This window comes from Cavia porcellus, unplaced genomic scaffold (assembly GCF_034190915.1).
Source record: "Cavia porcellus strain 051 isolate PalLab524CR breed Dunkin Hartley unplaced genomic scaffold, mCavPor4.1 scaffold_12, whole genome shotgun sequence".
NCBI classification, from domain to species: Eukaryota; Metazoa; Chordata; class Mammalia; order Rodentia; family Caviidae; genus Cavia; species Cavia porcellus.
The window spans coordinates 39,141,590-39,285,768 of NW_026947495.1; the positions used below are offsets into that span (position 1 = coordinate 39,141,590).

At 38.8% G+C, this 144,179-nt stretch overlaps 1 protein-coding gene across 2 annotated transcripts; it reads left to right on the plus strand.

Moving 5' to 3' along the window:
• Positions 1–2,044: 2,044 nt before the first annotated feature.
• Positions 2,045–120,149, plus strand: Lypd6 (LY6/PLAUR domain containing 6). Of its 2 annotated transcripts, XM_063259050.1 has the most exons (6): positions 2,045–2,253; positions 92,641–92,829; positions 101,506–101,583; positions 102,774–102,872; positions 115,151–115,281; positions 117,302–120,149. In XM_063259050.1, the coding sequence occupies exons 2-6, from the start codon at positions 92,712–92,714 to the stop codon at positions 117,467–117,469; spliced, it is 594 nt and encodes a 197-aa protein (XP_063115120.1). In that variant the 5' UTR covers positions 2,045–2,253; positions 92,641–92,711; the 3' UTR covers positions 117,470–120,149. The 2 variants fall into 2 exon arrangements, with proteins under 2 accessions (XP_063115120.1, XP_063115121.1); XM_063259051.1 differs by lacking the exon at positions 101,506–101,583 and having other exon boundaries at positions 2,058–2,253.
• Positions 120,150–144,179: the final 24,030 nt, after the last annotated feature.

The window sequence follows — 144,179 nt, forward strand, 5'->3', positions numbered from 1 at the left end:
TCCCCCAGAATGTTGCTAAAGCTGTAATCACACATGATGAGGGTCTGCTACTGGCAATAGACGTGTCTAGGAGGGACATGACTTGACGACTATTCCTGAAGACAGAATTATGGTGATGGATAAGGTATAAGAATAAAGTAGAAAGAGGACTTCACATTTTAGCTTTGTTGGCCTGGGGAGTATTGTTGGTAGGTAACAACTTTTAAAGCATTTTTCTGATATTATATGTGACTTATAAAATTCAGTGAATTATAAAGAAGAAAACAAAAAGCATCCATTACCCCAATATATAAAAAATAAGCATAGCTGACATTTCACTTGCATATCTATCTATCCTTTAAAATACATGTTTGAAAAGAGTCTAAGGATTCTATTTCTATTGGGAACTGTGGTCTCATAAGTTGCTTTAATGTACTCAACTTCATTTTGAATTCAACTATCGCTTTAGCTAAACAAACAAAAATGAGCTTGGTGTGATGTCACATGGTTGCATTCCTTAGGAGGCTGAGGCAGGAGGATCAAAAGTTTGAAGCCTACCTGGACAATTTAGCCACGCAGGGAGACTCTGTGAAAAAAAAAAAAAGAAAAGAAAAGGAAGAGATTGAACATGTAGCTCAGTAGAAAGCCCTGGGTTCAATTCCCAGTAGGCCAACAAATAACAAGCAAACAAATAAATAAGTAAGTTAGGCTCATAGCTGAAACTGTCAAAGGCAGAATTTTTTTCCCTGGGAAGAAAACTAAACAACTGGCAGGATGACACTGGTGACATGGCCTCATTAGTAGCAGCTTCTAAGCTGCAGAGGTAACTCAAGGCCAGACACTAAGGGACACAGTCAGGTGCTGTCTGATTAATTCATATTCAATTCATTCAAAGAGTTGGGCCCTGTAGGAAGACAAAGGCAGCGGCTATTTCCTCCTTGTTTCTCAGAAAATCCTAAAGGAACGCTAATTATTTTTGTCCGCTTGAACCTTGAGCTTGTGTAAACTTGGGCACATATATAAACTTGAGAAAAAATTTCTGAAGTCCAGGAGTAGTTGATCAAAACCACTTTATCCTTGGCCCTTCCAAATGAAGGGACTGGTTTTAAAAATGGAAAGGTTAAGGGTGCTTTTATTTGGAGATGAAATTATGGGGATTGGTAGAGGCAGGGAGAATCAGACAGGCCTGAAAAAAAAGCTCCAGGAATAAAGTTCAAGGACGAGGCAGCAGGGTGTCAAAGATGACCCTCGTGGTTCCTGGGGCAGCCCTCCCTGCAGGCTGGGCACGCGCGGGAGTGGGGTGCACTGCACATAGACCGGATGCGCAGGCCCCACTCCCCTGGCGACCCTGGAGTCCTTCTTGTGGAGACTCTCTGACCGCCCCAGCGCCTGGCACTGGTCAGACCTGCAGGGATAGGGATGGTTTCCCGGTCCTTTTCCAGGGTTCCAATTGCAAAGTCCAGGAGCGTGAAACACGATTTACAAAATTAAAAACCAGTCCCTTGACAGCGCCCGCACCTGGTGGCGCAGGAGTTAGGGACATGATTACTGGGGGTGTAGAACTGTGCTCTGGACCAGTCTAACTCAAATCCAGAAGCAAATTCCCATTTCCAAAGGAAGATCTGCTTCCTTATCTCTCTGTCTTCCACCCTGCACACTTTAAGTGGTTTCCGCTTGAGCCGGGTTTGGAGCTCAAGCTGCTCTGCAGCTCCGGTCCCGGAGTGAGCTTTGGCCTGGACCGAACGCTGCTGCGGGGCAGAGTCGCGCACAGGAAGGGACCAGAAAGCAGAGCAAATACTGCTTGCTCGGGACGTTCTCTAGGAACAGGCTGCCCAGGCAGGTCCCAAATCCCCTTTTCCGCTCTTCTGGAGCGCTGTGCCGGGCGCCCCACTACCTCAGGGTGGAGAGCTCCTGCCAGCTGGAGTTTGCAGACTAGAAGAGTTGCGGGGTGCGCCCGGGGCCAATGAGCGCCCCCGCGGAGGGCTCGGCTCCTCCTGTGCGCTCTGATTGGACCCGAGCCCCTCGAGGCCGGGCCAGCCCGCCACCCCTGTGGGCACAGGCGCTAGCTAGCGGGGCGCGAGTGGGCGTGGCGCGCGCGCCCCCCGCCGGCCCGCTCGCTCCCTCCCGCCCCGCCTCCCTCTGGCTCTCTTCCTGCGCTCCCGGCTCCGGCCGCGCGCTGGCGGGGCTCCGCATTGCACACTCTGGGGGCGCCGCAGTGTTCGTGGGATGGGGCAGCGGGCTGCCGCTGGTGGCCGGAATCCGCGCGCAGCCGAGGTGAGTAGAGGCGGGCTTCCCGGGAGACACAAAAGGGAACGCGGTGGAGGCCAGCGGCCCGGACTGATGCGGGGCCTGGGTCGGGCCAGGGAATGGGCCGGCGGGTACCAGGACAGCCCCTTAGGGGACCGCGCAGCAGGGGTCGCACCCCACTTGTGGGTTTTGCTCGGGACTGGACAGAGAGCGCTGCAGGCAGTCTGGGCGGGTCTAAGGGCAGGGTGTGTGCGCGTCTTCTGCTGGCGCGCGGCGGGGTGGGACAGAGACGTCAGGAGCTGCCAAGTTCAAGGCTGCGGGAAGCTTCTCTGGGCGAATTCAGCACGTTCTTGGAGCCAGGCGTGCGTCCGCAGGAACTCCAGCCGGAGAGTTCCCGGCCGCAGAGTGGCTGCGCCCCACATGTTGCTGCGGGGGGGGGGGCGGCGGCGCTGGCCCGGCTTCTGCCACCGCAGCTGCTGCAGGAGGAGGTGAGCTGGGCTCCTCCCAGCCGCGGTGAGGTCACGCTAGGCCCTGCGACCCCCCAGTCCCTACCCGGACCCGGGCGGGCACTGTCCACCTAAAGGATGGTGACTTCGCCTGGGCTTGACCTGGCGACCGTTTTTCTCTCTGGTAACAGCACTTCGGTTGGTTCCTATTTGACGAAGCAATCAATTTCAACTAAAGCTATCAGTGGGTCGATCTTACAGTAACCCCAGAACGCTCACCACTTCTGCCAACACCCCCTTCTCCATTAGTCGCCGGTCTCTCTCCCCATTATAGAACCCTCTCTTTCTTCTCTATGAGGTTTGAAACTTGATGTTTGGACATGAGTATATCTGGAGTGGTCCTAGGTAATCGTTAGTGCCACAACCGCTTGCCATCCTAAGGGACTCCAAATACTTGTTTTAATTCGGGGGTGTTGGGGGAAGGTGGTAACAGGTCTTCCATAGCAATGTGTTGTTAAAACAGCATTGACCTCCCAGGGCACATGACAAAAAGAATGTTAAGCTTTTCCCTCTGGTAACCTACCCAAGGTGTGACCTCCAAAATTCAATTTTCTTTGTGGGAGGCAAGGGAGTTTAGATTCTCCAGAGGGAAGCTTATTTCTTGTTAAATTGACTTGCGGTGACATACACTCTGTTCTGCTCGGCTCTGGCCAGCCATTGCGGATGCCTTGATATTATTAGAGCAATTCCCTTAAAGCCATTACATTTTCTTTCCAGTGAAAGGAACTCAAAGTAGCTGTTTAAAATTTCAGGTCTGCACCTTATTTCTCTGGGAGACTTGAATGGTTACTGTATATGTGCTCACGTGTACCAAGTTTGCAGAAGATATTTGGGCAGTCGTCCATGAAATGGCTTAATGCACATTTATGTTAAACCCATTTAAATGTAAAGCATCTATCTGTTTTCAATTTTAGTTTTCACCTCAACCAAAGGCACTACAGTGAAACTGGACTGAAAGAGGTTTCCTTGTTTAAACAGAGGTTTACAACGCTGAAGTCCTGAAAGCCTGGAGTAAACTCTGAGCTTGCAGGAATAGAAAGCCTGTTTAAAAAAAAGAATTAGTTCCTTGGCTTAAAAATATCAGAAATGCTTCCAAACCAAAAAGACAGACACAGCTCGTAGAGCCACATTTTGAAGCTGTGATAGACTTTTGTCAGAGGAACGTGTATAGTGCAGAAAGCATAAAGCATAAATGGAGCAAATTCTAAGAAAGGAAAATCAAATAAAAAGCATACCATGTGCTGTACATTTTACATGGCACATTGAAATTTACTATTAAAGTAATGTTTTTAATCTCCCTTTGGTAGAGATGGAACACCTGAGGCTCTCAGATTGATTTTTCCAGGGTAAATAACAGAGTTCAAATTCACATGGTTTCCGGATTCTTTTCTCTCTCCCTCCTTTATCTCCCGCCCTCCATTTCTGAATTTCTTCATTCTGAGTTACAACTTTAGTGTTTGCCTATTTCTATTTTCTGCACTTTTTTTTTTTTTCTTTTCTGTTCATCTCATACTGCTGGGGACCATTGTGTACTACTCCCAAAACATTTTTGGTCTCTGCTAAATTTCACTACAAAGATGCAGACTAATAAAGATAAGGAGAAAGATAATAGTGATTTTAAGGTATCACCTTTTTCATCATATTATTTTTGCTAGTGAGTTGTTAAAGATACAAGTACTGAAAACCCCAAAGAGTGATATTCCCAAAGAACGATAGTGTTTCAGTAAAATCATGTGATGTAGTGCCATGGATATTTGAGAAATAAGTAAGTTTCCGCTTTATAACCAGAAACTTATCATTTGGTTTCTAAACAAGAAAGTCTTAAATGAATAGCTAGGGTTATTCTTATTTGAAAAAGTAGTGTTTATTCTTATTATTCTTGTGAAGAACTGGTGAAACAGGTGACTTAAATAAACCAAATACTATTGTAGGAAAAGAAGCATCCATTTTTGAAAAGTCCAAGAATCCTCATTAACTAGTGAAAAAATGTAGTAAATATAGTGATTGAAAAATCATATTATTACTTGCATATCTAGCAATAAGAAACTTAATTATTGGCCTGTTGGTTATTTGTTATAGACCTATCATTTGTATATCCTTTCCTGGGAAGTTATTGCTCACAGTATTTATTTGTGGCATTGATTAATATTTATTAAGATAAGTAGTACTAACTTGTTTGCATTAATGTGAGTAGGTGTTGAATTTATTAAGTCATGGTTAGAGTGTGGGCTTTGGAGTATATCTTGGCTTCACATATAATGTGGAACTGCAGAAAATGGTGAACCTTTTTGTTTCAGTTTTCTTCTGTGTAACATGTGAATTGTGTACCTACCTCATTCAATTTTTTAGTTTTTGCATGCAGCAAATGTCTGGTGATTTCTCAGTGTGTAGCAGCTTTGCTTTAAATGCTACAGGTTTATGAGCAATTTCTTTGCCTATGAAGTTTGCAAGGTGGCACCTGAGATCTAGTGATGTAATGCATTTAAAGTGCTTAGCATGTAACATGACACCTAGCATGAGACACATGATTGTTAGCTGTTGATATGGTACATTCAATTCAGGAAATGTTCACTGAGTGCCTACCAGATACAATATAGATTGGAGCATATAATGAGACTAATACAGATTTCAATTCAATTCATTTCAATTCAGTGTCCTAATGGAGAGGGGACATCAAAGAAAAATGTCAAATACAAAAATCTTTCTCTAAAAAAGGAATGTGATGTTGACATATTAGGGAAAAAATACTTGAGAAAAGTCCAATTTCTCAAAAGAAAATGGGGAATACAAATGTGATTTTAAAAAAAGAGGAAATGTTTTGTGTTTATGCTCTTTAAAATACTGAATTCATAGGGAAGAATAAAAGAACGAACAAAATCTTAGGTATATGTAATAGAAAAATAATATTTGAAGGGTTATGTTATTAAATTGAACCTTAAAAGGGTTACATACACTGTGCACATTAGACATGAGGTAGCCAAAACTTAACTGAAGGGAAAAAATCCTTGCAATTGATTTCTTAATAATGAAAGACAAATACTGTGAAATAAGGATTGTCGTCCACTTGGCTTTCATCATATAGAACGTATGCTCAGAAAGAAAGAGATAAAACAGTGTAAACGAATCCTTTGCTTCTACTTTTGCTGAGTAATATTCTCGCATTCAGCCTCTCCAGCAGTACACACATTGGGGAGGTAATAGATCAAGAAGTGGCAGGTATTCGGGATCCTCCCAACCCAATCAACAGAGAAGATACAGATAAATCACCAGCACCAGGAGGCTTTCACCCAGGTGCACTGAGGAAATGTCCTGTGTCAGTGACAGCAATCTGGGCCTTTGATAGAACATTGGTAAGTGTCCTAAGAGCTTCTACCAGAGGAGGGGTTTCAGGAAGGACACTGGGCTGGTCAAATGTGACCCACATCCATGTGGATGACGGGGAGGTCAATATTCAAAGCAAACAGATTGTAGTAATTAATGACTTGTTTTGGAGAGAAGGGGATAAGGTATTTGAGTTAAAGGAGAAAAATGTATCCACTGTTAATATGTTACAGAAAATGTAATTTTAAAATGTTTCAAAAGCCTAATCAAGTCCCAGCTCCTTCTCTGTTCACAATCCTTTGTTATGAACGGGAGGTTGGCCAAGAAACAAGAAACAAAAGTGGAGATCAATAGGTACTTCTGAGTAGACAAATACGTTCTTCCAGGAAGTAGTTTGGAGATGGAGATGGTCTTATTTAACACATCTTCAATAATAGACAGCTCTTATGGTAAGTAAAAACCAAGCTACGGAAGTTGAATTATGAGAATGTCTTACAGGGCAACCTAAATGGGAAGAATAATGGAAGATTAAAGTCAAAATGGAAAATTGAAGATAAGTACACTCGGAAAAAGTAATCCCAAGCACACTTACAGGAGATGATTTTAAATTCTATTTCTATCAACAGACAACGTAACTGGCTAATATTTCTCAGCTCACCGAATTAAAGTCAATGTTAAGAAAAGAGTAAAGTATAAAACTGTATTGGTGTCATGCTATTTTTAAAAAATATATAGTTGAATATGTTTATGTAAATTTTCTATATCTGTTTTATCAACCTATATTGAGGAAAATATGTTTCAAAACATTAACAGTGCCTATCTCTGGGTGTTTCAGATTGGAGGTGATTTTTATTATAGTTTTTTGTGGCACCGAGGACCGAACTCACAACCTCGCACTTGCCAGGCAGGCGCTTACGCTGCTGAGCTAAGTCCCCGGCCCTTTATTATCTTTTTTTTACTTCAGTATTATTCCAAACTTCTTCAGTGTTGATATATTGTTTTAGAAAAAATGTTATGAAGAAAAGTTTATTATTGTGACTGAGGATTTCATGTAATCTTAGCTATGTCTTTCCGACTTCCACATTTGAAAATTTTATTGTCTTCTACCCTCACCCCCATTGTTTTCTCTGAAGGAAAGCATGCTGAAATGACAATTTTTTTTTTTTTTTTTTTTGCATGTGTGGTATTAGGGGAAAGAACGGTAGGAAATGAACACCAAATGCTTTCATATATTATGTGAGCCGGGAGCCCTGACAGGACCATTTTTGCCATCACTATTAGGATATGAAGAATCAGGTTCCTGAAGCATTGCTGATTCATTGATAGACTGTAAGCCATGTGACGACAGGGACCAAGCCTGTTTGTTTCCTTGCTAACAACATAACACTTGCCTTGGTACCTGGTACAGTGGATTCTACCAGTCAGTCATGTTGAATATCCTGAAAGTAATGAAGGGACCCAAAGTTCTCATAGAATCACAGAAATCTGAAGTGAGGCACGTGCCATTTTATCCTGAGGACTTGTGATTCAGTCCTCTTAATTTAACTTTGTGTCTAAGTCACCCTGATGTCCCCTGTATTGTAGGGCTCCTGGTGTGTGTTGGTCCTCTTGGATTCTCTAGCTTATTCGTGACTTGCTCTGGTTTCTGTCACTTACATGTATCTGTTATTTCACTTTGTTTCTGTGATGGGGACTGGTGGGGTTTTTTCTTCTCTTTGGCTCTAATTGTACCCCTTTCCCTGGCCATGGCTTGGGCTCATGACCTTTTTTCCTTACATGAGCCCCAGTGTATATGAACCCAGTTAGCTCTGGCTCTGTTTGGGAAAACTGGAATTTTTGCATTTTATGTCTTTTAAATATTTCTGTGATCTGAATATTGGTGTCCCCTGGTCTCAAAATTCATATTAGAACCAACAACCTGAAGTGCTAGCATTAAGAGGTGAGGCCGTTTGAGCCCGGTCCTGGTGAATTAATCAGCCTCTTCAGAAGGAGCTTCTTGCCCCTCTGTTCAGATGAGGATGAAGCAGCAGAGTGCCACATACAAGGCAGAGACTGAGCCCTCGCCAGGTGCCAAGTCTGCTACCTCCTTTGGCTGAACTTTCCAACCTCTAGAACTATAAACAATAAATGTCTCTTTTTGGGTAAAGTATGTAGTCTAAGGTAGTTTGTTATAGCAGCCTTAACTGCTAAAACAAATGTTAACACTTGATCCCCAGGAGGGGTCTAGGAGTCCTTGTGTATCATTCTCTGACATCAGCTTGATAAGGTGATGTGATCAAAATATTCAATATAAACCTGGTATTGTCAGAAAGCATCTTAGCAGAAAAATGTATCTTATTCTTATCTGAAATCTGCTGTGTGTATTAGAGCATGCAACTCTTGTCCTTTCAAGAACACAGATATTAGGGAATCAGCTAGAGTACTCAAGTGAGTTTGCAGAATTGTGACCAAAGACCTGGGGCAAGTAGCTGTTATCTGATGATGAGCTACAGAAAGAAACTGTGGCTCAAGGGACAGGGTGCAGTTACCTACAAGAGTATTCCTGTTTTCAGAAATCAGACTGCAGCACTTCTGTGGGCCAACCCAGAGGGTACTTAACTTGGGAGGCTGTAGGTCAGATGTTTCTCTTGAGAGCCCGGGTAATGGCCCACAGGCCCACATAGCACAAGATTTAGGTGTGGAGAGGATATCTGTACTTGACAGGTGTGGGGTCCTACAGCTGAGAAGGTCCAGGAGCAAAGGTGTAATTCCCATCTCCTGTGCTGCATTCCCATTGCTCATCCTTACTGTCTGTTGCCATGAGGATACAAAGTAAAATTTAAAATAGGTTTAAAAATATTTGGGTGTATGAATGAATAATTAGCATGCAAAATCAATTTTGGGTATAAAATCTTTGATAGTCTTTTGAAAGTCCGAGATATAAGAATTCTTAAATCCAGGGTGGTTGACTATTTAAATCATGATTGCTACTTATCTAAACAAATATCTTTAAGTACTTCAAATGATTAAATCAGAATGAGGTTAATGTACTTGAGTACTAGGGTTTTGGGTGAGCATTTTCAAAAGTATAATCCTTATATTTTTGTACGCTAAAAACAACAAAAATAAATATTGCATTAGTCTCATTTTTTTTCCTTTTCAGTACCAACTAGTAGGAATTAGCAAATTTACACATTATTTAAATTTTCATTCAAGACACCTGAAAATACTTGTTATTCTGTACCATAAAAGCAGTTTACATAATGTATAAATTTATTTCCACCTATTAAACGGCATTTATTACCTGCCATATTTTGTTTGCATGGCTTTTATCTATAGCTTTCTACCTGCTTGTGAGACACTGCATTCATTTTTCCACGGGACATTGTTGGTGTAGAGATTTGGGGTCTTGGCTCTCCTGTGTTGTAATTCCAGCTCTACCCATTGCTAGCTGAGTGACCTGGGGCAAGTTATTTAGTCTTCTCTAGCTTAACTGACTGACTGACCTTATCCAGTTGGTCACCCATAATCTTGATATCATTTGTCTCAACTATAAAATCAAGGAACTGCACAAATTAAACTTTAAATACCCCGGCGAGTAAGAACTAACATGTTTTTTGATGTTTAAAACTAATCACTAGTGTTGATCTGATAAAATGGTTTTGATTAACAAGAAGCATGCATAATTTAGATATACAGACCAAACTAAGTTAAACATACAGGATCCTGATCTTGGCTTCTAGGAGCAGAATAATTTTAAAATTGAATAATTTTAAAATGTTTAGCACATCTCAAAGTTTGTTCTTTTCTCATAACACTATATGGATTTTTACTGTTCTTTGACTTGATTATTCATGCGGAATACATTTAATTTCTTAGAGTTTTTCTATGTTGAAGAAGAAAAAATCTACTTTCAAGTACTCTAAAAATATTGCCACTTGAAAATACTGACTTTAATAGAAGTAATATTCTGCATTTATGTAGCAGTTTTCCAGAGAAGATCAAAGGCATAGTATTAGAAGTACATGGTTTTTCTTTTATGTGTAACTTCAGAGAACACTTTTCTTTTATCAAATTCTTTTAATTTAGATTCCCAGTCACTCAACTGAGTGAATTCACAGGAACTTTGACAGGGTTCTGACTCATCCTCAGTCAGATATATCAGGTCAGGAATGTTCTTCTAGCCTTTATTTCTCCATTGACAAGCCTTTATGTCTTTCAAGGCCTACCCCAATAGAGCCTCCCCAGACAAATCTCTTCTCCCAGTTCCTCCATCAGTCTAAAATTTACTTACACCTGTATTTTGTCCTGATATGCTGTTTTTTACATTCTTGCTTTTTGTTTATTTAATGACTTACTTCTCTTGGTTGCTAGGCTGAGCACACTCTCGCACAGTGAGCTCTCAAATATGTAACTAGAAGGAAGTCCTTAATAGAAAAAAGCTCAAAGATCCTAAGGAATCACAAAGCATTGGTTTAGGTGTCATGTGATATCTGCTAGCTAGTTTAGGTTTCTGCATGTCCAGGAAGAACAAAAGAATACCACAGTCTATGAAGGTCTGTCTTAGAATCTTCCTGCCTTGGTATCCTAGAACACTTTCTAGATGTGGAATTTGTCTTAAAGCTGACTTTAACTCTTGAGTCATTGATGACCTAGGCTTTGGAATGTTAAATATGACAGTTTCATAAGTGGAAGTAAAAACCTGTCAGCATCACACTTTTACTCAAGCGGTACTGTGCTTCTCAAAGAGTGTTGAGGCAAATGCTATTTCAGGGAAGAAAATAAGCATTCCCTTTCCCATTATCCTCATGTAATTATTCATGTGTAATTTCTTTGCTATCTCCTTTTTCTCTAGGTCACATGGTGGCTATTGAGTTATGCAAATAGACTATATTGAATGTCTTGATCTTTGTCTTAATAGAGGGTGATACAGGAAACTTTTTGCTATCCTACTGAAAAACCCCTTCATCAACCATTTCCCATAAAGCCCTTGTTTGTAGAAGGGAATGATGCATGTAGGGCTGGTGCTTTTTATACAGGGAATTAGACAAGGCGTGTTCTGTTTAATCTCTGTTAGCTAGGGTTTGTCATGTTTAATAACAGCCAGGTAACTCAAAATGTTTTAAGGAACACCAGGTGAGATATGACTGGGTCGGCATCAACTCCACCTAGTTCTAAAAAACAACTCAAAGTTTGACTTGTCCTGTTGCCCAGTGGTTTCCTTTCTTTTTGGGGGATAAGGGTTTGGGCAAGATAGGCAAGTGAAATCCAACAGGGTGCAAAGATGATATTGCCCCATTAATCTTATTCAGATGCTTAACTTTCTAAATGAAGGGCAGTACATGCCATAGACTAGAATAGCATTTTAAAGAAATGTACTGCCTGTAATGGTGCTTTCTTCTTAGGTTAGGAACTATGCAAAAGAGACCTTTGCTAGAAGGGCAATTTTTAGTTAGGCCATTAACATTCAAGAAGTGTAGAGTGCTATAGCCTCTATAAGACATTGCTGGAAAGCAGCAGCCTCATTTTGTATAGCTCCTGGGCAGTTCTGACATTGCATGTGGATTTCAGATCCCTCCTAGAGAAGCAGTGTACTGAATAAGACTGAACATGGAAAATAGAAAGGGAAAGAAGGCACTGCAGGACTTAGAATAGGGAGAGTGTCACGTACTTCATACTTGATTTAAGAAAATTTTCTGATCTTGTCTGGTTCTAGTCCTGTCAAGAGAATCTCTAAAAGTAAAAAGAAATACATTTAAGGAGAACCACAAAATTCCATTTGCTTTAAATTATCTCGAATTGCTATCATTCCTACCTTTATAGCCGCTGCCTTGCAGGTCACTGTCTGACTCTGGAGTCTAGAAAATTTGTGTTACAGGCTTCCCTGAGGGAAGGGCATGCACAGTAATGTAGCAAGTGAAGCTACATGCACTACAATTCTGGCAGGTGGTAAAAGTTGAAGGAAGATGAAGCCAAGCAAAAGGACTGAGACCTGGACACAGAAGAGATTACTTCTCCTTGATAAGATGTGGGTGGAAAAGAAAGGAAAATTGAGCACTTTCCCACTTTTATCTAAACTCTCATCAGGCTGTTTACTGTCACCACCAATTAGCTGGAGGACTTTGGCTAAGCCAGTTCACACTTTTGAACTTTAGTTTCCTCCTTTGTAAAATGTTAAACATCAGCACTTCCTGAGCAGGATTGAAAGGAGAGACATTGTTCTGTGGGACGTTGCAGGGATGAAAGAATGTGTGATGGCCAAAGATGAGTGTGCTTGGGAAGCCGAGGACCAAATAGTGCTTTCATTTTTTAAACTGCAGGAGTTTTCAGAACTTGTAATAACCGAATGTCCCCTCAGCATATCAGAAAGGAAACATACTGTTCAGTGAACCTGAAACTTACTTGCTGATGGTACCCATCGTGACGACTTCTTGCGGATCAGTGCTTTATACATCACAAAATGTAGATTAAGCCATATTTTGATGTTTGGGATCCTTCTGGATTTTAAATTTTGTGAATCTCTGTCTAGTTTGTCTCTTTTCCTGTTTTTTTTTTTTTTTTAGCTAACCCATTTGTATTTTACTTGCAAAAGTTTGTGTTCCATGCAAATCTTTTGTCAAAAATGTGCTGTTAGAAAGTCTCTGCTTCTGCTTTAAGAGAAATACATAGTGAGCATGCATATTTAACAAGTATGAATTTCTCCTTTATTTTTTTAGTATATGTGCTGCCAAAGCAAGCATTCCTCTTTATTTTTATATTTTAGACTACATCAAATCACAGGCAGTTAAAATACAAAAAATAAGTTTCCCAGATGCATGCACATGCATAGAGATACCCTAACAAAAATATTGAAACATGTATATTAATACAGTGGATAATATTTCAGAAAAACCTAACAGTTTGTAAAAGACCAAGATTTTATTCTGGCAGAAACTTTTCTAAGCAAGGTGACGTGATTAATTATAGAGCTGTGATGAAAAGATGATTGCTGAAGATACACAAAATGTATGCCCTTCATGTCTGGTCCTCGGGGCTGTAGGTGTTTATCATTCCTATCACACTAAGATTAATTTTGTGCCTTTTATTTGGCCTGTGCCAGATCTACCTTTGGCTTGATGAAGAGCAAGCAGAAGCTGTTGAGTTTTGCAGGTGTAAGTGAGGGAGTAGAGGCAGGTGGGATGTCCAGGGCAAGTCATGGTGATGTCTAGATGGTACCTCCACTTACTGAAAAAACCTCTTCTGCCAGAGGATATTGGGAGTGGCTGAAGATTGGGTGGTCATCTGTAATTCCTTGGCCATAAAGAGAGTAAGCATTTACACTTTCCCCCATATTCTTCAACTGCACTTTTTGAGTTCTCTGGAACTAGAGTACTCTGAATTTCTATAAATGATTTGCAGTCAGCATGTGATACTAGACTATGAGTTTGGCTTTCTTCATATGTTTTTGAACAAATAATTTTTCAAGTAATGTTAGAATGCAAAAGCTAAAACCTGCTAATTTCCTTTTACTAGTCATTTAAAATATATATTTCAAATATATGGTTTTCTGCCCTCTTAAAGTTAAAAAAAAAAAAAAACTTTGTTGAGCAGATATGGTGACTCCCATGTACAGTCCTAGCACTCAGGACTGTTGCGAGTTCAAGGCCAGCTTCTGCTACATAGTGACATATAGTCTCAAACAAACAAGAATTCTTATTGAATATTGTCTTATTTGGATTCAAGCTTACTTCTGATGAAACATCAATATTCCTATTTGGTTTTTCTCTAAATGTTTAAAAAACTAAAAATAGATAATAAGATCCTGCTCTGCCTTTACATCCCAAAGAAATGAAGTCAGCAGGTTAAAGAGATTTCATGGCTGTGTTTATTGAGGCACTGTTCAGTTAGCTAAAAAATAGAATTAGCTTATGTGCATATCAGCAAATGAATGAACAAAGAAAATGTGAAAGAAATATATATTTATTTTAACCATACAATAAGTCAAATGCTGTTTTTTGCAGCAAAATGGATGGAACTGGAAGATAAATTAGGAGAAATGAAATTAGCGAGACACAGAAAGCCACATATTCTTCCTCATAAGTACAAGCTTTAAAAAGTTGACATAAAGGTAGAACAGGGATTTTCTAGAAATTGGAAAGAGTATGCTTGAGCATGTATGTATGTGTGTGGGGTAGGTGGAAAAGGGTGGTCAGGTTTGATCAGTGCATATATGCATGTATGGAAATGTCACACTAAACACCATTAAACACGAACAATTAATACTTTTTAACAGAATTCAAGGCAGCATAAAATTCTGTGACACAAAACTGAAATATAAGCAGTCCCCAAATTGGAATTAGTTGTGTTAATTATCTATAGAGCACCAAATTGAATTTTGAAAACTTATGAATAATTGATAAGTATGTTTTGTCCAAGTGATAAAAGATGTTATAAGATATTGGCTTGCTTCTGAGGTCTCATGGTTCCTTGGCTTCACTGAATTATCTTGGGGACAATTGCATACTTTACTGCACCAGCTTTTGAATTCAGCTCTATCATTTTTAGAAGCCACCTTTTTTATTCTCTTTAACATATAAATGATGCCTCAGTTCACTGACTGCAAGCTCTGGCACAGAGTAGATGCTTGATAGATATTTGAGGAGTAGATTTTTCCTATTCAATCAGTATTTGCTAAGTAAATGAACAGATGAGCTAATGAGCAGTGCTTGTTATGATTGTCTCTATTCTCATGCCAGTAATGTAGGCATTACCTGGTATTGCATACCAATTTACTTAACAATTAAAACTAAATTTTTTTGTAACTCATAAGCTCTGATGTTAATTAGTCCTTGATGTTAACTTTCCAGTTTTTAAAGGTACACACATAAAATTAAAAGAGTTCTGCATGGGAGCTTTCGTATAGATTTCACAAAGCTGAATGGACGTGTCCATGTGATTGATTCTGTGATCAATGTGATTGATTCTGAAATGGAGCAACTCCATGAAACTTGAAAGAAACCTGAATCCTCTTGAATAGGACCGAGATACTCTATGAGACTGACCATAAATTCTGTAAAAACACTTGGAAGTGCTTTGTTTTGGTGTGTTACAGCATTTGTCCTCTGAAATGCTTAATTATTTTATGGATGAAGAATTTCTATGGAACTATATAACATTTAAGTCATCTTATATATAAAAAGGAGCTAGTTTGCATCTGGTCTATACATAATTGTTGATATTTTATAGGTAACACTCTTGATGTGTAGAAGGGTTGAAATTTCCAAGCCATTTGTTAAGCTTACTGACTAGTAAGTCTTTTGGGAAAGACTAGTTTGGGAAATGTCAGAGTGTCTTAGTTTGGCCTACTGTTACAAATTACCATGGACAGAAGTTCGTCAAATAGCAAGCAAACATTTATTGCTCACAGTTTTGAAAGCTAAGGAGTCTGAGATCAAGGTTTTGGCAGATCTAGTTCTTGGGTTGTCGATGGCCCTCTTCTCATCATATTCTCATATGGCAGATACAGAGAGAAAGAGAGAAGAAGCAACTTCTTTTATGTCTCTTCTTATAATGTCATTAATCCCAGTCATACAGGCCTCACTGTCATGACCTGATCACTTACCTAGGCCTCAGCTCTAAAAACCATCATATTCAGCATACAAATATGGGGGGAGATGCAAAAAATTCCGTCTATAGCACAGATACACATTATTTTCTTCTAGGATAGGGAGAGGAAAGTCTCCTGTGTCTTTGTTGCATTCCCCCAATTTTATCACTTCTCTGACAATTTAACTAAGTCATCACCAACATCTTTGCTTGATAAGGTGGAATTGATTTGTAAAAGCACCTGTCCATTTTAGTAAGCAATTTAATGGCAAAAGAATTGAAAGTACTTTAGGGATTTCACATTGGAATTTATTTTATTTGTTGTAATTTACACCCAAAATGATAGTACTGAGGTTTCCTTTCTCATCATTTTGAGCAGGTATTTGTGCCATTTTTTTTTTTGACAGTGCATAAGAATCTGGCTTTTACTGGTGATTTTGAGAATTGTTCACACTTGAACAGAGATTATAAGCTTAAGTTTAAATAACTTTGTAATCTTAAAAAGTCACTTCTTTTAATATTGTTTTGACACTGTCTACTTTTTAACATGTCCAACAGTTTGAATAATCTAACATTTCATGTCAATAGAAACACCAACATGTACTTTTATATGAGTCTTATTCAGGAATATAAAAAGAATATATAGGACATAGCATCCATTCTCATGGAACTTAGAATTTGCTTAGCTTTGCACTTCCCTTCCTCTCCTCTCTCCCCTCCCTTCTCTTTTTCTTTCTCCCCTCTCTTCTCTCTTCTCCTTTCCTCTTCTTCTTCCTCTGTCTCTTCCTCTTCCTCCTTTATCTCTGTCTCTGTCTCTCCTAAGTTGAGAGCTATTGGAAAATATGATACTAAGGAATGACCTGATTAATTAAATGATTTAAAGTATCTCTGACTACTGTGAGAATAAATAATAGGGTCAAGTTGGAAGTAGAGAGATTACTATTACAATAATTCAGAGGATGTGGGATTAATCTGTGTGGCTGCAGTGGAGATAGAAAGGGCATTCTTTGGAAACAATGCAGGAAATAAGATTAATTGAAAGGTACATTGTGGGGAAAGAATGAGAAAGCAATGTCAAAGATGATACCAATTTTGGGACCTTATCACCCGAAGGATGAGGTTGTCATTCACACAGATGCAAAAACTGAAGAGGAGCAGATTTAGAAGGGGATTAGATAACCTTTGAGTACCTCAAATTTGACCTATCTAGTAGTTTTTCAAATGGAGATACAAAGTAGGCAGTTGGAGATTTGAATATGTGCTCAGGGGTGGTATCTGGGCTGAAGGTACAATTTGGGGAGCCTCACAGTCTCTGTAAAGGCCATGAAATGGGGACAGATTCCACAAGAGTGAGGTGATCAGATCTTTATATCACCAACAGACTGAAAATAATTAAGTTGAAGTTGTGTGATCCTTTCTTGGGTGCAGAGAAAAACCTGAATTTAGAGACTGGAAGAGATGTAGGCTTTCATGGTATAGGAATTGAACTGGTCCTTGAAGATGGTTAGGGTATGAAGGAGTAGATAAATGAGGGGAGGGCATTTTGGTAGAAACACTAGAATGAAACACTGCAGTCCCTTAATAGAAACATAAAAAGAGAAAACAGACCAAGGTGATGGTAGAATTTTATCATATGTGGAAGGACTATAGGGTGGCGTCTCTGCATGGTGCATTTCCTAGGATCATGATATGCAAATGATAAAGAAGACTTGACTCCTATTGAAATCTTTAGTGTTTCCCAGCACTTCACTAACAGCTTTTCCTTTTTATCCTGCAGCTGGTACTGCCTCATATTTTGCAGTAACTTGAAACTGACATGTGGGGAATTTTAAGTACATATGTTATCAAAACAGATGTTTCACAGACTTCATAGACTATGAGGAGGTCATCTCAGCTTTCCAAAAGCAGACTGGAATTTGAATTTAGTTCTTCTTGTAATTTGATGTTCCCCAAATAACTATGTGGAAAATTTAAAATTTATTAGCAGATTTTTCTTGCTCTTAGATTTGAGAGAAATAGGCAGCTTTAATAACCTAAAAAATTATATACTGTGTTACCTAGAGGCAGATTATTGAATAACTTTATAGTTGCTTGGTGATAAATCTAAGGTACATATATATTTTAACCCTCTCTGGAACTTCGGAGTCATATTTAAAATGGAAAAAAAAATTCTGCATACTTTTTGGATACAAAGTGATAATTAAATGCAAGATTACCTCATAAAAAATACAAAGCATGCCGATCTCAGAACAATGTTTAGAGAAATTTTGTTCCTTGTTCCCTCTCCCTCCACCTTTTACTGAAATCTATATGCAAACCCAGTCGTGTTTTATTCTCTGCAACAGTTTCTTAGGAGTGACAAAAGTGAAGACTTTGGGAAGGCTTTTTGAGGCGATAAAAACAAATGAGATGTTTCTTCGGGTATTTTCCTTAAAGAATGCTAAAAACTTTGTGACAGTCATTGTCTGGAGTGACCAAGTGTGACAGTCCCTTTGGCCTCCAGAAGGTACAGATGTAACTCCTGACCGATTGCAACCTGACAGTTTGCCTGTATCCTTTGAGTCCTGTGAGTGCTGGTTGAATCAGAGCTACAGAAAGACCAAGTAGATCCTCTAGTGCTGTCCAGTAGAGCTCTCTCTATTCTACACATGTACTGGCCAGAAGATAGGCACTAGCCATGTATGGCTAGTATAGTTAAGAATGTGCCTCATGCAGTGGGGAACCTGCATTTGAAATTTGTTTCCTTTCAGTTATTTCAATGTAAGCAGGCAGATGAGGCAGTGTGCAGTGATGGCACAGCCCAAACTGACAGCTCTTAGGTGGTGCATGGGTAGATGGATAGATGCCCATGCTGTCCACATTGGTACCTCTCTACCACCCTGCTGAGTGTTCACAAGCAGACATTCATGTAGGGCAGGCACCCTTGATTACTTTTAGTAACTGACCCTCGCCTGGGACTTTGTGAAATCCCTCCCTCCTGTCTCCTCTGTACCTCGTGAATCGGCTTCTGTGGGTGTTGGTTAGAATGTAGCTGGCAGTGAGCAGCTGGGGACTGGGGGTGGGGAGAGAGGGTGTACAAGATAGAATAATAATGTTCAGTGAGATGAGGCCATTGTTACGATCTTAAAGGCCATTTTTCTCACAGAGATAGAGTAGCCTATTTAAGTATTTTTTCACTGCTTGAGAAAGAGAATAATCCTGTGGAATAGATTATGGAGGGTTGACTGTGTGATCTGCTCACAGAGTAGACCCAGCCTGGGAATTCTCTTATGGAGTATTGGTATTTCAGGACCATTAAAGTCATGCTTCTGGAATACAGTGGTGGCAGGAGATAGAGAAAAGAGGTCTTCGGCCTCTGAACCAGTTCTATATCTGAATGGACCATCTGACTGCTGCTTGTCAGCTAGCTATCCTCTTCCTGGATCAGAAGCTCCACCAATAGGACTTGCTGAGGAAGGTACTGAAAAGATTTGTTGATTGATACTTGTGTGGTCATTCTGCCACTCTCACTCATAAAACTAAATGGAGCTTATGTGTCAGGGGCTATGCTTCAGTTGCCATCTAAATGAGGAGGGAAAAAAATGTGTACACGGAAGAAGAAAACTAACACTAAAACACTCCATGAGATAGATCCCGAGTGAGCGGTGCAGGCAGTAAATACCATAGCCCATGTTTGTGCTCAGATGCATAAAGGATGTCAGGTGAAGAGGTATGAGACTTACTCTCTGGGGCTCCAGAAGGCAAAACTGATGGCATTTTTCTTGAAGAAGTGGTTTTTGAAGACCTATGGATGCAGAGTACTCTGGGGAAAGAGAATGATTTAAGAAGAGCCAGAAAATTGTAGAGTATGAAGATGTGACAGTGGCTACAAAATACTGGGAGATTCATTTCAGTTAGCAGAAGGAAAAGTTTTGGAAAACAGGCAAATATGAGGAGACTGCCCCAGTGTTCACAAAGGCACCCTCTATGGTGAGTGGGACAGAGGGGGCATATGCTGGCAGAGCCAGGGTCTGCCTGATCCACTGGCTCCTTCCTTTTATGAATAAAGTTTTATAGGAACACAGTCACACCCATTTGTTTAACTTTGGTTATGACTGCTTTGACCCTACAGTGGTAGAACTAAGTATTGCATAGCCCACAAAGCTTAAAGTGTTTATCATTTGGCTTTTACATTTATCATTTGGCTGGGCCCTAAAGAGAACTGCATCCAGTGATATGTAAAATCCTTTCTAAGGGATTCTGAAATAAGACTAGAGACTTGGAGAAGGCTTCTTGCAGGGGGTAGACTGTCAGTTGGACCTTGAAGGAGACATGGGCTGGTGCTTGGAGAAGCCTTTCTACAGACCACTGGGCAATCCAAATCCTCAGAACAGTTAGGTCACCATTCCACACTCATTCGTTCCTTTATGGAATCTCCAATTGATGTAGATGATAATCTGAAATATTCTTTGCCTACTTTTGGTAACATAAGCACCGACTCTGGTATTTTGATAACTTGCTAGTACAGAAATGCTCATTAAGTTGAATGTTTATAATTGAGCTTTATGGAGTTATTTTATTTTAATTATAATCATTTCACCTAGACACAACTTGGAATTTATTCACGTGTTCAGCTTAATTGTAGGATGTAGGAAATGATTGTTCCAAAATGGAAACATCACTGTATGTGCAGGAAGTGTCACTGGCGGAGTTAAGGGTAGGATGCGTATTACTATTCATGCCTTTTTAATTGATTAGCCTTTAAGGCTTCTGAAAATCTTTAAAAGTTGTTTTGTCAACATTAGACCAGCTGCTGTGTAATTATGATAGCTCTTCTTGCAGTTAAATTCTTTTAATAACGTGTTCAATCTGCCGATGCCAAAGTGCTTTGAACCTGTGATATATACTATAGAGAGCTTTTGTTTTTACTTACAGATGGTTGGTGCTGTTTTCTGGGCAACTCTGTAGAATTTTCACAGATATTTTAAAGATGAATTACTTCAAAATGAGAGGCAAATGGATATGAACATCAGGTTACTCCTTCTCCTCAAAAAATTGTTCATATGTGAGTTGAATTTTGAACTCGACTCATTACAACCTAAATATGTTCATTAAAAATTCTCCGCCTTGGAACTTCTGTTAGACTCTTTTCTTTCTTCAGCTTGTAAATGAAAACTTTGTGGTGCTCAGTAGATGATGGTAGAGATGATAGGGCTTGTGATGAGCATTTCTGCTTTAATGAAGAGCTCCAAAGAGCAGCCTTCTGTGCTGCAGGCTAAAGGTTCCCTTAGAAAACTAAATTTGAATTCAGTGGTGTATTCTGATGTTTTTTATTTTAATGCAGTACTATCCTGAAGTCTGGTGTAAAAAGATGTAAGTAAAAAAAAAAAAATGGAACTAAGGAAAAAAGGACTGCATAAACAGAAAGTTGTGTGTGTCTTACATCCCTGATACAAACCTTGCCCACATCTTCTGCTGCGTGGACAGATTGCTCAGATGGAGAAGGCTGATGCAAAGTGGGGCTGGAGTGTTGGTGGCTGCAGAGGTTGTTTCTGATAACTCAGATCACTTTGATAGCTTCTTCCCTTTAGCATTGTGTGAGGAAAAGACAAAGCCATTTAAGAAAGAAGCAAAGAAAAAATAAAGAAGCAAAGGGCTTGCTCTCTTGTTCAAACACCTGGTAGAACAGGGCCGCAGTGGTTTTGTGTGGTCCTTTCATCCCAATTGTATTAAGGAATGTGCCTATGTTGTTGGGGAAGCCCAAGGTGAGTCACGCAACCCTTGTGTTCCTCTTTTCTCTCTGCCCTGTGGTGAAAAAGGAGCTGGGAGTGCAATTGACCTTTTGCTGTTTGAAAATGTCAGTCTGCTTCAAGCTTGAATAGAAGCTCAAGAATATTAATGACCTTGAAAATCTGGAGAGATTGGCTTAGCGGTATTGGTTTATCTAATGTCTGAGCTAGCCAAGAATTGGGTCTCCTAACCCCACTCACAATGTGCAGATGTGTGTGCCTTGGCAGCTCTTGAGCCCTGTAAACTGGGGGCATTTGGGGGATTTGAAGGGCTGTGGATTTGTAAGTCTAAAGTACTTGGTGTGCTATAAAGTAGCACTGAGACACTATTATCAAGAGAACTAGAATTTATTTAATTAAAACTTACCTAATTCATTAAATTTCTTCCTGTATTTCTTCCTAGTAAATGGATTAATCTTTTGAGACCTATATTGAGTGCTAATTCAGAATATTTCTAATATTGTAGGACAGTAGAATAATCTACCAAGAAAAGTACCCTCAGTGTCAGCATTCTGTCTCTAAAAATTGAAGCTTAATGTCATTGCTTTTGGTGAAATCATTTTTTGTGAAGGTATGTACTATAATTATGGTGGTATGATAGGGATTAAATCTGTCTTCAAGTGTCAATTCTGATTGCTTATATGAGACTTGGTCTTTGAATTATTCTCATTATAAAAAATACTTCCTGTGCTTTATTAAAGTCATGGTATAGTGTTAGCAAACTTTAAGCTTTCAAACTTAATCTCACATTATTTTGAGATTGCACTGAATTTGAGAGAGGTGATGTTGATTTTCCCTCTGGTGCTAAGACAAGACCTAAGAGTCGCAAGCCCACATACGTATAAACATATGTATCCATACACGTGTAGTCGGTTCCCAGAGAACCCCGTTATTGAGCTCAGGTGGCTAAATGTCATAGAGGTCTTTGCTTTTCAAAATAGTCATCCTATAAGTCTGTGCTTCTCAAACTAATCATCCCTGTAAATGTCCAGGTACATTTGAAAGTACATTTGAAGGTATAAACTATTTGTTATCAAGTACTTAAATTCTTTTTTATGAACAGCAAACACTCAAGTCAAATGAACCTAGGGAAATTTATTTAAAATGATTCTCTTATACATGAGGCAGAATGTGTTCTGTTTGTTGTGGTTTGTTTGCCTTCATCTTGCTTTCTGTGAACTCTGAGGGTTGGTCTTTGCACTAGGGGTCTATGTGATAAGCTAAGAGAAAATTTCATGGTGATGGACTATGTAATCCTTCTTATATGTTATTAACTGTACAACAATTGCAAAAAGATACAAATAGTGTAATATAACTGCTGGAAAAACAGGACTCTAGTTGGTCCTTATGAGCAGAACTAGCATCTGATGCCTATCTTTTTTTGTCTTTCAGCTGTGCAGTTTTCATTCTTTCTTAACACAGTCCAGATGCAAACAGGGGCTGGTGAGCTCAAACACTTCTGAAATGTGTATGTGTCACAGATCATGGCACGATGTAGCAATGACTCATGCTCTCTCCAGTTCCAGATTCAGCAGTCCTAGGAAAAAGAGCTCATTGGCCCAGGTGGGGACAAATTTCACCATGGACCAATCAGCTATGGCTGGCAGTAAGACCATAGTGTATGAACTTGCTGTAGGTAGCCCCTTTCCTCTGTGTAATAGAAGAATCTCTGTGGGCTGGAGAAACTTGGTATGTACACATGAGATGTTTTCTTTCCTCATACACAGAGACATCACCCCTCTCCTCCCCACCAGGACTATCTAGCCCCTTCCAGATTATCTTTTTTTTTTTTTTTTTTTTTGGTCTACTCTTACTATCCTGCATGCAATTTTTATTTTAAAGGTTTGGTAAAGAACTTGAGGCTAAACATAATGTAGACAGGAGGAGAATTCCTGTGTTGATGAGTTAGAGCAGACCAGATCTCCTCTGCTCTTTTCCTTTGATCTCCAGTCATCCTTGTCTTCCCTTTTGTAATGTAGGGGGAAGTGGTAGTTCAGGAAAAGACAGATGAAAAGGTCAAATGATGATGCTCGCCATATACTTTTGGCCCAGGAGATGATGCCCTTTTCTAAAGGCTAAATGTTTTCTCAAGATTGATGGATCAGTCATGAGTCCAAAATTTCATGACTATCCCAGGAGATATTTATTCTTTTATGTTTGTATAACATATGTATGACGGTTGGGGAAAAGGTAGCTTTGATTTTTATTTGTTTCCTAATTTATTTTTATTATTCAGATTTATTTGCTTGCACTTTTATGGTGAGAAAGTTTTCCAATCTCATTTAACGTGCAACTCCTAAAAATAGTGGTATTTTCTGTGAGTGTTCACTTAAATAGGAGCAGTTTGTTCCCCATTTTGTCCTCACGTGAGTGGTGCTAACTTACTTAAGATCTGCTTCTGACAACCATTCACGGGTAATGCATTCCCAAAGGGGTTACAATAGATTTGTAAATCTTGTATTTTCAGCTCATGCCTAGTTATTACATCCTGATTGGCATTTAACCATTGAATTAGGGTTTTTTCCTGCTAAAGAGATTTTTATGAGCTTTAACTTCAAGTACCTCTATCTCTTGTCTGTTTGTATTATAGTTGACATTGAGTAAGCACATCCTGCAGTAAAAGGCATTGTCTTTCAGAATTGAGGGAGAATTTGGACACATGGTTACCTGATTTTGTTTTTCAGGTTCCCATTTAATAGACAGGTACATCAATAACAATCTCACCTGGCACATGTTAACATGATTACTTTAGTTTTTCCATCAGTGGGGATCTTATTCCCTGGGAGCTGTTTCCCTGGGCTTGATGACTGATATGGTCATAAATATATCCCTGAAGGGTAAAACTGTACCTGTTTCAGCACAGATGGAACAAAAATAAATGTCCCACTGTTTTAGTATTATAAGTTGAATCTCACTGCAGCATGAAATTTAAGGCAGTGATAATTCAATTTCTGTTCTTTATTTCTAGTTTTTTTAAGACACAATGTCTGAGTAAATAAAATAAAAAAATTTTTTGTGAGTTTTTCTGACCATATTGGATGTGTGGTTTGTTTTTTGCCCCTAAATAATACAATATTTTACACAGTATTTCAAAAACTATGACACCTTTAGAAGTTTTTATTACCTTTAATTATTGGATAGTAAATAAACAAGATAAGTTTTCTGCACCTATATATGTATTTTCATTGTATGCTTGTATTAGAGAGACTAAATAATGAATGGTGATCTTAAAGTTCTACTATATTATATTTATTTATTCAATCAACAATAATTCTATCTTTAGAAATTAAGATTTAGCAGGGAAATACAGATATGTAGCAAATCTACAATAAGGAATTACAGAAATCATGACAGAAGGTACAGTGAAACACAAAATTAGAAACTAGTTCAGGAATGGATTTGCCTAGTAGATGATAGTTGAAGAAAAAAAGAAAAGGAAGAATACACACAAAGACATAGCATAAAGTAGTCTAGTTGTTTGGGGGAACCCTTTGTTTAATTAAGGTGAGGGTATACAGTGTGAAGCAGTTTCTGAAATTGGGACACAAAAAAGAAAAGATAGGGCCTAATCATAGAGGAGTAGATATATTGGCTTGGAATATGAATTTTATTCTAGATGGTAGTATTTTTGTCACTTTGTTATATGTCTGGCAACTTACGATTATAAATACTCCATTATTGTCAACAAAAGAAAGTGTCGGAATCTTACAGAGGGAGACTAAAGCAATTGTATTAAGTCCTTACCTCAACCACTCAACCACACTGAGAAACTGGCTGTGGAAGCCGTTGTCTGTTTTCCATTACTGTAAGAGGGTGATAGGGGCTGGATTCTGCAAAGAGAGAGAGAGAGAGAGAGAGAGAGAGAGACAGACAGAGACAGAGAGACAGAGAGACAGAGACAGAGAGACAGAGAGACAGAGAGACAGAGACAGCCAGAGAGATAGAGAGACAGAGAGACAGAGAGACCTGTGTAGCCTATGTAGCTTATAGTTCAGGTAAAGGCCTCATGATAGATGACACCACAGTAGCAGGAGAAAATCATGGGGCAAGATACAAAACCAGATGACAGCTAGAATCCCACAACAATTATGCTAATCCTTTCCAGGGGTTACCACCAATGACTGATGACTTTCCACTAGGTTCTACATCTTAAAGTTTCTACCACCTCTTGACATCACCATACTGGGCATCAGGCTTTAGCTGGACCAGAGGAAACAAATCCAAACCACAGGAATGTCTTTAGACTTCTATAAACTGCAGATTTTTTTTTTTTCTTCTTCAAAAACTGAAATCAGGACATTGGGTTTTCTCTTGGTAGCTAAAGTCAAAAAGGACTGAAACTAAGCAGAAAATACTCAGATGTTAGACCCATATGTTAGAATAAGAGGAGAATTTAATGATTGTATAATACAATTTCCCACTTCACAGGTAGGCAAACCAAGACCCTGAGAGAACAACGAACTTGAAATTAAAAAATAATAAATGTCAGAAAGGGGCAAGACCAGCTCTTTAACTCCAAACACTAGATCATTCTGGTCTCAGACATATAGATGACATTCCTGCGGGTTTTTCATTTTTCCTCAAATTAGCACCCTTAAAGTTTTTAACAAGCATATCTGAAATATATCCCTCCATAAACTGTCTCTTCATTCTCAGGGTTTTTTTGGGGGGCGGGGGGTCAATTAGCAGTATCAGCATCCATATGAGCTAGTCATTCTGGTATCACTTTCTGAAACGGAAGTGTTTAGTTCATGCATTTACTAATATAGAATTGTGATTTTGGAGAATTGGTATTTGTTTTGGGGAGCTGATATGTGCATAAAACAAACCTTCATCATTTTAATCCCTTTCCTCCCTTCCTTTCCTCTCCCCTACCCCTGGTCTCCTTCCCCACTTGCAAGAGTCATTTTTATCTCTATCCTATATTGTTTGTCATTCTGATTTTACTTTGATTTTATTTGCTTCCTTAATTTAATCTGCCTCCCTTTAAAATTTCTTCTTTAACTTTGGAGTATTGAAGTAGCTTTTAAATTGAGTTTCCTCTTCTGTGATTCGTTTTCCTCACTATTGCCTCTGGAGTTTTCTTTATGAAACATAAATCCAAATGATGAATTCAACAATCTTCAATGGCTTTTCATTTTTAAAGTTCTCCTTTTCTGTGGTCCTTTGCAGTACAGCTTCAGATTCCCTCTTCTACATTTTCTTCTGGACATTTTATTCTTTTTTGTTCTCCACCTCTAATGCTACCATCCCATTCAATGTTTCTAACACTTTCATGCACTTTATGAGGATGCCCTTCCTCATCACAAATTAAGCACATATTAGTGCCCAATATTATACATGCTGTAGGGGAGAAAATATATTTCCCTTTACCCATTATGGTTATTAGGATAGATCCCTACAGCAAAAGACAGATTAATAGGAGAAAATCAGAAATTGTGTAAGCGTATCCCTTGCATACACATGGGAAATATAAGGGAAAATGAGTCAATCTTATAAACATGGCTGTGCATTTATGCTTAAATATCGTCTTCAACTGAAGCACAAAAAGAAGGAAGCTAGGAGTACCAGTTACAGAAAGATGCCTAAGGAAAATACAGTACACAGTGTGAGATGGGTTATATAGTTTTAAATTAGTGCCTCTCCTTTGATAAGAATCTTTAAATGATTTAGAGTCATTCTTCTCTTCCTGCTTTGGAGAGGAACAAAAAATTGAACACAAAATGGAAGCTATTATTCATAGCTTTATATCTTTGATTTCTCCTACTCATATCTTTTCTGGTTTCTCTATGGGAGATTTCCTTTATAAATGTAAATTTCCTTTACAAAAGGTAACTTTGATTGTTTACAGTGCTCCTCTTGTGCCTGCAATTTCTCCAAATAATCTTTATGCCAAAGAAACATACTTTAGGGTGATATATTTTGGTCTCATACACTCACATGATTAGATGGAATATTCTAGTACGCTATGAATGCATCACTTTATGAGGTTTCTGTTTCTCCTTTAGTTGAGATAAATGATCATCCTCTGGTACTCCTACAGCACTTTGTTTATGCTTCTTTAACAGTCTACAGTAATATAGTCTGTTGCTTCACTAGACTTAGTAATTTAAAAATGTCAATTTTATTTACTAGTTTGTGAACTTATTTTAAATATATTAAAATTTTTAATTGACTTTTAAAAATTGTACATATATATATATGGGCTACAGTGTAATTTTGACACCTGTATACAAAGTGTGATGATCAAATCAGGATAAGTTGTATATATATCACTTCAAAATTTATCATTTGCGTTGTGAACTCCAAGCTCAACAGTTCTATTAAATAACTTTTTAAAACTTGAAGCCTGTGAAAGATTGAATACTAATCCCTCCAAATATACATGTCCTAATTCCTGGAACCTGTAGTTATGTTAACTAAAAAAAAAGCTTTCATAGGTATGAGTCAAATTAAGGATTCCGAAATGAGTTAGTTTTCTGATCGTCTTGGGGGCCTACTGTAATCATAGTAATCTTTATAAGAGGAGGCAGGGCACAGAAATGTGGTGAGAGGAGCAGGGCAAGGAGGAGGTAGTCAACAGAAGCAGAGACTGGAATGGTAGAAAGAGCCATAATCAAGCAGTATAGAGAGAAGTTAGAAAAAGCAAGGAAAAAGACTCCCCGTAGAGCCTCCTGAAGGGATGCAGAGCTGCTAGCACTTGGCTTTAGCCTGGTAATAGCCATTTCAAGCTTATGAGTGCCAAAACTGCGAAAGAATAAATTCATAGAATTTTAAGTCACTAAATTGTGCTTATTTGCTATAGTAGCAATAGGTAGCTAATATAGTATAGAGGAGGAAGGTATTTTTCTTTCCCCCATTTGTGACTGGGGCCTCTATAGAAAACAGATGAACAGGAAAACACACATATTTATTTAGTAAGTCTTATGTGACATAGGAAACTTAATAAGGAAATTAAGACTTAAACCACTGTACCTGAGTATTTTAATGCTACACTTGATGAAGAGTAGATGGTCATGTGGAGGAACGTGAGTGAACAAAAAGGGTATATTCTGATGGTGATAAAAGCCTTTTATTATCAGGGAGAAGGACATTTCTTCCCATTATAGGGAAGGCTCTGCTCACATGACGTCTGTGTTAGCTTTTTGTTATTGTGACATAATACCTGAGAATGTCAACGTAAGGAGGAAAAGTTAATTTGGTTCGCAGTTCCACGGGTGTCAGTCCGTGGTTGCTGGCTTCCTAGGTTTTAGACTTGTGGTGAGGCAGAAGCACCATAGCAGGAAGGCGTGGCAGAGAAAAGCAGTTCACTTCATGGTATGTTACGCCCCTTTAATCAAATAGTCCCTACATCCTGTTGCCATCACTTGCCAATAATGCTGTCAAATTGTGACCTCATTAATGGATTAATTCACTTTGTGAAATGAGAACACTCATAATTCTATCATTCCCCCAAAAGCCCACTATCTGGAAACCAAACTTTTAGCATATGAGTTTGTGGGAATATATCAAATTCATACAATAGCAAAGTCTTATGACCTAATTCAGGGGGAGGTCAGAAAATCATTCTGTGTCGTATTTTCTGTCTCAGGAGAATGATGAGGGTAGGTCAGGACACCACTCTGCTTTTGTTTTCTTCAATTTAAAATGCTCCATATCTTGGGTTGTGAGTTGTGAGCCCCGTCAGCAGCACCAGACACACACTTGACATACACTTGAACTCAGTATGGGAGTTGTTCTTGATTCTTAGTCATGGTCCTCTTAATGATCATAGCTAGTGTTTATTGACGCTTTTGCTCCGTGCCAGTCCCTGTGCTCTGCACCTTACATGTGATGCTTGTCATCACCCCATGGCTCAGTAGTGCTGTTATTCTCATTTGGCAAAGGAGGAAGTAGATTCACATGATAATTTAATAATTCACCCAGGTCAGTTACCCCAGTGGGTGATGATGGCACTGGGACTGGACAGTGAGCAATTTGGCTTCCAGTTTATGGCTACAACCCTGTATCCCATCTGATCATGTATTCCCAACACATATATAGAGTGTACATATCTTCTAGTGTAATGAGGTATGAAGAGCCAGATTTGAATATTGATCCTTTCCCTAGTCAGTTGACTCTAACTCTAACCTAGATCTCTGTGCCTTTGTTAAATCTTGCTTGTTGTGCTTACCTCATGAAGTTAATTGAGTGATAAATAATATGTGAAAGAGCTTTAGTAAATATCTGGCACTGTATATATGAGGCTTATCATATTTGATCACTCATGTGACTTCCATAGACTGCCATACTTGACTGATTCACCATGATACCTTGTTCCTTTGGTGAGTATGAGCTTTAATAAGACTTGATAAATGCGTTTGATAAAAATATTTTTTGGCTGTTTGATTATTATCCTTGTATTTTGCATTACTGATACTAAAAAACTGAAATCTCACAATTTAGTCTCCTGAGTGGATCTTCATTCCCCAACCCCTTTACTTGTTACACTCTTAAAAGACTTTCTAACATCTGCTCCACAGGAAGATAGAAATTTTTGAAAGATTGTCTCATTATGTAGTTCAGGCTGGCCTTGAACTCCCTACGTAGTCCAGGCTAAGTTCAAACTCACAGCCTCTCTAGGGCTGGGTTTACAGCTGTGTACTATCACACTTGCTAGAAAGGTAGGACTTCTAGAAGTACAGTGACCTCAACAGATTTTCAGGGGGATTTTAAGAGGACAATTAATCTCTTTAGAATGCTAGTCATTGTTGGTGGAAAATTTTAGGCCAGTGATGAGTTGCAAAGACTGGGAATTCAAGAAGAAATGGCATTTAAAAAGAAAAAAGTAAACTTTATGCTCCATTTCTCTGTCCTGCCTTAGTCTGTAATGTTACTTGTTCCTTTAAGGTGCTTCGGTTCTTAAGTATCTGCTGCTTGATTCTGCTTCATTTTGAGATTAGTTAAGATCACTAGAATGATGGAAGGCACAGGCTTGACCTCACCAGATCTGAGCTGATTGGCTAATTCTCAGCTTTTTGAAAATTTAATGAGTTTTGGTCGAGATGACACCTGACTTTTTGTAGCATCATGTTTTGATTTTGTCTCTTTTGTTTACCTATTAGATATTCTCACCCATAACATGGGTAAATGTTTTATGCATGTTAAAAGCAAATCATACTATTGTGAATAGTGCAACAACCAGACATAAATGGTACTGTGATCATTTATGTATATGTTTTTTGTTCTTTTCTTTGACTATTTCCTTGGGGTGAAATCTTTGACATAGAAATACTTAATGAAAAGCACAATCTTAAAAAAATTAAAACTAGACAAAATAAAAGTTGATTCATATTCATAAATTGTTTTCTCATAGGACTGCATTAAGTTTTGTCAGTGAAATCTTCACTTATTCCGTAAACATTTATGGAGTTCTCATATTCTTTAAGTTCAAAATTTTCAAAATTTTGAAAAGTGCCCAAATATAGGCTTCATTAACAAGAGAAAGATAAAAAAGGTTTCTTTTTAGTACATCTCTGTGGTCTATGTCCCCATAAACCCTTGAGAATAGAATATGTAAATCTCATCAAGTCATTCCTGTTTTTTCTTGTTGTTGTTGTTTTTCTCTCATACAGAAGGCATAATTGATAATGAGCTGTCCCTTTATACTCAGTCTTGAAGGCTAGAGACCTAGCCCCTCTTGTAGGTTAGGTATAAAATGTCCCCCAACAATTTTATATGTTCAGAAGATCATTCAGTAATGACGCTACTGTACTCATCAGTGGTTTTATCTATTGGTTGCATCAGTAGCTCATGTGTTTGGAAGTGAGTCCTGGTTACAAGAGGAAGGTTGCTAATGGTGTGACCTGGAAAGATGTAATCTTGTCCTGTATTCTTTCTTCTGTCTGCTTCCTGGTTGCTGTGGGTTGAGCAGTCTTCATTCACTGGGCCTTTCCACCATGCTGTTTCTGCCTTGGAGTCAACTGACCATGGACTGAATCCTGAGAAAACTGAGAGCCAAAATAAACTTCTCCCTCTTTAAGTTGTGAATATCAGATATTTTGTCCTCACAATGGGAAAGTGACTACTACAGTCACTTTCTTGTAACATTAATTCACAGTAGTATTAACTTTAGGCTTGGTAATATAATCTTCTACCCATGCAAGCTTTCCAGTGTTCAGATAATTCTGTGGGGTGATGTTACCTTCTGACTGAAGAGCCTCATCTTGTTGGAAAAGAGCTACACTGATATTATCACACTTAGTTATTTCAGTGACCTTGTGAACCAAATGGTTTCATTCTGTTTTTATAGAAAAATGAAAAGAAACTAACAAAATAAGTAGCTTTTCTCTAAAGTTGAATAACTAATAATTATGTGTTAGGAGCTGACTTAGTACAAATTTTCTGACCTCAAGTTCAGAGTTCCTAATGTGTCATAACCTGCTGCTGGGATTTTTCTACATCTCCTATTTTAATGCAAAATGCATCCAGTTATTAGACTGTTATTAAGTTTATCTCATTTAGAGTCTGCCTGGTTTTGCTGTACCTTTCTTATTCTCATTTTCTTCCCTCTGAATGCATCCAGAATTCTAAGCATCTAGAGAAGCATTTCTCAAATTTGTTTTTCCTTTTCATTATTTCCCCTTGTCCTTAAGGAGAAAAAGTAAAATTAAATTAAAATTCTTCCTCATGAGATAAATTAAATGCAAAGGAATAAAATCTCGTTGGCTAGAGTTGTGTTTTGGAGCACCACAAGTTATTATAACACCTAGGGCCACCATCAAAGTGCCCCCCAATATTGGTTGCTTTTCTGTTACCATAAGGAAGTACCTGAGACTGGGTAACTTTATAGAGGAACGCAGTTATTTTAGACTTTTCTCTGTTAATGTACATGGCACCGGCATCAGCTCTGTTCTGCATTGGTGATGTCCTCATGGTGGAAGACATCACAGTGGCAGGTGTGAGAGTAAGCAAAAGAGATCACATTATGAGACAGAAAGCCAAAGCAAGGGCAAAGGGACTAACCTTGCCCATTTTATAACAACCGTTTCTCATGAGAACTAACTCAAGGTCCCAGGAGAACGACCTTAATCCTTCCAACAACAGCATTCTTGGTGACCTCTCAAAGGACCCACCACCTCTAGGAAAATACTGTCACTCTTAAAAGAAGACTGTTAGAAAACTGCTGTTCCAAAGAAGCTATGCCTCACTGTGAAGTACTACTTAAGTATAAAAAATAATTATTTAGATAGGTATTTGTATGATCAGATCACATGGAATCAAATTTGCTCCTGCTTTGTATATGTTGTGTAGCTCAGATAGGTGATAGCTTCCCCTTCACCCTATTGCCCATCTCTTCATGAGCTTGGTGTGAGTTTTTCTCTTATTTGTGCTCCTGGCTCCAGGCTGAATATGTAGATTTGTTAGTTTCACATTCATAGCAGTTACTTATGATTCCATTTATAATTAGGAGAAATAAATGCTTGCATGTTCAGAAATGGGAAAACAACTGCATTGGTAGATAAGGGCTATTCCATGCTGGGCTTGACTGACTGCCACCAGCTCTGACATTCCCTGACCCTTGGCACAGAAAGAATGTAAATGTGGGAGAAGAAAGAGCCCCAGGTAGCTTCTGTTTGTTTTTACAAGGGAACCAGATCTAAGTGATTTGAGAGAGTTCCAGACTTTATAAACACAGAGTCAAAGAAAAACAGCAAGGAAGGCAGGGAGGGGCTGAGGGACTGGAGAGGTGCACTTGCTGGCGTAGAGCGTCCCAAAGGGAAGCCACTTCTGTCTATGGGTAGAGAAATTTTTGATTAACATGCTAGTTTCTTTATTGAAGTCAAGCAAGATTTTGACTCATTTATCAAGGCTCATAGAGTGCCTATTTATAGATGTAAGAATAAAAGTAAATGAACCATGAATGCTAACGTGCATCTAGAAAATTTAACAAGATTTGAAAGTTAAGTAAACCAGTGTAGTCTGCACATTTCCTCCAGGGACCCCTTTTTAAGTTTTAACCTTGTTTCCTTTCTCCCTCTTTAATTCATACTGTCTCTTGTGTGAATTCTTGTAGCCTTATCTTTTAGAATACAAATGTGATTTAAAAGCCCATTTTTAGTGGGTGTTTCATTTTTAAATGCTAGTTGTTGGCCACTTGCTGTCCAATTTGCTGAAGAATAGAAAGATTTTGTTTGATTTAAGGTGCTAGTCTTTCAGTGGGGTTAAACTCTATTATTGCTACCAAACAAACAGCCACAAATAAAACATACTTATTGTCTCACACTGTCTGTGGTACGTGGCTTAGATTTTAGCTTGAGAAGCTCTTCAAAGGCTGTGATCGTTTGTTCTAGGGTGAGATGTTACTAGAAGACACAACTGGGAAGAGATCCATTTCCAAGCTCATTTGGTTGTTTTATTGTTAGGTTTATTGAGGGCCTCTGTTCCAAGCTGGCTTGGAGGACAGCTTCAGTTCCTTCCTACATTGGCCCCCATGCAACTTTACAGTTTGTTTGGTCAAAGCCAGTAAAATATGCAATCTACTCAAAAGGAATCTCATCTCCTGTCCTACAATCCATTGCTTAGAAAGTCACTAGACCCGTCTATACAAAGGGGCAGATTAAATAAGAGCACTGATACTAGGTTGGGAGGAACCTTAGAATTTTTTGCTGAAGAGGTTCATGGCTTCACTCCAACAAGCCCTTAATATTTTAGGTTTTTTGAGTGAAGATACTTTGTTGTTTTCTGAGTTGAAGTATCTACAGAGATGTGTTGAAGAGGTGGCCAGCATTGCCTGCTGGGAAGGATCAGCACTATGCAGGACAGGAACATTCTGTAAATAAATGCACTGAGAAAACACCCTCCATAAGCAGTTTTACTCAAGAGAAAGAAAAGGCCCTAGAGCTCTAGCAAATCAGTGGAGAAAACACACCTTCATTTTTCTCTTCTCATTTTCAATGCTGTTTCAAAAGAAAAGAATTATATTCTGGTTCTGGTGAGATTCAGATTTTTTTGCTATTAATTCCCTGCTGGGTGCTTCTGTACAAGATGTGCCTCTAGCCTTTATTTTGAATGGCAAGCACTGAATACAAATATAGTCTTGTACTTCATAATATTTCACAAACTTTCTGATAGCATATATGGTAGTGGTTCCATTAAATTGTATCACCTCATGATACCATAGCTGTCTTAGTTTGTGTGAATGTGTTCTACGATATTCTTACAATAGCAAAATCACTTATGATGTAGTTCTCAGAACATCTTTGTCACTAAACTACACATGCCTGTGACACTGTATTTTCCCTTACAGAATTCACAGTTGTGTAGGAAGAGATTGAAATAAAAGTGTCTTGTGAAAAGAGTTTTACAAACGATATGGGTGAGCACAGAGGTTATAGTCCTATGTCCAAATTGCTGTTGAGTAGGTATAAAATGTCATTCAAAGAAGCCTTTCTGGAAGAGGAGAGGTTGGGCTGAATTAGTTGGTTTTAACCTTCCAAGTCATGTGGTTAGACTGTGCAGAAAGTTACATGTGAAGCCTCAGAGCCAGGGGGGAATTTGGGACCTCAGGGAACTACAAGTTGTTCAGTATGGACAGAATTTGAGACTGGCAAGATAGGGGGAGTGAAATCATCATCAGATGTTTGTTGTTCTAAGAAATTTGAATTTCACTTTGAAAGAATCAAGGGCTAATCCAATCAGATTTGTGTTTCAGAAAGAAGGTTGACGTGTCAGGGGGCAGGAAAGCCAAATAAGATGCAGATGAAGGGATGGGCAGTCTGAAAGCTGGGTTGGGAGACCAAGTTGATGGATGAGATCCTTGCGAAAGTAGAAAAATCATTAGCAAATAAGATGGGTTCATTGCTTTCCCCAAGAAAAAAGGGAAAGGGGTACAGATGTCTCTAATTTGGTGATGAGAAGAAGACAGATTGCTACAAAATTCAGTTAAAGTTCTGGTACCAGGAATTATTCTCTTTTTAAAAAAAATCCCATATTCTTCTCTTATTCTTTCAACATATTGAACACATGCAGAGGTGAGAAATGGATATATTTGCTAACAAAAGAATTTGATATGAATTTAATCACTACTGTGATATTACTGAGGTAAGGGAATGATTAGTTAGTGGAATTAATGACCCATAAAAGAAGGGCACCCCTCATCTTTATATCTCTTTTGCCCTTTATCCCTTTCACCATGTGAAGATGCAACATCAAAGCACTATGTTGGAAGCACAGAATACCTCTCACTCAACACTGAATGTGCTGGTGCCTTTGTCTTAGACTTCTCAGCAAAAAGTTTTCGTTGCAATAAATAACAGGTGCATTTTGGTATAACAATACAAAGAAATTAAGACAATTCCTAAGCAAGCCCAAGGGCACCGTGTGAGGAGGAAACATGAACATGTGAACATAACTAGTGGAAGCGCTGTGAAAGCCGGTGGGAGCTGACAAGGTAGAAAACTTATAGTTTGTCTTTCCTTCTGTCTGATACCATAGTTTTCCTTCTCACTGAGGCTGACTCATGGTTGTATGAGGACCACGCAAGGTTGAGGTCCTGCGTTACTTAGGTAGGCTTACTCTCCACTTCTATGACAGTTACTGGTAAAGAAAGAACATTAGGTAAGTAGTATTTGGGGCTTGGCTGCACCTATCCTTGACCCTATTAGAGGATCTGAAGATTTTGTTTTTTGTTTTGATTTATTGGTTGATTAATTTATACTTATATCTTTACCCAGAATAAGTGAGATTTACTAGTGTAATGTTCAAGGGAAATGTAGGTATAGTTAGGAAAGGTACATTGAATTGTATGTCATTAAGTATTCTAAGAAAATACTTTTTTCCTTCAGAAAACCTGAAGGAAATCAAAAAGCTAATCAAAAAGTTGTTGGGATGCTGATGATTTTAACCAAATTAATTTATTATCTTTTGTTTTCCCAAACACTGTCAGTCCTTCAACACTTTTCTCTTTTACATTTAGGAAGCAAAAACTATGATTCGAGGGAATTCCTTCACAGTAATAATCACCAATGATTTTGAGTGCTTAAATGTGCTGAAAATCATGCCATCAAAGCCCATGCCTGGGACTTGGCAGGTACTGAGAGGCATGGGTCAGCTGGTACATGTAGCAGATGTCTTGACTGTGAGCCAAAGGGTGCAGAGGACAAGATATTCTAGTGGTGGGGATGCTTAGTGAAAACGATTTTGTCAGTCTTCTAGACTTTGCTGACATGTCCACAATACTCCTATATACTTGATCCTAATTGTAAGTCTAGATTTCTGCTTTGTCCCAGAAAGGATATATTGATCCAGGGAGCCTTCCCCACCCCACCCCAAGGCTTTAGTGATTTACATACTGAGAAGATGTTCCTTTAGACTTCAGGTGGCAGAGAAGCTCTCATAGAGGACTGAGCATTCCAAAGGCTTAGCCTCCCTAACTCATTCATTGGATTAGGCTCTTACCTGGGGTAGAGGGACAAAATCAGAGAATGTTGAAAATAGGGATTTGATAGCATCCTCCAGGGTAAAGTTATAATGTTGGAACAGTACAGAAAAGGAAGAGTATGTGAATAATCTCCCCACTGTTACCAATAACCTATCCTCATTACTTCCTGATACCTATAATACAACTCTTCTGGTAAGAAAGACATTAGGCCTGGTAAAGGCCCTTTCCTTTCTTAAGACTGTAACTATGCTTTGCTCTTCCTGTCACATTTTTTGTTACTTTGAAGTCTCTGTTTGAATCAAAGAACTTTCTTAAACTCATTTTCCTAGCAGATTAGTTATCTAGATTTGTTCAAAGCCTGTATGTAGAAGTTAATAATTCCTGTGTCATCTTAAATTCCCAGAGACAACTCACTGGGACAAATTAATTGGCAGAGCTATACCAATTTCATTCTTCTTTGTTAACAAATTTTTTAGATACTGGAATTAAGTATCTGATTTACATGACTCCATGATGTCCTTGACTTAAAGCTATTCTGATTATTAACTTGTGTGAACATTTGAAGAGTTCCGTTTAGTTAAATAAATTTTTATTCATCTAAATGAACCAACATAGAGGTGGTTAAGAACAAACAGAACTAATTCATTGTAATCAAGGTACAAAACAGTTACCCACTGGAGAAGGTGAAGGGCATGAGCTTTCTGGAATTACGGAAATATCTGGATATTTCCCTGGATGAGTGTCTTCTCCCTTTCTGTGCTGCCATAGCAAAATATATCACAGACTGGGTAAAGTATAATGAACAGAATTGGTTCATAGATCTCGAGCCTGGGAAGTCCCAGATCCAGGTCCTGGCTTCTGGAGAGAGCTTCTGGTTGTGTTATTCCCAGGCAGAAAGGCATAGAACAAGTGAGAGAGACAAAAGGGGCCTAAATTAAGGATTTTATAAAGAAACCACTCTCATGATGAAGAATTATCTCCCATAATAACTGTACCAATTCATTCACCATGGTAGAACTCTCATGGCCAAATTACCTTTTAGAGGTCTCACTTTTTAATGCTGTTACAATGGAAGTTAAATTTCAACATCAGTGGGAGAGAACACAAATATTTAATCCAGCGCAAGGAGCACAAAATATAAAAATTAATGAGGCTGGGGATTTACCTCAGTGGCATAAGCGCCTGCCTGGCGAACATGAGGTCATGAGTTTGATCCCCAGTACTAAAAACAACAACAACAACAAAAAAAAAAAAAAAAATAGGCCCAGTGATTTAGCTCAGTGATGTAAGCACCTGCCTGGTAAGCATGAGATTGTGAGTTCAATCCCTGATACAAAAAAAAAAAAAAAAAAGTCTTGCATTAATGAAAAAGAACATTCTTATCTAGTTTATAACTTTGTTTTCCAAAATTATAGGCTTCGTTGTAGAACCCTAATGTACCTTTGAAAGATTTAAGATCAAGAAGGGTAGGGATTATGCAATAAGATGTGTGCTTTGAGGAGCTCACTAGTTGCTGGTAGGAAAGGATGATAGTGGCTATGAGGGTGATTCAGTGGTCTAACACAAGACAGAAAAGGAGAAAGACAGATGGAGGGATGAGTAAGGCATAGGAGGAGGAGGTACTGACGGGACCACCAGGAGTCCCACAGCAGCAGTGGTATTATGTGTGGCGGAATGGAAGGGGCACTACCTGTAGATCCAGTATTAATCTGGAGACGTATTTCAGATGCCTGTGAGCCATCCTTAGATAATTAAATAGGTGAGTCTGGAGAAAATAGGTCTGGGCTGAACTTATAAAATTGGGAGTTGCTGGCTTGGTATTTAAAGTAATGAGAATGCATGAGATCACTGTGGGAGAGAGCACGGAGTTGAAAGGAAAGGGATTCTAGGACTGTGCCCTGTGGAATTGCAGCATTTAGAGGTCACAAGGAGGAGCGAGAAATGCCAGTACACAGCAAGGAGACAGTGTAGTTGTGGTGGGAGCAACAAGAGAAGAGTGGAGCTGCTAGAAGGGAAGAGTGGTCAGCTGTGGTGAGTACCTTTGAGGGACCAAGGTGAGTTGAGGACTGAAATCGTCATTGGGGTTTAGTAGCAGGGAAGCCATTGGCCACCTCATCAACAGTGGGTTATGTCAAGGCACAGGGGTAGAAGCCACCTGGAGAAAGGCAAAATTCTTTTTTTCTTTTTTCCTTTGGGATTTTTATTGCAGTTGCCCTGTACTCAAAGCATCAATCTTTTATGTTAACATTTAATTGTGTAACATTTAAATTGAAGTTTAATCCTGTAGTGCAATGTAAAAGGGTTTAATTGAGGTCCTTGTTTCTTTAGATGTTTTAGTGAAAGAAATTGAATTTAGAACATGCTGTGGAAAATTGTTTTCAAGTCTATATATTTGCTCAGTAGGATTTTAAAAGAGGTTATCTCATGGGCCATTCATGCCCTCATGCAGAAATGGACTGCACTGATGCCTGATTCATTTGGCTTCAAAGAGTAAAGTATTGAGTGAACTTTTTGGGAAATTTAGAATTTCTCTAGCTGGTATTGAGACTAAGTATCCCTCTAGACTAAATGACCAGCATCTTTTCTTAAAATTCTTACAGGAATCCCAATAATGGAAAGAAACCAGAACAGGAGTGCTCATGTCACATTATTTTAAGAGTCAACCATACTGTATTGAAAACTCAAATATACAAATTGAGAAAAGAAAGAAAAAATTGTAAAATTTGCTCAGGTCTTCAGTCTAGCAAGTATTTTGATCTAGGTATTGTGGAGACTGAGTCCTAGAGTTGTTAGAGGTAAATGCAGGGACACTCACATTTAAGGGTTTTTTTTCCTCTAAAGGTTAGTTGATGCTAATGATAACATCTGCTGTTTATTTTGTATTGTCAGCTTCCCATTACTGAGAAAAGATGCCTGACATCTGTAATTTAAAGAGGGAGATGTTTATTGTAGTACACAGTTTTAGTGGTTTCAGTCCTTTGTCAGCTGGCTCCAAGGCAGAAGCTTCATGGTGGAAGGGCCTGGTGGAGGAGAGCTGCTCATTCATGACATCTGGCAAGCAAAAAACAGAGAAAGAGCCTGAGAGGAAGGGGTGAGGGGCCAGATACACTATCCAAGGCCAAGGCCTTCACAGACACACCCAGGATGCCTTTGGGCTTTGGGTTACAGTTATTAATCTAGGTATCACTCAAGCCAATTAAGTCGGCAATCACAGTTATAATTTATTGATTTATCAGAAAATGTGGGACAATAAAAATCATATCAGAAAATGTGTACATGTTATTTGACCCTGGGATCCCGATGATGTACAACAAAATTTAGAAAATACCTTTTCTAAACAAAATGAAAATGTTGGAGTTCTGTTGTATACTCACTGTTCTTTTTCTGCCACTTGCGCTGTGCTTTCTTGTGGCCTGTTGCCCTAACGGATCTTATCTTACCTACTTTTCTCATTGTGAGACAAAATACTCAACATCTGAAGTTAAAGAGGGAGCAGCTTGTTTAGCTCTCAGTTTCCTCGGATTCCACTCTATGATTGGCTGGCTCCAAGGCAGCATGGCATGGAGACAGGCTTTGTAGAGGAGAAACAGTTCATGGCTGACAGAAGGTAGCAAAACAAAAAAAGAGATGACCACAGCCTTTTCTGTCCCTTACATTGTATCTAGGTTACCTGCCCTTCAGGTGGGCAACACTCACCTTTAATCCTGCCATTGCACCATGAATCAATCCCGGTGTCACATACCTAGATTCAGCCACCTCTGAAAAAGCCCCATGTGTACCACATGAGGCTTTGAGGGGACATCTAAACACGCCATAACAGATCCCAAGACATTTGGAATTCCCTTTCAAACGCTGCACCATTACTGTTCATTGCTATGTTTATTGTTACACTCGCTCTTATTGCAGGAAGGCATGGAACTGAGTTTGAGAGGTAGAAGAGGAGTCTCCAGCAAGTGTGTGGCTGGGCTGAAGGGAAGCCTGAGAGCTGATACAGGGAGGGTTCTACAGGATACAGCTGAGCAGAATAATGCCATAAATACACACAGCCCATGGAATTGGGTGTCTAGTTTCAAAAGTGTTACTACTGAAAATTAAAACAGCAGCAGTTTGTTGATACCTAAACAAAGTGTTAGCTAGAGAGGAGGCAGCTGAAATAGAGATAGTGAACACACCTAAAGACATGTGTTCCAGGATGGAGCTGAAAAAACACAAAAGGGCTGCAGGCTGGCATGGAAACAGCCTGTGAGCTAAAACAACAGAAGCTGCAGTTGAACAACGTCAGCCTGTGATGTGTGATGTGCCCTGGGTCTGTTTTGGGACCTTGGGAAAACAGCCATTCAGATACGGTCTCTGGATTTGTAATCCAAAACCCACACAAAGGAAACTGCTCTAATTTGGCAGTATTGAAGAACTTCCTGGCTGTATGCATATGGCTTATTCACTGTTTGAATCTTGTTTGTATACCCTGTTTTTTATCTGAAACACTATTAAAATAAATGGAGGCAACTGTCCCTCCTCATTCCACACCAACCCAGCCCTTTTTACTACATTGCCTTCTGAACTCATCTCAGCAGGGCAGCCTTTCTACTCTGGAAAAGCCACTCACTGGGTGTGCTGGAAGAAGGATTAAAGAACAAAGGAATGAGCCAAATAAACCTAAACACTCATCTGTAAGATGTTACTAATAATAACTCCTTTGCAGAGTTGCTGTAAGAATTAAATGCAATTAATTGTATTATTATAATGTAATGTAGCAACCACTTTATTATTATTAGATGTGTCCATATGTGAATGGTCTAATGCATTACTGGATACTCTCTGTGCCCTATCCTCTGCTGGCTTTACGTGCAATGTTTTGTTTGGGATGAGCAATTAAATCAAAGGCACACAGCTATGAACAGTAATTTGAGATTTGAGATTGTTAGGACTGATGGCAGAGGCTATATGTAACCACTGATACTATCCCCTATTAGGAATGTGGCATTTGGTAGCAGCAATGACTGGATTATTTGAATTATATATAGAGCAATCCAAAGCATATGTGTTTTTTTTTTTTTCTCTTTTATTTTTGTACTAGGGATTGAACTTGCTACATTGTGTGTACCAGGCAGGCACTTACGTTGCTGAACTAAATCCCCAGCCCCTTCTCTCCTGTTTTTATGCAAAGTGCAGTCCCTGAGCACAGAACCTTTCTGTCTCCTTTTTCACACTGGTGCCAGGAAATGGGATTAAATTAGACTTCTGTACTTGCTTATGCATATATGAGCCATCTCACTACAGGGTCCCACTGTCTAGACAGAGTTTTAGGCCACTGCTGCTGAGAAAATTGAGGATCCCTGGTTTACAACTTTGTCTAACAAGAAGGATGAAAAATTATTCTATTTTGAATTAGACAAGTTGTTTTTTCTGTGATGAAATACCTCTCTTGCTCTCGTTTTTTTGAAAATGTGCTGAATAATGTGGCTTCTCAGGTCAGCTGGCAGGCGTAAATGCAACTGTGCATGAACCTACCTGCTTTGCTTAATGACTTGAGAAAACCACAATTGCTGAACAGGTCTTAGATTGAAGTGGGTTTGAAGAAGAGCTGTTGTGAGACCAGAGGGTTGCTGTAGCGGATGAAAGTACTCTGCCAGAGGTGAGCACAGCAGCTCACTGAGACCCAGAAATAATGGGATGCAGAAAAAGCAAGATGGAACAAATTGCTAGGGTGCCTCTGTATTTTATATCGTCTTTTTTGGGGGTTGGGGGTACTGGGAATTGAACTCATGACCTTTCACTTTGCCAGTCAGGTGCCTGTGCAGTTGAGCTATATCCCCAGTCACATCATCATTCTTGTTGCTGGTTTTATCACTCTTCTTGACCTGGAGCTCCATCTAACCTCATATTCCTTTATCTCGTGTACAGTAAGTGTCTCTCATGTGCCAGGCACTGGAGTTAGAGCCTGGGGATCCGGCAATGAGCCAGATACAATTCACATCCACATTCTATTGCTTCTTTTCTTTAGAGATACCTATTTTGTTCATTCTTGGAAGTAACTTTCATAACTCTATTTAATTCATAGTAAAATCAAAGAAGAATGTATGCTCAAGTTTTTAATAATAGGACTTATCCCATGAGTTCACTTTAATCCTCTTGTGTTTAAGTGGTTAATTTAGTGGCACTATTTTACATTATTCTAATACTCCTTAATTAATTTATTAACAATTATTTTTAAATAATGTTATCCCCAAGGCATGATGTGGTTCATGCTTTTGATGAATGAATGTTCTTATTCACACAGATCTTATAAGTGAGAGAAGTTGAAAGTATAGTCTGTGCTTAGCAGTTTGCCCCTTATGGAACAAACCAGCCATATTATTCACGCCCTTGCTGTGACTTAGCCTTACCACAAGAAAGCTTTTTGAGTAGTTTACAGTGTCTGCGTCACTCAAGCACCCTCTTCCTCCATTTTTGGGTACTTGTCACCTACCTTTGTGTCCTTGGTTGTCTGCCCTTCCAGGAACCTCCCAGTCACATCTTGGTTTTTTCTACCATTATGTTTTAGGTAAGTGCCTTGATTAAGAGTATACATACAAATACTGGTTGTATGATTAATTGACATTTGAAGGAGATTCAGTTTAAGGGTGCTAAGGATTAACAAACACTGAATGATCCTCTGGGCTATTTATAGAAGATATTTATTCTCTAAGTTGATTGAAACCTGCACAATAAGAGATAAATGCTTACTTGTTTTGTAAACAAGAAAAATCAACTTTGGATTGATTTGAGGTAGATAGAAGGCACTATATTTGTGATAGGGACCTTCTTTAACTTGAGGGCAGAGAAGTGTCATTCAGGCTGGGGCTGGTTTTATAATCAGATGAGTGACTATAAATTGAGAGGCAGGAGGGCTCATGCCATTGTGGAGGAAGGTGGAGGCCACACACACACTGCTCTAGGACCATGGAGACCTGTGCAGCAGGAACTGCCTCAGATCTGGTAAACAGGCCTATGCAGACCTAGGAAACCATTACAGAGAGTTATGTTTTGAGAATATTTCAGAAGCTTACTAAAGGATGCCTAATGCCTGGGATTGGACAAGGCTTCAATTTAAAATTGCTATTTGAAGGCTAGGCATAGTGGCACATATCTGTAATCCCAGCACTAGGAGGTCGAGGCAAGAGGATCATGGAGAATTCAAAGCCAACCTGGATTAAATACTGAGTTCAAAGCCAGCTTGAATTGTGCAGTGAGACTCTGTCTCAAAAAAAGAAAAAAAAAAAAAAAGAAATTTGAAAATAAACCCTCTAGATTAGCTTGCATTAGATTTAACCCAGATGAGCAGAAGACAATTTTATTCTTGTAACCAGGATTTGATTTATTTGTTCTTTAGATCTGTGTTTTTGTTTCAAGAGCGACTGCAGCCTGGAAGACACCCTACCCTGAGCTCAGCTCTGTCCATGTCATCTGTGCTTCTTCAGATGTGCTGTGGCCACTAGATAGTCTTTCATCTAGAAAGCAGGAGAGCTGTCTTTTATCTATCTCAATGTAAGACAACTGATGAAATAAATGAAATCCTGATCCTGTGACTTAATTCATTTATTCAACAAATATTGCAGCCTACCAAGTGTGAGTTATGGAACAGTGAGCACACAGAAAACATGTCTACCCTTGAGAGGCTTATATCTGCAGTGGAGGAGGAGGAACAGTCAAAAAATAAATTGATAAATTGTTTTAGAAAGTGAAAAGTGCTGTGGAGAACTCTAATTAAATAGAGCAATGGGAGGGTGAGAAACAGTTTGAAATAAGGTCTGGGAAGGCTTCACTGAGAAGGCAGCTTTGAATGAAAATATACTGAAAGTGAGGAAGCCAACCATACAGATCTTTGAGCGGGGAGCATTCATGCCAGAGGAAAGAGCAAGTGTGAATGTCCAGAAGCAGGAGCTTATTGGCAAGGTGGAAGAATGGCAGGGAGTGAGTGTTCACGGGAAAGGCATAGAAGAAATATTTAGAAAGGCAATGGGAGTTTAATTGTTCAGGGTCTTAGGTAGGTGCCTTTATAACATCTTCTAATTTTATTCCAAGTTAGAGGGAGAGTCACAGGAGTGTTCTAAGGGAAGGAAGGGCATGAACTGATGTGCCTAAAATGCTGAGAAGAGGCTGTAGAGAGGCAAAGGATGAAAATAGGCAAGAGACTTACAATCTTCCACATTAGGATTCCTGTTGGGAATAAAGTGATAGGCAGAGGTCAGATACTAGATATGCTTAGAAAAATTGGAAATAGAGAATGTGTAAGTGTGAGAAAAGGAATTGAGTCTAGAGTATTCCCAACATGTTGGCTAATCACCCGCAACGATGGAGTTCACATTAACTCATTCAGGATATCCTAATAATACAGCAGACACTCAGAGCCAGATCATTTGATCGTGTGGGACCTTTTAAGTTTTCTGTGAATTAGACCTCCAGAAGGAAAGGATGAGTAGACATCTAGATACAGGGGTATGCAACTCAATTAAGTAATCTGGGAGGAAAATATGTGCTGTTGTTGAGGCTCACACAGATCATACATATTCAGATAATGTATCCAAGCAATCAGTCTGGTTGGCATCATCAAGGTATAATTGAGAAAGAAGTTCTATTAGTCTGTTTTCTATTGCTATAGCAAAATAGCTGAGGTTCAATAACTTACCAAAAAAAGAAGTTTATATAGTGCACAATTTTGAAGGCTGGAAACCCAAACAGAATGCTGCTAGCTCTTGTTAGGGCCTCGCAGACTGCTGAATCCTAGGGAGAGATCACATGGTCAGACAGGAAACCAGAGAGTGAGAAAGAGGCCTGCTTTTTTCTTTCAAACACTTTATTCTGGAGAAAACTAACCCAGAGTCCTTCAAGAGTTATCTTAACCTCTTTTTAGGGTAGCTCCATGACCTCCCGACTAGGTTCTACTTCATAAAGATGCCACAACCTCTCACATTGCTACATTGCTAATCGGGCTTCCAACACATCAACCCTTGAGGCACACATTCAAACCATACTCAAACCAATAGCAAGTGCAGTAGGAAAAGGTTTAAGGACTGGCCTGTGATATACTCAGTGTTATAGGTCTAGGGCCTGAGGAGGAAATTACAAAAGAAAGTGAGAAAGGCAACCATTGAAAAGCAGAAAAGCTGTCATAGAGAAGTGTCCTAGAGGCCAAATGAAGAAAATGGTATGAAGGTACCATGAACAAAAGGATATAAAGCTGAGTGTTATGAATCGTCAAGTAGATAAAAACTGAGAACTGACTGGATTCAGCATCTAACAGAGGACTGTTTAGATGGAGTGGTGGACAAATGCTTCTTTTGGAGGGAGTTTGAAACAGAACGCAAGGAGAGGAATTGGAGGCAAAAAAACCTCTAGAGTTTTGCTGCGAAAAGGAAAAAAAGAAACAGGCTGGTACCTTATAGGGAACCATTTGTAATGAGAGCTCTCTTTTTATGTTTCTTGGTTTTGTTTTTGCTTTTAGATGGGCAAATCAACAACCTGTTACTTTGCTGCTGTGTATGATTCAGTAGAGTAAAAATTACAATATTAAGTGGAGAAGTGCAGAAGTGTTATGCTGTGTAGCTGGGAAGTAATAGCGATTACTGGAAAGGTTGTTCAGGAAATGGACAGTTTGTCCTATGTAAGAGGAGGGAGATAGAAGGAACGGGGCTACATTCTGGCAGTTAGATAGACATAGCGGTGAGAGGGAATGAAAATTTTCCTCTGTTTCTTTAGATTTCTCAGTGATGTCAAAGTTGGTCACAAAAGAGAGTATCACTTGGCTGAAATTTGAGGGGAAAAGGGAGAAAATTATAGCAGTATCATCCAGGAGACGCAATATGATTGAACTAATGTCTAACACTGTGGACTGATTTCTGATGGTGTTGGTTTTTATTGGGCTTCCTCTGTTAGAACTTTTCCTTCATGAAATGCTTCTGCATACCTTGATGGCCCCAACAACCTAAAGATGGCAAAAAAGAATTCGGTATTCTAAAATTGTTCAGTTTAAAGTCAAAGTATGAGTCTTAAATCCTGGTGTTCTGAGTTATAGTATAGATTTCTTTTTTTCTATTAACACTTTTTAAAATGATTCTTAATTATGCTATCCAGTATGAAAGTACTCTGGTGATCTCTATTCCTCATCTCTGTTTTATTGCTATGAATTGTCCTAGAGAAAAAATATCGCTTTAAAAACCTTTTATCAATTACTATTAAGTTTCAGTTTATTCATTTTCAGTTCAAATCCAATACTGAGCATGTTTAGTGGAGAGAAAATCTTTGCAGAGGTTAACAATGAATTTGCTTAATAGGAAAAACATAGCCTTGTTAATGGAAGTTGTGGTTTCTTTCCAGACCATAAATACATTTTTAGAAATGCTTTCATTACCATGAGAAGTTAGAATTTTTGCATGTGCAAAGTATTATTATAAATAGGAATGAGGTGTATGGAATTATTCTTCTTACTTTGTAATCACATCTCATATGCTAATTGTGTCATATGCATAAGTAATATTTGTTAAATATCTTTCATTTTCCTTTAGGTATGATTAGAATGATTAGAATTTCTAAAGTAGAATTGATTATTTCCCAGTTGTATTAGAAGTAGATTAATCAGTGTGAACTGTTACATCTCCTCAAAGTGCCAACTCTTAGAATGAGCGCTTGAACACACTCCACCCTCTGAATATGTGCTCATTTTCATTCACCCTTTTTTAGATCTGATTCTGTGGCCCTAAATCATGTTTGTGAAGCTCACATGGACATTAGTCAGCATATCGTTTTGTATAACTGCCCATACCATAAACCTCTGGAGTTTCTAAATCTTTCAAGAACTTGATTCAGATTTTGTATTAGATTCAAATTTTGTGTTTTAGTGTCAGCACAACTTAACTATGCAAACATTTTTCTAGATGAAATTATAGCAGTTGAAGTTATTTCAGATTGTTTATGAAAGTATTGGTCACTCAAATGGGTAGACTGTTTTGATTCTGTTAGCTCATTAAGTTAATAGAAATTTATGAAACCATCATGAACTGACCTCCTCTAGAACCGTTAACATGCACCAGATTTTCTCAAACTGTAACTACTAATATTTTGCCTAGCTATAAAGCAATAGGTTTTAACTGTGATCATCTGTTAAACGATCTCCAAGGAAAATGGTAATAATAACAACTTTGAATGTTTAGTATCTGGTTTATAAAGAAAATCTTCTAACAAATGATTTTTCAAATTAAGAAATGTTCCAATAAAGTGTCCTGTTGTAAAAGATACATAATACAAAGCTTACCAGTTTGATTATTTTTGTGACAATTTAAAAGTATATATTTCAGTGGCATTAATTAAATTCACAATATTGTGCAACCATCACCACTTTTCAAGACGTTTTCATTGCCCCAAGTCCAATAAGTGCTTTTAAATGTTATAGAAATATTTGAAGTTTTGTGTGTAGTTGATTCACATTAATATGGCTTGAGATTTAATACATCAGAAAAATGATTTGGGGTCAAAAACTATCCAGTAGAAGTATTCATTTTGTAATGCACTCTTTCCTTACTAGACTAAGCTCACCATACCTTTGGATTTATTGATTATTGTTAAACTTTAGTTTCTCAGGTGAGATGATTGCTTTCCTAAGCCTTCCCTTAATCCTCTTATCAAAGCACCACAAAATTAAACTTGACATCTGTGAGTTTCAGATCAAAGAGAATTGATGATCATGTGTGTTGCCACATGTACAGTCCAAAGATTAAAGTCGGTTCAGTTTAAAGAGACCCCAAATAACAGATGATTGAAGGAAACAGTACATGAACAAGAATGAGAGGAACTTTCATCTTAATGTCATTATGGGTCAAAGCCTTCTACTGTGTAGAAGCCATATAAAAGCAACCAATTTGGTAAATTTTAATGAACTAAGAAAATTTGTAACTTTTCCATTTAAAACATTGGTGCAGTTGCTTTTAGATGCAGTGGCAATGATTTCCTGGAAAGTGATGATATATATATCAATGAATAATACAACTTAGTTTCCCCAGGTGCCATATGCTTGCTATGATTTTATACCTCTTTTTAGGTTAAAAAACCTAAAAAGCATATTTTCTTGCTAAGCATTGAAATAAACTTTGTTTCTTTTGTGAAGACTTGCCAGTTTCCATAGACAGTCACTAAATTTTGCTTTATGGTCCAGTAATATCCAACAAAAAATCCATAGTATACAATCATCACATTAAATTCTCATTTTTCTTACTGGGAGTTTCTCAAGGATAAGAGCTATTTCTTATTCCTGCTTTTGTGTTCAGTATAGTTCCTAGCATACATTGGAAACTCATTAAATACTTAGTGACTGATTGAATGAACTCGTGGTTCTAAGTGTCCATACTTGAGAGTTCATGTTTTTACAGTGTCTCAGTTATAGGATATTCCTAAGGCAATAAGCAAACATGCAGAGTCTAATTTTATGTATTCAGGCAGTAGCCATTTTCATTTGTGACAATCAAAATAGTCTGATGGTGAATTCCTGGATATTTGATAAGACACTACCAGGGGACATGTCTCTTCCATATCCCCTATACAAAGGGGTGGTATCATCAAATTGTCACTGTGTGCTTGTGTAAGTGTTCCATGCTGCTTGTTAACATAGGCATTGTTAAGAGAAAACTTCCTCTTGACACTGTGTTTGCCATATGATTGTGATGTTAGGACTACAGCTGGCACTGGAAGGGAAATGGCATACAGTGAACAGCACATCGCACAGTGTCACTACAGCTCTCCATGACTAGCCAGTGGGACCCCCACCCCACCCCAACTCTGTTCTCGTGCTTATGCAGCATCTCTCTACTTTCAAGTGGTTTCATGAGACCCATGGTAAATTCCATGGTAAATCATTCTCCCTGTTTTGTTTTGATTCCTCCTATACTCTGAAGGAAGTAAGGTTCATTCTAGTTGACAAAGTTCTCAGTGGCAAGGTAAGAGGCTGTATTACAGGAGCCTGGCTTTATTCGTAGCAGAAATCCAGATGCCTATCTTACAGACCCTATTTGCCTGGGACACTCATTTCAGCATGTGGCATTCAGGTCAGTGCATTTAGAGGGGACATTCTTCCAGTAGGCCCCAAAGAGGACAAACTCAGCCAGAGCATATTGGGTATATCTGAGTTTAACTATATTAAAGACAAGCCATTGTGTGCTGAAGAAGTTCATAATTGGGAAAAGTAGCAACTGAATCCTAATGTTAATCATGTCTGCCTAAAGTTACCTTGGTGACTTTTAGTTAAGAATTTAAGAATTTATGTGGTCTTCTAAGCCAAGCAATTGGACACCTGGGAAGATTTATTTTCTTCAACTGAAATGATCAGTGAATTCAGCGAAAATAATTAGATTATTATTGTATAGTATTGAAATTTTCCTTTCCCATGATTCAAAAATAGAGAAATCAAGGTTTATTTGTTTGTGTGTTTTCTAGAACAAAATGACTATAGAAAAGAGGGAGGGAGAGATAGAGACACAGAAACAAACACAGACAGAGAGACTGACTGACTGACTGACTACCAGAACTGCATGTAGGATAGGACTGGAATTTCCTTCCAGGAGTTGGACACATAAGGAGCAGAGTGTTTAGATCTGGAAGACAGCCACTGTTCCCCGGGTGTAGTTAAACAGATGCAACTTGGCAAAAGTTGCATCCCTTCATCAAAACCTATAGTTACCACTATAATTGCCTGTTTTTTTCCTGAAATGAAAATGTCCTTAAAACTTAAGCCATATGCTTAACTCCATGAATAATCTGTAAAAAATACATAGTAGCAGGGTTTGCCATTTCTTGAAGAAAGACTACACCAAATTTAGTTGTAAGTTTAAGGAAAGGAAAATCTTCAAAAACTGTAATGGCAAGGCCATAGATTTTGTTTCCTACAATTCTTAGAACATTTTTGTTTCCATGACAGCTGCCTGAGCATTTCCGCTTCTTTGTAGGATGATTTTCAGACTTCTCATCCACCAAGGGCTTTAAATTTTAATCCTGTTATCAACATGGAAGGTCTTGATTTTCTGCTTCTTACTGATCTCATCCTCTTGACTTCATCTGCTAGAAACTATTCTCACTGAAAGAAGCCTGATTGCAATGCACAGTGTTCAGTTGTGAGGGCAGAAATGGGTCCTTGATTTTCAGATTCAGAATGGGAAACTCTTAGCTGCTTCCCAGATGAAAATTGTGAGAGCCTTGCTTGTAGACATATTCCCAGCTGCTAAATTCAAGGAGGCTAATGGAATTTCTGAAAAGAGAGGGTTTATATAATCTGTGCTGTAGTCCACACCAAATAGGAGGTTCTGGTATACCACAGCTAGTGTCCTCTTTCTATAGTTTAGCAGCAGATGGTTGTGTGTGACCCTTATGTATCTTGTCTTTGGTGTATACATAATAAAACAAATTGAGAGCAAAGACTTTGGATATCTTCTAATCAGCTTTGCATATAGTACACAAGTCTAGTCTTACCCATCAGCCATCTTCTTCCCAGTGCTGTAAATATAAATTCAGCTCTCACCTGCATCAGAACCACAGGACTATTTCCTAGGAAGACTAGGCTACATTGGAAAGTGATGACACCAGGTAGAAGAAACCAAGTGCACTACATAGCTCCTTCTATCAATGCTGAGGTACGCTCTTCTAGAAAGTCAACTCCTTTCTTGGTTTGAGATTCCTTATTTTTTATATTAACTTTCTGTTCCCAGATGAACATCTGAATACAAGATTTTAAAAAACTGAGTAGGCTCAAGGAGTTCTATTGGGATTGAGTGCAAACAGTAAGTGGGGAAGAAAATGCTTCGTATTGCTAGTTCCTTACATTTAGTCCTCTTGATACTTTTCTCAAAAGCTAAATTGTTTTGAGTGATAGAGGTCCTTGGCTGGAAGCAATCTTCTTCACTCTGCCCTTTATTAAAGTAGCACTGATTAATATAAGTTAATTTCACTGATTCATTCTTTTATTTGTTTAGCAAATGTAAACATGAGATATACAGCGTAGGAGGCACTATGTCAGCTGCTGCACATGCAAAGACAGGTGGGACAGGCAGTGGCTTGGAGGAGCTCTTAGTCATGTGGGGAGGCAGCTTGTGGATAGCACTAGGATGCTGTACATGCTGTACATGCCCTCAGTACTTCTTTTCTATAAATTGGCCTGATTCTCAGAAAGCCTTCTTCATGTATCAAAAAGGCCCACTGATTCCTTTGAAATTACAGCCTACATCATAGCACTATTAGGGAAAGAGAGGATCTTTCTCATAAGGCCTGGGGAGTTTGGAGAGTTCTCTGGTTGGCCTTGGTTGACCACATGCTTATCTGAACCAGTGCTTGCAGCTAAGAAGATATCTATTCCATTTGGGTCTGGGCAATATGCCACCCATCTACTGGTGTGGGGGACTAACTTCTCTAACTGCTTAGGATGGCTTCCCACTTGGCACAGTTGTCTAGTATCTGCAAAGAAAGAGAACAGGAAAACAATAAAAATTCTAGCTACCATAGTGTACTGCAATAGAGGATGTGATTGAGGGGAAAGCAGAAAGAATAAAACAAAAATACTCTATTTGCTCTAAATGTCTTTAAATTACAATGAACTTTAAATAATTAAGTAGATATGACTACCTTTCTCTCGTTTTTTTTCTTTCTTTTGATCTAAACTTGATCTTCAAAGACAGAGGGAGTTGGGCCTGGGATTTAGCTCAGCGCATAAACACCTGCAAGTGAATTTCTACAGAAATAGAAAATAGTGTAAACAGATGCTGTGTACCACAAACACATGAAGTCACAGCATACTGAATCAGTTACGTGAATTCAGAAACATATTGCTATTTATAAAAACATGGATATTTTATGCAGTAGAATGTAATTGACATGTATTTTATAAGCAAAGAAACCAACATGAGGCATCAAGGAAATTTCTACTTTCTATTATGGGCTACATCTGAGCACTTTGGATAGGTTCTTAACTATAGCAAGCAATGGAGAAGAGTTAAGAGGTGAAGGCTGAGGAGCACTGGAATCTATCGCTGAACAAAGACGCATTCAGTAAAGTCCTTAGGCAAAACTGATGTGTTATGGTAGTTAGTGCCCTTGGAACTTTCACTGCTCACCATTGAAGAGGAAGGTGCTGGCAAAGTAGGTGTGGTGGGGAGGCAGAAAGAGTCACGTAATTGTGTTTCAGTGCTTGGGTCCTTTTTATACAATGATTAATGGCATTTAAAAACCTGTTCTGTACATATCCTTAGCATCACTTAAGTTGAAATACCTTTCCCCTGTCTCTGTTGGAATTTTATGAGCTAATCGGATAAACTTGTTTTCAGTAACATTGAAGTTAATGGTATATACTATGACTTGCATTGGAAAAATTAAAAATTTCCAGCAACTTGATAAATATGAACTTTCTAGTACCAGGCATATTATTTTACTCTTTCCCTAGAAAGATTAGGGAATTTCCTTGCCCGGTAGACTGGGTTAGTACTCTACTGCACACTTTGTTAAATTATGAGGTGGGCATTGTCTAATCAAGTTACAAAACAGAATTTAAAGGTCAGTTATGCCATGACTTTAGGGGCAGAGTGAATGGAAGTTTAAAAAATACCCTAAACTTTGGTCTTAAAAGATTGATGAAGTTGTAGTCTCCTTTGTGGCTTTTGATGAAGCACTTTTCTTAGTTGCCATTTTGTTAACATTCTTCATGATCTTTTCCTAGGAAACTTTTCATGATAGCAACACTGTCCTATGCATACCTGAGAGGGCCAGGAGCCAGTCAAAGAGGATGAGGGATAGTAGAGGAGGGTGTCCCTCTTTAATTGTTGATTTGCTAATGCTTTTCTGACTTTACTGAAATCAAGACATCTGGAGAAATTAAAATTTTATAACATAGAAGTATTAGAGTTAGAGTTAGGCATGGAACTAGTTTCAGGGAAAATGATGGACTGAGGATGAGAACCAAGTCAGAGAAACAGGACAGTTAAAAACGGAGAAGCCAAAATGTCCCATTTTATAATGAATGACCTAAGGGAACATCTAAGCTTCTTGGTACACAAACTGAATCCAAGGATGTTTTCATCACATGGCTACATTTACACAGAAGCAAAGGTCACCTGAGATTAAAAATTTTGACTCATCACTTACAGTGGTGCTTAGGCTTGTTATCTTTATTTTTGTTCCATAAAGTCTCTCATTCAAGGCAAAGTTCTCTCTTTGAACGACATCTTGAGTTGCTAATGATTCAGTTACCTGCCAGGCTACAGACCACCTATGTCCTATAAGGACAGGACCCTAAGCTGGCCGGTGTACTGCTCTCTGTCTCTTTCTCCTTCTTCCTTTCCCTCTCCCTGTCCCTCTGCCTCTCCCTCTCCCCTCCCTTCCCTCTCCTTCCCTTCTCTCATTCCCTCTCATTCTGTGTGTGTGTGTGTGTGTGTGTGTGTGTGTGTGTGTGTGTGTATGTTCAATACAGTGGATCCACTCTAATGTGATGATTACAATTATTTTGCATTTAATTGCTTGCCAGTAGACATTTCGCTCAGGTGTTTCATTCCTATGTTGGGTCCTGAGCAATTCTCAAAGTGCTGTACACTGACCTTGATAGAAGCTTTGACTGGTGTTGATAATCTTTAACCTTGCAGTGGTTAACCCCTCAGTTCCATCTTTCAGTTTGGTTCTCTTACCTCTTGTCCTTATTATCTTCTTACCTCATCTCTGCTTTGAGTACTTTATTGTCCATTTATTGAAAGGGATAGGGTACCCTTCTCCCTGGGAGAGACCCCCTACATGCTGTGGCTATAAAGCTAATGGCTTGGTAGTTCTCTCTAGTTTGGAGACCTGGCTTCCCAGGGTCACCTGCACCCTGTCATCCAATGCATCCCCTATTTCCGTATCATTGCATATTGACATGATTGTCATTCAGACTTTGCTTAGGGGTTCTATCTAGGGACAGTTGACTTTTTGACTGTCTGGAAAATACCTTGAAACATTGCTGCTTGGAATTGTAGCCACCCCTTTGACCATGCAGGTCTTGCCCCTGTTGCTGTCCCAGAGATGAGGGTACATACCCTGATTTCAAATCTTACTGATCTTAGGGTAATTAATTCTGTTCTCTTCTTAGTATTATGATTTGTTGATGTCCTACAGAAATTACTACAATCCATTAAGTCATGTAATAGTTAATTAAATGAAACCATTGATTGATCTAATTTATAGATGATGAACAGGTTATGGCACACATGCTTCAGGGATAATTAGTCTCTATATATTCTTTGGAGAAATTCATAAATAATAAAAATAACTTCTATTGACTAAGTACAGGTGCAATATTGGGTAATGTTCTGTGTATCCCTATAACTTTCTACTAAATCTTGATAGTGATATTAGTATCCCATTTTACAGAGGCAGGGATTGAGATCCTTTCCAGAGGCAGAATCAATAGCATTGTGGAGGTTCAAGTGTCTTCAAAGGCAAAGCCATGCTATGCAGCTGTGTTTTCTCAAAGAAGGATCTTACAGGTAATAATTAGTAACCTACAATCAGGAAGAGAAAACATTTAGACATTCTCTTGAATGCGCATCGTATTTGTTCATTGGGTGGGTGATGGACTGATTCCTGCTATGTGCCAGGTGCTGAAACAGTCTAGAGCTTTGAAGGAGAGGAAGACTTGGCTTTTATCCCTGAGCATCTCGGGAGTGAGTAGAGAAACCACTTGTTCAGTAGTGCTGACAATCTGATGTAGAAATTTCTTAAAGCCATCTTGAGCTTTCTTATGTTCCTAACTCTACCCTACCCCTTTCTTTATTGATATAAGAAGAAATATAATTTCCCAGAGATAATTATCCTTAAAGGATGGCACAGACTATTATGGATATTGTTTATGTTTTTAGAAGTTTTGAAAAAAAAGATTTTGTTCTTGAAACTCTGTGCTTTTTTTCATTGAAGTCAGATTCTATAAAAGGTGCAAAGACAGTGTAACTATATTTCAATTTATAGGGCCCTCACCAATAATACAATGCTTTTTGTGTATGCTGTTTAATTTGATCATCATAAGGATAGATTTTTGACCTTTCATTCACAATAGTGATTCTTAGAAGCGACTCAAGAGCACATGATAAGCCAGGTATAACCCTGAGCTCTGTTCTCTGTGACAAAAGGGCGGTAACCTCTTTGATTAGAGAGAGGTTTTGTTGTAGAATGAAGCTTTCTGAAAAGAAGAGAAGGTATATTGAACAAAAGAAAATGTAGTCATTTGCATGCCAGATGAAGGACCAGCAGTATGCGTTCACTAGGATGAATGTTTGGCACCCAGGCCCAAGACACAGGGCCATAGCTGCAAAAGGCAGATGTCTTAATCAGCTCTGGCTTTTGTGACAAAGACTGGCTGACTTACACAACAGGTGCTTATTTTCTTATAGTTCTGAAGGCCAAAACAAGATTTCAGTTGATTTAGGTCCTAGTGAGGGCCTGCTCTCTGGCTTGTAAACCACTCCCCTCTTGCTGTGTCCTCACAAGGTGCAGGGAAGGGTTTGTTCTCAGGTCTCTCTTCCTATAAAGACACTGATCTACCATCAAAGTCCTATCCTCCTGAACTCATGTAAACCAGACATCGCCAAATGCTGTCACACCCGGGGTTGGATATTCACAATGGAGTTTGTGGAGACAACAGAATTTAGTTCATTGTAACAGACATGATGGTGTCTTACTTTTTCTCTTTGCTAAGACAAAATACTCAACACTCAAGAATAAAGGGCAAAAGATTACTTAGTTCACAGTTTTTAGATGTTTATTAGTTCATAGTTGGCTGGCTCCAAAGCATGGTGGCATGGCAGAGAAGCATTGTAGAGGATAAACAATCCATGGCTGAACAGTAAGCAATGCAAAGCAGGCAGAGGGCAGTAAGCAAACAGGTAACAAGCTACAAGCCTCTTACTGTCCCTTGCATCTTATCCAGACTACCCCCTCTGGGCAGGTAGTACTCAAGGCCTTAATCCTAGCATCACATCCTTTTTTTTTTTTTTTTTTTTTGATACATCAGTGTCTTTATTCATAACTAGGTCATAATTTGAGAAATAAGTTAGGGTTAAATAAGTAGTGCAACAATTTGGAGGAATAAAAACTCCAGCCCAACCACCCACAGTCCCACCAGCCTATAGCTACTGAGCTCTGAGCACAATAACTATGAGCTCTTGACCAGTGGCCTGGGGTTCTTGGGGCCCCCAGCCTTCCTGGCTGGAGACAGAGTCCTGGTCCTGGGGGCCCCAGCCTTGGAAGCAGTGGCGGCTTTGGGGGCAGCAGTGGCTTTGGGTCCAGGCCCTGGGGCGGCCTTCACTGTGGGTTTTGTACCCTTCAGGGAGGCAGCACATTTTCCAGCCTTGGAGGCTGCAGTTGAAGTTTTCCCAGGGGCTCCTGTGTCTTCTTGCCTGCTCCTGCTGCCTGGGACCTTGGGCTTCCTGCCAAGCTTGTGGACAGTTGAGGAAGCCCCAGCTGACTTTGGGGGGTCCTTCTTGGCTACAACCTGCTGTGGCCCAGTGCCTTTCGCCTTGCAGCCTCCCTGAGGGGCTGCCTCTAGGGCTTTGGCTTGTTTGCGGGGAGCTCTTGCTTCGCATGGTTCTGCAATCTTTTTCTTGCTGGAGCCAGCAGGCCCTGTCCGAGTACTTTTTCCTGCTGCACTGCGGCTTCTTCTGACGCTTGGGAACAAGCTTGAAGCTGCCAGTGGCACCCCTGGCCTTGGAGTTGATGGGCCTGGTAAGGAGGCCACGGCGCATGCCTGTGTCAAGGGCCTGCTTCAGTAGGTACTTGAAGCGGGTGACATTGACTGTGGGGTACTTGTGCAGGATGTAGAGCTTGATGGCTGCCACCGAGGTGCCCCGGCGCTGCTCCCCTGCCCGTAGGGCCTCCAGCACCATGCGCAGCACTTGTGGGGTGGTGACGGGTCACCATGACCCTGTTTGAGGTCGGGCCTGGCTTTCCACACTCAGGGGGCTCTGCTGGCCCTGCTGTGGAAGAGGAGGAAGAGGAGGAAGAAGAGTAATTGGTGATGCTCCCAGGAGCCATCTGAAGGACACTTATAAATGACCACCTCCGCTGTTCACATACTGCATCACATCCTTGATCCCAATAATTATACACCCTAGACTCAGCTATCTTCCAAAAAGCCTCACCCATGACTGCATGAGGCTTTGGGGGGAACATCTAGACATAAACCATAGTAGATAATACAGTGTTTAGAATTTAGAAGAAGACTTCACTCTGAAACATTTGGGGTAAAATATTGTGACCATATAAATGTAGACCTAAAATGCACAATTAATATAATTATAGAAGACACTTTCTTGGTGTTCATTTGAACTATTTGTATGAAGAGACTGGAATTTGTGAATGTGTCATATACTTCAGCTTTTCTCTAAGTTCCATGGAAATTCGCAAGGTGGTCACCAGTCCCTTGAGGGAAAGGGACGGTATGATCACATTGTAGTGAGTGTTACTGCCATTCACATAAGTAGGATGCAGCAATACAGAGGTGTTACATTATCTATTTCTTTTTGAAGCTGCATAAATGTATTCACTATCTGTTCTTTTGAGATTCTTTAGATCCAAATTTGAAGCCCTTGAGGAAATTTCTTGTCCACTGAGAGGATATTACTTTGTGTGTGATCCCATTAGGACAATGATCCTTGTGCCTTGGCTCAGGTGTATATTGAAAAATGCATCTTTGGTTTTGTGTTCTTTCAGTGTAGCCATCTGATTGTGTAGAGCTTCACATAAGCTTTTCCTTATTTCTGGAATTAAAGTGATTCAGTGTAAGCTATAAAAGCCTTTTTCCATGGTAATTATAATTAGACATCTGAGTACATTTCTGCATCTATAGCTTTTCAGTTTCACATGTAAATAGATGTCATCAGAAGTGTTTTGAGGGCTGATTTAGCTAGAAGACGTTCCATTTAAAACACATTCTTACATTTCTGACATTTTCAGCATCAAAGCAAATGAAGTCAGTCAGGTCATAAATGACTGTGGGTGAGTGTGTTAATGCAGAGCTCTTTGCTGTGTGAAGATAACATTGTTATTTTCAACCCACAACTACAGAAGCATAAATTTTAAAAAGAAATAGCCTCAAAGTTTGTCTCTCAGCATATAGAATGGAACGAAAGAGCCATTTATCGAGCACTGAGGCCCACTGAGTTAACAGGCATAGACTAGAGGGCAGGGTTGGTGAGTGCCGAGTGGTCCTGCCTGCCACACACAGGATGCTGGCAGGCGGCAGACCAAGTTAGGCTCAGGAGCTGCTTTTTGGACCAGGCATTACTAGAACATCAGAGGGTATTATACACAAATCTGAGAAAGATTAAGGGATCTGGATTGCTCAGTACTGTGAAAGAAGATGAGATTAGCTTTCTCCAGGTAGCAAGAATAGATATAGTTTTTAAGCATTTAACTGGAGGGTTTTTTAAAATTCCCCGGGAATCTGTTACTTGTATTAGCCCCTGGGGCTTTCACACACCAATTGCTAAATGTATGGCTGCAGCAGAATGAGTCATTCTCCTTTGTGGTGGACTTTAAATATCATAGTGCCTATTGAGAAAGGATGGTCTGCTCCAGACCTCGTAATGGAGGGAGGAGGTATGTGCTAAACAAAGTGTACTAACAAATTGGGCAGCTTGACAGTCTAAAATAAGAAATTCAGTAATCAGCCTACTGTGTCACATTCTTAGTAGAATGATAAAACCAGTGTTAGTCAGCTCTGTCATCACTGGGCATAATACCCGGTACCCACAGCTTAAAAGATGAGAAGTTTATTTTGACTCATATTTGCAGGGAATTCAGGCCCTGGTTAGCAGACTCCAAGGCAAGAACATCGTGGCAGAAGGGCATGGTAGGGGCAAAAGCTGCTTAACTCACATTAGCTGGGAAGCAGAACAGGGTAACAGAACTGGAGAACAGAAACAGAGAGGAAGGAGTGAGGGATTATAGCTTTAGCATCCAAGGTCATACCTCCATGACCCACATAGATAGACTTAGAAGTGTGCTTAATTAACCCTTAGTCAATTAAGCATAACCATCACAAGCACTTACAACTTGTTTGGAAAGTCAAAGCAAGTGTTTTTGATTCAACTCTTAACTAAATTGTCCCCTCCCATTATTCACTGATATCAGGGAAATCAACTGGTGTTCTTGTTTCTCTAAATGGAGATGATTTTAGAGCCTGTCGTGCTTTTATGATCTACCCTTTGCTCTGGGTCTCAGTTTTGCAACATTAGACAGAGTTATCATGAGGCGTCCCACTAAACTTCTGGAAAAAGTAATAATAGCAGCAATTACTATTCTAGGTCAGGCAGTATGTCACAGGCTTCAGTCTCCACTTTGATTAAACTTCACAAAAATAGTAGGAGCCCTGACTCAACTTGGCATCCATTCTAAATATATTTTAAAATTAAATTTTACTCTAAACTTATTCTGTAATTTTGAATATGCTTTTGGTAATGAAATTTATTTTCCTGGTTATATAAAGGAAAAAGCATCTGAAATCTGATGTTGATTATACAAAGTAAAAACCATTTGAAATTCCATGCTTATGATGTCCACTATTGATAGCTGATCTAAAATGTCTCCCAGATGTCTCAAGTGACTAGATCTGGGGCTGCTATCCCCATCAGGGGAATAGTCCACCAATGAGTCTATAACTGACTTGCTATTAGGAAGTGGGTAGGTAGCCTGGTAGGAGGTGGGTCACAGGGAGCATGACCTGGAGAGATGTATTCTTGTCACTGGGCCTTCTCTTAACTGTCTGTATGCCGGCTGCCATGGGCTAAGACCTTTATCTTTGCTGTGATCTTCTGCCATTCTGTTTCTGCCTTGGAACTAGCTGACCGTGGACTGAAAGTGTGAGCCAAAGTAAGCCTTAGTTCCTTAACATTGTGTAGTGCATTGCATCCTAGCAACAGGAAAGTGACTAAAAGAACCATGAATAACATGTAGATGTGCATCCTTTTCTCTATTTCTCTGTCTCATTCTTTCTGTATCTTCTCACACAGTAATGTAGGATACATTACAAAATTTTCAATAATTCAGTTGTTATGCATTTTATATTTATCATAGGTACCTTTTAAAAATCACATTGTTTTCTTGACGTCCATACTCCCCCCACGCTATCATCCAGTGTTACACAACCTAATTTATCTGCACTGCATTTCTGTACATATCTATGTGACCATCTACAAATGTATGTATATATTTATGTTTTGTTTTGTGTAAAAAAAACATTGTCCAAAGCAATCTTGGCTATGTGCTCAGAATTCGTTATCTACTCTTCTAAATCATGGAGAAACTATTCTGAAAATAGTGAGATCTTTGTAATATACATTGCCTGCATGTTACTTTTCTTACTCAGAAATACCTGGTGTACTTCCCTTCTTGGGATAGTATAGAGCCCAGTACTGTAGTAGCCTTAAAACAGGATGTAAGTAGGAACCTCATCTGTTTTTCCCTATGCGTAACCAGCCTGTGTCTAGTACAGTGGATCACAACATTCAGTTGGTCATATTGGAGTTTGTGTCTTAGTTATGCCTGGTATAACAAAATACTGCAGACTGGATAAATTATGAACAACAGCAGTCCATTTCTCAGAGTTCTGGGGGCTGCAAAGTTGAAAGCCAAAAATGCCAGATGCTTTAGTGTCTGGTGAGGTCTGGCTCCTTTCTTTCTCTGATTTCTGGCTATGATAGGTTTGACTCCCCTTTTTCATCCCTCTCTGCAATCTTGTTACTGCCATGGAGCCAGCTTTTCACTCCATGGGCTGAAACAGTGAGATAAAGTAAACCTTCTCCTTTAAATTGAGGGTATGGGGTATTTTACCTCTGCAGTGAGGAAAATGACAAAGACAGGTAGAAATGCCACTAATGAGAGTGGCCTAATCACTTTCTCTTGACCTAATCACTTTCCAAAGAGCCCACCTTCCAGTATCAGCATATTAGGGATTAAGTTTCAGCATGAATTTCAGGAAGAGCCTAAACATTCAGACAATAGCACTTCTCTTGATAAGGGGTTTATCTCCGAGATCATCAGTCTGTTTTGTATCTATTATTGATCTGTGTTTTGATTCAAAGAATTTAAATCTGGCCTGACCTTTTATATTCTTTTTCAAAATTTCTTCCCAGTTTTGGGATATTTAATCTTCTCTATCTATCTAATATATGATATCCAATTTTAAAATTGTGGTTGTAATTATATATATATATATATACATATATATATATATAATTATAATTTTTCTGTTTCATGTAGATGAGTTTTGAATTTATTATACTTTTAATATTTCATTCTAATACTACTATAGATTTTCAATTTCCATTGTAGATATAAAGCTCTGACCTTGCCAACTATCTAATCAAAGTCATTCATTGGCTCTAGTAGTTTTTATTTTTAAGTCAGAGATGGAATTTCTAGTAGTATAAACTTTTCACTGACAAAAAGGGAAAATTTTTCTATTTACTTACCCTGTTTATATTAACCATTTATTTTCTCCCATTCACCGTTGAATTACACTAATAAATAGTCATCCTGTTTTATCTCTAGCATTTGATTGTTTGAATGATGTTTGCAATTGATTCAGCCTTAATCTCAGCCCACAGTGATAGGAACCAAAGAAGGAAAGGAGGAGCCGGGGACAGGAATCTGTTTTCCAGGTGAACCCCCAGCAGCTCCAGCCAGGCCCCACATTCAGACAACATAGTCAACCAGTCACAAACTGATTTAGCCGTTGAATTTTTATGGTGAGTCATTTTCAAGTTTCAGGGTTTTTTTCGTATTTTATTTTGTGTTTGATAAAAATGGTTGTTAGACTTCACCAGGTGCTTTTTTAGAACCTACTGATGTAACCAATCAAGTTTGCTCTACACATACATTGTTCATGAGTATTGGATTTGCTTATGTGAAAACTGCCTTTCTGATTAAATAGCACTTGGTCATTGGCAGTATTCGTTGGATAGACTTCTATATTTTCCTTAATAATATTTTATTTAAAATTTTTTTGCAAAGTTTTACAAGGGAGATGCTGTGCAGTTTTCTTTTATTGTGAAATTATCCTTTTCTACTGTTTTTAATGGTAGAAATGTAATCACTTTCACAACCTCTTGTAGCAATTTCTGTATTCAGTTTTCCTCTTTCTGAATTAAGTATGTTAATTTATACCTGGAGAAAAGCATACTGAGAACTTTAGAATGCTTTTGCTTCCTTCTCTCCTCCTGCCTTCAGCTCTGCTTCTTCCCAACACCTACACTCTCTTTCCTTCTTCACTGTTAGCTTTGCAGTTTACCCCATATTTCAGGAATCTTTAACATTTTCTCATATTCTTTCGCATATTCTAAGTTATGTATCATTTTCCATTTAGGTCTTATAACACATTTACTATTCTTTTTGTTTTTCTTTCCCTTGTTTCTCTGACTCTCTCTGAGTTGGAGGAGCAACATGAGTGGAGAGGCAGGAAGGAATTATGGGAGCCACCTCTGTAGATGCTCACATAAGTGGAGTGCTTAGAATGGACCTTGGAACTGAGTGCCGTGGAAGTGTTAAGTCAATTATATTACTGGGCTTGTTAAGTTACCTTCAATATCTCCTTTTACTTTGAGAGGTGGGTGGTACCTGTATGGATATAGATGTCTGGGGATGTGGTTCTTTCGCTCAGTACTGTCTGCATAGTGTGTATGCCAGCCTCGTTCCATTTCCTTTGTAGGAATTTATTTTTAACTAGAAGCTTTCAAGCTTTTCATTACAAGTAGAAATAAAAAAGTAATTACCATTTATTAACAAACTTTTGGAGGTCCTAGAAAATGTAAAACAAGAAGAAAATAAAAGATTAAATTTTGCGAAAGAAATATAATGTCCTCTGTACTAATTAATGATAATTCTTAGGAAACCTATGAAGAGGGAGAAAAACTAATCCACATTACAGAGGAAATGTGGTGAGTTTGAAATACACAAAAATAGTAGCTTTTCTCTGTGCTTGATCTACATTGACAAGAATTTGTTAAAATCTACCTTTTGTTTGTTTGTTTGTTTGCTTGGGTTTTGGTACTGGAGATTGAAATCAGGGTTTTCACATTGAGTATATCCTCAGTCCTGTTTGTTTGTTTGTTTGTTTAGTTATTTATAGGCAAGGTCTTGCAACTACATTGATAAATTTCCCATAAAAGTGTTTAAACTTGCAGTCTTTCTGCCTCATCTCTTCAGATTACAGCTATGTGTCACCACACCCAGCTCTTTTTTTTTCCTTTGAGGTGAGTTCTCCCTGTTACCTATGTTTCCTATGGTGGCCTTCAACTTCTGATCTTATTGTCTCAACCTCCCAAATAGCTGGGACCCATAAGTTGCAACTCTTTCAGCAAGGTGTTTTACCAGCTGAGGTCTTTTTGTGAAGTGAAGAAGTTTTTCTCATTTCTTTATTGATTACCTTTCCTCGTTTTTCATCACTTTTCACTGTTATTTGTTTGTTTCTATTATTTGTACGACTGCCTTTTCTTGGAAAGATTGCCTTTTCCATATGACGTTTAGCCTTTCCAACTCTAATCTTGGAAGATGTTCCCTTATTATATGATATAATGACAAAAGCATGAAGAGGCTGTTGTTGTGTTGTGCAGCATTGTTTTATGGCTGCCTTGAGCATGCTTTTGGCAGATGTTTTGAGGGGCACAAGAGCTGTCCTGTGGACGTGGACAGGGGACAACCAGCCAACCAGCTATTTCCACCCCAGACCTAGCTCACTCTCCTGGAGTTGTTGCAGTTCAAGGTACCCCAATGCTTGAGCTCTGGAGGGGGCCTAACCAACAGGGAGCTCAGTCACCAGTGAATAATGAACAGGAAATAGACAACTGGAGCCAATCACAATGCGTGGAGGAGGGGAGAGATGATAATTCTTTAAAACAAAGGTGTAAAGTAATTGTGCTACCAAAATAGTTTTTAAAATTTAAACAAAGTGCTTTTAAAATGAAGTATTCCATTGTATATGGAAAAGGACACCCAAGAAACTGCTATCAGTGATTGTTTTCAGAGTCAGGGACTGGATGACTAGGGGAAGACAATTTTTTTCATTGACATTTGGTATTGTGTCCAAAATGATGTATCACATATGTATGCAGTTAAGTGGTTGAATGGGTAACTGAGGGAAGTTTTTAAAAAACTAAGCAGTGGAATATTTTCATATAACAGTTCAGTTGTTGAGATATCTTGAATATCATGTATGATCATCACTGTTTATAAATATTACTATTAATGATACCAGAGCTATATCTTGGTGTTTCATGTTGTAATCATTTTAGATGTTATGTTAAGGAATTTGGGCAATGCATTACTTTGATGTTGAACGCTAGTGATTATTTAAACTATTTAAACACTAGTGATTTCCTTGGCTTTCTATGGATTTCATTTTATACATTTAAAATATTTTGTGAAAAGATCCATTGATTTCATTGAACTGATAAAAGAATCCATTCCCTGCAAAAGATCAATAATATATGGGATACATATATTAAGGTAAATTTGTAGCCTGGAAGATCAAGTACAAAAATATATAAATGAGAACTGAAAAAAAATTATAAATAAGTATATAAACAAACATGAATAATAAAATATAAATAATAAATCGTTAGGGAGATGTTAAGAGACATGACACACAGTCCAACACTTCCAAAATGGCAAGAACGAAGTCCTATATGATAAAGAAGCAAATCTTTTCAATAAAAGTTGTCTGGGAACAATAATTCTGTTTTGGCTTTTACCTTTTTTGTTGCTTTATTTGGACTTTCTTTTGAAGAAAAACCATGTTGCCAGTGTTTGTTGGACCATTCTTACAGATTCACATCCCCATCCTCTGTCTAGGAGCCGTGGATACTTGAATGCCTTCTACACTTCAGGTGACTGGCAGAGGGGGTCAGCTGGTTAGTACAGAAGTGAATTAGGCATGTCCCGCCCACATCTCCAGGTGTGCCCAGCACACCACCACTGGAGACAGCCCTGTGTGGAGGTGAGGAAGTCTGCCACAGTGACCTAGTGCTGCTGCATCTGAGATAGTGTAGTGAGTGACCTGGCATGGGTATTGTCAAAGTGTATCTGAGCACTTACTGCTCTTTACTCTGCCTAGAGAAGTTACCTGGCTCTAAATGTTCTTACTGGAGATAAGGAAAAAATGGATATGAAAACTTCCCTACAGACTAATAGATCTAAGACTCAGATGACTGTGAGGCAAACAGCAACATCAGTGCTGTAGATTAGTGATTTCAGGAGTGTCTCCAAAGGGGGCAGAATGTGGTCATGAGTGGAACAATTTTGTTCAATGTGACAACCTGCCTGACCCAAGATATACTTGCTTGTATTCCCCACCAGGGTGGCTGAGACTTATTCTTACCTGAGATAGAAGTGACAGCCCCTGGTCAAGTTACCAAGAAGCCCTTATATTTGGCTTTTGCTTTCCATTCTTTCCATTTAACCCTTCTGTATGCTGGAGTATAGACAAGAAGCCCAAAGGTGTGGCCATCATTTTGAGAAGCACAAAGTGGAAAAATGTGGACCATAAAAGGAAGCGGGACATGATCATGTGTGTGTTCACACATACACGTTGGTGTGCTCATAGTTCAGCTTCTTGAAGGAGAGAGGAACAGATGTTTAGACAAAGTGTCTTCAAGCTCAAGGATTATGTATTCATGGAAACTTTTTTTTTTTTTTTTGGAGAAAATACAAATGCACTTGAGTTATTTTATTAGCTTTTAATTACATATATTTAAATTCGTTGGTAACATACTTATTCTTAAGCTTCAAGGAAACTTAACTACATGTTTTGATATAAGCAAAGAATTCAGAGAGGTTGCTTTTGGATATTAGCATTCGCTGTAAATTTGGGAACCTTCTTGTGCACAGGAAGATAAGTAAATAGTAACTCTTAAATAGCATGAGCTAGGTGTATGAGATTGATTTCTCTTTGGATACTTCTGTATTCATCCTTACTCCAAAGTCATAACCAAATAGGTATTTGTTTTTCGCAGGAATAAGAAACGGAAGTAGGCAGTCCTGAGTAAAGACCTCTAAAGGGCTGGTCTCATTCCATTTTTTTCCACTGCATGCTCCTCAAAATGATTGCTACACCTTTGGGCTTCTTGTCTATACTCCAGAAAATGGAAGAATTAAATAGAAAAGAAGGGAAAGCAAAAGCTGAAGATGAAGATTTCTTGACAACCTAACCAGTGGCTGTCACTTCTGTTTCCGATAGGAACACCTCTCTGTCACCCCTGTGGGGAATACTGGGAAGTGTATCTTGGGTCAGGCAGATTGGCACCTTGAACAAAACTGTTCTATTTGTATTAAAGAAGAGTGTAGTGAATTTGGATATGAAACCAGCAGTACTGGCCCAGTGTCCTTCACCATCCCCTCTGGCCTGTTTCAGCTGACTGTGGCTTATCTGTAAGGCATCTATCTGGCGATGCCTTCTAGGAAGCCCCCTTTGAGCCCTGAGTGGAGGTGAAGTCTCCATTCCTTGAGCACTGTGTTTAGTCCAGCATGACCTCTGCCTTATCTGTAGCTTGTGGAAATCACTGCTACTGTACAAGTGCTACCTCATTACAATCCTAAGTGTCATCAGAGTATGTGAACAGTATTTATTCCTCTCTTCAAATACAGTATTTGGTGTACAGCAGGTGCTTAAAGTTTGTTGAGCTGGCCTATTGAAAACTAGTTTACCTTGTTAAAATTCAAAAATCACAGAGAAATTTTTACGTTTTAAATATTCTCCTTTGAAAATGTTAATATTTATAGGTATAATGTATGCATTTACATGTAAATCTGTTGAATGTACTTTTAGATATTTCCAATTTTGTGCAATGAAATTTTTTTTTGTCTTTTTCATTTTTATCGGTACCAGGGATCGAACTCATGACTGCCTGCTAACAAGGCAGGTGCTTATGCCGCTGAGCTAAATCTCCAGCCCCGATATTTCCAATTTTGTAAAATGTGCTGGTTGTTATATCAGTAAATGTGTGTGTGTGTGTGTTGTGTACGACTGAGTGTGAGATTTGTGTCTGGGTGCAACTCATTATTTCCTGTCTCACCAAGTGACATAGAATTTCAGGGATGTGACTAAGGTATAGTTTATCCCACAAGGATATTGTTATAAAACAAACGAGGTTGTTTATCTGACAACCTGTTTATCTAACTTGCTTTTCCAGAGAAAAGTCCCATGTTAATTCCTGGTACAGTTAACCCTCCATTGTACATATCTAGAAGAACAAGGAGAAGAAAAGGGAGTAGGGAAGGAGGAAGAGGGGGAAGGGAAGGGGGAAGAGGAAGAACAAAGTGCAGATTGTCTAAAGGTCAATGATTCTTGATTTTGAAATTGAAATACAGTGTATTTTGGATGTTGGCAGGAAACCAGTCTTCAGTGTGGGCATGGTTACTGTGAGTCAGTTTCATGAATCTGAACTTTCAGCATCCATCTAAGCTCTAATGGCACACATGATGTGTGATGTATTTGCATTAAAAAGAACTAAGATATATGTAAAACATTTGTATCTATATCTGTCCTCATGTTTCTTTATTTTCTGATTAGATTTCAAGAAAGAAATGAATTTGGCCTCATTCGTTTCATAAACACTTGCACAGGGCCACATTTCAATTTTTTACTGAGACGCTTCTATAAATAGTATTTACAGGTCTTCTGCAGAACTACTGTGGATGTCAGTGACCACTTGGAGTGGAAGGGCATGGTCCCGGTTCAGCAGCACAGACATCAACGGGAACCTCTTAAAAACACAAAATTGAAGGTCCCACCTTAGACATACTAAATCAAAAACTCAGAGGTGCCCAGCATTCTGATTTAAGAAGCTCTCTCTAGCAGGGTCAAATCTGACAACCAGTGGCTGGGTTTAAAGCCATAAAATCAAGGTGTTTTCAAAGCGTTTTACATAATGTCTCTTCATATTCAGCACCTGGTAAAATGTCTCCTCTGATAAACTGGGATGACATCTGTGTCCAGACAAGAATGACATCACCCGTTATGTTCCCATTTCTGTCTTTTCTTGCAGGAAACTTAGAGCTGAGTTTATTGCTCAATCATAGTCAATACATTTGCCTGAATTTTTTTTATTTCCCCTTCCTTTCCATGCATTTTATTTGCTTGTTTTATTTAACAGCCTTACTATGAATCTTTTATTATAGGCTTTCTCGAATCCATTTTGCTAGTAAGTGGGTTGGCAGTATATGGTGGGATATAATTTGAAATAAATTGACTTGCTTACATAGTGATAGACAGTAGAAATATTTGACCAAGAAATGTACTAGATAGTAGGGGAAGCTGGACTGGAATTAAATATAATCTACAGAAAACAACACATATGCCCTTGAATACTTGTACATAATAAGAAAAGGCAAACAGTATAGAAAGAGATGAAATGTACTCACAGATTCAATCTTCTCTTTCCCCAGCCCCAGGACTGCACACATTTTCTACCCTCTGATTTATCACAGCATCATATAGGAACATAGATGAACAGACTGAACCAATGCAAATTTTCTTATGTAAAGAAAACATAAACAGGGTACATGTGTGTGTTGTGTGAGAGACAGACACAGAAACAGTAAAAAGGGAATTAGAGAAAAAGAATTTCATCTTTCTGCTCTGTTATAGGCCCCAGTTTCTAAGGCCTCCAGTTCTTTCAGCTATTCATTTCCACCTCATTTCTCTGAGATTTGCACTTTCCATTTGTTCTTGAAATCAGTTAACAGTTAATCTGTTCTCTGGCATTAGCACATCCCCTGGGGATTTACCAATTGATTGGCCTTTTAATCCAGTTGTTAAAATTCTCCCAATACTCACTGACATGAAGCAGGTCCAATTTGTGTGTTTTAAAGTGTTGGCCAGGGTCATTAAGAAAGTAAAGTTCACATGTCTACTTTGTTGGAACAAGGATGGTATCCAGCAGTCAGTTTGCTGTGTGACGGCAGGGTTTGGGGCATTTGGAATCTTTGCCAAGTGCCCTCCCGTTTTGAATTCCACCCATATGCTGTACCTCTCAGCACACTGAGAAGATATTGTTCCACCTTTACATGTTAACAATAAAAGTTCATAGGTTAAGGAAAAAGGATATGGGTTGGGAAGCAGCATCCTTCTGTGAAAGTTTCTCTAGAACTCCTTTTTGTGTATTTTTATTTTTTATTTTTGTCTTTATGAGACAAGGTCTCTCTATATAGTTCAAGCTGGCTGTGAGCTCACTTTGTAGCCCAGTCTGGTCTCGAACTTGCAACGATCTTCCTGCCTCAGCCTCCTAAGTGCTGAGATTAGAGGCACGCACCACCATACCTGGCTTCAGACTCCTTGGTTTCTTATTTCTATATCTTGCAAATTTATATCACTAGAAATGGGACTTAATAAGAAATCAAACTTTGATAGGGTAGATGTTCGGTTGAGAAAATCGCATTGTACTTTGTTTTCTTCTCTCAAATTGATTTTTTTTTTATGTTTTATGTATCTTCAGAAAAAGAAATTTCAGAGCATGGGAATAAGCTACAGTTTTGAAGTAATTTTGTTAAAACATTTACTGAAATAGTCATTAAACATTTATTAATTTTTTATTTTAAAGATAGTAAAATTTAAAAGCCAATCAAAACAAAGCAGCAAATTGGTATGGAACTTCAAAACAGAATAGTAGGAAAATAACAATAGCTACCATAGTATATCTTCTTATCTTCACAATAGCTGTCTGTTCCATCAGGTACAGGAAAATCAAACCAAAAGCAGAACACTATAAAATCAATCAAAACAGAATATTGAATAAAGCAAAACAATCAGAACAAAGCAAAACAGTGTGAACAATATTGGATTTCAAAGACAAGATAGAAGGAAATCCACTGTATTTGCTATATTGGGTACTGTCATTTTCCCAAAAGATGCTCAGGCTGCTGACCTCAGGCTTGCAAAATCATCCAGACAGTATAAGCGTTTAGTTGCTTTATGTATCTTAGTTGCTATCAACTCAGCCTGTCCTTTGAACCAGCTGGTTGCTTGGAGAGGGTATGTTTGATTCTCAGCCCACACCTAGTAGGCTCACAGGAGGAGGCACTGACTTTTCTCTTCCTAGCAGCCATGCAGCTTGCATGGCTTATCAGAAAGGCTGGCTGGTTGGCTTCTTGTTGGATCCTCCCAGTCCCAGCATGCACTATACACTAATATTTTTAAATGCTTATTTTTCATATTTCTTAACTCAGTTCCTATAATTTTGTGATTAAAAGATTTCTCATCTGTTAAAAACTTTATTTGGAAAGAGCCAAGTTATACTTCAAATGGGATTCTAAAAAATAGTATTCTTGTTTATTTGTGTGTATTTGTTTGAAAGATACTATAAATCTTTGAGAATTCAATATGTTTGCCTCTAGTAGAGAATACATGTATTAATAAAACTTGCTCTTTCTATGAAACAAAATTATACTTCTTATGTTTCTGTCTTTTCTGCTAAGTTTAATTTTTTGAGAGCTGATTCTTGCTGAAATCTGAGCTTTCCTAACTTAGGACAGGGCTTGGCCCATGTTGGCTTCATGGAAAATATTCATTGACTGACAGTGAGTTGGAAGTCTCTTGGTGATAATGGAATCTGCAGCAGCTTAGGGTTCTGAAAGAGCCCATGCACAGAAGGCACAAAACCAAAAACGTGACGGCTTAGTGTCTTACAGTTGCCAGACCCCTCAGCCTCTTAATTCATCAGTTCGGGGGAGGGAAAGAGCACTTTTGATAAGGAGGCATAGCAGATACAGGAAATGGCCTGAGTATGGTGTCTGTGAGCACAAATGGGAAGGGTTTGCTTGGTGCGCCTACAGGTGACAGAGGCAGTCAAGCAGGGATTATATAGCAGATGCCGAGGTGGGATAGCTGTGCAACAGACATGCAAGGAAAGGACAGGAAGGTTGAGGAGCTGTCAGTGAGCAATGCAGGCCTCAGCCTTGTGGAACAGGGAAGGAAGGGAGGAAAGAAAGGAAGGAAAGAAGGATAGGAACACAGAAAGGAAGGAAGTTGGGTTGAAGGTTTTACATTAAACTATAATTCTAAGGAAGTTGACCTTGAGCAAAAGTTGCCTGTCAAAGAGCCTCCATGTGATTCCCCCATGGACCTGTCTTAGGGTCCCTGCTATGCTCAGGCATCAGCTTGGTGCAGCTTATGGGAAGTATGGCCTTGGTGGAAGGTGTTGGTGATTTGGGAGCACTATGGCTGGGCCCCGTGATGTACTCCCCACAGTTGGAAATCTAAGCAGCTGATTCTCTTGGCGGCTGCAGTTCATCCCTTGTGCTCTACAGATCTTTCTCTTAGCATGGGTGAGTAGCATCTCTGTGGTCTCCATGAGCAGCTCCTGAGAGAGCTCAGGAGAGGAAGGTGAGGGGGCCATCTGTATCTCTTCCTTACCACAGCTAAGTTGGGTAGGAAGTTATCCTCTCCTTTCCACACTGCCCGTTCTGAGTTCCGTACACTACATCCTTAATCATCCCTTTGGAAGACCCTGATGACCTCCTCAGAGATGTAACCCGCATGGTCTCTGCTGGTACACATGAGGCCTTTGGTCATCCCTTTCTTGGGCTGCAATTACCGCACATGTCTGTACACAGTTATAGAGGAATAAGGAGTAGCAGGAAGCACCATTTTGTGTTCCTCAACTGTTCATTGTGCAACCAACCTGCCTCTTCCTGCTAGACCAAGTAACTCCTGCCTTGTGGCATCTTGCTGGTCTAAAGAGTCCAAGGTGTCCTAGTGGCAGCTGTCCTGCAGCGTGAAGTTCAGTAGGAATATTGCTGTTGTTTGGGAAGACTACACCCACTGGAAACCACAACTTTCAACCTCACAGAGCACAAATTTTTGTGAATGGGAAGCACGAAGTTCCCTAATGAGCCATTGGAAGTGTCAATAAGAGAAGACACTGCTTTCATACTTTGGTTTTTGGTCCCATGTTGGGACACAATATCATATGGAAATTTTGGCCATGGTGCACACAGTACTTCCTGAAGAAAGTACCTTACCTTTAGAAGACTGCCTCTGAGCTGAAGTTCCAAGTGGTTGTTTAGAAGGTCATCTCTGCATTTTGAGAAGCCACCTTCTTCTAAGTAATGTAGTGGGATTCAGCATTGGATGCCATGGTCCTGGGCCCAGTCCTATACCTCATTCTGTGAAATGGTCCAGGGCACATGCTGTGTTGTAGAAGATCTCATGCATATGTAGTAGGTATTCTACAAGCTCCCAGATGATAGTGCTGGCTGAGGGCTTGCTATGTGAATTCCACAGAATGTTACTGAGCCCTGCTAAAGAGAATATCTGCTCATGTGTAATAAGTGACACACCAAGACTTAGTAATGTGCTAGGGCATTATTAACACATGAGCAAGCATTCTGTCCTATGAAGGACAGTAACATGCATTATTTTCAAAATGGCTCTACTTCTTTACTACAGATGGTGTGACCTTGCTCCATTCTAGGAGCCTGTTACGTGATTCTTCCACTGGGGTTTGCAGTCCTGGTAAAGAATTTAAAGTATATCCTGTTAGCAGTAGGAACTATTAATTATTTCTGACTTTAGATTACATTATTAGATCTCTTTTACAAAACTTTATTACCGAAAGATTCACAGAAAGGCAACTGGAAGCAGTGGGAATAAGTTAGAAGGTGTTGCAGTAATCCAGGCAAAAAGCTGGGCATGATGGCACACTCCTGTAATCCCAGCACTCAGGAGGCTGATCACTGCAAGTTCAAGACCAGACTGGCTACAAAGCAAGCTCAAGGCCACCCTGAACTGCATAATGAGACCCTGTATAAAAAAAAAAAAAAAAAAAAAAAAAAGTTCAGGCAAAAATTAAGGATGGAAACTAAAGTCCTGGCCATAGGCCTGATTCGAAAAGCATTTGGAAAGCAGAATTAGTAAAACAGAGGAAAATTGCATATCAAGAGGAAAATATTGTCTAGAACAATTTTGGGATTTGGGAACTTGCTGAGTAACCAGGAAGAAATTCATACACTATTTTTTTTTTTTTGCTATTTTATGTTATTTTATTTTATGTACTAGAAATCAAACTCATAACCTCATGCTTGCCAGGCAGGTGCTTTTGCCACTGAGATACATCCCTGGCCTACTATTATATTTTAGAGTAAAGCATTCCAAAAGGTCATACCACTAAAATAAATTTTTACAATGCTGAGCCAAAAATGTTAATGGACTGAACTATTTAATCAACTGGGTCTTTAACTGAACCTTAATATTAATTTTCATTGAATCAGTATTTTTCAAAATTACCAACTAAGGTAATCCAGAAACATACTGAATTACAACTATCAAATATTGTTTTCATCTGTTCTGTTTCCCTTGTAAACTTAGAAGAAGAGCAGTATCTAATATATATTAGACAGAATAGAAGTTTATTAAATAAATGAATGAATTATCCTGGCTAACTCAATACTTAATCTGAACTTTGTGATGCATTTTTTTTTGCAGTAAACATTGAGTAAGTGTATTGTTGAACCCACAGCATAATAAATATTGTAGGAGAACTGCCCTGTTCACAAGTCTTATGGTAAGAAAGAAACCAGTTATATTTATGTAAGGGCATCTCAAATGTTAGGGCACATTTAATTGAGGGCAGCTCAGAAATTGGATTTTACCTAGATGCAGTCTTTTTGAGTTCATTCAATCCTACAGCAGAAAAGACTAAGACAGACCATTTTCTTTTCCTCTGGACTACAAGCGAGGGTACTAAAACTATACCTATAGACTACAGTTTTCACTTCGTGACATAATTCCAGGGAAAGAGAATCCCTCAACACTCCTATGAGTCCAACCAGTATAAACTAGTGTCTGATTCTTTTCTTTTTCTTATGTTAGGAATTTACTATAAGGAAATAATGGTAAATAAACCATAGGCTTAGTAACAAAGATACTACTCACAACATTATGTAGAACACAAAAATTTGTAACCATTTGCAATAAGTAGTAAGAGATTACAAGGTAGATACAGCACTTTAGAATTACTTGCATTCTGATCTGTGAGGATTTTATAGTTGACTGGGTTGGACAGCAATTGACTTCCTACCTACAACAAAACATTTCTTTGCTCCATTTTCTCTAGACATGCACCATTTTTAACCTCCCTGTCCACCGTCTTCTTCCTACCCTTAGAGATTTAAGAAAGAACTATTTCTGGTGCAAATGGACAGTTAGTAACATGACTTTTCCAGAGCACCAAGTGTTCATTGTTCTGTTCTCTCACCCTTCTCCTGTTGGTACCCAGTGTCCACATACTGGGTCTTTATACTGATTAAAGCCAGGATGGCTATTTTCCTCTTCCTGTGGTTTGAATGTCTCTTCCTGTAAAAATGGGATTATTGTGGTGACAGTGTTGGGAAGTGGGAATAAGAGGAGTTTAGGCTCCAGGACTCTGCTCTCCTGAGTGGATTAGTGCAGGGTAGGAACAGAAGACTGTAATAAAAATAAGTCTGCCTATACTCTCGCTTTGTATGTGCTGTTTTGCCCTCATACATTCCACTGTTATCACATAATTCTTGGCATGCCTTTGACTTCCTAACTTCCAGAACCGTAAGCTAGACTTTTCTTTGTAAATTACCTGGTCAGTGGGATTTTGATATAGCAATAGAAAACAAATTAAGACATCCCTAACTCAACACATTCCTTACTATGTCCAGGAAATACTGAGCAAGGCATCCTCCTCTGAAAGACAATTCTTTTAATCACCCTAACTTCTAAATGATGAAATACTTCACAAAATTTTGTGCATGAAGCCAGACTGCCTCAGTTCAGACTCTGACTTCATCATTTTCTACCAGTGTGTCTGTCACTCCTTGTCCTTAGTGTGTTCTTCTGTAAAAATTGAGATTAAAAATAATATTCTACACCACAGGATAATTGACAGTGTCAAATGTCGTGTTTAGTAATTGTTACATAATCTGACATTTTCAACAATCACATAAAAACGAAGATGAGAGCAAGGGGGTATTGGTCGCATTCCTCAAATTGTAACACCTGGGTCTCTTCTATTCCTTTTTACCCTGTTTCGCTCTAGCACAATGCTCAAGCCTAGAGTGCCTCCCATAGTAACAGTTGTGTGATATTTTCTGATTTAATTAAGGTTGATATTACCTGGGTAAAACATCCTACTCCACCCTACTCCTGGTTGATTCTGACGTCACAACCTTTTTTATCGTTTATCATTCATTCGGAATGTTACTATCCAGCACTGTGGCCAGTGACTAAGTGTAGCTCCTCAATTTAAGTTACAACTAATTATAATTAGTAGTTTTTCAGTCTCACATTTCAGTTTCTCAACAGTCACATGAGGCTGGTAGCTCCCAATGTGGACAGCGCTGATACAGAACAAGTGTGTCACAGCAGAGTCCTGCAGACAGTATTGACTGAGACCCTTTATTTGCTTTCATTGTGTATGTAGAATCACGGTGGCATTTATATTACTGCCCACCGTGTGCCTGAGCTATACTTCAGATGGCTATAAGCATAAGGCAGGAATTGGAGCAAGCAGTCATATCAAATGCCAGTCCTTCCAAGACCTTTGATCCGATTCCTTTGCCTCTTCTAAGATAATTCTCAACAACAAGCACTCAAATGTTTTTCTTTTCATACACAGGACAAAGAACTTCCAGAACTCAATGTAACTGCATAAATTATAAGATATTGATATTATAACTAGCTTATCCTAACTTCACAGAGTGAAATCAAGATGAATGTATCATTACTCTTCCTTTGTATTTCTGACTACATTACTTGTATTTGTTCCCTTTTGCTTTATTCACAGCCATGCCTGGTTTTTCTCTGAATAACATCAGAATCAGTGACTAGAAAGGCAGACAAGATGAAAAATCTGCCACCTTTAAAGAAAGAGGGGGTCACAGTAATGCCTTAGCCCTCAGAGTCATCATTTGCAAGTAGAAATGTCAGTGTGAGTGTCCTTGTGGATTAAAAGCATCTCTGTGTGGCATTGCAGATAAGACTGAATCTCAAGGAAGTTATATTGGTCAAATTCATGTGACTCTTTGTAGCTGAGCAAAGTTCAAACTCAAGTCTACAGTTAGCGAAAGCTGTCTCTTCGCATCAATCCCACAGACTGCAAAGCTGTCTCTCCCCACCATTCTGAAACTATCATCATATTTCCTCATCAAAAACTCACCCATCCTTCTGGTTACCTTTAGATTCATGGCTTTGGCTGTATATTTGCTGTGGGAGAGACCTCAAGATTTTTTTTTTTAATGTCATAAACATTATGTGTGCTAGGTTGGAAAAGAAGAGTGTGCTTTACCCTGGAGCATTTCTAGGGCAACATGGGGCAGTAACGTCATCCAGAGAGTGAAAACCACTTTAGGGAAGTTATTACCAAAGAAGTGAAGAGAATCTTGTCAGATTTAATCTAGGCATTGTGGAAAGCAGAAGGATGCTGGGGTAGCTTTTTGGTTTTTTTTTTTTTTTGTTGTTGTTGTTTGTTTGTTTGTTTTGTTTGTAGGTAAAGACCTGCCTAATTCCTTTCCCAAAGATGAGGAGAAGCCACAATAAGAACAGATACAGGAGACCTGGTGGGATACATAACTCGGCTTGTGTCAGACTACTTTATAGTCTTTAACTGAGCAGAATGGGAAATTTCTCCATGCTGTTTGCCACTGTGGAAGAACAGAATGCATTTTAGATTTTTTTTTCCTTCCACCAGAAACTCGCAGAAGCATTGTAAACTTTCCCAAGCTCTGTAGCAAGTTAGATGAGCTGGAGGGTTTATAAAATCTCAGTGTCAAGATCATACCCCGTAGCAGTTAAATTATAGTGACTGAGAACCAGTACCAGTGGTTTTAGGGATTCTCAGTTGTTTAAAATGTGTGTCATTTGGAAATCTCTTCTATCGAGCACTCTTCCTTTTTCTCCCTCATTTGCCCCTCTGCCTTCCTCACCCTTGTCTTCCTCAGTTAGGATTTTACATGCTTTACTGCTGTTCCTTACTAGGACCAGCACATGTCTTTCTAGGGAGTATCAGTGATGTCCCTTTATGACTCTTTTTTTTTTTTTTTTTTTTGTCTTTTTCCTTTTTATCGGTACCAGGGATTGAATTTACGACTGCCTGCTTGCAAGGCAGGAGCTTGTGCCGCTGAGCTAAATCTCCAGCCTCTTGCCTTAAACTCTTATCTGGGTCTGGCTTTTCCTCTATTACCATATCCCTGAGATGCTTTTCCTTCTAGCACAGAGCTTCACAAAGCCACGACACTCACTTCTAAGCAAATGAGACTTCAGACATCTTCCAGCTCTTTAGGAGATTTAAAAATGAGTGTTTGTGTTTTTGGAGTCTTACTTTCCTCATTTGTAAAATCAGTGGACTGTTAATAACCCCATCATATAAGGGTATAATGGGGGTTAGAGGTAACACTTGTAAGAGTGCTTTGCACATGCATTGTTCAGTCCTATAGTAACTATTAATGTCATTGCTGTTCTCCATTTTATTTAGTTATTGTATTTAATTTGAATGCATTGTGTTCATATTTGGCATTTTTATCTTTAAAGCTATGCATGGGATTTATGCATTGAGTTCACTCCAAGTATTCTGTGTATATATAGGTAGCATTTAATTAGTATTAATCAATGAGCTCCGAGGATGTGGGAAGTTCTACTGTGAGATATTTATTTTTTCTTTTAGGGAGAAAACATTTTTCAAATTTGAGAAGCTCTCCTTAATCTTCTTCATTCATCTTCCCTGTATTCTTATCCTCAGCACAGGACGCTGATGTGAGCTGTGATCAGCTAGACGATCTGGCAGAAATCCCTCTCTGACTTTTCATTTCTCTTCATATAATTTTGCCCTCACTGTGTTCTTTGGATGACCTTTCATGGATCCTTTCTAGACTGGAAAGCAAATAATTCCCAGGCAGCCTTTTGACACACATAAAGAAGCAGGTGCTTCTTGGACCACCAGGCCAATTTTGAGAGTGATTTTAGTTATTAAGCATGAGAAAGACAGAGTTCCAAGTGTTTTGTCCACCATTTATCCTCGTAAGGGCCATATGAGCCAGAGATTAAATTTTGCTATTTTGCAGATGAGGAGACTGAGGCCTACAGTAGTTAAACGTAACCAAAATTATGCAGGCATAGCAGCAGTCAGGGTTCTAGTCTGGGCTGGCTGACTATAGAGTCCATGTTCTTAGGCCTGCACCACACCGCTTAAGACATGTACTATTCCTGTTTTCCTCACGGTGCTCCCAGGAGGTGAGTAAAGCAGTCTGAGACCTGTCTGCTCTTGAGCCAGGTCCTTGAGCACCTCAAGTCCTTCTCAGCAACCCTGATACCAATGTTGTGTGTGATTACATTGCTGACTGTAGGTGCCTCCTATCCAGTCCTAGGCCTCAACCATGGCTAGGGAAAGAAGATGGAATGATTTCTCTGAGCTTTCCTAGAGCATCTGAAAAACACATGTTACCTAAAGCTGTTCTTGACCTTGTTTGCCCCAGAGGCCCAGAGTACTCTCCCCTTTGAGGGGGCGTTAGGAAGGAGGCCTGGATTTGGTTCATGGTCCTCCCATTCCATTTCCTTTTCCCAGAGGTGAAAGGCTCATCTTTGTTAGCACACCACCTTTCCCTGTTTTCTTTTGTTGTTCCATTCTATAATAGTAAATGACAACATGCATTTTTAAAATTTATCTGATCCCCTTTAGAGAAGCAAGTATAATATTACTAATCAAAAAATAATTTTGGGGGGCTGGGGATTTAGCTCAGCGGCATAAGCGCCTGCCTTGCAAGTGTGCATTCGTCAGTTCAATCCCTGGTACCGATAAAAACAAAAAAGACAATAAATAAATAAATAAATAAATAAATTTTTCATGTTACTCTGGCTAATGTTACTGATCAAGGTTTTTAAAGTGGAGCCCTCCTCAAGGAAAAGAATACAAAATTACAGCCATAGAAATAGGAGCAGGACTTTGGCAGGCACCAGTGCAACAGGTTCTCAGAAGGTTATACTTCACTATTTTCCATGAACTATACACTTTTGGCAATAGCCCTTTCAGATTTTCGAATTTATTTATTGTTTATTCATTTAGTATTAAATCATATATAGTTATGGTGTACAGTGTGATTTTTGAAGTATATGTACATCATGAAATGATTAAATCAAGCTAATTGTCATATCCATTATGTTACATGTTTATCCTCTTTCTGTGGTGAAATCATTTAAGCTCTGTTCTGTAAGCAGGTTTCGAGTGTACAGTACAGTATTAAGTATAGTCACTGTGATGTACAGTAGATCCTCAAAACTTACTCCTATCCAGAACTTTGGACCCTTTGGCCAACATCTCTACCTGCATCTGCTCTGTCTGTGAACAACATCCCTCCTCTATCGACAGGGATGCATTCCAAGGATAGGAGAGAATGTTCTTTCTTTGTAGACATTTGTTCATCAAGAGATTGACAGAGTATGTTTAATAATCAAAATATTGGATTTGGAAGTGAGTTACCTTATACATAATGGCAGACATTGTTTTGATTTAATTCACTTATAACTATGATATTGTTTCTGAGAATGTTTTACACTTCTGCATCTTTGGAAGGTCTCTATGGTAAGCATCTTCAGAAAAACTAAAATGAAAACATGTCTTAAACAGACAAAGAAGTTTAATAAAAGGCACCAAAGCAAAAACTTGTCACGTAACTGGGCTTGGTGGTACAAGCCTGTAATCCCAGCACTTGGGAAGCTGAGGCAGGACCACTGTAAATTCAAGGCCAGCCTGATCTACATAGTAGAACTGTGTCCCAATACATACATGCATACATACATGCAATAAGAGAGGAAGAAAGAAAGAAAGTGCTGGGAATGTAATTAAATAGTAGTGTTCTTGATTAAGCAGGCCCAAGACCTTGAGTTCAATTCCCAGTACCACAAAAAAAAAAAAAATCCCACATAAACAAAAAAGTATAAGGACACATACTTTTGTACACAATGTACCATTCCTATTTGAAATTTCTTTTCCTCCATTCCCTCCCTATTGTTTATACTCAGAAATGCTTTCAGTCCAGTTCTTAAGAAACTTCAAGTTGATAGAGGAGACAAAAAAGCAGAGCTATTAAGCAGAATAGTTCCTACAGTAAATACAGAATCCTTTAAATGTGAATATATTCCTAGGCATACTTGTCCAAACATCAGGGGCTGGGGGTTTAGCTCAGTGGCATAAGCACCTGCCTTGTAAGCAGGCGGTCATGAGTTCGATCCCCGGTACCGATAAAAATGAAAAAGAAAAAAACAAACAAACAAACAAACATCACTTATCCTTCAGGAATTGAAGCTTTTTTTTTTATACAATTGACCATTAAATCAGATTGAGGCAAGACAAAATGATTGCTTTTTCCTATAACTATAGCCTTGCCACTGGGTACCAGAAAAAGAAATGAAAACATTTTAAAAGCTTTAACTTCTGTGCAAGTAAATCTTTAATTCAGATCAAGAATGTATGAACATCTGTCTCACTGTGGATTTGGAAATGAAACATTGGTGTCTATGAAATCCGGTCATTTCTAGCCAGTTCTTCTTTATTGACATGTTTAAAAGCCAATTCTAACCCTTCAGCTGATAAGCCTTAAGGAAACTTTTGTAACATAAGGAAATTTAAGCTGGTGACCAGACCTTTTTGAAAGACTTGAAATAGTTAACAGAGACAGAAAACCAACTTAGACCACCTTGGACAAACATAGTATTTGTGTGATGGATGCAGAGGCTACTATATTAATTAAAGGAACAGTTAAAAATTGACTGAAAAGCAAGAGTTGAACATAGTTGGGACACTTTCTATTTATTTTTTATCTCTTTCTCTCTTAGCCAGCAATTTTCATTTTCTTCCTACTCCACATGGGGAAGAACATGATATATAGATATTCCGGAGCTTCATATAGATGAGACATACAGATATTCCTTAAGCTCTTGTACCATAGAGGGATGCATATCTATTTCTGATTCTAATTTGAAAAATACTTTAGAAGAACTTCTATTTGCCTAGTTGAATCAGAGGTCCAACCCTGACCCAGGCATTAGTGGTCAGTAGCATGGATTATCTGAGATCCTGATGCACCCAAGTAGCAGTACATGATTGGAATCAGTGGAAGACCTTTCCATAAGAAGGGGGAAATACATGGAAGAACCATTTATTAATTCCCAGTGGAACTGTATCTTCACTGTTGCAAACATTTTGATTTGAAAAATTTTAATGGAATGACATTTTAGTTTTAAGAGAAGAAAATCATGTCGATAGGTAACCTGCCCACCTTTTGTCATTTGCAATAGTATTCATTTGAGCAGCCTTTAACTTCACTTTGTACTTTCAGGGTAGTAAGTTATTTCACGTTATATTGTTTATTGTAATGCACATCTGTGTTATGTTGCTGTTTTAGCACCCAAGTCTTTTGGTGACAACACCTAGATTTTCTATTGGGAACCAGTTACTTCCTACATCAAACTGTGTGACTTTGTGGAATTGGCTCCATTGTTTCAGTGACAAAGGCACTAGCCAACTGAATTGCCACATTTCCCTGGCAAGTTGTGGCTCCATGGAGGTACTTTCTTCTTCTGTTGGGTCATTTTCGGGAACAGTTGGGAAAGGGACTATCTGGGAATGATTATGAAGATGCTGATGACCACAGTTTGAGAGGGCTTGAGCAAAAGTAGAGGCAAAATAAAAGACAAAACAGAGCTGAGGCTGGAAATTCCTGAAAAAAGTAAAAGTCTGGCCATGTCTCAATGGAGCAGTTAAGGAGAGAGAGTATAATTCTAACCTTCCTTCCTAGGCTCAGCTTGTTTGATTTGGGTTTCTGAACTTTATAATCAGTGTATCCTAGCAAATGAAATTACCTCTATTAGTTGAATTCAAATTAGTTGTTTGCTCTTTGGCTCTACTGCCTGATGCTCCAGAATTGTTGTCTAACAAATTACCACAAACTTTAGTGGCTAGAAGGCAGTAATGATCATTTTATTATCATTCATAATTTCTGTGAGTTAGGAATGTGGAAGGGACTTGGGAATTCTCTGTTTCGTTGCAGTCACACTTTGGCTGAGTTGGAAAGAGGAAAGAAAAGGCAACTGGAATTCCTGGGGGCTGGCTGGGCAGTTTGACTTAGATCAGTAGCTCTGGGTGGAATATTGGACTTACTTATATCATGGCAGCTCTATGGTACTGAGATTGTATGATATCTCAAGATTTCAATATGAATATTAAACAGCAATGGGTATAAGTTGCATCACCTTCTGTGACAAGCCTTGGAAGTTACACAGTATCATTATCATCACACTCTGGTCAATTAATTAGCAAGGTTGACCCAGATTCAAGGGCAGAGGATATAGACCCCACCTATCTGTGGAGCTACATCAAAGAATATTCAAGCATATTTTAAAATCACCTTATCTTCTGAGCTATTTCTAAATTTCAAGAAACATCCCTATGGATGTTAATGTAAGTAGATTTAGTTTTATGAAAACAGTCGTTCAGTTTATACTTTTAGGAGCTGAATTAACTCTTTTGGGTTATTAAATCACTACCAAACTGTCTCTGAATATTCAGAATTAAGTCAAGATTTGTCATAATATTTCAGGCTCAGGATTTGATTTTCTTCTTATATTAGTGATCTCAATTTGAATAGCATTGAAACATATTTAGATTTGGATTAGTTCTCTACTTCACAATTGCTAATATATTGACTTATCACTGAGGTTTTATCTTTTAGTATATGGTTCTTAAGCCAGTGAAGCTTCCAGAAGTGCTTATTTCCTACCTCTGACTAGTGTAAGGAGTGAGAGTATCTTGTTTTATGGACCCAACATGAAATAACAATTAGGGTATAGATTTTTAAAACTAGATATGGGTTATGGTCTGTCATCTTGCCTCTATGATTACCATAGAAATGCTCTTTTATATTATCTAATATCTTCTATGGAGTAAATATTCAGAATGAAACTCTTCTCAATTTTCTCCCAGGTGGAGGAAGTCCAAAAGATCTCAAACTATTATTTTTTCTGTTTTGAAATGTAGCAAGTAATCCATTGAAATAAAACCAGCAGTTGAGTAACTCATGCAGAGGTAATTTAGATCACAAATTAAATCTGTCAGAGTGGTATTAGATTTGCAAAAGCTCATAAATAACAAATGAAAGGTCACAGAGCTGTGAAAATGAGGGTGTACTTCTTCATAAAGAGAACTGTATTTAGGGATGGAATCTGCACTATATATTCAAATAGCAGCATCATAAAATGGAAATGCAGCATCTTTTCTAATGTGTAGAACAGTCTAAAGGAACAAGGGACTCCAGAGAAAATCATCAGAGTCCCAGGAAAGACCTTTCTTCTTATCTGAGCATGTCTAGCTTCACATTCCTGAAGTTTAGGGATTAAAGCTTCACCTGCTACTGAGTGTATGTAGAGAAAAATACATCCCCCTTCAGCAAAGCCTGTATCTCTGTTCAACTGATTGTGAATGCATATAACTCATTTTTCATTTTTCAATTCCTGGAAAATACTAATAGAGTGAGTGGTGCTTCATGATTGAGTGCAGGAATGCAAGCACTGGAGATATTAATGAACTGGCCTGCCCATCCTGTTTTCCTCATGGAAAAGAGCAGTGGAAAATATTGCCATGCCCACTACAAAGCAGACAAGTTCTATTACTGTGCATTGTATGCAGGTCTTTCTTTTTAGTGTCATAGTTGAGCCTTTTATAGGGAGCAAAATCTGTATTTATAAAAAGCAATGTGTAAGCCAGGTATGGTGGCACACCCATGTAATTTCCAGCTGCTCAGGAGGCTGAGACAGAAGGATTACAAGTTTGAGTCCAGCCTCAAAACAAGGCAATAAAAGGTCTTGAAATTTAACTCAGTGCTCCACATTTCAGTCTCAAATCCCTCAAAAAAAATGCGTAGACTTTATCAAAACTGTAGGTAACCCATTCAGAACCCCTCCTGTCTCTTAGGAGCTAGTCCTGTTCCTCACTCCCCATTCCTTTTCTCCAATAAATTACCCTTAACCTCCATTGTTTGTTAGATTGACCAAGATTAATGATGTCACTCATGTACTCTAGTTATCATTAGATCAATATTACCTAAGTGACTATATTTGTGATCTTACTAGTCGATCATAGTTTTGATCCACATTGTACCCACTTAATGATTTTGCTTTTGAGAGATGGACTTGTTGACAACACACTTGGGACCCCTCCTTTTTCTCCAAGAATTCTTCCTATTTTTCATTCCCCATTCCCTTTCTCCATTAAATTTTCTACACATAAATTAAAAATTGTACCTCTTGTGTGTGAAAGGACACCATCGTAAAAGTCAGGAGATGACACAGGATGGGAGAAAATATTTGCAAATCATATACTCTATCTGAAAGTATCTAAAACTCAGAATATCGAAAAGAACTCTTGCAACTGAATAATAAACAGATAATAGCTCCATTTAAAAACTGTCTAAGAATTTGAATAGAACTTACCCCAAAGGAGATATATAAATATCAAATAAGTATATAAAAGATGAACAGCCTCATGAGTTTCTTGAAAAAATGCAAATCAAAACCACAGTTATACACACTTCACATTTTACTAGGTTGTCTATAACTTAAAAAATAAAAGAGAAGTGTTGGCAAGGAATTGGAGAAGGTAGAATAGTTGTATACTGCTGAAGAGAGTGTAAAATGGGGCCCCTGCATTTAGACACTAGCAGTTCGTCAAAAAGCCAAACTTATACTAACTTTACACCAGGCAGTTCTACTCTTGTGTACTCTCAAGAAAGCTGAAAACGTGTTCACTCAGATATATGTACATGACTGGTAATAACACCACTATTCATAATAGCTAAAATATACAATGCACATATCCATTATCTGATGGATGAACAAGTATAGCATAACTTGTAATGAAATATTATTCAAGCATAATAATGAGGGTTATACTGGTTAATGCTACAATATGGGTGGACCTTGAAAACATGCTGAGTGAAAGAAACCAGGCACAAAAGGGTACATATTGATTTCATTTGCTTGAAATATTCCCAAAAGATCAGCTATAGAGACATGAAGTAGGTTGATAGTTGTCACAAAATAAGGAGAGAAGGGAAAAGGGTGTGACTAGTAATGGGCTTAGAGTTTTTTATGCGAGGTGACTAAATGTTCTAAGATAGATAATAGTGATGGTTGTGCAACATTATGAATATATAAAATATCATAAAATTATAAAATGGTGTGTGAATTTGTCTAGTGAAAATTTTTAAGTAAATTAAAAATAATTTTTGCATTGCCAGAGATGTATAGCTCAGTGGCACATTACCTTCCTGGCAAGCGTAAGGTCCTGAGTTCAGTTCCTGACACCAAAATAGTAGTAACAACAACAACAACAACAACAATAATAATAATCATGTGTCCATAAAAGAACAATTACATTGAGCTGTGATTGTACCTCAGTGGCAGAACATTTGCCTACTACGTGTAAGGAACTGAGTTCAATTGCTAGTGCAAAAAAAAAAAAAAAGGTAAAAAGAAATAAAGTGAAATTATTCTTTCAAGACTATCTTTCAAAACTGACTTTAATACCTGTTTGTTGAAATTTTTGAGCATGTAAATTAATATTAAATATTTCCAAAATCCTTTGGTGCCTGTTCCTTCAGCCCTTTTTGTAATCATACTTACACCTAGAAAAGACTCCCTTTTCATTTTTTTCCCCAAAGAAGGAATATTTTTGCAAGTAAATCATTGGGAGAATTACAATTTCATTATTTACAAATTTAGAAGTTTTCCATTAAACACATAAAGTTCTTGGTTAAGAATTTGAAACTTCTCAAACTGGAAAATTTCACTCAACAAATTAAGCCCAAGGAACCCAGCTTATCCATTCCTATACAAAGTAGAGTATTTTTCTATAATTTGGATAAATTCCCCCTAAGGGCCACGTGTTAAAGGCTTATTTGTCAGCCTGTTGTGCCATTGGGAAGTGGTGGAATCTTTAGGAGGCAGGTGTGGTGTAAGTTAGGTCACTGTGGACATACTTTTGAAGAGAAGATTGGGGAGCTTGGCCTTTCTTCTCTTTCTCCTTTTAGTTCCCGATTATGATGAGGTGGGATGGTGCTCCCCACCAAGATACTCTGCCTCACCAGAAGCCCAAAAACAATGGAATCAGCCAGTCACAGACTTAAACTACTAGAACTCTGAGCCAAACTAAACTTTTCCTCCTTATAAGTTTTTATCCCAGGTGTTTCATTACAGTAGAAAGCTAACACAGATACGTTATCATGAATGAAATAGTTGCCTAGCTTCACCCGTGACAATCCACCACCAAGAATGCTCTGTATGCGTGCTCACATAGAACGTGTACCTTGGAAGGAATACAAGGAGATGGATGTGCTTCTGACTTCTAACACATTTTTTGCATAAAGTCTAGTTAAAGCCGATGTGTAAGGATCATGGGGTTTAACAGAGGCCTCACTGTGGTCATGGTGAAACATTTAGAGACCAACTCCCAAAATGCAACCCAAACTCACTTGTTTATCACAAAGTACAAACATGGGTAATTAAACCTGGATACTGAGGCTTTAGTTTAGGAACAACAATTCATACGTTGACATCTTTTGCCTTAAAAGAAAAATAGGATAACAGATGTGCCATAGGTTTGCCATCACTGCCATAAATAGTAGTCTGTGGTAATAAATGGAAGATTCTAAATGCAGTGTACACCCTGTTTGCTCACTGATAAAGGCTGACAGAAAATCACGTGGGCCTGCATGTCCTCAGCCACACTGAATGCAGAGTGGCAGGAGGTGTCTCCTACTCTCCCCTGCTGTCTCTGTCCCTCCCTTGGTCACCATCGGCAAGTGTTGGGAGGGTGGAGACACACACAGCCTGATTTTTCATACAGAACTTAGTATTTTTGAAATATTATTGTATTTGCTAAGTTAAGGAAAGTGAGTTGTTTGCTAAACTGAGTTAATTTTACTATATTTTACTTTCCTTTAGAAAACTACACTGACTGATTTTTGGACAAAATAATAATAGTAAGATATTAGCATTACTATGTGACAGACACCATCCTAGTCCTCTGTATAATGGTAGCTTATTTAATCCTTACAATAAACATTTGAGGTAGGTAATGTCCTCATTCTGTAGATAAGGAAAATGAGACAGAGTGGCGAAATAACTTGACCGAAATTTACACAGCAAGTAGGGTTTGAAGGGGTTGGAACTACATTTTAAACCCAGGCAGTTTTAACTGTTAATGTCTGTATGATACATATATTCAACAGATTCTGAAATGAAGGCTCAAGCTAGGTGGTCTCGCTGCAGAGGTCTTAAGGAGGTTAAATTCAGCTGACATCCAGATGCATAGTGATTGGTGCAAGTGCTATACAGAGAGACCTTTAAATCAATAACTGGAAAAATATTGTGGGTGAGCAATGCTTTAATAAAAACATACCACTTGCAATGCTTGTTATATATGTAACTCTGATGTTCACTCCCATTTGCTCAATAAAGAAAAAACAAGTTGCAATTTAATGTGAAATTATATCAAAGTAAAACCAGATAGCTTTCCTCACCATCTATTCCATGAAAGAACTCAGTGCGAAGCATTCACCCGTGTGTGTTTAGCTAGAAGTGCTAAAAGACTTGGTTTCAAATCCCCACTCAGGACAGTTTTGTGATTGTTGAGTAAGTTATTCTTCTTTGCTAAGCTCGTCTGTAAGGCAAGAATAATACTGCACAGTATATGTGTTTATCACACACACCAAATACAGACATGAAACGTGTACTTGATAAATGGTGGTGGTGGAGCTGGAGTGATGGCGAATGTTTTAGAGCTTTCAGTGATAACAAAGAGCCTGCTGCACACATGTGCCATAGTTTTGCCACCACTGCAGGAGTAACTGAGCCTGTTAAACAGGGACCAGAGAAAGCTGTGGGTCCTAATCCATTATACTTTGGTGCTCTATGAAAAATAAAACAGGAAGTGTGTGTGGGCAGAGGCTGAGTAAGAATTTGAAGCTTATGTGTGATATTGGGGCTTACAGGAGACTTTTGTGCAGACTGAATTCATAACCAAGGAAACAGAATTACAAGGAATTGTGTAGTAAGCATTTATATATTTTATATACCATTAGATCTGCTCTAATGACCATTAAATTTTAATTGTCTTATGTCGCAGAAACATTAGTTAATGGAAGCTGTAAGTTAAACTCTATGAAGTTGCTAATATAAAACCATTCTTAATAAAAAATGGCAGTTTCATTGGTCCAATTGATTTATCTCTGTTAATGACTCAAAATCTGGAAAGGAAATTTTTAAAAATTTCATGAAAATGACCAATACAGTTTTAGTTTTATTTTCTAGTTATGCTATAGATAGTCTATACTGTGTTCTAAAAATCTGATTTAAAAGTAGTTTATTAGTTTCATAGATAGTCTATACTGTGTTCTAAAAATCTGATTTAAAAGTGGTTTATTAGTTTCCCATAACTACTGTAAATAAATTCATAGTCTATACTGTGTTCTAAAAATCTGATTTAAAAGTAGTTTATTAGTTTCATAGATAGTCTATACTGTGTTCTAAAAATCTGATTTAAAAGTGGTTTATTAGTTTCCCATAACTACTGTAAATAAATTCATGCAAATTTAGTGGCCTATGACACCACAAATTTATTATCTTTCAGTTCTGGAGATCAGAAGCCTAAAATCACTCTTTCAGGGCTAAAGTAGTGGCAGGGTTAGTTCCTTCTGGGGCTTTCTCCTCATCTTTGTCTGTTTGTGAAACTTGGGGCATTCCTTAGTTTGTGGCCCCACCTATTCAACGTCTTGCTTCTGTTGTTACATGTCCTCCTGCTGCCTCTGACCTCCTGCCTCCCTCTCACAGAGAGACTTTTTTGATGATGTTAAGCTTACATGGATTTTCTGGTTTCCTATCTCAGAATTTTTGACTTGATGAATATCGTGCTTTTTCTGCATTTTGCACTTAGACATCAGCAAATACTGATTTGATGATAAATAAGTGGAATTAAAAGGGATAAAATAAAAATGGAAAATGCTGCATAAGATTACAGTGTAATACCCAGTTAAAAATTAAGGTGATGCCACACGGTTTTGTAACTCCCTCTTATTTTCTTTATCACTGAAAAGTAACTTGATGAAAAGTTCTACCATATTTATTTCTCACTCATTGAAATTTAAATTCCTATCATGAGTTTACATTTGTATTTAATTTACTTTGCTATGAAAATAAATTTCTATACTCTTGATGTTGCAAATTTTAAATTATTACCTACCCCAAGATACTTCCCACAGATACTATTTTGGTTATAAACTAGATACAATTATAGTGTACATGACTTTAAGTTTTATTCTGTAGCAAGGATCTGGATATGTTGTGTCATATGAAATGTTTGAAGAAAACCTTGTGCCATGAGTTGAAATGTGTTCCCTCCAGATGTTGAAGCCCTAACCCCAAGTACCTCAGAAAGTGACTGTGTTTGGAGACACGACCTGTAAGAAAATAATTAAGATTAAATGAAGTCGTGAAAGTTTCACTGTAATTCAGTAAGTCTGGTGTCCTCATCAGAGGAGGAACAGATAACAGAGAAAGGCCATGAAAGGAGATGAGAAAGAGGCTTTCTGCAAGCGAAGGAGAGAGCTCAGGAGAAACTAACCCTGCTGACATCGGACTTCCAGCCTTCAGGACTGTGACAGATACATTTCTGTTGTTTAAGCCACGAGTATGTCATACTTTATTAAGGCAACTTTGGCAAGCTCTACCCTTCTTATTACATTTTGTATTTTTCTTTTTTGATCTTTTGTCTGTATATGTTTGTTTCCTTCTGTGTTTAGAGTTGCATTCATAATATTCGTGGTATTTGACTCTCTGACTCATACTGAATCCTGCTGCAGATCAGGAGGTGATGGGATGTTAGCCATCGTGGCATCAGGTCTCCACAGTACACTCTGTCCCCCAGGAGTAGCTTCACTGTGCCTACCCCAGCTTGACGGCAGAGGAAAGCCAGAAGCGAGGCACTGTTGCCTTCATTTAAGATACTGTTCGTCTTAGTTACTTGACAGCTATCTTGCCAGGGAAAGATACCGCTGATATTTGCTCCTCTGTTTTCTTGTCATGTTGGTCAGTCAGATACTTAGCACTGTGCTGGCAGTCACATTTATTGAGTGTGCTAGCAGCCTACTGTCTTCCTGAGTGCACTTTTTCTCAGGAACAAAAAAAACTGTAGTCAAAAGCTGGCCCGGTGATCATGATACTGCTGGTTGGTATCATGTGGCTGTTTCAGGATGATAAGAGTTCAGTTCTATATTCTAACAATTTGCACATTTTTAAAGTAATGAACATTTTAATACATCTAGAGATAATTTTGGTATGCTGTGCATTGATTGGTTTCAGTTAATCTTTTCCACAATTTCAATTGAATTATTATAATACTATTCATTTAAGACTGCCTTGTTCTGTGATTTTGAAAAACTTTTATTTTACATCAATCCTTGAGCCTATTTACTTGAGCTTATTTCTTGACTCCTGTGAACGTTCCATTTTTCAAATTCTTTGTCACACCTTTTTTCATTCTATTTTGATTGCTATTGCTATGTAGTACATTCTGCTGTTTGATAAGGATATATTGATTTTTCTCTGTTAAGTTTCTGATTCATAAGCTAGTCATTATTTGTTTTACAAACTAAATTTTAATGTTATTTGAAAATCCCATTGGATATTTGCATTGAAGTTGTAAACAAAATTAAGTTATTTTTCAACCAAGTTAAAATAAAAGGAATTATCTAGCCTTGATTCTTTACACAAACAAGTGATGATGCTACTTGGAAAAATAGCAGAATGTAAGAAGCAAGAGCTATAGGAAACTTGGAAGATGCTGAGCAAATAGCATACACGTGTGAAAACATCTGTGTTTTCCAAGTAAGCTGGACAATTTAACTTGGCTACCATTTTTACTGTCCTCAGTCTTGAGACAGAAGCAAAATGAAGGACAGAGTGGATGATTGCTTAGTGCTAAAGGATAGTTTAATTGTATCTGTTTTGTTTACATACCCCGAATCAGTTATAGGAAGACCATAACATTACCTAGTATTTTAAAATATTGATGAAAAAGTTACATTGTCCAATTTTGAGTTGTGTCCTCCACCTATTTGTTGGACTTCAGTCATTTCGAAGTAAGACAATCATAACTTGTCACATAGTGCTGTTGGGAGAATAAATTGATATTTTTTAAGGACTTCAATAGTATCTGACCAATAAACATTATTCATATTGAGATTTGTGCTGCAGAGCCACTTTTAGTTTGAAAGAGGTCACCTGCCTATATTTTTTTTTCTTTTCCAAATCTGAACGTCTACCGTGTGCAGCTCTGCATGGATGATACGATCCATTAAGGTTGAGTACTTGTGCCTGGTCCACACCATTATCACGGAAATGCTTCTGAGCTTTTGTACCTGACTTATTTATTGTTGCTTTCTGGCAGCCATCCCCTGGCCTACTAGCAAAGGTAGCTGGATTTCATTAAAATTCAATCTCTTTTGATACCATCTCTGCTGGATGTAGAAGAGGTTGCTACTGGTAGAGTTTTAGCAACGAGATTAAGAATAGACTTGGGGTGGGACCTTCTAAGTGTTCTAAAATTACCATTTATAGAGTTTCCTCCAGGGCCCCCCACTCCCTTCACTCTGGGCTACCTGTCTCTCCCCTGCCCATCTCACCCACAGGGAGCCAGACTTCCTATGGCTTTCTCCAGCTGGACACTGAGATGTGTCTGTCTTCATATTTCAGGTGCAAGTTCTCTCCCATCATCTCGAGTCCCCACTCTGGGGCCCTCTGTATGAGTGACACGTCGGTCTGCCATGGAACCTGGCCCTGCGCTGGCCTGGCTTCTGCTCCTGAGCCTGTTGGCTGATTGTTTGAAAGCTGCTCAGTCCCGAGACTTCACAGTGAAAGACATTATCTATCTCCACCCTTCAAGTAAGACTCTCTTCTCTTTGCTGCAGAAATGTCACTTTATTTCACGTTAGAAGTGGATTGAAAAGTAACCAGGAAAAGCAGGCTTTCGTGCAAAGGAAATATCTGGTAGCATAATTAGGGAATGCCACTTTTGACTAAAAATGCTTTATATTTTACTCTTGTTTTTTTTTTTTTACTCTACTTTTATTTTAAGTCAAATTATTAGTCCTGCTTTCTCTGTCCCATAAACAAGCACTGTAATTCTAAACCACTCTCTCTTTTACTATCCCTCAGTAAGTTATCAAAAAGTACAGCTGTGTCCCAGGAGCATAAAAGATCAGTCCTTTATGGGTAAGATAGCAGCTGGTCTTCCTCTCTGTGCATCCAGTTCTGTGTTGTCATGGCTGCCTTCCACAGCTTCCTGTTTCCTATGTTTAATAATTCTCTAGGAGTTCATAACCGTGTAGATTCCCAGCTCTTTACCCTCAAGTTTCTGATTTGATTATATCTTACAGATTTTTGCTCTTCGCAAGACTTTCAGGTCTTTCTGCTGCAGATATCCTGAGGCTCACACTTGGGGAAATACAGCAGTTTGACTTTCTCTTTTGGTCTCCATCTTTATTTATATCCTCACTTTTGTCCTTGTGTGACTCCTCTTTACCATTTCCTCTGTCATGGTGAGAGTTCAGTAAGTTGTGTGTATTCTGGCTTTTAGCTTTTGTCCCAACACACATTATTTTTTAAAATGTTCTACCCAATAAATGTTGCTCACAGGTACACTGATTGTGCAGCATTTTGTTAGGCATGAAAGGTATACAGGCAAATAAGATACAATCTTACTTTTCGGGATCATTTAGTCTACAAAGTAGAGGCAACTACTCATATTCTTTCATTCTTGTGGAGCTAGAATATTTAATGTCTGTGTGTTCTGATTTCACGGACAAGTGGTATGTGGAATTCACAGGCGCTCGAAAGTTAGCCAATCCTGAGCTGTTTTCTAGCCTTCTGATTTGAAATATATTCTCTGACTTTATGAAGGCTAAATAACACGATGCTATAAAGAATTTAGCATTGAATATGAGCGTAGTAAATGTTCAGTTAATGGTAGGAGATTTTTAAAGTGACTATTTCCTCATTTATAAAGTAGTAGAATAATGTACATCCTAAACTAGAAATAACAGCGTAAAACACAAGGTCTATTCCTAACAGGCAGTCAAATGGCTATTCATGTTGATATCATAGATTTAGACAGTAAAGTGAAGGTGCTAAAAATATACCACACTTAATTTTGGGGGACTCCAAATATACTTTTTCTTTACAGTGAGTAATTTATCTAGATTTTGTCACTGTATCCTCTTACCAGGATCGTCTAGTGCTTACTAATAAATTGGATGGAAAACTTGGATGCTTATTTTTCTGAGAATTTTTTTTAGTTTGTCTTGATAATAAATGTTAATAATAAAGCTAAAAGGTATTTGCTGCATTTTCCGAATATCATTTTGTTCTTTTTCCTTGGACAGACATGCTTTTTTTATTAGAGTTGGTGAGGTAGAAACCTAGATTTCAGTCTCTTAGGGTTGAAGGGTTTGGTCTTCTGTAAAGTTCTCGTCAGCTTTGGTGGCAGACCCAGTAGTAACTGGGCTACAAGCTGGCCGGTGGCCCTTTTTTGAGGCTGTGATTGTGCATACAGTGTAGGGAGGAAAACTGAGGTTAATAAATTTAAGTTCAAAGAACAAAACAAACTCACTACTTCCACATCAGTGGGATAGCAGGTCAGTTTGACCAGAAAAGAAGCTCCAGAAGTCAGGGTAGAAGAAGCCCCTGTTGGGAAAGTGATTTTTGAAGGGGCTGTTTGAAGGAGGAACTCTTGCAGATCACAGAGGGGAATCAACTTTTGTTTAGAAGGTGTGTGGTTGATGCATTTTGTCAGTTAGATAAGTTTAGAAGTTTAACTGATTCAGCAGGAAGCCAAGGTCTCACTTTTTAAACCTCCTGATACTGTGTAAGATCAGGGCATGATGTGAGTGCTATACCAGCCCTGGTGGAGTGAGGACAGCCTGTTTACAACATGGGAGAAAAAGAGACTTGTTCTTTCCCTCTGTTTTGCTCTGCTGCATTTGCTGTCTTCTGGCACCTTGAACTGTTACCCCTGTGCCATGCCAACCTGCTTTGGACCCAGCAGATTCCAGACTGAAACCCCCCAAAACTGTGGGCTAAATAAAATTTTCATTTTTAAATTTTGGATGTTAGGTATTTTGCCCCAGAAATGACAGAAAAGTAACTAAGACAGAATTTGGTACCACAGAAGTGGGGTCCTTCCTGACCATACTTGACCATGTGGTTTAAGAGCTTTGAGAATGGCTTGTGGTAAGAGTTTGGGAAATGTTCTAGGATGTCTTTTGAGAGAATAGCACTGGAAAGTCAGGCTGTTCTGTAGGGGAGATTCCGGTCAGAGTTTAGAAGACCAGAAGGCTGATAGAAATTCTGCTGGTGAAGATCAGGCTTGGGAGGTTTCTGCAGAGGACTGCATTGGGTGCCGGACTTCAGATGATGCATATTATGGCTTAGCAAAAAGTTTGTCTGATTTTGCTTATGTTCAGAGACTTTGCCTGAAAATAAGATTAAGGGCAGTGAACTAATTAATCTGACAGAAGAATTTCAAGGCAGTCAAATGTTGAGATGATGGCATGGCTATTGTTAGGGGTTTTAGCTAGATCTATGTTACAAATCAAGACAGAAAAGCCCAGCAGGATGATATAAAACATTGTGAGTTTGGTCAGAAAGGAAGCTCCAGTAAAACTGTAGACTGCAAAGACAGAGCTGAGGAAATCTTTATTGCTGAGAAGGAACAGGAAAATAAAAAAAGATGGCCTGAAGGCATCACAAAAAACAGCAGTTTCAAAACTGCAAAAGTGAAACACTTTGCTTTGAGGAGAAAGTTGCAAAGCACCATATTCCACAAAGACGGTAGCATAGAAAATTTGTTCCTCAGAATCAGATTCAGAGTACCCAGCAACCCAGGCACTCAACCCGTATAGTCAAGAGAAGGAAGTCTGGCTGCTCTTGCAGCTGGCAGCAGATCTTGGCATTATCTACATGGTACTAGTTTTAGGTGTATGCAGAATACAAAAGTTATGGGGTTAAAAAGCCTTCCACCTTGATTTCAAAAGGCATTGGAGGCTAAGCAGTGTGCCCCCGAGAGGGCAGTGTATGAACCTGTGAGTGTGAAGCCAAAGGTACAGTGGAGACCCCAGAAGTTTGGAAAAGCCAGGAATGTGGATAGTCTAAGGAAAGCTGCAAGCAGAGAGCAGAATAAGCCTAAGAGAAAAGCCTTGGAAACTATAAACACCTGACAACAGTGTGGCCAGTCAAGCCCTGTGGTGCTCACAGTTTGCTACAGATTGCCTCAAATAGTGCACACAATTTTGTAACTTGTAACTTGTAACTTTTAGAATGAAAAGGTTTATCTTATGCCATTGAATGTGGAAGTATTAAACTGTTTGTACAGGGGTTTGCAACTAAGAGTTTGCCTTAGGTCTCAGAGGATAGTTGGAACTTGGACTTTTCAGCAGTGCTGAAACTGTTAGGACTTTGGTAATTCTTGGAGATGGACTAAATACCTTTTGCATAAAGGGATGTGCATGAGCCTTTAGGGGTCCTAGGGCGAAATGTTATGATTTTAATGTAACATAATGTTGATAGACAATACTATTTTTTGTTGTTGTTGTCATTTTGTTTTATTTTTCTTTTTTGAGACAGGGTCTCACTATGCAGTTCAGGCTGGCCTTGAGCTCAGTTTGTAGCCTAGGTTGGTCTTGAACTTCCAGTGATCTTCCTGTCTCAGCTTCCCGAGTGCTAGGATTACAGGTGTACACCATCACATCTGGCTTTAATACTGGTTCTTAAGGATTGTTAAAACTGAGTAATGTTCAGATTATAAAATGGTAAGTACAGGTATATCTTTGTATCTAGAAACTGATTTAAAGAAATGTGTCTGTGAGTTGACTAAGAGGTAGATTGTAATGAATGATACATTGTGTCAACTTGAGAAGTTTTGAAGTTAGTGACTCAATAGGGAACCACAGTCCTCACTTTGTAAACATTCTGAGCCTGTGCAAAAGGAGAGCATAGAGATGATGTCAATGCTACACCCACTCTGGGGTGGAGTAGCCTACCTACAATATAAGGGAGGAAAAGAGGCCTGTTCTTTCCCTCTCTTTTGCTCTTGCTGCTTTTGCTGTCTTCTGCTGCCTTGAACTGTTACCCCTGTGCCACTCCACCCTGCTTTGGAGCCAGCTGATTATGGACTGAAACCTCCACAAACTGTGAGCTAAATAAACCTTTCCTTCCTTTATTTTGGGCGCTGGGTATTTTATCCCAGCAATGAGAGAAAACTAACCAAGACAAAAGGTGATAGAAAGTTCTGCTCATATACCTTACACTAATTAAATAGAGCCACAGACTAATTAGAAGGAGCTCAGCACTTACGAAGAATTAGTGGGGGTTTCTGATATAATCTGAAAGTGTGGAGAAGGATACAAATTGTTCCTAAATGAGATTATAATTAATGATTCACCAGCAAGTTTGGGCCCAAGTTCTGCAGTAATGATGACTCTACAAATTCTTGTTAGTGAAATTACAATGAATGACTCCCTCTTGCAGAACTTTGTCTTTTCTAAACACTTCAAATCAGATTAATTTCACACTTCTCCAAACTGTTTCTGAAGTTTGTGGTACATTTCTGTTTTCACTTTCAAGTTTTTAAACAGCCTGATCCTCTACCCTTTAGCACCAGGCCATGTTTAGGTGAAGTGATCTTTCTACCAATATGCAGGCTCCTGTTGAACATAAGCCATAAAAAATATATGAGGGAAGTGTAGGTTTAGTTTGATTTTGAATTATTTATATAATCACCTCGCTTTGTAGGTGGAGGCAAAACAGCCATCTTTGGGTCAGTGAGTGGGCCAGATTCCATTAATGTTACATGGAAAAGCTCAGCATCTACCCAAGCAGAAAGGTGGTGATGCAGGACGAGTTTTCTATGCCAGACATAAACTCATTTCTCACAGGCCCAGGAACAGCCCTTATCACTCTCACCTGGGGTGAGATCGGGACTCGGACTGAGGAAATTCAGTCCTTCATGACTATTCTCCTTTGCTTCCTGCCACTGCAAACTTTGAAGTTCCTCATCCTAAAAAAAAAAAAAAAAAAAAAAAGGCCTACAGTACAAGTGCTACCTAGTAAGCACAAGGTTGTGACTCTGATCTCTGGTACAAAAAATAAATTAAATAAAGTAAAATAAAAAGAAAGAAAGAAAAGAAAAGAAAGACTTTATACCTTTGAGACCAGGGGCACTGTCCTAAAAACATAATCTGTTCTGTACTTTGTGCTTTCCCCCACCCTTATTTTTATATAAAAAGTGGTGATTTTACTTAGCTTTTGCTTAAAACACCGAAGTCTAATTAAAGCCTTCAAAATAAGAACAGTGTTAAAGAGAAAAAGAGTTTCTCCTTTGGTTGTCAAATGTCATACAATATTACAAAATTTAAAGTACTATATGGACACAATCTAGTCTTGGACTCCATTTCTTGTCAAACTTTTTTTGAAAAATAATTGAGTTTTTCTGTGGATATAAGTTTTGAGCCTTTACGGAATCCTCTGCACCAGAGATCTGTGTGCTTGAAGGAGGTCTTATGGACATCTATGTAGGAGTGAAAATATTTACTCACAACCCTGTAGTACAGTATTAGCTGACCCTCAGAGAGTTAGAAGAGTTTCTAAAGAGTACCAGAAAATGCATTTCTATCAGAAATGTGTCATACTAAAATTACATTGACAATATTTTATTGCCAAGTGGGCTAAAGAGAAAGATAAATTTAATATATTTCTAGAATGTTTATATTTGAATGTTTCCAAAAACAGTGGAAATTAATTTAGCAAGAATAGAAAAAGGTTGGATGCATTACATATCAGTGTGTGTTTCAAAACGTCTGTTTCTCACCTGCTCAGTAACTAAAGGCTTTTGTCCAGACAAAAGTTCCAAGAGTTGCAAACAAAGACTAAATCTTTTCCGGTACCTTACGAGTAAATTATGGGAGGTTGAACTATGGTTGACCATGTGGGTTAATGCACATATTATTTTACAGGAAGTAACTGGGCACTTCGGTGTTTCTTTTCTCTTTATAATCACTTTCTCTTGAGGGACCAGGGACTTATGCCCTGAAATACACAGTACTAAGCTTATTAACTCTGTGATCAAGAGCCAAATTAGATTCATTCACAGCTGGGACCACAACAATCTGAAACTCTGCTTGCTCTGTAAAGCTTTGAAGTAACAAAGAAGAAAATGGCACATCTCTCAGGAATCTCTTTCCGTCCTTTAAAAAAAAGAAAGAAAGAAAAACCTCTTTATCAGATGCAGTATCAGTTAGCAAGTTACTGGAGATAGCTGTTCATCTGTTGACCTTTTTTGCCTAATATTTCCAGAGGGAAGAATTTAACTATTTACTTGATTTGTGCTATAATTAGCCACTGAAAGATGAGTATGCTTGGACAGATTTGTCACTAATCAGTGATTATTCACTGAGCAGTACTCCCTGCCAAGATGTAAATGAAAGTTCCTATAAGAAAATATTTAAGCTGTTGTCCTTGAGAATGAACACAGATATGAAGTTGTAGATTTTAAAGTTAAACTGACCAAAAATGAGACCTTTGGTTAATTGCCAATGATATATGCTGAGATGTTCTTTCAGTGATTTGAAACAGAGCTTCATTTTGCTGCTATAGTATTTTAGCTCATACTCCTGTTTAGATTTCAGCATCCTTTAAGTCAGTTTCAGAGTCCAGGTGTACTTACATAAGAAATGACAGTACTTAATTTAATATGTCATTGTTCTGTAGAAGATCATCTTTTTTTTTTATTTTGAAGGTAGTAAAATACAACAGAACAAGACAGAACAAAGCCAATTAAGACAGTGTAGTGAAATTCGCACAGAACTTCATAGCAGGTTACTGGGATAACAGTAATAGGTATCACGGTATATCTCACTATGTTCACAATAGTTCTTTCAATCACGTATAGCAAAATAAAATGAAATACAGAACATTATAGAATTTATCAAAACAGAATATTGAATAGAGCAGTACCATTAATCAGAATAAAGCAAAATAGTAGTAAAAATATTTACCTTCAAAGAGATGGTAGAAGGAAATCCCCCTTATTTGCTATATTGCATATGATCAACCCCCAAGAGATGCTCAGATCTCTGGTTCCCATTTGCTAATGGGAGTAGGGGAAGTGGGATGTTTGGCTCTCAGCCTGTGCACTGGTAGGCTCACTATTGCTTAGCAGGGAGGCAGGCTGATTGCTTCATCTCCCAGTGCCCTGAGTTCCAACATGGTGTGGATCTCAGGAGACACTGGTGGTTCTTCCCCTGGAGCGGCTGCAGCCTGCTACACCACAGCCACTTACCAGGGAGGCTAGCTGATAGCTTGGTTTCTCAGCGCCCTAAGTTCTAGAAGGTCATCTTAAAAAGTCTAATAAAAATTTGTTTTGGAAATAATACAACTTACTCATGTTTAGTCCTCAATAACTTTGTTCTCAGAGCAATTGGATCATCAGTCTTCATTCAGAGTTTTTAATTTATCTCTTGGATGGGAAAGTTTCCAGGAATAACTAATCCAGCATCCCAGCCAAAAAAATTTTTGGCTGCAGTGACAGACAGATAAAATTAGACTCTCTAGTGAATTAATCATAAAAACTGAAGTGGTATGACTAGCTTGCAGTTACAAACCTTGGTGGATATGTTAATCATGTTTTTGAGAAATGCTGTTCATTGTTACATCCTTTATGTCTAAAACTTTGATCATTCCACTTCAGATTTTATAAGCTATTTTAAAGTTTTATCTTTCAAAGTTGTTTATTAACTAAAAGTTAATAGAGGAACTATTTTAATGTAGCTAATCAGGACAATTTTCCAAAATATTTCATGTTTTTTTATAATCACACACACACACACACACATATATGTATATATATATATATATATATATATATATATATAATTTAATTAAAATATCCAAAAGAATTCTCAGCAGCTTTGGTATTTGAGGATAGTTTGTTTTAAATTCTTCAGACATGTCCTCATCAAAGTGGTATGTTTCAGTTCAAATGTAACTCACTTATATAGGTTATACAATTGTAGGTACACAACTTACTTACATATAATTTCACAAAATTCCTTCTTCTGGTTATGAAAATTCTGTGATAGGAGAGCTGTAGCTTCACAATGAAATTTCCTCATGGGAATGAAGTGGCTGCCTCTCAGTCACTTTGTTTTATAAGATGATCCATGCCTTTGCGATCATTCTGTTTATGAATTCGAGTCACCAAGTACTTGGAGGAACAAACTCTCAGAGGGCCCTATAAAAATGTCCAGTTGCTTGTCTTTTTCAGAGTTGATGGCTTTTGACCATGTAGGGTATTGGATATTGTCACATCTCTATGAAATATTGTAGGCAAATACATGGATAGGCAACTCTTCTAGACAAGGTGAAAATCAAAGTTAAATTTGGCCCATAATTCTGGCCTTAAGTTGCTACCTCCTCCTTCATTATTTTTGATAACATACTTAATTGGTTCCATGTGGGCAAAGCAATTTACCCTGAGATGATTATTTCTATCTGCGGGATTCACAGGCTCAGCCATCTGCGAGGGAGAACAGTTGGCTCCTGCAGATGAAGGGTTTGCGTGCCTGCAGCTTTCAAATAGGCCAGGTAATTTTACAAAATTTTAAAAAATGTACAAGTTTTTTTTTAAATGAAAGGCAGAATTCTAAACAGCCAAGCAAACAGATGATTACAGTCATGAAACAATTAAAAGCACATTGGTGAAAAGGACAGAGAACACCCTGGCCTCACTTTGTTTGCTGACGCCCATCCTTATGCTGGTGATAGGCCTGCTGTGCTGAGTGCTCTCTTCAGAACATGACCTGTGTATTCCACCTGCCACCTGAGCTTACAGCAAGAGTACAAGCACCTGTGGGACAGTCCCTGCTGAAGGCCAAGAAGGGGCAGCTCAGGGCAAGGGAGAGGATGGAGTCAGTGGGAGGACCTGCTGCAACTGTGTGCTCTCTCCTTCCAGGACTGCCCACTCCTAACACCTGCTGCTCACCTGTACTCGGTTTCCAAAAGTTTATCCTTTCAAAAATGTTACCTTCATGGGAACATACAGTGTATAGCTTTTTGAGTTAGGTTTTTTGACTTGCAATAATTCCCAGGAAATGTATCCAAGTTGCTGAACATGTTAATAGTTCATTCCTTTTCATTGCTCTCTAGTATTTTATAGTATGGATATACTATATACTGTGTCTATATACAGTTTGCTTAACCCTTCATCATTTAAAGATATCTGTGTCTCTCCAGTTTTGGTCATTACATATCAAGTATTCTTTATTCAAAATGCTTGAGACCAGAACTGTTTCAAATTTTGGATTTTGGAATATTTGTATATACCTCATAGGATATTTTAATATAACATGAAATTCAATAATGTTTCATATACACTTTATAAATAGATAGACTAGAAGTAATTTTATAGAATACTTTTAGTGCTCCTGCATATTGACTAAGAGCCATGGTATGAGGTTAGGTGTGATTTTGGGGGGATGTCATGTGAGTGTTAAAGTTTCAGGTTTTGGGAAATTTTACATTTCAGATTCTCAGAGATAAAGTTGCTTAAGACATTTGTTTTCAGTTTTTGTGTGTGTGAATATAAGTGTTCATTTCTCAGGAATAAATTTCTCAGAGTAAATTCACCAGATCACATCAAAGATGAATGTTAGCTTTCTAAGATATTGGAGAATTATCCTGAGAATCCTTTAAAAAAAAAAAAAAAAAAGAATATATCGTCTTTACAGGATTCTGTACCCAATCTAAAAATCAATCTTTTCCTTTGATTTTTGTAGCCACCCCATATCCTGGTGGATTTAAATGTTTCACCTGTGAAAAAGCAGCAGACAATTATGAATGCAACCGATGGGCTCCTGACATCTACTGTCCTCGAGGTAAACTCTCAATAGACAAATTGGGGTCTTGGAGCTGTTTATGAGTGAACAGCTCCATAGACTTTGATGTATGCTTGCAATCCTAACTGCTCCCTGTGTCTAGGGCTACTAGAAGTTTTTTCTACACCAATAACTTATCCTCAAAGACTGAGATATGAAAGGATCCATAGGATTTCCTTCTTTCTCATCTTTGAAGTGCCACAGGAGATAAGTGAGACTTCCCCACCCCAGGGCCAGCCAAATGCCCAAGAAGAGAACAGCCAGCCTGTTCACCACTCTTTGAAGCATTAGTCATTGCTTAGCAACTTCTTTCATGTAACGTATGAATCGATGCTCATATAAAGGTTCCATTTATTACACATCTTGCCAGAGACTTCTATCCCAAGAGTGCATGAAAGTAAGAATTCTGAATGTCATTATTGCACAAATAAAAGTCCTGAGCTTCTTAAACTTTTAAGGTCTCTTTGAAGGATGAGATGGTACCCAATTGCAGTTTGAAATTTTGGCTGAAAAGCTCATTTCAAAAGGATGATGCCTCATTTTTATATCTCTTTTATCCTAAGAAGTAAAAATGGTGCTTATATTTGGCATTAGAATCATTATTTATTGGTTGTTTTATTTGGGAGGAAAATGGATTGATTTGGTAGGGGGGTGATGAAGATGAACATTTTTATTTACAGATGTTTAAGTGAGTACTTAATGTACTTAACTATTGATCTAACTCAGTTGTTAAAAATGACCAAAACACATCAAGTCCACTATTTTTCAATGTGACGGAAGAGCTTGCATGTTCTACTCAGTGAGTAGCATTCTGTTTCCCGTGGTGGACTGGAAATTGGGAGAGTATGGCAGACACTATTAAAAGACAGATGTCTACTACCCAAGCTAAAACTATTTAACCAAGAGTCTCCACCTAAACTGCTCATTAGAAAACACATGTGGAATTTTTCAAACTCACAGACCTATACCTTGCTTAGACCAATGGCTCTTCAACTTTAGCCTGATCATCACTCCATGAAGGGCTTATTAAAGTACAGATAGCTGCTACTGTCCCCACACTCCCACTCCACCTAAGTGTCTGATTCATTAGCTCTGAGATAGGGTGAGAGTTTCCATTTCTAGAATCTAGAGATGAAGAAGATGCTGCTGGACTGGAGAGCTCATGTTGAAAACCATAGCTCTGCACAAATTGAACCAACATCTCTGAGTTAGGAGTGTGTGTTTTTGGATATTTTTAAATATCCTAGGTGATCAAATGAATAGTCAAGCCACTGGAAGCTTCTCTACCCTTTACTAAGGAATGTTGTGTCATTTCTAGGTTTCTCTTTATTGTGAAGTACAGATGTGAATGGAGGTCCCAAAAGATTATAGGGAAGAGGAAAACATGAGACCATAAAGACTGCTCAGTCACAAGTTAGATTCACGGTCATGTGGATAATCAATAAGTCCTGTTTCTTTTCTTCTGTAGTCACTGTGGATTTCTGAATGAGCCAGTGTTTTCTGGTGGCTCTCTAAATGAATGTGTAAGTTGCTAATGACCTGATTGAATTGAGATGAAGAATATTCAAAACTTCCCTTGGTGACTCTAACAGGAAGCAAAGCTTGATGATTATGACAATGACTGAACAAAACCAAGATGATATGTGTGGGTTTCCCCTAACTTTTTAGGCTGGTTCCTGCTAGGACAAAGTTTGCCAGTTAGCTTCTGAAACAGCGAGTGTGCAGGCATTGTAACCTTACTCCATTTGTGTTGCTATATAACACAGAATCTCAGGCTCAGCCATTTATAAACAATTTATTTCTCACAATGCTGGAGGCTGCGAAAGCCAAGATCAAGATGCCAGAAGATATAATGAGGGCCTAGTCTTTCTGCTTTTAAAATGGAAACCTCATCTCTGGAGGAGAGGAACTGTGTCCTTGTAGAGTAAGAGGCAGAAGGAATAGAAGGAAACAGACTTTCTCCCATGAGCCCCTTGATAAGGGTCCTAATCCTACCTACGATGGTCATATCCTTATGATTTAACTCTCTCTTAAAGATGCTATCTTTTACTATCACGTTGATTAAGTTTCAACATAAGAATTTGGAGGAAACATTCAGGCCATAGCAAAATGTAATTATATTTCTCTTAGGCTGAGTTAACTCTAGGGTACCCTGGTAGAGATTATGGGGATGAAAAAGAGGGAATGTGAGTTGGTGCTGCCTGCAGACTTTGACAGTGTAGGGGTATATCCCTGTCACAGAGGACAAACAGTAACCAGAGCACTCTACTTGAATGCCGTTCAGAAAAATAAAAATCCACCTTGATCTTTCATTTGAGATCAAAATTATTTCCCTTCAAAATACAGATACCTAAAGGTATCACAGAGTGTGGTCTTACACAAACTTATCCTTCATCTTTTATCTCTTCCACTTGTACCTTTCTGTCCTTAAATTTATAGGGATAAATGAAAGGTCATACACTGAGATTTATAACATTGAACAACTATCCTAGATCCCTTGGGTGATTATGTAGTGAAAGATAGGAATCTGTTTCCTTCTTTTAAGGAGCAGACAGTCTAGCCTGGGAGATAGATCTGAACGTATCAAATGTCAAAAGTAGCAGGATAAAGTTCAGAGCCAGATGAAACCTTGTGTTAAGTGCTGTGTGAATTTAAGGAAAGAGAGGCATTCAGGAGCTCAGGTGCTCAGTGACAGTGTCACGGAAGGTCACGGCAGCCCTGTGACTGGGAGGTGGCTGTAAATGGCTGGAAGGGGAAAGTCCTCTGGGAAGCCCCTCACAATAGTGCTGTGGAAACAGGATTTCCTGTGTGCTTAGTGGACAAGGAGAGACCTGATCTGGGAGTAGCAACTAGTTTGTCTCAAAAAATAATAAGGATGAAATAACCCAGGACCAGGTTATTTTTGTGGGATGACTTCAATGGAGTTATTTTTGTGGGGCCTTGAGCATCAGGTGAAGAGCAAGAAGTTAAAGCCACAGTCTACAAAGAGGTGAAGCCTTGCAGCTTCCTGCTTGGCCAGCCCTACTTTCTGTCTTCTGTTCTGTCTTCTAGGTTTTCTCTCGATTTTTCTACAATAAAATGCTACCATTTTATTATTAAATCCAAATATGAGAGGTCTTTACTAATTAGCCCTGATTTTTTTGTTTTGTTTTGTTTTGGTCTACTTATCATTATTGGGAGCAGCTCTAGGCAAGTCCACCAAGGGGCATGACAGGGACAGCCCAGGTGCTGCTATGGAGAGCCTTTCCTGGTTTTTGTGTTTTAATCTGTTTCATTTGTCTGTTTAAGTTTTAATCATTGCATGATTAAACATAACTTGTTAAAAGTGAAAACAATAATTTCTAATGCACGTTTGATCTAATCCAGTGGCAGTGAATGTGCTATGGCACGTGTTCTGTAGCAGGCCATATCATTGAGAGCTCTAATCTGGTCTAATCTGTATGGAATAAGCCCACATCACTAACGATTAAATTGAAAGAATTTTCCAAAAGCTAAACTCAATCAAGTAGGTAGGCATGGAAACATAGCATATCATAGTAGCTGACTGTTATGTAATCAACAGAGTTGTGAATCATCACTTGGCCCAGCATGCTTCACGAAAACTTGGCCCTGACTAGAAAGAATCATTTATCCCAAACTGGAGGCATGAGGCTTCCTGTTCTCTTTTAGGATGTGTATTGTGATTGGGCATGGTGGTGCACACCTGTAATCCCAGCCCCTGGGAGGCTGAAGCAGAAAGCCTGCAACTTTAATGCTAGCCTCAGAAATAGTGAGACCCTGCCTCAAAATAAAAAGTAAAAAAGGCTGAGGATCTAGCTCATGCGAAAGCTCTAAGTTCATTCCTTAGTACCACAAAAAGCAAAACAAAGCAAGAAAGTGTGTTGTGTAAGTACTTCCTCCTCCGTTGCACTATTTTTGTCTCCGGTGCTTATAGATTAATGGTTCTATCCATGTTCCCTACGACTAAGAATTTAAGATGCCTGCCACAGCTGACTGCTAATAAATCTGTTCAATTTTCTTGATTTTTATGAACCAGAATGAGAAAGGATCTTTTTTTTTTTTTTTTTTTTTGTCTTTTTCATTTTTATCGGTACCGGGGATCGAACTCACGACCGCCTGCTTGCAAGGCAGGTGCTTATGCCGCTGAGCTAAACCACCAGCCCGAGAAAGGATCTTGAAATGTTATATGAGAGATCAGTTGCAGGAACTGGTGAAGTAAACTAAGAGTTGATTGTCATATGCTTGGATCCATGCCATTTTGCCATCCATGTCATTTTTCTCTATACTGCAAGATTAAAAGTTTCTTGAAACAGGAACCATAAAATGTTTATCATGACCCCAGAGAATTAATTATTGAGTCAGCAACCTTATGACTTTAAAAAAGACTTGTTCTGTAGAGGACACCTAAGCAAAGAGTATCATTCTCCTTCTTTATCAGGAAATTCAGTTTTGTCTCTGTATGACAAACTCTTCCTTAGAAATGATTACTGATAGAAAGTCAGAAGACAAATTCTGTGATAGAGGATACATATCCTTTTGGTTCTAGCTTCTTGCTGCTGTTTTGCTGTGGAAGTGAATTAATGAATGTGTTCCTTGATGGTGGTTTCTAGGTCAGTTGTCTGCTGGTTCCTGATACATTTTTAAAGTGCTAAAGCAAGTAACTGCCAACCATGAATTCTACCCCAAGCCTGTCAGTCTCACTTCCCTCCTGGCTGCTCTGCCAGCTCTGAACTCCTATTTGTGCATCCGGTGCCCTGGAGACTGACAAAGGCTCTGCCCTACTTCTGCACCCCTTGGCAGGGTTTTCTGCTTGGCATCTCAGCTTCTGCACCTGTGCAGCCTTGGAGTCAGCAACGCCTGAGGGGAGAACAGGTGCACAATTTCAGGCTCCACCAAAGGAGGTCTTCTCTCCTTTGCCACCTTGCTCTTCTAATTCTACCTATTTGGTTGGCTCTCCAATGCGTTCATACAGATGTTTGTTCTCTTAGTTTTATTGTGATACCTTAATTTTGTTCTGTTTCTTGGTGAGATGATATGGGCTAATCCATCTCAGCTAGCACAATTCTCAGAATTATTCTTTAATTAAAACTTTCCTAGCAAACTTTTTAACCAGAGGTTCATTATTGTTAGATACATGGAGAGCATCTAACTCAAATTCATATTTTTGTCTAGATATTTTCTAACAGTACAGTGGCCTCAGGTGGGACACATTTGTTTGTCTTGTGAGTTTTATTTTAACCACTGTTAACTGTGAAGTCCTATTCATCCTTACTGCTCACTGTTTTTACATTCCTTCTAACCACATTTCCAGCCTTTGCCTGGTAATATATATGTTGCTTTCTTAATGTCAGTGATTCGCTTTAAAAGAGAATTTCTTGGTGGACATGGTGGTACATGCTTATAATCCCAGCACTCAGGAAGCTGAAGCAGGAAGGTCACCATGAGTTTGGGGCCAACCTGGTCTCCATAGATAGTTCAAGTCCAGTCTGAACTACATACTGAGTCCCTGCCTTAAGCACTGAGACAGAGAGAGACACACAGAGAGACAGAGAGACAGACACAGACACAGAGAGAGACAGAGTGACAGACAGAGATTCCTTCAACATGTCACCTGTCATTGAGAAGTATAGGTAACAGTTTTTAAAAGGTAAATGTCTGTTTGGCAGTTTCTGCATGAGGTGCTGACTCCAGAAGGGAGACCATTCACAACTTAATCAGACAGATGAACACTTACTTTTAATTTCTACCTTTAATTTCTCTTTCTTGGGACAAGAGAATAAAAATTAGGAATCTAGGCAGGGTTATTAATAGGAGAGGAAAACCAAGAGAAAAATCTGCTTGGCTCAGTGCCTGAGGCCCTGAAATAATTCCTCATTAGGGCAAGCTGTAAATAATTTAGCTTCTCTGCAGCCTAGTTTGTAGTTCGTCTTTCATCTTGGGTTCTTTTTTCTCTTACTCTCAATTTTATTGAACTTCAAATTAAGGTATAATATATATGTATGAAATGTGATTGAAAAACACAGTGAATATTTAAATTTTTAAAAATCATTACAGTAAAAGCCATATTGCCTTTAATCCCACCAAAGTATTCCTCCTCACGTGGAACACATTTATTCCATTGTTCTTGCCACTTTCTGAGTCAATTTTTTTAATGCCTTTACTTGCACTCTCATGGCTACCTTGATGTCCTACATTGATTCAAAACATTAACTTCTCGTCATCATGTTGACTTTGGACAAGAACCAGGGATCACACAATGCCAGATCTAGAGAACAAAGTTGAAGAGAACACACCATAATCTTTTTACAAGCCTGCCTTTCTAGTGGGTGGCATTCAGCAGCTTCATTCATAATGATTCAGATTATGGTGTGTAAAGACATTCACAGAAGAGCCCTTCAGAAAGTGGCCAGAGTGATGGCACAAGTGTGTCAGAAGTGAAGGGACTCTTCTGCTGGGGATTAACAGCATGTGGGTTTTTTGTAATAATTTTTAAAAGTTTTGACATTCACTGAATATTTTGATCACTCCTTATAGAATAGTGGAATGGTTTCCTACAGACTGAGCACAACTACATAGCAGCACCTGGATTAAGAAGTGAGCATTGGGCTGGAGGTTTAGCTCAGCGGCATAAGTGCCTGCCTTGCAAGCAGGCAGTCATGAGTTAGATCCCCGGTACTGATAAAAAGGAAAAAGACAAAAAAAAAGAAGTCAGGAGTCAGGCATTTTCACCAGTACCAATGCCACCCTTATCGGCTGGGTTGTATTCCTTTCAGATTTGTGTATTGAAATCCTAATCAGTAGTTTCTTAGAATGTGACTGTATTTAGAGAGAGGGTCTATAAAGTGGTGATTAAGATTAAATAAAGTCATTGGCCATAACAGTGCTGCCCTTCTATGAGGATATTGGGACACAGACAGGCACAGAGGGAGTGATGTGAAGATACAGGGAGAAACTGGCTATCTACCGGCCAAGGATAGAGCCCTCTGAAGAAATCAGTCTTGCCAGCACCTTGGTTTCAAACTTCTGTCCTCTAAAACTGAGAAAATTTTTATTTAAGTCAGTGAGTCTGTGGTAGTTTTTTTTTTTTTTTATGGTAGCCCTAGCAATATAGTTACCTTCCTGATTTTCAGTAACAGGTTAGTTTTGCATCCTATTGGATGCAAACTGCAGAAATAGAATACTATAGTTCAAACTCTTTTGTGTTTGGTTTTTTTCACTTAATATTATGCGGGATTCATACATTTTATTAAATCTAGTTGTCTCATTGTTAAGTGAATACATGGTATAATTCATTTATTCAGCCATTCAGCACTTGGTTGTTTCTGGTTTCCATTGGTACAGTAGTCCTATAAACATGCCGAGATTCTTCATTTCTTCCTGACATTGGATATATATCCAAAGGTGGAATTTATGGTTCATAGAACATACTTGGTGGATCCTGACAAATACTTTTCCAAGTGTTTATATTAAAATTCTTGTAGCAATGTACTTACTATTTTACTCTCAAATTGGATCAGACCTTTCAAAACACAAATGTGGAAGAGATGTTACAGACACATAGAGCTAAATTAAAACCTTTTAATTTGGTTCCTATTTGAGTAAAATGTTTGGCTAGATGATTCCATCATATCCATTCATGGTCATCATACCTTTGGTATCTGCTGTGCTGTACAGATCCTGTGCTACATGTTGAGGGACATGCTGGCACACACAAGAATGAACCTGATTCTCAATATTATAATCTAGAACAGTAAGTCTCTACCAGGAGTGATTCTCCACACCCTGGGGATATTTGTCAATGTCTAGAAACATTTTTGTCACAATTAGGGGGTGATGTTGGTGTCTAATCAGAAAATGGCGTGGACGCTGCAAACATCCTACAGTTACCATAAATGAATTATTTATTCTAAAATTTCAAAAGTTCTGAGGACTTCTACTTCTGGAAAGAGGGAGCAGAAGTACCTTTCTATTCCTCTCATTAAGTACAATTAAAAAAACAAAGCCATGAATAAAAACAAAACAAAAATAAAAATAAAAACAAAATGCTGAAAGGGAGAGAGAGAAAATGATAGAGATGCTATGAACTTCAGGATCCAATGAAGAACACAGTAGGAATTTATTGGATATTCTCTTTATCTCACATATTCGAGATTTAGAGTTGAAGGTGTCAATAACCTAAAATCCCACAAGCATGAACAAAACCCCCAAAACCTTTATTCTTTCCAGCCAGAGGGCTAAAAAGAGCTTAGAAAGAGAGAAAAAAAATTTAGATGATAAGTGTTCTATCTGGTCAATTACCTCATTTAAAAATGTAGCCCTTCACACACCAGCCTACATGAGTGGAGAGCTTAGACTTCCAACCACAAGAGGTTCTGCAATGAGGTGCTCCAAGCTCTCTGCCAGGATGGTTATCAAAGAACCAAAATTGGGCAAGAAGGGCCTTCATCCCCTTTGGGCAGTCATGAGAGAAAGCTCCCCATTATGTCAGTCCTGACCATGTGGTGTGTAGATGTGCCGCACTTCCAAATTCACAGCAACATGAGATGTCATTTGGTACTGAGAGTCGTTGCCTGGACATCTCATACAGACATGAGGAGCTATGTGCAGGAAGAATATAGGCCAGGCAATGGCTAGGCAGATGTGACTAGCCTTTTACTTTACTTTTCTTTTGGATTTATTTTTATTTAAAGGAAAAAAAAAACCACAAAACAGTGTAAGAGCACAAGTAATACAGAATTACAAAAAAAAAAAAAAAACGGTAAGAAATCACTAGTTAATATATTACATATTGTCATCTTAAAAATAGTTGTTCAAGTTATAGGATTAAAGCATATAAAGTGGACATTCAAACAGTGAGGCTGCAAATGGTTGTGTTCAGTGATCCAACAAAAACTCATTAATATGGTCATCTATCTTAACACACCTAAACACACTTGCAATTGTATCCTTTAGAGCACTTTTTTTTGTCTCTTTTTTACAACAAAATGTACACATTTTGGGTTTCATTACTCCCATAGTTCTTATTACTTTTTTTTTGGAAGAGAATAAAACCAAATATGACAAAACAAAGCAGTCAATCAAAACAAAGGCTAGACATAGCACATGATGTAAAAACAGAATACAAGGTTATCAACAATGGTTACCATAATGCCTCTTGCTTCCTTGCCTTTTACTTTTCAATGTAACTTGCAGTATTATTATTAAAGTTCTTTTCTCTCATTCATTTTCTTGCACCTGGGGAATTGTTTTCTAGCACCAGAGTCATACAGTATACTTGAATGGTGAGAAGGCATTTTATCAGAGATGAGCATTTGTATTGTGTAACTCAAACCATCTTATGCATAGCTATTATTTAAATACACTTTCTTTTACTGGAAACAATATTGTGAGTCAGTGAAAATGTGCATTTAACTTTGAACTGGTTTTAAATTTCAAAACTAGATTATGGAGTGTATCTCTGTGTGTGAACTTTATGACAATTATATTTTGTGTTTTCAATTGTTGGTTTAGCTCTCTCTCCCATTTTCTGACTTTACTGTGAATCAAAGACTTGTTTCACAACTTCTGGGAATACTACGCAGTTACAGAATATGAGATTTTAGTGGCTGAAATTAACCTGTAGAAATTCAAATCCGTCTTTTTATCTTTTTGATAAAAGCCTTTGAAATCCTTTTAGTGTGAAGTTATCAGCAGGCTTGATTCTCATATAACCTCATTACTAACCCAAGGATTATTCAGAATGCATTGCAAACAATGCACTATGGCTGACACTCAGTTTTTATCACCCCTACAGTCCAGTGATAAGCCACATGTCATCCGCCTAGCTCTGCTTGGGAAATTTACCTGCTCTCCTGAACACACCCTTGGAGATCACAGATCACAATGCATAGCAAAGGCCCTCATAAAGTAGGCGCTGAAGAAACCAGTTTAACTTTATTTGAGGATTTCTTAAACTTATTTAACTACAGAATGTTTTTCCACATTAACATTTCATAACTCACCTAAGGGTTTTGTAAGATAAATGAAGCAGATATTTTTGAAGGGTTGATACTTCAGAACTGAGGTCTCCACTGATGGAAATAAAGACAATATTCTCAATCTATCTTTGTCTTTATGAATCAGACTTGGTGAAGTATAAGAAAAAAACTTCTTACCCATAATCTTCACTGACTTCCCTTCTCCACGTCGAGGGGCAAGAATTGGCTATTGAGTACTTAGGATGTACACATTTTTCTGGAAAAAACAATTTCACGAGCTGTTGCCACTAGTTTCATTCAGTAGAATAAGCTCCCATCTAGAAATTAATAAGGGAACATGTTATTTTAAAAGTATGAATAAAAAGTAGTAATAACAAGTTCAGCAATTGTTATTTTAAGGCTTACTTAAAACAAAATAATTCATTACTTGGGGCCCAAACCTAATTTTCCAAACTGAAACTTGTGGTGATTTACTTACTTCATGAGAGTATGATCTTATCTGCTCAGATTTACATTTGGAGCAATAAAACCTCTGGCAGCTGCTCCTAGCTGCCTGGATGAACAGGAGACAGGAGATAAGAACATTCCTGCTTTTATTGCCCTCCAGAGCATCTGAAATTGTGGTGGGGGTGGGAAAGGTGTACCTATTGTGGCCATAAATGTCCACCGAGTGTACTAAAGAAGTAAACCAGTCCTCCCTAGATGATGAAGTAAATCTCTCAGACCACTGGCTTCCATTTGTCAAAACCTGCCCACACCCTTAAAGAAAAGAACTGCTGCTGCTTCTTTTGAAGGCCGTTATTCCAATGTTAAAATAGTCTAGGGCTTTGGGAGAATCATCCCAGGTATAAAATGTTCAACTCTTCACTCCCAGAATGACCTTACTTACGCTGTTCCCAGTGAGTTCCATAGCACCCTGAGTAATGCGGTGAAGGCCTTGACCTGATTCCCATGAACAAAATTATAACCATGGTCCATGTAGAGAAAGCATGTAAGGGAGGGTGTGGACTCCGCTCTACCCAGCACACCCACCACAGCATAACCCTCAGCTAGAGGCCAGTTAGGGTCCCTGTCAGGTGCAGCTGGGTGTCTATGAAGTCTATTAAAACACCTGAGTTTTGTGACCCTCAAGATATGTCAATGTGGTCGTTAGTAGCTCATTCTTAAGACCTAAAATTCTTAAGCTTTCTTCTTGGAACGTTAGTACTTTGGTTAGAAACTGCCAAAATCATGACAGAATCTGGTAGAGGGAGTTTTTATTGCCTAATAAATAATATCACAGGAGGTCATAATTCCATATTAGCCACTAATATCCAAAATGTATAAAGCATGCAAAATTGGGTCTAAGATATGAATGAAAAATAGCTCAGCAACATTTCTAAAGATTTATTCATTTTCTTTTTTAATGTGAAAATAGAGTCAGAACATTCTAAATCCCAGGCTTAGAGAGCTGAACACTGCCTGGAGGCCTTAAAGCATTACATTGACAAAGCCGTTTTTCTAAAGTTTTTTAATTACCGCCAAAACGTTTCTCTGTTTTGGAAGACATTGCAAGGTTTCAGATTCATAAGACATGGAAGAATCTCTGTTAATCCCCATCACGGTCATCATCTGCCACCTCAAGAAGACACAGAAATCATACTAGGAGGGACAAAGCTCCTCATTGGAGCACTTGCCTAGTTGGTGAAGTCTTCTCAAATGCAGCCTAGTCTTCTCAAATCCAACTGCTCTCATTGGCAAAATGTTCTTCCTTTTGGATAGTCTCCGGGTAAAATGAATCCATTTTAGCCTTGTGTGGTAATACCCATCACAACATACACACAAACATGCACGCACGCACACTTGCACACACACACCAGCCTTTGTTGTAGTCTTGCATCTTCAGCCATTGTTTACCTGCCTTTTATTTCTTTTATCCTTGAGTTTTTGAACATTTCACCGTGCTTTCTTCCTGAAAGAAACCATGCGAGATCACCTCCTAAATCAGTTTTTTAAAGCACTCATCCACCCCAAATAAAAATCAGGATAGTGGCAAAACTTGTGCGAAACCAACAAGTGATGTCACTGTATCTTGTCATGCAGGGATCATGATGGCCAGAAAGACCACTCTTCTCTGGAAGACTGGCCTTCTATGGCAAAGTGCAAATCTCTTGGGAGGGCTTGGGGTTGGACCTATGCCTGTGGCCCTGTACCTCCTATGTGCTGTTAGACCTCTGCAAGCACTGGAGTGTTCACGCTCCTTTTAGGCAAACTAGGCTAACATTTCCCATCTCAATTAAGGCATATTTTCTGTATTGACAGAGACCCGATATTGCTACACTCAGCACACAATGGAAGTCACAGGAAACAGCATCTCTGTCACCAAACGCTGTGTCCCGCTGGAAGAATGCTTGTCCACTGGCTGCAGAGATTCAGAGCATGAAGGCCACAAGGTCTGGGCAACAAAGCAAGTGACAGCCCAGCAGCCACCCTCCTTCCGTCTCAGATGGCTGCCAGGGCTCAGGAGCAGATTTTCACCCTGCCCCTTTTGATTGTCCTTCCACCACTGTGATAAAGATGCTTCCTTTCTTGTTTTCTCTAAAAGGCTTCCTTTCTTTTGTCTCCAAAAGGATGAAACTCTATATGAGAACAACTGACATAAATTGTATAAGCACACACCAAGAGGACATTAAGGTGATCACAAGTACAATACTGTCTGCTCAGAAGGGACAGTGGCAGCTTTTGCCTGTGATGGGAAACACTGCAGAAGCACCTACAGTTCCTTCACCAAGGAGGACTTTGGCAGTTCACCTTGATAACGCTCAAATGAGGGCTCAGGTCTTCTTAATGGGATGCCATGCAGGGAACCTTGCCATTGGCTCCTGAATCATTTGATAGGCAGCGAGACACCTATCTTCCTGTGGATTTGTCATTTAGTGCCTGTTGAAAGAATCGCTAAATGTAAAATGAACTTTAAGGACTTTTATATTCTCTTTAAGGAGGAGAATATAAAAACAGAGAAAGCCTGCCTCATGGTAGATGGAGTGGTAAATGCCCACCGAGCCTCTGTGGTGATGACTCAGAGTGGTGAGCACATCAGTTCTTAGTGTTTATTTAGTAGCTGCCCTCTTTTGTCAGCTACTTTCCTGGTGGATTAGGGAAATGCCCTTTCTTTCTGCTCCTGCACAGCACTGTCAGAAAAGGCATCTGTCTCTTGAAAAGGCAAGTTTATAATCCCAGCACTCTGGGAATCTGAGGCAGGAGGATTATAAATTCAAGTTCCAGCTGAGGCAATTTGGTGGCTTAGGGAGATCCTATCTCAGAAATAAGAAAAGGGCTGGGGGTGTAGCTCAGTGCAAAGAACATGGGTTCAATCCCTAGTACACCCTTCCCTAATTTTTAAGCAACTTTTTAAATATACTAAGATTAAATTTTAAAATACAGACTACCTGCTTGTTACTGGTTTAAAATGTGAAAGGTAAAACCAAGGTCATTACTTGTCCCCTCCAGCAAACAGGGCTTGGCCTTGAGGCATTACTGTGTTGCCTTTACCAAAGAAAATATTTAGGACTAGAGAAGTTATATCATAGGTTCACATTATACATCTAGTAAGTGACAGGGACAGATTCAAGCTCATTTCTCCTCTCCAGTCTTTCTTCTCAACATTGTATTGTTTTCTCATTCAGATATGACTAAAGACTCAAATATCTGCAGGATAATGACTGTCTAGGCTATTAACCACACTGTGACATGCAGTCAGCTGGGATCTTATTAAAAGGAAGACTCTAATCTCTTAAATCTGGGGGAAGGGTGGCAATTCTACATTTCCAATAAGATCCAGTTGCTCGCCTGTGCTTTGTATAGTCCCAGCCTAAAATAATTTCTGTCAGTAACTCTTGGATTATTTCTATATTATGATACAGACATGAAGCAGTAGAAAGTAGGCTTCATTGCATAAATGAAAACCTTCAAACATTAGCTCACCCATGAGGATAGAGATAATTATGCTAATAGTGATAATGAAAGTAAATATTCAAGTTTAAATTATGTGGGCTGTTGCCATTTCATTTGTACTGTCAAAACTTGGCAGAGAAGGTGTACCCTGACAGTTTCCTCCAGTTGTCAGAAAGAGCCTACCTGAGAGAGCAAGGGCAAGTCTCACAATCTCTGCCTCACAGGAATGCCTGAGACCTCGGAGAGATGCAAAGCTTTGTGACAACCACATGATAGGGTATCATAAACAGAATCCTGATTCCTTGAAATTTAGCTTGAGGAATTTGCATTTTAAGCCTGCTGCTTCTGGATGGACTACTGCCCCACCTATCCTAACTGTAGGGTCAGTGTTTCCTGGCAGAGCAGATCTTTTTCATTTCTGTCTTGCCATAAGGGAAGCAGATCCTGCAGATCTCTCCCCCAGCTTCCAAAACCTACTGGCGTCTCATCACCCACTTTTCTCCTTTTCTTTTCTTTCAGGTCTGCACCTCCTGCTGTGAAGGAAACATCTGTAACCTGCCACTCCCTCGAAATGAAACTGATGCCACATTTGCCACGACATCCCCTATAAATAAGACAAATGGACACCCACACTGCATGTCAGTGATAGTATCCTGCTTGTGGGTATGGTTAAGACTCACATTATAGCAGGACCCTGTGTAGCAGTGGTCCTTGGGATCTTGATGGTCCAGCATCATGCATGAGTCATTGGCCTGACAGTTGTTACACATGCAGGAACACTGCATTCACAACGGGTGTCATCACAGCCAGCATTACCATTACCATGAAGAACAAACATTATTTCAGTGTTGTTATTTCAAGTTGAAACAGGATCCCATCAAAGCCAGCCTACCCACAATATAGAATCTGAGTTCTGTACCACAAACCTTTGTTTTCACTCCACAAAAATAGTTATTTATTATGATCTGAGGCTCTTGATTTAGAATTCATACATGAGCTGCAGAAGGTCCTGAGATCCTTTCAGATGGTAGAAATATATTACATGGACATATATAGATTTTTTTTTCAGGAGAAAGGTAAAGAATCACTGGCTTAGCTACAATGGTTTATTCCTTTATAGTTTTAGGATTTTAAAATTTCAAATGCCAGAGGAATGAACTATTTCCTTTGAGATTCTGGCTAAATCCTTAGAAGAATAGTAAGCAGTTTGCTCAATTTAATTTCCCTATTCTTCTTTCATTGCTAAGAATCATATTTTATCTGCTCCATGTGGAAGATTAAAGGGCAATGGTAAAATTTTGGTGTTTCTGTAGGGATGACTAGAGAAGGATTTTTCCAACCTAATGAAACAAACATTCATAAAGTAGCTATAGTTAGCCCTTCATGTAACTGAGGAGATTGGCTTTGACATGTGGCCTAACTGTGCTGAATCAGAGCCTCCATTCCACCAGGGCCCTTAGTGTCCAAAGAGTTTCAAAACACCAGGGTATTATTTTCTCCAGGTATTGGGCTCTATTCCAGCATGACTAATGTAGACAGAGGCTTCTGGAATGGAAGAAAGCTTGTGACATTTAGTCCAAGTTCATTTTGAGGGCCCGGAGAGCTTTCTTCTTTCAAATTCCTAATGACTTTAGGGAGTAAGTTCTGCATTAAGTTGTCTCTAGATGGACAGAGAAATACAGCGTAATACAGTAGGATGGAAAAAAGTATTTGTAAGACTAGTACGGAAACCCAGTGGGAAGTTTTTATTTCTTTTAGATGTTGCTTTCAAAGTAGTAGATAAATTCTTCACATCCTGCCTATATTTTTGGCACCCAAAGTTATTTTTCTTCTTTCTTATAAATCTTTTAAACAGTATTTATTTTTGTATGGCATAACTGGAAACTAAAATATATTCTAAATATTCTTTATTCTGAACAAAATGATCAAATTAGAATACTTATTTTCAACAGTGGTAGAGATACAGCTTGTAATATATGCTTGTGGAAAGTTATCTATAACACCAGTGTTGAAAAAAAGTTATTAAGAACAAGAGTAATATGTTTGCCTCAAGGGTTTTGCTCCTGGTTTCCTCACAAGTGTAGTTTCAGAAGTGTTCAAGAGGAAACCATCACTGGTCAGAATTTCTGTGCAGGTTAAGAGATTCTTTCCGTATATCTCAATGGAGCCATGGCTGATAAAGAGAACAGTGTTGTTAGAATCCATCTGCCCTGCACAATGAACTATCCCTGGCTCATGAAATGAGATCTGCTCAGGGACCAAATAGGAAGTGATATCAGTTACTCTGATTCAGAGTAATCTTAATTGTATTACATAGCCTTAATTCATAGTTTGGTAGGCTTATTCATTTGTTACTTATAAATGGAGTTGGGAGAGTAGAGGGAGAGAAACCAAGACTTTTATTAAGCACCTCCTCTGTGCCAGGCACTATGCTAAGCACTTTACATAGTTAGGTCATTTAATCCCTACAAGAACTGTATAAGGAATATTACTAGTATTTACAACTTACAAATGAAGGTACTGAGGCTCCAAGAAGCTCAAGAAGTGAAACTCTTGCCTTCAGATATAGTTATTGTAGATGAAGCAGGATTGAAAAGGAAAGGAAACTGGAGTTATCTTCCTAGGAAAACTTCTAGGCATCACGTCATGGGAATCTGTTCATCTAATCACATGGAGTTTATCTCATCCTGCTTTTGCAGGATGCCATTTGCATGTCTCTCCAGATAATGTCTTTTCTTTGGAAAGTGAGAGTATAGCATCCTTATTCATCCCTCTTGCTAAAAGAGGAGACAGTTGATATTGCATCAAAAGATGCTACAGGACAATAAGAATTTGATATTGTATATATCTATAAGTACCATTTTTGTGCATGGTCACGCTTCAGTGACATTTGCTAAGTACTGCATGCAATTTTGAATAGGAGACAAGGTGACCACATCAAAGCCATCCTGACAGGGGGATGGGCTCAGGTCTGCAGCTTCTTCCCCACCCAGAGTGCTAATACAGGCGGCACAGATGTGCTGCGTACATCCTGCACATCTTTCAGAATGTTTGGTTTTTTTTTTTAATCTCTTGAAAGGAAATGGTTTGCTCACTGTCCCTGGCCTCAAGGAGCCAAGGAAGGGCCATTCATATAAAAGATCCAGGGCTGATCAGCTATCTGACTTTTCTACCACGTTAAACTTTCCTTTAAATCTCACCATTTGGTGACAGTTTGAAGTGCAAAGAGCCATGATGTATATATTAATCCATGTGCCACATATTTATTTTTAGACTCCCCTAAACATTCTTGTCAATATGACATTAATGTCTAAATGTTGTAAATATTGTACATTTTGTAAATCAGTTAATAAAGGTTTTAAGTGTACTTCACCAGTCTCCTTTCTACAAATGCGTGTATAATCAATGATTAAGACACTCAGGTCCTGTACAAGGCATTAGGCCTTGTACAGGAAGCTATTTCCAATTATACAGACAAGCAGTACATGCATGAAAAGATCCAAGATAGTTCACCTGCCCCAGATGATCCATACAGACAGTAAGTACTTCAGAAACAAAACCAAATGAAAGATCGTCAAACTTCAGTCAGGTCTACAGTTTCTCTTGAGCATTTCATTGTTAAATCAAGAAATACAAAAATATATGTGATCATATATGAATAAATAGATCTGTCTTTATTTCTATTTATTTAATCATTTGTTCATTCATTCATTCATTCATTCATTCATCTTTGGTGGTGCTAGAAAGTGAATCCAGGGCTTCAAGTTTGCTAGGCAAATGCTTTATCACTGAACTAACCCAGTAAGTTTTATTTTTAAATCTTATTCTGTTCTTGGTGTGAATTATGTTAATGATGATAAAAAACCCTGGAGGGTTTCTCCAGAAACTAAAACCAAAAGTTGGAATAGTGTATGTCATTTTTATCTATACAAGACTCATGTTTTTCTTAGTAATACAATAGATTGAAAACAACCTTGATAAATTACAACTTATTTGTGACTCTTGGCTATCTTTTAATGCCCTACAATTGGAAAAAAAACAATCTTTTTCTTAATGTTATAGGCTGATAAGTGATTTCTATCAGCATTCTTTTCTCATAATAGCAACCCTGATGTTTGTGTATAATTTATCTTTAAACACTGACATAGCACATTGCTTCTGTTGATCAACATGAATGTATTCACAGTTTTGGTAGCTATAGCTGTGGAGTAGTTAAGGAAGGTCCCAATGGTAGTTTATACTAAAAGGTCTATGATTCCTGATCCACAACTCTTTCTTTCACAAATACTTGTTATCTAGATGGCATGCGTGGTGGCCCAAACTTCTTCTGGTATTTTTAATAAAAAGTTATTTCTCAGGCAACAAAGTTAAAAGTGAGTGAAACTTAGAAAATATCTGCTCCACTCCTTTATTTTAGATAAGAGGAAAAAGAACCCCAGAGAACTCAGATCAATTGCCTCTGAGAACATCACATTGCTGTTGTAAGAAGAAATAGATCTATGCAGATCAAAATGGCCCCTCTTTAATGTCCAAACTAAAAAAGACCTGTGGGTGATGGGGTATAATTTCTGGATGCCCCCCCCCTTTTTTTTTCTTTTTTCATTTTAAAGGGGATAACATTAAACACAACAAAACAGAACAGAATAGGACATAAGAAAGCAATATGAGATATGTTTCCAAACTAAATGACCTGAGATCTTCACCCTCTATCATATTGCCTCTTGTTTTCTTCCAAAAAGTTGTCCATGTCTTCACATTCAGAGAATTCGTACAAACTAACACAGTATAAAACTGATCCAAACAGAATGAAGAAGGCGATTTAGGTCTTCAAAACCAGACAATAGGGAAGTCACTAATGGCTATTGTAGAGTTTCTCGTTCTCTTCAAAATAGCTGTCCATACTTTCAGGTATACTGAAGTTCAACAAAACAAAACAGACAGTGGGGAAGAGGTTGCTTGGTTTCCCAGTGCTCCAGGTCCCAGCATGGCGCAGGTCCCAGTAAACACCAGTTGGATGCCTTTTCTTCACTCTTACTCTGAGATTGTCCAGTGGAATGAGAACCATCATGATAGCAAAAGGAAGAGAATAGCTACAGAGGGTAAACTTTTGCCAAAAAAGCAAATTAACTTGATGGGAAAAATGTTTTGCTCATTCTAATTCATGAAAAAATATATTCTGGGAAATAATCATGTAGAATCATGGCCTTAGAAAAGCAGAGTGCTTTGTTTAAATTAGAGAGTGTATTATTCAAAAACATTTTTCTCAAAATTATTGCATGGCAGTGTCAGAAACTGACCCCTCTGAACCCTGTGTTATCCCTGCACCCAGAGTTCAGCAAAGTCCCCTGGGGAGGTGACAGGGATCATGTCAAAGTGAGGAAAGTGTGTCTAAAATAACTACTGACTCTGGGAAGGGAACAAAGCACCATCAGAATGTAGCGATGATGCAAAAGCATGCCCTAAAAATAAGTCACACCCTCAATAAATCCATTCATCTTTGAGAAGAATGCAAAGTCCAGTCTCTATGTCATCTACAGGGAAGTGAGACTCTCAGCCAACTCACTATGTCATCTACAGAGTGACTCTGGGATCTGTGGTGTCGGCAGCAGTCTGAGCACACCATCTAGCTTCTCACTGCTGCTCCTTGGGTGGAGGCTCCTGCTGCAGCTTCACAGCTGCCTGCTGGCGAGGCTTTGGCCCCACCCAGCTTCTGCCAGCACTAACCCAGGACTGAGCAACTTGAGACCCTCATGATAGTGACATGAGAAGACAAGCTGTCTGAGGAGAGGGATTATGGTTGAGTTATTTTGCACTGAAGTGTTTTGGGTGAGAGGAACTGAGTAGACTAGTGTTGGGAGAGGACATTTTGGGGCTCATTCATGACTCAGCCTGCCTTGGCTCTGGCACATGTCAGCACTGGGATTATTCCACCTTCAAAGTCTTTTAAATCCTTAAAGAGTTGGGCCCATCCCTGACTTTACTATGTTTAACTAATTGATGACCGTGTATATGTTTTGCCACTAACCTAAATATACAGGATACTGGGTAGAGACACATGAAGTATGCAATCAGATCTCCCATAAATTCTCTTCTTTCAAAAAAAAGACTGACAAAAGAGAGGCCCATTGAGATGCAGTATTCATGACATAAGCATGAAGAGCGTAAAGCTGAGGCTATAGTCAAAGATGTTGAGAACTACCAGAATATGGAACTAGCTTCATTTTAGAGATAAGACTACATAGGGTAAATATATTAAGTCAAGACATGAAAATTGAGGTGTTAGGCTAGTTAAGAGTCAGCTTGAAGAAAAGTTCGTGGATATTGAATTTTAGAAAAGCTATAAGGTCAATCTTGGGAGAAGATGGTAACTGATTAATTAAATTCCCTTTGATACAATTCAAAGTTTATTTTTCTAGCCTGGTCTTTGCTGTTCGCTTCTGTAATTACAGATGCTCAAAATCGTTCATGTTAGGTGGTTACCCATTACAGTTAGGGGCCTAGGGTTAGAAGGAGTTTTAAAAGTGATGTTTTAAACTTCCCCAGACAAAACTGACTAGCTGACTTACAGCCACTTTCAGCCTAAAGAAATCAAGACAGCAAGGGTTTCTTTATATTCATCTCAGGAATCCCAGATACAGAGGCAGCCTGCTAGAAATCTGATTTGCACAAAGGCCCCTCATTCTGTGGTCCTATCTACCAAACAAGTATGGGAGACTAACACTGCCACACAGTCTCAGGGGAGAGGAAACTCCCTCACTGGGCTGTGGAAGTGAACGTGGGGAGTACTCCTTTTTGAGTATGACCCTGGATTCTTTCATTTGAAGTTATGTTAGCCAACCTGAGGCACTTTATTTCTGGAATTTAACACACAGAATGCTAACACAGAAAAAACAGGATTACCAGAGCAAGATCCAAGAGAGCAAGTTATAAGAAGACCAGATCACAATACTCCCTGCAAGAGGCTGTAGTGGAAAGGAACAAACACTTCCCCCCAACTGTATACTTTCATTCTAAAACCAGGCATTCGATGTTCTGAACCCAAACCCCAACATGCCCTGGAGGTTTAAGTAGTGGATTTCTATGCAGTCTACACATTTGAATCACTTGGGAGCTCCGAAAAAATAGTAATGGCCAGATCCCATGTCTAGCAATTCTGAGTTGTTCTGGGAAGTTGTCAAACATCAGGAAGGTTTAAAGCTCCCTGTAACTCTAATGGGCAGTCTTTGGTAGAAAGACACAAAACACTGAATAGCCACTGGGGATGAACTATCGTAATATCAGAAGCAGCTTTAGTGAAACCATGACACCCAACTTGTAAGGTATATTCATGTCCATTGGAAATGGTGCCTGGAATACAGTAGGTGAGCATTTGTTACAAATAAATAAAAAAACATACAAAATGATTTTACAAAAAGATGACGCAGCTATCTCCAAGCATCAAATTAGTGACAGAGTAAGTGTTAAAACCAAGATTATTCTTCTGTTAGTTCTGGCTTATTTCTGACATATTTTCACATATTAAATTTATGCCAAAAATTTATAATACCAAATGCTGCAAAAGCAGCATCTTTTCCTGCTTGCTGCAGGAAAATTGTAAAAGCTTTTTTGCAAACCAATTTGGCTGAATGCATTCAAGGCTATGTGAATGGATGTATCCTGATCCAATAATCCTACTTCTGTAAATGGCCTGAAGTATAGAAACACTGTTCTGAACAAATTTGTTCCTTGCAATATTATTTGAATTCAAAAAAATTAGGACTCTATATGTGTTGGAATAGGCTAATGGTTGTCAATAACCGTGCAGCTATTTGGTGTGGTATGATCAAAAATGATTACCCTAAAGACATTTTCAATGTCAAATGAAAGTAGCATCCCTCATGTTGCATGGTCAGTGGGTCATCCTTCCTCAGCAGCAAAAATGCTTGTGGAAAATAAACCAAAATACTTTTATTGTTTATGTTATGGTAGTAACTTTTTATTTTCCTTCTAAAAATGCATTCCAATTTTAATGCAGTGTGGTTATATTACCTTTGTAATGAAAAGCATAAATACAAAACCCAGTGAAGACCACATAAGTTAATGACTGTGATTACTTTGGAGGCTCCTTCTCTGTGTAGATGCTAACTCAGGGCAGGCCTCTGACTCTTGGAACTTCAAAGGTCTAAATCGTGACCCACCATTGTGCCTTGGGAGTTTTAGATGTTACCAATGCCTGAGTTCCACCCCCAGAACTTCAGGTTATATTGATCATGGATTGAAAAATATGGACGTCATGATTTTTAAAAATTCTCCTTCCTTTCTTTGTCTCTGTCTCTGTCTCTATCTCTGTTTTTGTCTGTCTGTCTGTCTGTCTGTCTGTTTGTCTGTCTCTCTCTCTCTCTCTCTGTCTCTCTCTCTGTTTCTCTCTCTCTCTCTCTCCTTCCTGTCTCCCCCATCTCTTTCTTTTGGTAACGGATATTGAACCCATGGCCTCTTTAGACCTCCAACCCTTTTTTCTTTTTTTGTTATGAGACAGGGACTTGCTAAGTTGCCCAGCTGGGACTCCAACTTGTGATCCTCTTGCCTCAGTCTCCCTCAGTGCTGGATTGCACATGTGCACTGCCACTTCTGGCTAAAATTCTTTCTTTTAAAACTATATATTTTAAGCCACGCATGGTGGCTCATGCCTGTAATCCCAGCACTCGGGAGGCTGAGATAGGAAAATCATTGTGACTTTCAAAACCTGCCTGGGCTACAAAGTGAGCTTAAGGCTAGCCCGAACTGCATAGTATAACCCTGTCTCAAGAAACCACACACACACGCACACAAAAAAACTATGTATTTTAAAATAATTTCAAACTTACAGAAAAATCTAAGAAGACATTAATTTTTAAAACGTTTCCACTTGAGTTATCATTCTCATTTCTCTCTAATGTAATAATTGTTATTTATTTTCTAAGCCATCTTTAGAATGGTTGCAAACACTATGCCTCATTTCCCTTTGCTGTTGTTTGAGTATAGTTTATGTGTAACTCTAGAGGTTCATGTGCTGGAAGCTTGGCCCCAAGGATGACCAGAATTTGAAGAGGTAGAGCCCAGCGGAAGGTCATCAAGCAGGCGCCTGCCTTGGAAGCCTTTGATACAGTTCTTATGGGATCCCAGTTAATTCCTGTGATGCTGCGTTGCTATGCCAGGAGTAAACTGGTGTGTGAATCTCTCTGGTTTCCTGTCTCATTTGTTTCTTCTGTTCATGCTCCCACTATCATGAAACCCTCACTAGAGGCCAGCTGGATGCAGTGCCCAATCTTAGACCTTCAGCTTCCAAAACTGTGAGGAAAATAAACCTTTCTTTATATTTCTGAGATATTTTGCTTTTGCAACAGAAAAGAGACCGATACACTCTAATACTTGAACATCTCCTAACAACGTAGGTATTCTCTGGCATAACCAGACAGCAGTTATAAAAATCAAGATATGCAACACTGACTCAAATAACTTAACAGTCCATATTCTAATTCTAAGATGAGCTTTTGACAAAAAGCGTAGTTACTATGGGGCAGCTGGCTACCTTCTAATTGCTCCTTTGGCTGCAAAAGTCAAGATCTCCAAAGCAACAGGAATAAACTCTTATTCCAGGAGCCAGTCTTGTTCTTCTATACCTGTTTTTCAGCTTCCCTTCAGCTCTGTATACTCTTCTGTAGTATTTTAATGAGTCTCTCTCTGTTCCAGTATAATGTCTTTATGACAACTGGGGCCAGTTGTGTTGCTTGCCACCTAAGACATTACTGGATCAGTTAAGCCAGAATGTTCCAATCTTTAAGTCCTTTATGGGTGTGTTTGGGTCTTTTTGTGCTATCCTAGGACATTACCATTTTTTCTTTTTAGGTTCTATGTTGTTCGATGTCACAGAACCTGGTGGAAGATCAGTGTCATTCCTCTCCACAGAGCATCACGTCTGTCTATGGTCCTGCAGATGAAATCTTTTATAAAGTCCTGGCAGGCTAAGCCTGTGAGTAGGGAGACAACAGGCTGACAGTCTGCTTCTCCCAACACCCAAGAGGCCATGGCCAGGGATTCCCAGTAGACACAGAACTTTAAAGTTTACTGCTTCTGGCTGGCCTGGAGCCTCGTAGAGAGTTGTCAAGCCTGAGCCTGTCATGGGTACTCCCCACGTCTGTGTGAAAGGGAAAGTGGTTACTGTGGGCAAGCAGACCCCCAGGCCCTGGGCAGAATGTCAGGGATGCTGTTTTTCTGGCATTCTGCATCTGCGCACTCAGGTGCAGCATTCCTGCAGGCTCTGTGATAAGGCAGCTCTGATGGGGACCTTCCTGTCTCAGCTTGTCTGCTCAACTCCAGGAGTTATGGGCCACATATTTCCCTGGAGGAAAACAATGCTGAAAGACGTATTTCCTGCCTCTCTGCTTCACCCTCTCCAATTTATGTTGGCTGAGCGTGTGGGAATGTGCTTAGAGGGAAGGGAGGTTTAATGTTCCCTTGGAGCACTCTCTTCCTCTCTTTCCAGTCTCTTCCTCCTGCTTCCTTCTCTCAAGATTGTGAGCCAGGCCAAGAATGACTCAGAAGGTGCATTAACAGGAAGAAGGCATAATCAAGGGGGTAAATATTTGCTGGTTAAAAATTACATACTAACTGTTGTCATCACAAAAATTAATACATGTGTAAGGTAGTGTATATATTAATTAGTTTGATTGAATGATATATAGTGTGAATCAGGCCTAGTGGTTCATGCCTATGATCCTACATGGGAAATTGAGGCAGGAGGTGAAGGTCAGCCCAGGCTACATAGTAACTTGAAGTCCAGCCTCTACATAATGAGACCCAGCATAAAAAATACTACACAATGTAAACTTTGCCAAAACCTCACTTTATACCTCATAAATATATACAATTATTGGGCTGGGGATTTAGCACAGCAGCGTAAGCAAGTGTCTGGCTGGCAAGTGTGAATTTGATCCCTGGTACCAAAACAAACAAACAAAAAGTTTATATATATATATAGTATTTGTCAATTAAAATTTTTTAGAATTTTTTTTCCTAAAATTTTTAAACCATTGATACATCTTGCAGTCAGTGCTACAAATCCAGTGAAGAGAGAATTGCAAAGTGGAATAATTATCAGCTTGAGATACATAGACTTGGATTCAAGCCATAGCTCAGTCACCAAAATGCTGAGCATCTCAGTCAAATTCTTTCACATCGTGCTGAGACTCAGAGGAGACCATGAGACCTCTGACTGCCACACTTAGCGCACAGTGAGTTTGCACTACGTGTTCACAATATGTATGGGTCTGCTACCACTGGGCCACAAAGTGTGATTATTCACAACAATAACTTGTAAAACAAATGATCTAATGTTGATGTTTATAGGCTACAACTTAAGGATAGAGCTGGAAATATTTAATGTTATACAAGAATTATCACAATGTTGGAATTTTTGTCCAGCAAACAATTTATTTTCAGACAAGACACCAAGCAGAAATCTAAAATGCATTTCATGGAAATAGAAAAAAGAAAATTTGGATCCATGGAAAAATCAAACACAAAAACACCCTCAATAGAACCAGAGCTACCACGCAGCCCATGCACAGTCATGGCTGATGTTCCCTGCTATAGAAATCAGTGGATTAAAGTTTTTAGGTTGTTATTGAAGCAAATGAACAAGCAAAGATTAAAAAAAAAAAAAGTGAAAGCCTGAATTAAGGAATGGACATTTTAGCTCAGGCCAATCCTACTGAGACCACAACAAAGTTAGACAGGAGAAGCACATCTAAATCAAACCCATTACAATGAACAAATAAATAATTTAGGCAAAAAAGGCCATAAATTGCAAAAAGGCTCTGCATTTGGGGAACTATCATTTCAGTGTATTTTCTATCTTTAGCACTGTCCGTGCCCCATGGCCGGATCACACTTTGTGGCCCAATGGTAGCAGACAAAGCAAAAAGTGGAAACTCAACAATCTAGCAAAATCTAGTCAACTTCTTAGCCTTGTTCTTCTTTTGAACGAAGACATGGTCTTGTGATAACTGATACCCAGTCAGTGTTTTGACTGTGTATATGGATTTCATGGTATAAGAGCGATCTTTCTAACTGGACTTTCACTGGGTTCATCAGCACAGGTCAGTCTCATGGCACAAGTGATTAAAGCTAAGGGCCAAGAAGGGAAGAAGTATTTGCACCTTATCCTGGAGAAGATGATATTTCTTAAGCTCCTGAGGAGAAAACGGGTTTTGCAATTCTGTAGTGAAATAATGCCTTGGTAGACTAAAGAAAAACAATCATTTTTATTTAGCTCTAGTAAGTCATTAAGTAATACACTCAAAGTATTCAAAAATATTCACAAGGACAACTTTCCCAATTAATTTAATATATATGTTGTGGTTAGAGGTGTATTGTTAGAGTAAGAATGGGAGTTAAAAGGGAACTGTTGCCAGGTGTTTTGAAGACAGTGTTGTTGAATGTCTCATAGATATTCACTGTCATGCTACATCACTAATGCGGATGCTGATGCCACAGCTTCTCTACCTATCAGTTATTCATGACTTGGAAACACACTAATTAGCTATTAGCATAAATGGGTGTGGAATTCTTATTTTCAATGTCATGGCACCCATTCTTAACCTAATGTTGATGCAGTGACTTTGGATCCTGCAGAGCCCAGTAGCTCATCTTGTATTGATAAGAGGATAAGTCTTAAAGGGTGCAGATACCATATTTATGCATGCTTTATCTTCTCAAAGCTCTTTAGCATAATTTCATTCCCCTAAGAGCTCTGTCAGAAAAATGAGATCAATAACACTGGCCCCATTTGAAAGATAAGAATATCAGTACAGTACATGAAAGCACCACATGGAGTCAGACTCTGTAGGCAAAACCAAAGGAAGCATCTACTCCCACTAGACTTCAGGCTGATCATCTGAGGAAGTACAAGGACCGAATCAGTGGTTTTAAAGCTCCCTGGAAGCCATTTACAGTAATATTTTGCAGGGTGACTGTCAGAGTCACTTTCCTATCATCGAAACACAATACTCAACACCACCATTTTAAAGGAGGCGAGGTTTAATCTGGCTCATAGTAGTTCAAGATTTCAGTCCACTGTGATCTGGATCCAAGATAGTAAAGACACGATGGAAAGGTCTGCGTGAGGACAGCTGCTCATTCCATGGCAGCCAAGAAGCTTAGTGTGAAGGGAGGAGTCAGGAAGGGAGACACATCCTTCCAGAGACACCCCAGTTACCCTCTCCCACCAGGAGCCCTTGCCCAGCATCAAGTCAGCTACGATCCAGTCACCTTCCAAGAGTCCTACCTGTTAATACATCAGGCTTTTGAAGAACATTCTAGATCTAAACCCTAACAGTGATTCAATGCACATATTTCTAAGTATATAAAAATACAACTGAAATGTTTCACAGAAACATGTGGGTCTTCATAACATGTATGGTTACTTTATTGTATAAATTCCATTCTAATTCTGATTCTAATATTGCTTACATTCCATTCACTCTTCCTTTTAAATCTTGATTGTAACCCCAATATTTATTTCATGACCTACTAATGGACTACAAACTATAGTTTGAAGATCAATGAACTATAGTTACTAGTGACCCTTCTAATATTTATTCTCTGTTATATACTTAAAGGGAAGAAATCAGGACTAAATGCCTGGCCTGGAGACCCACACACACATCTTTATTTCTTAGGTACTGTGATAGGGTAAGGATTTCCTCCCAAATTATTAGTTGCATGTTCACTCTTGTACTAATTCAGTCTGTAGTTCTGTAATCTCCCCAAAATTCATCATTTTTTGATTTGTTGACTGCTTTACTCTGCAGATCTTTAGGTTTCGGAAGACAAATCTGGGTCTGAATCCAAGCTTCACCAGTTAAACCCCCTAATCTTCAATCTTCTTGCTTGTGAAGTGGGGATAAGTGAGCTCATTGTGACGATCAGCCATAATCCATGTAAGCCCACAGCATGACACCAGGACGTGGTGAGCATCCACTAAGTGGCTCTTTCTCGATGTTTTGGTGGTTGCTGTGATGTTGGCTAGCACTGAAGTGAGGAAGAACAACCCCAGAGTCCCTCAGAGAGGGAATGCAGTGGCTTCTGGATGAAAAACCTGCTTTTTTAAAATTCCTTTCCTTTGTAAACTGCATTTTAGATTTCGCAATACATTACCAACATTTTTCTGTCAGCAAGTAGGGCTGTAGGAGATAATTTTTAATGGTTGGTTAGTACTACATTTTATGATTGCGCTATAATTTATTTTACCATTTTCTCTTCATTTCAAAGGTACTGCTAGTTTTTTGTTTTGGAAAAAAATTTTACAAGTTAGTATGTGAGCACTGAAGTATGAGTAAATAAAGGTCAAATCTATTCTTCTCCCATGTCTTCCAGTTCTGTAGCAACAACCAGGATTAATTTTTTTGACTATGCTTTTACTTATTTCCTAGTGCACATACAAATATTTTTGAAATGTTTATACAATTATATAAATTCATAAAAACATGCAAAGAAGCAAATTCTAAACCATGCTTTTTAAATGCATATATTAAGGTCATCTTTTATCATCAGTGCAAGTGGATCTACTTCATTCTCTAAGTAGCTCTGTGTGTTCTATTGTGTGACTAGATCATAATTTATTTAACTCACCCCCCCCCCACTGATCCAAATTCAGCATGTTACTAGGCTGTGTTGTCACAATTATGCAATGAACACCTGTACATCCCTTGGAGCTAATGCTAGGATAATTAATAGAAGTGAAATGGTTTTATGCATTTAGTTTTGCCCATTGCCAAGTTACTCTTCAGAAAAGTGTAACAGTCTAGGTTTACATCTACAGTGTATGAGTCTGTCTCTGTATTCTCTCTCTAAAGTTAGCATTCCTTGATAGTTTGTCTTTAAGTTCTTTTTCTCAGTCAGAATTATCAATAAGAATATTTACATTAATTCAGTGGAGGAAAGTAGATTGTGAATAAGAGAGGTTACCCTCCTTACCCACCTTCAAATTTTTTGGGAAGACAGCTTCTCATGGAGCAAGTCATTTTACCTTCTAGGAGAGATTTGATGCTTGTCACTGGCTACACCTGCAGGATGTATTTTTTTCCTAAAAAGTTTAGGTGTGTGCCATCTGTCAGATCATGAATCACATGGCAAGAAATACCCTGGATATCATTTCTCAGCCCTGCTGAACACAGGCTATGCTGACTCTGATATGACTAATGTCCTCCCCTTGGTTCCACCAATGAAAGATAGCTGCGACATATCACCTTCTGTTATGCAGGGCTTACTTATGAAGAACAGACTTTGGGAGCACAGTGGAAATCAATATTCTCGCTCTGTGCACAAGAGATGCTGAAATTCCATTGAGCAGCTATAGGATTGTCCTTTTTGGCAACTTGAATTAACCCACTTGCCATTTTCAAGCAGGAAATTCCCTCTCCCCACACACCTTTTCCCTAATCTCTATAAATCTGCCTCTGTGTATTCTAGATCTTTTTTAAATTTACAAAATAAGGATATTTAGGGCCATTGATATTATATTTACGCATAATGGAGCAACTATTGGATAATTGAAAATACCTATTTTCAAAGTCCAAATATAAGTAAAAATAATAATAAAAATAATAATAAAGCCAAACTGGTATAAGACAGCTACACTGATTCAAATGACCAATTTATATCTACAGAAGTAGGAAGATTAATACTAAAAATTTGGTGATGAATTTAGAAATAAGCCAAATCTCTTCAGTTCATTTTATGGATAAGGATATGGAAACACAGAGACTTATCCCAGGCCCATACAATATATTGGTGGCACTTTGGTCACCTACAGTAATAGCAAATAAGAGTGACATGTGAAACCACAACAGTATACATGTTCAATATTAAAAAATAATTCTTTTAATATATAATATGTTCCTTTGTGTATTGAATAAAATAATGTAGTCAATCTAATAAATTAAACGAATTTAATGCCTCACTCATTCCATGTATAGTGTTTGTAGCTTCATCTTCATTAACTTGCCCTTCCCAGAACAGCATCTTCCTGAGCACACACACACACACACACACACACACACACACACACACACACACATATGTAGTTTGGTTCTGTAAAGTAGGATGAACACAGGCAGGCTTTGTGTTATACCTACATTCAACAAACATATGATGAAAGCCTCTTTATCTTCCTGGAGAAGACATTCTTAACACTAATGGCAAAATCAATAGATAAAACAACAACTTTGTTTTAGGAAATTCTAATTCTTCTAACCACTGATACTGACAAGATAAGTCAGTGATCTGCTCTACTCAAATGACAACAGTCACATGTGGTCACAGGAGACATATATCAGCTATCTTTGGGAAGTTAGCAGGCATATGGGAGCTTGCCCTACACTCTGAAAATTCTACACCTTTGCAGCGAGGGTAGGAGAAAGACCCAAAGGTTCTCGTACTGGAACAGAATTTGCCAGCCTTGTGGAAAGAAAAAGCACAACCTACAGCACAATTTCCTGGCACCTTCCCAAGTGGTGAATGAGCACGCTAGTGCCTACTTTGTGGGACATATTTATAATTCACTATCTGTCATCTTTCAGAAAGCTAAGGCTTGGTAGCCAACACTGAAATCATAATGGCAGCCAGGCATGGTGGTGCACACCTGTAATCCCAGCACCAGAGAGACTGAGGCAGGAGGATTGCTATGAGTTCAAGGCCAGCCTGAGCTACCTAGCAAGAATCTGTTTAAAAAAACCAAAAATCACAATGAAAGAGAGAGAGGGAAAGAGAGAGAGAAAGAGAATACCATAATGGCATCAAAAAGAAACGGGTTTTGTTTATTGTTTCCCTCCTTGTTCACAATGCACATCCATAGCAGATTGATTCTGTAAATCTCCCTCCTTATGGTATGCAGGCTAAAAACACAGCCATTTTCCTGGTTATGCTGTTCTTTTTGGCAGAGGACAAGAAGAGAAAAAACACTGCAGGAAAGCTGAAATGCTGCTAAAGCTTTCCGCCAGGGACCACACATGTGCACTTGGTCTCATATTTCATTGACCAAAACAAGTCACATGTCTGTTAGTAGGGCAATGCAGGGAAGTATACTCCTCACCTGGGGGCTCTGCAAGCCTCAGGGTAGGGGCTGAGTGTGGAAAAGGACAGGGTCCGCTCAGGAATGATTGTACAGCCTACCACTCAGCTGTCTGAGTCCCAAAATGTTGTGCTTGTCAAAAATCAGCCAGACTTACGTTTTTTGACATGTTCTGACTGGTTACTATAAAGTCAGTGAGTAGCAATGTTATGTTATGATTTTAAAATTAAGGATGGGTTCAGGTCAAGCTAAGAGCAGTGTGATTTTCACTTTGTGCCACCCCTATCATCCCCACTCATCTTTCCCCTTTACTACAATAGGTAGGTTAGGTGTTTTCCTAAATTGGATAAGGTGGTAACAGCATGAAAGCATCCAGAATTTTTTTGTTAAATGGGATATTTTGAGTAGAAGTTATAAAAGAAAAATGCAACGTCAACAATTTTGAGATCAATTTTTCCTACTTCTGTGTTTAAACAGAAAAAAAAAGGAAAGGCAAATCTATAGATTGGCAACTTTAAAAAAATTAAGTAATGCTCTTTTTTTTCTGCTGCTCATGAACATCAGACTCAGAATATAATGATTCTGAAATGCAAGACCAGTTGCAGTATAAGTTTTCAGGCTATGGTTTGTCTTGACTACAGTATCCTGCTGGCATCTCCAAACATTTAATATCTCATTCTGCCCTCTGCCAGCGTAGATCTCTACTGCAGTACCCTGTCTGAGCCAAGAATCTACTAAACTCAGCAAAAATGTGGGACACATGTTCTCAAAGCTAGGAACACTGCCAGCTGGATTATAAGGCTGCATTCTACAGAGTGCCTCCCCTCAGGAGTCAGAAATGAGGGGGCACACATAAACAAAAAATTATACTAGAGCAATAAACGCTGCAAGCTTGAGGTATACACAGAGACTTTTTAAGTACAAAGTAGGGAAGTATGCCTCATTCTTACAACATCAGAAAGATGCTCTGATGTGTAAACTGGGAAAATAAAGAGTGTGTAGGGTGGTGTCAGTCAGTGATGAGAAGCAGGGGGAACTCTGAGGTCTACTGGAGGATCCTTCTGCAGGAGGCAGAGTGCAGGGCCAACAGTGCCCCTGATCACTGAACTTTTTTTTTTTCTTTCTTTCATCTTTTTCTTTTTTATCGGTACCGGGGATGGAACTCACGACTTGCTTGCAAGGCAGGCGCTTATGCCGCTGAGCTAAATCCCCAGCCCCGATCACTGAACTTTTAAAATACTGTTTCCTACTCTGCTAACTGTCTTTAAAAATCCTCAGTTCATTTTTGTGTTTTTACAAGGTATTTATAAACTGCGTTTTTATAGACTTGTAACTTTTTTGTTTTGAAAATAATTTAAATATTAAAAAGTTCTAAAAAAATAAGTATCTGTAGCTGTCAGCTTCCTATCTCTAGGACAAAGTATCTGACATACACAAGTTAAAGGAGGAAAGATTTATTTTAGCTCATGGTTTTGGTCTCTGATCAGCTGCTCCAAGGCAGAAACTGCATGGCAGAAGAAAGCTGCTCATTCATGGCATTTAGAAAGCACAGAAAAAATGAGCAAAGCCAGGGGAAGAGTTCAGAAACGCTACAAGCAAGGTGTACTCTTAAAAGGCAAGCCTTTGGTGGCCTACTTTCTGTAACCAACCCTGGCCTCCTAACAGCCCATTCAGCTATGACCAACTATGATCAGCTATGACCATGAATGGAACAGTCCATGGATGAAGTTAGCACCCTCATGATCCATTGACTTCTGAACAGGAAGATCAAATCAACAATACATAAGTAGTCTATGGGGGCACTTCAGAACTAAACCATAACAATATCCTTATACCCATTAAACAGAATTAACAAATACTGCACCACATTTTATTTAATCATTTAATAAATAAACCACTACACTACTTAATCCCAGGATTTAGGAGGCTGAGGCAGGAAGATTTCAAGTTTGAGTCTGGTTTAGAGTATATATCAAGACCTTGTCTCCAAATAAGTAAATAATAAATAAACAACAGATGATAAATTGGAAGTTTCCTAATAACCCTCTTGGTCACATCTCTCTGCATTCTACTCTCTGTCTCTGGGAGTTAACAACTATCATGAGTTTTGTGATGCTAATCTTTATTTTTATGTGTTTTCCAAACATATATTATTAAACAATTTTATGTATAGAAATTTATGTAAATTATTTACTATCCATGATATTTTGCAAGCCAAACATTTTTTTTTATTTAAAGAGAAAGAAAAAAGAATTTCAAGGAAAAAAATACAGTAAGATATCACTAGTTAGTAGGTTACATATTGTCATCTTTGAAATAGTTGTCCAAATTATAAAATTAAAGCATGTAAAGTGAACATTCATACAATGAGATTGCAGACAGTGCCGATCAATGATCCAACAAAAGTTCAGTAATATGGATTTCCATCCTACACACTCAAACATACATGCAGTTATATCCCTTAGGCCACCTTCCTTTCCTCTCTTTTTTAATAACAATTACACTTTTAAACCAAACATTTTTAAATGTCATGTTCTCAAGATTCATGAGTATATTCTAAAAAGTTCTATCATATAAATACATCCAAATTAAGTTATCTGTACCACTCCTATAAATTTATGGGTTATCAATATTTTACTTTAAACGTTGATTGCAGTAGAAGTCTTTGCATGAGGTTACTCATCTATTATGTGTACATGCTTAATTAGGGAATCACCTGAAAATGCAGTTGCTGGGTCATTGAGAATGTACGTTTTATGTCTTGGCAGACATTAATATCTCTTAATAAATTGTTGGTTCCTATTGATTTTCTTCTAGAAGTCTTGGTAGGATATTCCTTTTCTCTTAGTCTTCAGTGACTATTGACCAGTGAACACTGAAGTAATATGTTCATTTGTTCTCATTTGAGGTTTTAAAATGTTGCCTTTCATGAGGGAAGATGTGCTCTTTGTTTAATAATTGGATGCGTCCCTCCTCGCCTGGCCTTCCCTTGACACTGTTGAATTCATTCCTCATGTCTTCAGATCCTGTTACTCTCTTTCCTTCACACACTCTCAGTGAATGCCCCATTTCTTATTTCATAGAAAAAATATAAACAGTCAGAAGAAAAGAGCCTGATGAATGCCTGAAAACTTAGCAATATACTATCTGTGCACTCTATCTTCTTTCATTTCATTTACAAAGGAGGCCAATAATTCCATTTACACCTGGAATGTCACCTTTTTCATTTGTCCAAGTCCATTGTTTCTCCAGTTTTCCCCCATCTTGGCCTTCCAAGGAGCATGCTTTGTGTAAAAGAGTAGATAGTAAGTAATGCAAGCTTTCTATCTGTCACTTGTTCCAACAAAATTCTATTTTATAAAGTAGGTGTAGTTCCAGATTTGGCTTGCAAGAATAGTGTGTCTGTCCCTGTCCTATGTTGTCAATAATTTCTCCAGTTCTGCCAAATTTCCCCCCCCCCGTAATTACACGCATATGCTACAATGTCACTTATTTTAATAAAAACTCTTCCAGCTGCAAAGCTAGTCCTGATTTTTCATCTGAGCTCACACGAAATGAGAATCCACATGATAGCATGGAAAGTTCATTGTGACAGGAGCAAAGAGAACGGATTCTCTACTTTGGGTGCAGAAAGAAAAGGAAACAAAAAATAATGACCTGGATCTGCGCTCTGCTCTAGCTGCTGCCTGTGTCTTTACTTCCCTGCACAATAAAACTTCCTACAAGGGGAGTCTGCACTTACGGTCTCCACTGCCCCTTCTCCCTTTGTCTCGGAACCCTTCTCCAAAGACTGATGTTTTTGGTCTGCTCAGATGCAATTATTGTTTCCAAGATTAGCAGCCTGCATCAGGCCAGCTTCAAAGACCAATCCTCACTGCTGCTGTTCATCACTTGGCATTATTAGAGTCTTTTCTTCACTTGCCATTCCTCAGTGGACTCCTCTCATACCTGTTTTGTCTCCTCACCTACATCCTGGTGTCCCCAGACTCTGGTCTGGCTGCTTTCTCTTCCAGATCCACCCTTACTCCTTAAATGGCTTGCCCAGTCCCATGACTTTAAATTCCAACTCTATACCAATGCTCTCATCAAATGCATACCTCCTGTCCATATGTCTTCCCTGAACTACACACGGACCCATACCTACACACACTCTTAGGACTGGAGGGCTGAAGGAGAGCTCAGGACTCACCTGTCTAAAACAAAGTCTACACTCTTCCTTCTACTCAACATTTTGGAGCTTTTATTGATACCAACAACCCACTGCAGCCCATGTGCCATAGGTTTGTCTCTACTGTTCTAAACTGTTCACTCTTCCCACCCACAGATTTTTCCATCTCAGTAAATGTTATTGCTATTCATTCAGTTGATCTGGGCCAGAACCAAGGAATCATCTTTAATTCTGATCTATTTTTCACACGCAATATCCAATTCATCAGCACATGTTTCCTCTTCTACTTCAACTCCTATCCTGAATGTGATACTTCCGCCCTCTGCACAGCTAATGTGCAGTCTGTGACACCTGTTTCTGGACTGGACTCTTGTACTGGCCTCCTAAGTGGGCTCTCTCTTCCACTTTTGTTCATTTTCCATAAATTCTCTACTCAGGACCTGCAAGAATCCTTAAATACACTAAGTCTGACCATGCCATTGTCCTTTGCAAAACCCTCTGAGCCACACTGAAAATAAAGTCCCACTGTCCCCTCCCGGCAACCTGTCTTCTCTCTCCTGCCTTCTCCCCCTTGGTTACTCTCCTCCACACACACCACCAGCTCTGCATTCCCTTCTGCCTCCACAGATCTATTATTTCAGTCTCTTAAAACGCTCTCGCCAACATTTCCCTCGCCCTCCTGCCTCACTCCTTATGAGCTTTTCTTCAGAGGTCACCTCCTTAGACCTTTCTGTGCTTCAACCCTACACCCTAAACCAGATGTAAATTTTTGCATGGCACTTAATGATAAATAGAAATCTTTGTTTTTGATTTGTTACTTGAAAGTAAGCTCCTTGAAGACAGATTATTTACCCATGGTTGTGAATAATGTCTGGCATATAGTTGCCACTCAGTCTTAGCTTTATCCTTGAAGGAAGGAAGAATTTTAAGCCAACTCCAAAACAAAATCCACCCCCCTTCCCTCATTCAGTCAGATGACTAAATTCCAGTTCTGTGTGTATTTCCACTGTGGAACTCTGGGCTGGTGGCACTTTGGAGCGCCTGGTTCATGTATAGCACTGCTGCTTCCAGCAGGGCATGCTGTCACCGCTTTCTCTTGCTATCCTTCCCTGCTTTGTCATTAGTCAGCAACATCCTTCTTCACTCTTGCAACCTTTGTGGTCTGGCTCAGGTCTTACCTCAAGTCAGTGACCACCAGGGCAATGGTAGAAGGGCTGCTAAATTCGCTAGAGGTGAAGAATTAAAAGGCTGCAAAATGTGCTTCTCAACTCACTTCCACCAGTCTTGTAGTTCTTGGAAATTCTCCTGAGATTTGGGCAATAGCTTGAGTTTAGGAACTACCTATGTCCTGTGTTAAAACTGTACATTGAATTCTGGATTTTCTGAGATTTTTAACATAAAGTTAGGATAAAATGCATCAGTGTCTTTAAACTATGCTGTACTGTCAGACATAACTTCCTTTCTTTTTCTCAGTGACCTGACCCAAGAGTGAATTTGCTTTCCTCCCCAGCTCCCTCATAGCCAGAGGTTAGCATCCCAAGAGAGTAAGTCATTAGGCCGAATTTACCATTTTCTTAAAATGGTCTCATTTCAGAAATGTGAAGTTCTCACTGAAAAGGAGTTCAGTCTGGCAGTGAAAAGGAGTTCAGTCTGAGCTCACTCTGTTGTGATTTGGGGTTTGAACTGAAAACACTTGTGTGGTGAGAATGGGAAATGGCAGGTGGTACCTTCTGGAAGTCAGCCTGGTGCCCTAGTAGCTTTTCACCCAGACCCTCTACTGCGAAAATAGCAGCTCTCTCCTGAAAATGTATGTGACAAGCAGGGACATGGCCTCTTCCAGGGCTTGACACTGCAGCTGCAGGACCCTGCAGAGGGAGAGGGGATTCATTCAACGGGCACAGCGAGTTCTCCTGCTGTAATGCGTCTGGAATGTAGACATGGGATCTGTCAAAGGAGCTTCTCTGTTCTCCGTACTGACAGCTTATGCTTGCCCTGTGACACGCGGGCTGCAGAAACATGGCTTGGAACTGATGAGTTCTGACAGAAACAAGCTGCGAGGTTTTAGGCTTGTTTTCTTTCTTTCTCTCTCTCTGTCTTCCATATTTTCTCTTCTTGATGGTACAGAGCTGTTGGTGGGGGAGGGAGACTTGTAGCTGTCAGAGGAGGACCTGAGTCACAGCCTACCTGAAAATGCTGCACCCACACCCACAGATGGACATGGGGGCTGCTCCTGGGATTCTGGAAAGATGATACTAACCATTATCTTCATGTAGAAATTTAATATATAGAATAAAACTGCATTGGGTTGTCTACAAAATATGGCCTAGGAGAATGGAAAAGAATGAAAACAAAATAAACTTTGCAAATCATATATAAATATGACAAACAAGATAAAAGTAAGTATTTACTGTCTGTTAGGTGCTAGGGATCAATGTAGAGGAGAAAGATGATTCTCCTGGGGTTTATCTTTATCAGAGATTGATAAAAACAAGTACACAAATAAAACAATCACAACATCTGACAAGTGCAGAGAGGGAAAAGATGATCAATTTAGAAAGAGACTGCAAACAAAGGTTAGAGTACTTCTCTGGTTGATACTTAAGGTGAGATTTGAAGAATGAGAATGAGAGATCATGTGAGGCAAAGAGAAGGAGCACTAAACCAGAGGGAAAGATAATTTGATGGTAAAGAACATGGTTTGTTCATGGAACTGAATGAAAACCAATTCAGCAGTAGTTAGGCAGGGCAAGAGTGGCCAGGAGGGCTGGGGAAATGGTAAAAAGCAGAACTTGCAGGGTGTGATAGAATTCAGAGTTTAGTCTAAGTATATTGGGAAGCTAGTAAGCAGTTTGGAAAGTCAGTAAACAGTTAAATAATCTACTACATGTGCTTATAAAAGCATTTCTCAAACTTCAAGTATAGTTTTCCCCTCAGAAACTTCTGAGAGCAAAGGCATCAAAATATGATGCCCTAAATTAGTTATCTATTGCTGTGTGACAAATAACCCCAAACCTAGTAGCGTCAAACAATTATGTTCTCAGAACCAATTATGGTTTCTGTGGATCACAGTTCAGATGTGGCTTATTTGTCCTACCCCTTGCCTCTCACCGTGCTTTCTGATAGCCATGGTATGAACAGCTTTGCTCCACATACCCTTTTTCTACGCCATTCCTGCCTGGGAGTCAAGGAACCATGGTCTAAACTCTCTGAAATCATGAGCAAAATAAAGCTCTCCTCTTTTAAGTTGTGAACATTAGGTATTTTGTCACAGTGACTGGAAAGTGACTAACACAAAACATGGGTACAAGGAGGAGTACCTTTGCTGTGACTGTACCTGACCATGTGGTGTAGAAGCCTTTGGAGCTGGTTTGTGAGGGGAGTTTGGAAAGGTTTGGAGATTCAGGCTATGATACGCTAAGTCCAGCTTGATGAATGATTCTGGTTGGAGCTTAGAAGACCAGAATGCTGATATGAATGTAAACAATAAAGGTCAGATTAACTAGGTATCAAATAGGAATGAGGATTGTAGTGGAAATTAGACTAGAGGCTACACGTTTCATTCTAGCAATTTGTCTACATCCTAAGACAAATTGTCCATCTCCTAAGACTTTCCTGTGAGGCTGAATTTAAAAGGAACAGATTAATCCATCTGGTGGGGGTAATTTCAAAGCAGCTCAATCTTCAGTGTCTGGCATACATGATACTAGTTGCTTTCAGCCAGAGCTACAAGAAGAATCAAGAGCAAAAAGCAGAGCCAAAAGATGATGTGGGAAATTGTGCAGAAAGGAAGTACCTGTAAAGTTTGGGCCAAAGACTTGATGAAAAGATTATCTTTAAAAAGAAGCCATATACTTTGGTTTAGGACAATAGGAAAGATGCCATGAGGGTTTCTCAGGAAATGGTCAGACCCTACCAATGGCAAACTCAAGGGTGTACTCTAAAAGGGTAAATGCTTTTGAGAGATTGTACTTTGAGAAGAAAGCTCTGGGGATAAATTATTCATTCGGGGTCACCTAGAGAAGTTGTCTTTCTGAATTCAGCTACCCAGGCTCTCAAGACCACTACAACCACGGCTCAAGCGGACGATGGTACTGCGTAAGCTAGACATAGACCTAAGTATCAGGGAAGTCATGGTAAGTTTTCAGGATGCAGAATGGGATGGGGTCATGGAGGCTTCTACTTGGATTTCAGTAGAAGGTCTGGGAAACCAAGCAAAAATGTGTGACAGAGTCATAGTCCCTGTGACGAGCTCCTGAAAGGATGATGCCTGAAGCTGCGAAACTGAAGCTGAAGGTACAGTGAGAACTTCAGGAAATTTGAGGTCATCCATTTCATTAAGGATTCCTGCTTTCTATAGTGGAGAATGCTATTTAAAAATCCAGATCTGTGCTTGTTGCTGTTGGTGTATCATTGCTCCCACATTTTCTCAGTAGAAAGGCTAGGAGGCTATGCATTATATAAATGCATAGCATTTATGCATTATATAAATATGCATATTTATACGTATTTACATCTATGTTTATTTTCATGTCTAGCAGTATATACTGGAAATCTATGAACCTATACTGCTATCTCCAATTTCAAAGCTTTGGCACACCTATTACATGCCACTGTCTCCCTCAGTGAAAGACCTGGATTTCATTACTTTTTTTGTATTTCCTTACATAGTGTTCCTGCATGTAACCAATCTCCTGCCTGTGGTGCCAGGCCCCTATCATCTCCCAGCATACTCCTCTATCTTCCACTGTCATGATGGACCATCACCATCTCCTACAGCTCCTCTGTAGAGATCCTTCTCACCTCTCCAGGCTTAAGCAATACTCACCAAGCCATATCTCCATATGGATGCCCTACTCACATTTGATCTGCCAAGTTGTGGGTCATTATGGTCGCTCCCCACACTTACGTGTATGTGGTTTAGCACAAATGTATGGTTTTGGATCAGATGGTTGAGAAAGGGTAAGGAAGCAAGGGGAAATGGGAGAGAAAGAAGTACATATGTTTTAGGCCAACATCCCATGAATTACAGGAATATGGACTGGAAAAGGCATCACTGACACAGGAACTCCAGGCAGGAGGAAACTATCCAAGGTCATAGGAAGAAGATGTGATAAGACAGTGTTAAGATTCAAGGGGCTGATAGTAGAGGTGAGAAGTTATTTGGAAAGTTGGAAACATTTTTTGAGATTGAATTTTCTTGGGTTGTGGAATGTAGGGGACACTAAGAGGACTTTTAGATCTCTAGCTTGAGTTACTAAATGAAACATGTGCCCTTTTCTAAGACAGGAAGTAAAATGGTGTTGGAGACAGTGTGTTGAGAAGAATAAGTCATTATTTTTCAAGTTCAAATTAAGATATATGTGAGACACGCCAAAGAAGATGTTAGTTGGCACATGGTTATGCTAGTGAACTCAAAAACAGAAGTACAGCCTGGCAATATAAATTTGAGTGTCACCAGCATAGGTAAATGGCAAAGAGAGAGAAAGCATCCAGGGCTGACCTCAGCAATTAAAAAAATCAGGTGACAATACCAGGAGATAACTCCAACAAAAGCCCTTAAAAGGAGAGTTGATAGAGTAAGAACAGCAAAACAAAGCAACAAAAAGATAGTGCCACACACGTAAGAGAGAAGAATGTTTCAAGAAGCATTGATTTGGCAGTGCTAATCAATGGTTATATTCAATACTATTGAGTGGACAAATATGAGAATTAAATGTCCATTGGTTTTAGCAATTAGGAAATTCTACAGACAGAATTGCCATCTATCTTCTCTCAACCATATGTTAAATAAAGCTTTATTCCTCAATATGACTCTCTGGAGATGCAATTTTCAAGGAAGTATTGAAAGTTAATGAAATCACACAGGTGGGATCCTAATGTGGTAGAATTGGTATCATTATAAGAAGAGGACTATTCTTCACACCCTACCTCCTTTATGCATACCCTGACTAAAGGCAATGTGAGACACAGAGAGAAGGTAGCCTATACAAGGCAAGAGGGCCAGATTCTGAGCCAAGTGTGGTGGTGTACGACTACAGTACCAGCACTGGATGCCAAAGCAGGTGGAAGATGATGAGTTCAAGGCCAAACTGAATTGCATAGCAAGACCCTGCCTCAAAAACCAATCTATTGGCACTTAC

Coding starts and splice junctions, on each gene's coding strand:
- Lypd6 (XM_063259050.1), top strand. CDS start 92,712: ATGGAACCTGGCCCTGCGCTGGCCTGGCTTCTGCTCCTGAGCCTGTTG. Junction 92,830..101,505: donor TATCTATCTCCACCCTTCAA/GTAAGACTCTCT, acceptor CGGGATTCACAG/GCTCAGCCATCTGCGAGGGA. Junction 102,873..115,150: donor TGACATCTACTGTCCTCGAG/GTAAACTCTCAA, acceptor CTGTATTGACAG/AGACCCGATATTGCTACACT.